This window comes from Chaetodon auriga, chromosome 1 (genome assembly GCF_051107435.1).
Source record: "Chaetodon auriga isolate fChaAug3 chromosome 1, fChaAug3.hap1, whole genome shotgun sequence".
Classification (NCBI taxonomy): domain Eukaryota; kingdom Metazoa; phylum Chordata; class Actinopteri; order Chaetodontiformes; family Chaetodontidae; genus Chaetodon; species Chaetodon auriga.
In genome coordinates, this window is record NC_135074.1 from 10293287 (window position 1) to 10437465 (window position 144179).

At 43.2% G+C, this 144179-nt stretch overlaps 3 protein-coding genes across 8 annotated transcripts; all 3 read right to left on the reverse strand.

The window, feature by feature from the left end:
• Positions 1-2518: 2518 nt before the first annotated feature.
• Positions 2519-11710, reverse strand: LOC143324550 (retinoblastoma-like protein 2). Its single transcript, XM_076737140.1, has 14 exons — positions 11566-11710; positions 7691-7822; positions 7143-7246; positions 6830-6933; positions 6529-6666; positions 6213-6377; positions 5916-5985; positions 5703-5812; positions 5125-5301; positions 4807-4878; positions 4530-4590; positions 4061-4215; positions 3777-3941; positions 2519-3613 (listed from the first exon to the last, which is right to left on the reverse strand). Exons 2-14 carry the CDS (start codon positions 7762-7764, stop codon positions 3377-3379), a joined length of 1632 nt encoding a protein of 543 aa, XP_076593255.1. The 5' UTR covers positions 7765-7822; positions 11566-11710; the 3' UTR covers positions 2519-3376.
• Positions 11711-14953: 3243 nt separating this feature from the next.
• chd9 (chromodomain helicase DNA binding protein 9) lies at positions 14954-85187 on the reverse strand. 4 transcript variants are annotated; one of them, XM_076749504.1, is made up of 39 exons: positions 85064-85187; positions 79122-80810; positions 60905-61314; positions 48891-48996; positions 44486-44629; positions 43728-43796; positions 43419-43474; positions 42768-42885; positions 42293-42379; positions 41871-42008; positions 40831-40952; positions 38966-39209; positions 36633-36809; positions 36292-36435; positions 34680-34935; positions 33542-33752; positions 31255-31450; positions 30742-30924; positions 29178-29363; positions 28956-29066; positions 28568-28767; positions 28046-28245; positions 27749-27908; positions 24636-24725; positions 23690-23793; positions 23158-23275; positions 22952-23009; positions 22810-22858; positions 22350-22596; positions 22006-22211; positions 20590-21459; positions 20150-20319; positions 19375-19605; positions 18227-18404; positions 17815-17963; positions 17437-17667; positions 16865-17014; positions 16443-16547; positions 14954-16341 (listed from the first exon to the last, which is right to left on the reverse strand). In XM_076749504.1, exons 2-39 carry the CDS (start codon positions 80700-80702, stop codon positions 15349-15351), a joined length of 9048 nt encoding a protein of 3015 aa, XP_076605619.1. In that variant the 5' UTR covers positions 80703-80810; positions 85064-85187; the 3' UTR covers positions 14954-15348. The 4 variants fall into 4 exon arrangements, with proteins under 4 accessions (XP_076605619.1, XP_076605700.1, XP_076605540.1 ...); XM_076749585.1 differs by having other exon boundaries at positions 19426-19605; positions 44486-44632; XM_076749425.1 differs by having other exon boundaries at positions 44486-44632.
• A 1426-nt stretch (positions 85188-86613) lies between these two features.
• On the reverse strand, positions 86614-93478 carry aktip (akt interacting protein). Of its 3 annotated transcripts, none has more exons than XM_076749103.1 (10): positions 93328-93478; positions 92464-92588; positions 90733-90941; positions 90133-90197; positions 89715-89815; positions 89374-89462; positions 88923-89021; positions 88430-88537; positions 88281-88341; positions 86614-88104 (listed from the first exon to the last, which is right to left on the reverse strand). In XM_076749103.1, the coding sequence occupies exons 2-10, from the start codon at positions 92509-92511 to the stop codon at positions 87997-87999; spliced, it is 888 nt and encodes a 295-aa protein (XP_076605218.1). In that variant the 5' UTR covers positions 92512-92588; positions 93328-93478; the 3' UTR covers positions 86614-87996. The 3 variants fall into 3 exon arrangements, with proteins under 3 accessions (XP_076605218.1, XP_076605291.1, XP_076605170.1); XM_076749176.1 differs by having other exon boundaries at positions 90733-90944; XM_076749055.1 differs by having other exon boundaries at positions 90733-90944; positions 92464-92585; positions 93328-93446.
• Between the last annotated feature and the right edge of the window lie 50701 nt (positions 93479-144179).

Below are 144179 nucleotides of genomic sequence, written 5' to 3' on the forward strand. Positions count from 1 at the left end.
GTGAAGACTGGGAGGTGCTTGGAGATCTTTGCAACTTAGTTCTTGGCAGCATTTCATTATTTGCTGTACAAAGCACTTGCGGTCTGACTGTTCAGATGAACAGCAGTAGCAGTTTTCTGATATGCAGAGCATGCTATCTCGCTGGAGAGCTGCAAGGTTTCCGCAGCTGAAACAGAAACTGACTATCTTAAAGGGTTGCTGTTTTAGCCTGAAGCAGAATTGGAAGCATTTGAAAGAGTGTGTTGTAGCTATCAGCCCTGATCAGAGGTGTGTGTGTGTGTGTGTGTGTGTGTGTGTGTGTGTGTGTGTGCTTCAGAAGAAAATGAACATATAACAGCTGTGAAAACAAACAACGGCGATGCAAAGCATGCCGCAGGGGGGCTGTGCAACCATCTAAGCTATAAGGTAAAAAAAAGAATAGAAAGGCAACACAGGTACAGAACAACACAGGATAGTGATTGAATTGGTATATTTATCACAAAATAGTTGCTGGAATATGAATGTAAGAGCTGTATTCCTTCAGAATCCTTCAGAAGTGTGTGTGTGTACATGTGTGTGTCTGGCCCAGATGACAGAGGTTGATGGACAGTAGTGCGGCGCCGCCTCCTCCTGCTGACAGGCCCTCCTTCACCCCGGACAGGCCAATCTGTACACACAGCGACACAGACACACACAGCCCATCTCAGTCACCACACAGCCCATTTGTCATGTCAAATAGCCTCAGAGAGACATGGCGGTCAAGTTATAGAGGTGATTGTATCAAAGTGACCCCAATGCGATGGTCATAAATTGCTTGCTTTATGGGGAGGTACTATATATCCTTGTTCTATTGATAGGATTGAAAACAATGAGAGGACACAGTCAGCTGATGAGTGAAACGGAAAGAACATTTTTCATGGTGATCGTGAATATTTGAGAGTTAATGAAAAGGATACAGGGACGCGAGGAGGATAGTTTTCAGGTAGTCTGTCGTATTTCATACCTTGAGAAGAGCTGAGGGTGAGGAGTAAAGATGGCACTCAGCTGGAACTCTCTGTTTTTTCACCCTCGTCTTTGTCTGTTGGTCCACTGGATTCCTCCGTGGACGCCTCCTTGGTGGAAGTGGCTGTCTTCGGCCTCTCCTGCGGCTTTTCAGAGGGGTCCATCACAGCGGTGCCCCGGCTTGTGTTGCAACCCATGATTTGCTGAAAACCTAAGTCTGCAGTCCACTGTTCAGCTGATGGGAGTCCAGAGGAGTGTAGAGTGTTAAATCACCGGTCATAACCTTAAAACCTGTAAACGTGTTGTGGGCTCAGGTGCCTTTGTTCTCTATGGTAACCTCGAGACTTCCTGTCGAGCTTGGGCAGCTGACTGTGTGTTGGTTTCATTTTACGAGCCTTTGTCTGCAGGCCGCACTGCTGCTTGGGAATTACCTCCTAAGCAACACTGGTTGAGAATTAACTCAGTGGCGTGCCAACACATGGTTACTGATAAACACTGAGGGGGATTATATGTCAATGACAGGGCAGCCAAGGTTGCCAAGTTGGTGGGAGTTTCTGCTTTCATTCACTAAATCTGTATTTACAGGTCTGCTGGGTCTGAGGGTACAGTAAAGGACAAGCTAAAACTGTACATCATTAGTTTGGTGGATGCACAGCTTTGCATGAAGCTGGAGTGTGAGGCTGACAAATGAAATGGATGATATTAAAAACATAAGATTACACTGTGCATTGTGTTAGTCAGTCCCTTGCTGTTTGGTTGCTTGGTACAGTAGAGCTGCTCTGCCAAGTAAAACAGGTTTCCTGGTTGCTTCTCATTAGCTTTCTAAAAATGGAGAACAACAGATTGAGGGCAGAACATTTGAGTGGAAATCAGTTTCCTCAGATCTGAAAATATGTAGTAATAGAGAGTGAAAATTCAACAGAATCCAAAAAGTTTTTGCTGGTAATGTTTTTGATAATTTCACCGTAGAATAAATAGAATGATTTAATGAATACGAATGTTATAGAGACACTAATATGAGACATGGGTCAAATAAATGTATGTTTATTCTTACATTTATCTTTCTATGTATTAGAGTTTATAGTGGCACTAAGAACAGCTTTTAAACTTGGACTACCGCCTCTCAGTTGTCTCCCTCCACCAACCAGTCAGGTTGTAGTTTATATCCATGTCTGTCCAGATTCATAAGCAGTGAAGACTTTTTGTGTGACATCCCTTCATCATTTTATCCTGTGAGTCATTTTTCTGAAATTTTGTCATGACTGACGATGAATCCTTGAGTTATGGCCTAAAATGTGTTTGGAGGGTCACAGTGACCTTTGATCTCAAAACCTGCAAAATCCACATCACATTTGCCCAAGTTGAATCTTGGACCATGATTGGCTTCCAAACTCGTTGTGATGTCACAGAATGCTGCTCGCACAGACACGTCGAAACTTTCTCCACTCAGCAGGTCAATGTGAAGACAGCCAACACTCATCATTCTGCAAGGTGAAGTCAAACATCCAAACGAAGCAACAACAAGAGAAACACTTTTCTGAGTGGAAGAGTCTTTAATAAATTTCCTCAGCCATGATATAAAGGTTACAATCAGCAGCAGCTGGAACTGGTGATGTGAAAGCATTATTATTCAGTTTTCACTCTCTCTAATCTGTCTACATACTTCAAGTACCATTGAATAAAGTTTCTTGCTGCGGTAACTTTTGCACTTTGCCTTCATTTCCGTTAAGATGAATCATGTTTCATCTTGAATATATTGAACAATTTTAAGAGATAAGCTGAAAAAGCATCATTACAGGATAAAAAAAAGAGGAAAAAAAACACATAAAAAATTGTTTTAGAGTGGCTTACACTGAACACTCTCACTGAATCAGAATGTAGTCAATTACAATCAAGTATTCATGAAGGCCATGGACACTGGTGAAGCTTGACATTTACTCATCCCTGTGGGTGCTGTGAGGAGCAGAAAAGCTTGTCCCACTATTTTAGCCGCCCTTCAGTTGGTACAGCAACATCCTCTCTCAGTCTAACATTTACTCATCCAAGCAAAGTCAAAGAACTTTGCAGCCGTGTCCCACTTCAGCTTCATACAACATCATATGCTTCCACCGGGGAGCTGCCCTGGACGATGGCAGTCTTCCGCCAGTGGACACTGACTGGAGGGCCAAGTGCTTTATACAAGGACAGTAGGTGTCAGAAACAGTGCAGAACAAAAGAACAAAAAGGCATCACTTGAGCTCGGACAGCAGACAGCGTGAGCTGACAAAGAGTATGGCCCAAAGGAATTCTTACGTGTTACCTGCAAAGGAAGACAAAGCTGCCCTGCGCCTCTCCCTCTAACAACATGACATGTCTGGGAACAGGAGCAGAGGGAGCCGGCGTGCTCCTCTGCGCTCTAGTGAAGGTTAGACTTTGGAACTGGAGATGCTTGGTCCTGGTCCCTTCTTGTAACGCGATCATTCACCACATTCCTTAGTCGCCTCTGCCAGGCTGACTGATCATCCAAGTGAAGCCTCTTCGCTGAAGGACGCCCCTCTCCCTCCCCTTCCTCTTCTCTATCCAGGGACACCGCATAGCATCGCCTGTAGGGTGACCGGCCCGTCCTGATCATGTTATTGATCTCACGCAGACGCTGATGGAAACAGGAGGGATATGAGGAGGAACATTTAACTGTGAAATCATTAAGTCAGCTCTGGTGAAATTGTTTACTACTAATCTACATGTTACATAAGTTAAACAATATAATTTGAAGATGACAGTTCACTAAAAGGGTTTCCAGCATTCTGTCCACAGACCTCTGGGGGGCTTGAGTTGAAGTAGTAGCAGAGTCCGGGGGTGCGGGGGGGAGTGCTTTCTGTGTTGTAGGGTGAAATGTAGATGGAGTGGCTGCTGGACAGCCTGTGTCTGCGCGGAGATGCTTTCCACTGCCGGGGGTACGGAGACAAGGGAGGCGTGTCCCCCTACACAAGAGTGACACAGCACACAGAAAACCCCACTTTGACAGACGAAGGGAAACAGTATATTATAGCATTTTACATGGCCATGGATTTGCATTTCAGACTTAAATTGGTTCACTTACTCCAGAGGTTGGCACAAACTGCTTGGCAAAGTGCTGCATCTTTGTGGTGTAGACCTGGTTGTAGAAGTAGATAAGATTGCCCCTCTCCTCCTGACTGGGGCCTGGGTAATGTGTCGATGGTGTGTTGGGGGTTGGAATACCATCGCTGTGGTTGCCTGTAATCAACAATTTAATAAATGGACGCTTCTCCTGGTGAAAGAAAACAGCCTCCACGTCCATTAATGATATAATGCAGGTAAAATGTTGTGACATATTGTGGTACCTCGATATAGGCATTGCTATAACGCACTGTGTTGTTCGGGCTAACAGGATGCATGTATGTAATTGTAACAGCATGGTCAAAACACGTCTCATCTGTTATTAAATGAGCATTGCTTTAATGAATTCGGGCAAAATCAAATGAATACGTTATCCTGCAGATGAGAGAGTGTATGTTTACATACTTTCTTTTAAACACAGTGTTTCTTACTGTTGTTTTCAGTGAGAGAATATTCTGTGTCTCTTCCAGAAATCAGCACGTTTTTACAGACCTGAGAACAGGAAAAAAAGTGTGTGTTCATAACGACTGAATTCATATTGTCACAACACACACATCCTCAAATACACTTTCAACATGTTAATCACTCTTAATCAATTTGATGACAGTGTTAAAGTTCACAAATGTTTGAGTTATCTAAACTTTTCAGTAAATCAGTTTAAATCATAGCAGGAAGCTAAAAAAACAAAACAAAACAAAAACGACTTACACTTCGGCTGGCGAGCGGCTGAGACCTGTAGCACTTCATTATGTGTTTGAAGGGTATCTCCCCGTTGGTGATCTGTGAAAGCAACACACATTCCACAAGTTAACAGAGTGATTACGTATCACATTTGAATCCGTCCTGGGATTGAGGGGAGGATTGAGGAAGTGACGTCGTGGCCTGGAGCAGTAAAAGTGTGAAATGGAAAACCAGGTTCATCTTTAAACACTTGCTCGGTTCTTTTTCCCACTTCTTCTTCCCCACACACGCCAACAAATGACCATTAAACGCTCTGAGACTTCTCTCAGACATATCAAAACCCACCTTAGCCATGATGTAGATGGCACACAGGAGCAGCTGGTCCAGGTGACGCTCCACCATGAGCTCAGCGCAGTGGACCAGAGAGTACTCAAAGCAGGTCCAGATCTTCAACCTCAGCTCATCAGATATGTGCAGTGTGGAGCACAGCTCCCTCAGACGCTTGCCCATCAAGCTGTAGACCTAAGGCGAAGACAAAACATGACCACACTAAACATACAGCTCCATATGTTCCTACAAATTCCCCCCCAAATGATGATGTGGAATATATACACCTGAAATTATGTGATATTCCATATGTGAGAGGAGGAAGGTGAAAAGTAGGGAGAGATTCCAGCTCAAGACTCAACGAGTACATAAACAACAGAGGTATAGTGCTGAATAAGTTTCTTATGTCAGCCAGGGCCACTTTATGTAAACAACATACAGTAAACAGTCAATATAATTGTGTTTGACTCTGTTGTGGAAGTTCCATCTAAGTAAAATGGTGATAGTGATGATAACTGTTATCTGGAGCCACAGAACAGAACATCATCTTATACAACAGCAGAGTGTTGTGGTGCAGTGCTGACTGATAGACTGACCTTACGAGCAAACAGATGGAGGGAGTTGCTTCTCCGAGGCCTGTTTACAGCTGACGGGGAACGCTGTTGGCCAGTGCTGCTGGACAGTTCGGCTCCCAAACTGAGGCCCGCTGGCAAACGCAGAACAGACCAGTCAGTCCACAGTAAGAACACTGCAGTCCGTTTGCCACAGGGAGCGCATCAGATTCAATGTAACCAGTACAGTGTTTGTACCTCCGGGTAGGTTTCCGTCAGGCCGAACATCTGCTCTCTTTGGATCTTCAAGCTGCGCAGGACGCATCACCTGCATATGGCACAAAGCCTCATTAAAGCTACGCATGTGTGAAGAAGCACTGTTGTGTTTTTGATGTTTCGATCATTTGGTCAATGGTAAGAAACATTTTAATCACATTTCTAATTTTGTTTTTTCTCATAAATTGTCACCAGCGTCACCTTGGAAGGAATCTGAGCATTAAATCTTGGCTAACTCCTGCTGCCAGGTGAAGAGTTTTTGTGTGTTTTATTGCCAACCTGCTGGCAGGTAGGCAGATGGCCCTCATTGGCTCGGATTTCTTCCCACAGCGGTGAGTTACTGCTCCAGGCCAAGCTCTCCAGAACTTTCTCTTCCACATGGGCGAGGTGTGTGACGACAGTGCGAGGCAGCCCCACATCCGCCCGCAACACCAGCTCAATCACCTGGCAGAGGGCAGGAAAAACAAGATGGAGGACTGCCATTATTTGATGTAGTTATCGAAGTCATGAGTGTAGCCGTGAAATGCAGCTTTCTCTTCTCTAACAGTTGGAGTCGAGACCACAGATTTGATTGTTAACGAGCTTGAAAACACACCTTCCAGAAGTGGTATGGTGCCAGTTTGAGGATCTGAAGGAGCAGAGGGAAGTCACACGGTAGAGGGTTTGAGAATATGGTAATCTCAAGACAACAGGCCACCAGACAGCACTGGAAAACATCACTCTCCAAGATGCCCTGCGACAAACACACACACACATCACAAGCACCAGCGCTTTACTTCACAACAGAAGCGCCAAAAAACATTCACGGAGATCACAAATTCTGTTCATAGACTGCTTATATATGTGTTCATCAGACCACAGTTCCAATCATGGCCACAGGAGGGCAGTACACTCACTGAGATGTCACTGATGCCCAGCCTGCTCCTCTCTTGGCTGGCATGGCTCTCCAGGATCCTGTAATACCAGATCTCAGCTTCACAGCAGCACTTTGCAGCCAACTCTGTGAATAATATCACGTGGATTACATGAGACACGTATCAACAGCAAGGGCCTCCACAATACGATACCTGTCATTAAAAAACAGCCAGCGCTCTAATCATGGAGGATTTACAGTAATGTACTGTAAGGGAGCAGAGAGATGTTGCACAAAGGTAACAAACAGCGTTTCGTCATGCCACCGTTTGAGGATCACTGAATATGTTGGTATACCGTTGCTCTCACTTCCTGCTTTGTCCCTGTAGTGCTGCAGAAACGAGTGCAGCATTCTCCTCAGCCTGGCTTTAATCGCCTCGGTTGGATCTCTGGAGCAGGCCCTGAATCAGATGAATCACAGCAGTTAGCATGGTGTAAATGAGTGGGAGCGGTTGGTTGAGAAGTAAATAAAAGGCCACGCAAGGTTTTTAAGAGCCCTCACTGCAACTAAAAAGAGCTCTCTTACAGAATTGAAAGCGTATATAGAACGCTCACACTGCAGTGACCCTACAGTGACCCTGCAGAGATCACTGTGGATCACACCGCAGTGACCCTGCAGAGATCACTGTGGATCACACCGCAGTGACCCTGCAGAGATCACTGTGGATCACACCACAGTGACCCTGCAGAGATCACTGTGGATCACACCGCAGTGACCCTGCAGAGACAGTGTCTGTATGCCTGCTGTGTGCTAACAGAACCACACAGACGCTGCTGTAACTCCGAGGTTCCACACAAACCAAATGGCCACTGTATGAGCAATGCTGCCAGACTGTGGGGCTAACCTGAACATCGCGATCAGGCGGTCACTGGGGCCAAACCTCGGCTTTCCCAGGTTTCCCTGCGGCTCGGTTGCCATGGTGACCTCCACACTCACACGAGACTAGAGTCGGAGGAGTCGGAGGAGGAATGGGCACCTGAACAAGGAAAAGAACACAAGGGACGATGACGGCACATGAAACCTCGCAGTGCAGTACAACCAGTGAGCAGATGAAGTCAATCAACCACTAAATATAGACAAAGTGTCGAAATGGTAAAAATGTGTCATATTTTTATAGTTTGTTTTTTAAGTAGAACAGGATTAGAGGTTTAATGGACCACAGCTTCTCTGCATGTGTGACTGAGGTTAGTAACAGACTGATGTTCTGAACTGAACTAACAGCAGCGTGTTAGCTAGTGTTATATAATGTAGTGTACAGTTGTCAATATGGTGACCAGGCGTTACGTAGATTAGACACAGCAGGGCGCCAGTCAAATGTGATTACAGGCCAGGTGCTGATTTTATCCCAGCAGTTTGCCTCATTCCTAATCATAATGCATTATTTTCACATAATCAAGTTAATTGTTCAAAGTTTTTCTCAAAGTTTTTGATTGTTTTATAGCCCAGGGTTAGTTCATAGCACAATTAATGATCAGAGGGGGTTTGTAAACCTTTCATTTGAATATGCTTCATTCCATTATGAGCTATTATTAGCCCCGTCAATCATTGTAAAGCAGCTCCCAGATCAAAATGAAAGGAAGTGAGAAGATGGATCGCATTTGAAGACTGAGAGCAAATAAACAAATGTGCAAAAATCAGTGCGTTCTTTCACTTGGTCGAGTCATCTCTTCATCAACGGTCATGTGTTGGGTGCCTCTCCTGTGGGCTTCAGTGGAACCGGCAGTCTGCCGATGAGCAGAGTGTTCGACACGGGGAATATTTTAGATGCTGCTGAAGACCCATGTCTGAAAGCAGTGATGAGAGGAACCGAAGAAGCCTCACAGTCTGCCATGACAGCACAGGCTCACACAAAAACATCACTTCAGGCTTAACTGACTGTTCTTTGTCTGCGTCTATTGAAGGACTTTTCGTGCCGGGTTATGTGACCACAGAGGGCGTGATTCACCTCCAACACTTCGCTTCAACTTGTTTTGTGTGGATGTTGTAGGTCTAGTGATACCTCCCATCTATATACCTCAACCTTTATCCGTGTGTTTGTTCTCCTCCTCTGTCCAGCATCAATGGAGACTTTGTTCCTCTAATCATTACCACATGTGCTGTTTATCACTCTGGGTCAGACAGTCCTCAGTCTACAGGGATGTGTGTGTGTGTGTGTGTGTGTGTGTGTGTGTGTGTGTGTGTGTGTGTGTGTGTGTGAGGCAGAGAGGGATCCTCGAGCTGAGAGCCCAAATGATACTGAAAAGGGCTGAACTGAGATTTTGTCTCTTGATCAGACGGGCGTCTTGTGAGTCCGTGCAGGGTGGCCACCACGTGTGCAGGATGTAAATCAGATTAAAACGTATTCAACAACTCTTGTGGTAGTAATTTCCTGAACATTTCCTCTTTGTGTAGCCATTTTGAGCCAATCACTTTACCAGATTTTGTTTAAAACTATGCTTCCAAATGGAACCACCTGCCTGTCTGTCTCTGTCTTCAGAGATACTTGGAACAGATACAGTTAGTTTAGCTTTCTACTGTAAATAACTCCTTAGATGTTTGGGGCGCTCTTTGTCTGCTTCCTGTTTCATGTTGTGGGTTCACTCTCCTCGTGCGCTGGGTTTCGTTTTACCTCTGCTCTCTGTGCGTTTTCCTGCCTGTTTTCTGCGTCACCTGTGTTTCATTAGTTAATTGGCCTCTTGTGTATGCAGTCCATGTGTTTTCCCTCTTTCAGCTGTCATCTGGAAAAGGTGAGGTGCGCCATGGATAATTCCTCCTTTTGTTTGAACAGTACCATGGATATTAAGCATAAGGTGAGGGCCATAACCTCCTTTGAAAAAACAATTAACAATCAGCCCTGGCTTTTGGAAGTTGGAGTGATTGTCTTAGATCGCCTCGCTTGGCATTCTGGATTCCTCCTGTGGCTCCCATGTCGGGCTTAGCATGGAGCCCGCTAGCCGCCCGCCTGTCACAATTTCTGAGTGTGTTACCCTCCAGTCTGCATCTACGCTGCCGTGGTCGTCAGTTCCTCTGCTGCAGTGGTCTCCTGTGGCTGTGCTTCAGCAGCCTTCTGTTTCTCTGGCTCCACCTGCTCACCTGCCAGCAGCGAGGGGGGCCTGTATCTATTAAGTGGCACATTGTCGTTTCATGTTCATTTTTTTTTACATCCTGTGTGTGCGTGAAAACCAGCATATGCACCCTTTTTGTTTGTGGGCTCCATTTATACATGTCCGTTAGTGACACTGTGACAGGTGACTTATGCTGAGATCAGGTTTCTTTCGGTCAGGTAACCGGTAGAAGTAGGAATACTGTAGTAGTAGATTAAAATCTCTGTGACACACTAAAACACACTGGGTTAAACACTGACCCAGTGAGGACTCTTATGGTTTCGGGGATTTAATGTCGAAAAGATGACTCTCCTCGTGTTTTGTTCTGTTTGTCTTTGGGTGTTTTCCCGCCTGTTTTCTGTCACCTGTGTTTCATTATTTAATTGCCCTCTTGTGTATTTGGTCCATGTGTTTTCCCGCTCTCAGCTGCCAGGTCACGTGCCTTTGTTGCTTGTGTTCCTTGTCAGTGATTCCTGCCTGTGTTCCTCGTGATATACTGGTTTGTTCTTAGTTTGGTTTTTGTATTTCTCCCTTCCTCTTGGATTTTGCCTCAGTCTGCTCCTTTAGTTTTTGTTGCCCATCTGTTTTGTTGGAGTGGAATTAGCTTTAAGTTCTCAAAGCTTGTTTTATGCTTCTTCAAACTGCCTGCCTGGTGTCTGCATTTGGATTTTCTTCTGAACCGCCAACTTTAGTCACTCACTCACTTCACCTTCTTCTCAGACACAGTGCTTCAAATACTGAATTCAGTACACTAAACAATATGTAACATATGTTATTTCATCTTCATCTTCAACTCCACTTCCACGGCCACAGATGTGAGACCAGATATTTCACTGTTTCCACTCTGAACACCTACAACTAATACAGATTAACTTGAAAGCATCAGCCTCCATTCATGAACTGACTGAAAGATCAAGAAATCTTTGCTTATCCTCCGTTGACAAAAGATGGGTTAATATGCCATTACAGTGCCGTGAGTCCCAGAAATCTGGAGTCAATTAACAGCAGAGAAAAGCGACAAACTTGATTGAAATCTGCACAAAGTTTAGTTTATAACCTGGAAGGAGCTCACATGTTGTTTTCATGCTTCATTATCTACATAAAACAAGCCGCCCCTGCAGTGCATGAAAAGAAACCGCTCTCCACATAATGACATCCAAAACTGCACATTTGTTTGGTGTCAATAATACTCAGTAATAAAGCAGGAACTGACTCACACGCTCAAGAAATGCAGAATCTGCTGCCAGTTCACATGGGTTACACCCATTTCCTGTTTCCTCCTGACTGGCCTTCACTGGCTGATACTCCATCATTAAAGGCTTTACTTTCACTTTAAGACACGTGCTTAACACTTAAATGCCACTTCAGCTAACAATGAAATAATGATTGTGATTTTATCAGCAGAAAGGTTATTGTTCAGTGCACTGTGGCCTGGCTGCAGTGGAGCTATGAGTGAGTGAGGGAGTGTGGAGGGCCAGTGTGAGCTGCAGCGTTTGGTTGTGATAAACCCTGCAGAGGTGGATGATGGTTAATCTGTCAACTGACTTCTCGTGCAATCTGTCAGTCACGTCATATAAGTTGATATTTTGACTTGACAACAAAAACTAAAGTCACAAACCAGCTCAAAGTCACTTACCAGTGTCGTTACCTCTTGAGAGAGTTTCTGGTGAGTTCAAGTGCCAGATTGAGCGTCTGCTCATCTAAAAATCCGCCTGAATGTCTCTCACGTCCGGCTGGTGGCGGCGGAGCGGTGCGGCATGGCTCAGAGGAGTCCGCATGCTGCTCTGCACACTGAGGAAGTTCAGATGATCGGCCCCTCTCAGCAGCAGACAAGTCCCAACTTGTCATCTGAGTCTGGTTGCCATGATAAGCACTGAGCAGCCGCGCTGTGCAAGTCACTGACACGGACCACTGAGCGCCACCAAGCGGAGGAGTGGGGGACTTCCAATCTGTTAAGGAGAGGCTTCGACACGTTCAGCAATGGCACGGTTAATGATGGCTAAACAGTATTTTTAAGAATGCTTTTGATGGACCTTTCTTTCAGCAGGAATATATTTGGAATTATATTTCTAGATACAGTTAAGATTTGGAAACATATGGTCCACTGTTTATCTTTTATGCAGCACTGAACGCTGCATATAACAGCTGTAAATAGCAGAGAGAACCCTCTCCTGCTCATTTCTGCTGCTTGCATGCTGAATATTGAGGTCATGTTAGTAACCACCACATTCTGATTTGTAACTACAAAAAATGACACGACTAGAGTTTATTTTATAAGAGGAGTGGAGCAGTAAGAAAGTGCACACATGTGAAATGAGCAGACTGATTTCTTGAAAAAGGCCTCAGCAGAAAACAACAGGCAAAGGCACACGTCATTGATAGTCAGAAGAATATGTTTAATAAAAATAATTAAACCTCAATTTCCTCTATAGAACTTCATTGAAAGTAATCCAATAAATTACAAATGACTTTAAGACGCGTTTTTCCTGCACTACATAAAGAATTATTTCGACTACACAGACCACAACTTGCAAATATTACAACTGTCCAATGAAAAAAAAAAAAAGAAAAAGAAAATAAAAGACAAAAACTGACCAGGGTGACATTTAGGATATTATCAAGCTTGAAATAAAAATACAGAACCAATGATGCTAGTTTTGTCATCTCAGTGATTTCACATATGAAAACTGAAAGAAAACCTCCCTGTACAGCAGTAGTGTGTTTTGTCATTCCTCTTGCATAAAGGTCATGGTTTACTTGTGTCTGTGTTTAACGCAGATTCAACGCTGCTTCCCTAAGACTAGCAGTGCTTTGGGAGTCCTTGTACAGTACAAACCTAGAGGAAAAAAAAAAAAAAATCTGAGAAGAAAAGCAAAATGAAAGCAGAAAGTCCAATCTTATGTCTACCATTTTTTCCATTTGCGTCCTAAAGAGACTCAGCACAGTCATCAATCCATCAACCCATCACCATGGGGCAACAAAAAGGAGCAAAAGTCGTTAGATCAATCACCTACAGCAGAAGTAGCAATGGCTGGGTGTTTGCATAAGGGCACTACAAATTTAAAGAGAGCAGAGGAGCAGATTACAAAATGACAGTGGCGTGTGTAAGTTCATTGCTCAGACATAGAAAAATACTGTACTGTTAGTCATAAGATTAAAAAAAATGCAATTGCATTGCAAGCAAAACCCATGACAAGGTCTACATATATATCTATATATAAATATATATAGATATATATATATGGCATACAAGAAAATCACTTTAAAGCAACATTAGAAATCAGACGTGTCTTCAGCGGCTGGGCTGTTCATGGTTTCACCCACTGGAGAACGATGCTACAGCAATACTTCAGAACTTAACAGACTGAGTTAATTCAGTGGGTTTTTCCTACACAGGAGGGGGACGCTCTGCCGTCCCCAGTCCAAACAGAAACCTCAACTCGGAAATCATGTTCGCATATCTAACAGTCCACTGTGTAACAGCAGTCCTAGAGCAAGCACTGTTGTGCGAGAGAAAATTACAAAAGGTACTTCGGCTTGAGTGAACTCCAGTGTTTGTGTGTGTCCTGGTTACAGCTGAACATGAACATGTGCAGGGATGATGGAAAAAAAACGCACGAGCACGGACTCTGAGCAGTCTGTCAGACAGAAGTTGAATGAGAGCGTGAGGTACAGGATAAGGGCACTTCTACATCTAGCTGAAGCTCCATTCATCAGCGACACAGAGGCGAGGACGAGGTGAAACACACACAGCCAACCTGCAAACTCTCAGCGACACAAGCTGTTATTATTTAGCCTTTCCTGAAGCTGGCCCGACTGGCACCGTTAAATTTCATACCACGTCAAAGACGCTGACAATTACTACAATCTTAGCCAGGATTTGAACTATTTTGTGCTTGTGCCAAGTGCGCCTGTAAGACTTTGGTAGACAGGTGGGTCATGCAACACAGACCAAAACTCCAATGAGACGTGTTTGAAGGTCAATAACACTTGTAATGTGTTTTCTATGAGTCATAGCTGGCAAGGCCCCCCCCCCCCCCACCTTAAGACACAACATTCATGCTGGAAAGTTCTGGAAAGAGTAGATACACCAGGTGAGACGAGCAGTGCAGCCAAACAAGCCACACAGTGGAAGATCTCAGTCAAAAAAAATCAAATAAAAAAAATGGCCTCTGACACACACACACATTCCAGCAGAGACGAGGACATGGAAGCGAAGAAACACATGAACATCTGCACAGTGAAGCCAATCCATTTAGCACAATTGAGGTAAGATGCAGTAAGAATACACCGGGGTTGTCGTAATAATATCCATGTCATCAAGGATCCTGAATTCTTCCTCTACATAGAGACCACAGAACTCTGTCAGGACCTCAAAGGGTCAAAGGGCAGTTTTTGGCACACAGTAAAAGGTTGTTTTCTGTCCCCACAGCTCAAAGAGTTTATTAGACACTGTAGTCAAAACCACCCGACATGCAAGTGAGCGAACGTGCGTGTGTGTGTGTGTGTGCCTGCTGTGAGAAGCTAAAGTGCGCCTTGGACATGTTGTGACATGTTCGTAAGGTGGTGAGAAAATGAGGACTTTCTAAAATTAGATATCCACATGGAAAACCAAACCTTTAAACAGAAGAAATCACAGCAGACAATTGGATTCTGATCGACCTTGAAGGATTTAAGCTTATGTTTTTGATTGAAAAAAATAATACTACTGATTTCCCCCTATTTGAGGCCACGTTCCAGAGGCGAACTTTTCAGCGTGACGTGAGGGGAGGTGACAGGTAAGTGAGGCTGCGTTAGTTGTGCACAGAGGTGGAACATGGCAGACAGAGAATCTACAGCTTCAGTGACATTCATTAGCTGCCCAAGTTATTGCTGACATATCCAACGTATGATCTGCAAAGCATAAGTGTCAACGAACCTGTAAAAGTACTGACTATTTACAAGAGAAACCAAAGTGTTTGTCAAGTGTCGTTCTCCCAACCCCCAACAATCAAAATATATTAGTACGGCTCAACGAGCGTGTTGATGTAGTTTCACTTTTTTAATAAAATTAAATCCTGACATAATTACAATAATGCCTTTTTTTTGTTGCAATTGTACATAATTGTGTGGTACAAGTTGACAGAGTTCAGAAATCTACTAAAGTCTGACATGCAAAATGTCTCAAAACAAGACTGTACCTTGTGAACAAAGACTGAAATTTTATTTCAGTTCTTTTGAAGTCAGTTTTTCCTGTTTTTTTTTTTTTTTTTCTTTTTTTTAGGTTTTTGTCGTCTTTATTACACAACATTTTAGTTAGTTCTTATATTTACATGTAAAGAAATCGCAACATAAGTGCTGGAAAATCCATATATATGTGAATATATGTATACATTTCTAGGTGATACATAAATAAATTTATATATATATATTCATAGAATCAGTCCTCATCACTGGAGTCTGAATCATCAGATGAAGAAGAAGAGCTCCCAGACTCTGATGAAGATGACTCGGCTTTTCCTGAACCTTCAGGACCACTGTTTTCTTTTTGTTCTGCCGACTCTTCCCCTTCTTCCTCCTCTTCCTCTTCGTCCAAAGCCTCCTCTAACTCCTCGTCATCCTCCTCTCCGTCCTTCTCTGCCACCGGCTGCTCCGTCTCCTGTGCCGATGACTTGGAGACGGCAGGCGGAGGAGGAAGGGTGGGGTCACTGTTTGAGCTCTGCGGCTGTGTGGCAGACACAGGAAGGTTAAGGCCTGGAGTGAGAAGCATCCCTGGGTAAAGCATACTGGAGAGTAACAAGGGGTTAAGAGACAGTGGGTGACTGGAGGCTGCAGACGCAGCTGAAGCACTTTGTGGGGCGGTGGCAGAAGAAGTGGAGCTGGGAGTGGTGGAAGGAGTCGTGTTTGAGCCCTCTGTCCTTTCTCCTTTGGTGTCTGAGGTGTGAGGTGGGGCTATAGATGCAGACGGTTCTCCTGCTACACCGCTGGCACTTCCCTTTGCCTTCTCCTCAGAGCTTCCTGTGCCCTCCTGAGCAGGCTTCCCGAGCAAGCTGCTCATGCCGAGCAGGTTTGGCAATCCAGCCATACCAGACAGCATCATGGGAAACATAGCAGCTAAGTTACTTGCAGCCAGGTTGCTAGTGTCGGATGGCAGCCCCATCAGGCCTGCGGTGAGCTGCAGGGACTGTAAGCTCTGGAGGTTTTGCTGGAAGGCCTGCAGGCTGGTCAGGTCCATTCCAGAGAGGAGGCCGTTGGCCAGCAGGGGGTTCAGACCCAGGGCAGAGGCTGCTGGGTTGGGTGCCGCTGCCGCCGCCGCCGCTGCCGCCGCCGCCTTGGCCAGGGGATTCTTAGGGCGACGTCCACGCCGGCTCACCTCCTCAGGAACGATGGGTCCCGTCAGGATCCTGTCAAACATGCTCTCTGGGAGGTAACCCTGGAAGACAGATGCAGGGTTTGATACGATTCAAAATAGCCTTTCTTGGAGAAACACAGCTCCAGTGAAAGTTTGATCTGTGGTTTAACTTTGTGACTCACCGACTGCTTGACAACATCAGCCCATTCAGGTGGGACTCCGTACTCAGGGTTCTCCTGAAGGAACCGGCACAGATCCTTCAGAGGAGGAGCGAAGGCTCCACCAACCTACAAGACAAATCACAGGCAACAGGAGCCCGAGTGCACAACAGACAAATTATTTTACACATTTAGGAAACACGGAGTCATCTCAGGCACGTGGATGGTACTCTGTCAACTGGCAAATAATAAAAATTTACAAAATAGTAGATGTGCCATATTTTCATTATAGTAAACAATGTAAAAGTCACAACAAGAGATCTGTCCAAAATGGTTAAGTCATAGTAAGGGCCATTAACAGCATCATTTCTGGAGATGATAATGACAACTTTTTTTTTCCTTTGTAAGTGTTTGATGAAACCTTTGTACACCACACACAAACACACCTTGCGTGCATTTCTCCTGTTGATGATCTGGACCCGTTCCTCTCCTGTCAGGCTGTTCACATCGATCTTGTTGGGGTTCCTGCAGCGATGCCTCTTCTGCTTGGGCCGCCCGTCCTGGAAGTGGAACTGCATTTGCATCTTATTTACACCCTGGACAGGAAACAGAAACATTTTCACGTGAAAGGAAATGTCAATTGTTGTAGTAGTTTACTTGTTTTTGCATGCATTGCATCATCAAAATGTGCCCTGTGGGTGTATTTCTTTTCCAGCTTTGTTCTGTACCTGCATTAAACATTAGCACGCATGTCTGTCTCTCTAAACGTGTAGCACATTAATTCCATAAATATTATTATCTACAGCTCTAAGCTAATTGATCCATGGGATTTACCTTTAACATAAGCATAAAAAAATCTTCAATTAACCATTAAATGTCTTGTAACAGAAGGGCGGGACATAAATATTGAAAAGGCTCTTGAGAGTAAAAAGGTTCCCTACTCCTGCTGTAACATTACAGAAATATTAAGCACAGAAGAAGATGATTGGCGGAGGATCGAACAAAAAAATGGGCTCACAGGGATAAAGGCTCCTGTGTCTGCCACAAAGCCTGGGTGCTCCTTTAGCCACTGATCTAGATCTTTCCTCTTGGGGGCGTCGTCCCCAGCAAGCCGGGTGCCATCCTTAAGGTTGATGACGGGGACCCTGCTCTCAGTGTCTGTGGGGACCTGACTGGAACTCTGGCTGTAGCCCAGCACGGGGGCCACAGTCATGCCCACCTGGCCAATTCCACCCCACCCTGGAGGCACCTGGTGTTACATGAGCACAAAAAGTTTCACGTTACTGACATCACTGCTCATCACATGCAGCACACTTGTCTATGGCATACATTGATGAATGTACATGTTGAAACATCAAATCAGAATTTCACATTTGAAGCTGTTCATTTGAGGTACCTGATCAGGCACAGCAGGGACTCTACTCCTGTTCATGAAGAGCAGGTCCATCCCCTCCACGTTCTTCCTCCTTCCCCTCCGCTTCTTCATCACTGGCTGGCCGTCCAGTACTCCATTCGGCCTCATCTGACCAGTAAGATCTGGAGGCACTGCAGAGGAACTCACTTGTTAGCTCTGAACTACTGTTCACTACTACTAATTCAAACATTTGCTTTCACACTTTTAGCTTTTTAGAACTTTCCCCTCAAACTAGAACTATTTTCTGAATAGCCAGCAGGGCTAAACAGTCTTGAAGTCATCAAAACTATACTCTGCTGCCATCTAGTGGTAGTAAAGTGAAACAGGATTGCCTCGTCTCAATGTTCTGCATGCACAGATCTTCAGGTATTTGCTGTATTTAAACTAAACACACCGGTCTGGAAGCTGCACTGAGGCTTGGTGATGTCAGCCAGGCCTGTGTCCGAGGCGCTCTGCAGCTCGTGAAGCCGGGCTAGGTACTGCTGCTGGGCCTGGGGACCCTCCTCCGGCTCCAGGGGCCTCTTCAGAGGTAGACCTTGTTTCTGGAAGGTCAACTTCAGACCTCCCTCTTGCTACACACACAGACAAAAAAAGGTGTTAGAATCGTTAAGGGACATGTACAATCACAGGGAAATCAAAGAGTTAAGGGAGAGGCTTTTACTTAAATTCTTATTCTTTCTCATACTGTTCATTCCACATGGGAGCGTTCTCTGTCTGTCTGTCTGTCTGTCTATCCACTGATTTGAGGATTCTAAAATAAATACGTCTGATGTTATTTTCATATCTCTTATCCTTTATCCTACTTATCCTAGGTATTTCAATTTATGTCATCTCACTTCTAATAATTTCTTACAACAGGAGAAAATATCTCTCAGGTATATTCTTGTTAGTAGTACTGGGACACATGGACACACAGTGGGTAGTGGCGAGTAGGGCAGCGGGTAAAGTCTAGTCATAGTTTGGAGTGTAGTGGGAAGCCATGCCAAAGAGGTAGCTGCTGTTAGCATTTAAAAACCTAATAGGTAACAAGCAGCAGGTGTTTGAGGGTCTGTGATGGCAAGAAAACGCTGCAATTTGGGAAAAGATGCTTATCAAAAAGCAACACAAAAGCAAGGAATAAATGGATGCAAGTATGAAGCCTGCTGAGTTAATAGCCACGCTGCCTCGAAGCATATTAGAGAACACCCACAGCCGAGGTCTCCATTTCAATCTGATTATAAGCAAGACCCCTTCAGTATAGAGAGGTTTCAAACTGAACCTTATTATATTCTCATGACTGAGTGATTTGTGCTCATGTAATCACAGCCTCTGAGCCCAATTCAAATTGAGTGTGTGGGAAAAGAGAGGAAGGCTGCTATTAAATTAATCTCTCCTCCTGCCAGGCAGTCAAAACCACTAATCATACCCACAGGAAAGAAGAAAGAAAACCAGAGAAACATGCTGAACACGGCAGCTAGCACCAGTAATGGCAGCAGAAGTGGTAGGGTCCTAGGATTAGGGCGAAGCAGAGGGAGGAGGGGAATAAGGGAGAAATGAACATACATCGTTGAGTTTTACTGAGAACTCCTTGTTTTCTGGAACATGCTTGGTCACCTTTGACCCCTGTGGTGAGGCAGAGGGGTCCTCGCACAGGCTGTTGGCGTTGTCCAGCAGCTTGGTGGTGTAGAAGGAGGCCACTGCACCTCCAGGCTCATAGACCCGACGTGTTCCAGGCCACTTGCCCTTTAGCACCGCCTGGCAGATGCTGTCCAGGCGGTTGATGATCACACGATCCTAAATAAAAAAGACAGCACAGGCGATCAGCACACAAACTCACAAACTCCTGCAACAGTTGGACTTCCTTGTTCTTAGTTTTTCACATCTCTCTTTAAAACTCATCAACAGACACAAACAGGTGTTACATTTTAATATCAAACACATTCCACCTACAGGAACAATGCAGTTAATCAGACGTATTTGGTTTGAAAAAGCTTCAGCCTGGTTTACACTACGAAGTGGAAGCATGCACAGACAGCTGTGGACACCACAGAAGCGTAGTACTGTTTATACTACTACACTTGAAGGATAAGTTCTGCACATGTGCAGCAGACTGGTGTTTACAGGATCGCCGAAATGGCCGTGAATATTGGAGGTACACAGATGACAGCACAGAGCCTACACGTATGCCCTCTGACGGCGAAATTTATGTCACAAGAACCCTCAGTGACTCGCAGACACAGAGAGTATAATACAGATTTATGGGTTGGGATTCCTCGTAAAGCCATGCAGTGTTGTTATGTATCAGTAACTGTACTTGCACACATGCACAATAGTTCACCTTTGGCCAGTAGGATGCAGCGAGCATGTACCCTCCTCCCTGAAAAGGATGTGAGGAATTGCTAGTGATCCCGTTCTCTGCGACATGGGTGTCTTGAGTTTCATCCTGTGTGGTGCTCAGAGATGCCACGCTGTCCTCATCAAAGCCCTTTACGCTTGTTACTGCAGGCACTAAGAATGTGACAGGACACAGAGACAGACATTAGAAACACACCTTAATCTTTCCAGTCTGCACACTGATACTGATATGTTTTCATGTCAATATCTATTTTTAACCACTGTCCCCCAGAGCCAATGGGCCAAAGAGCAGCAGAAAACCAGAAAATTTGGATATTAGTCTTAGCATAAACAATCCAGCTGGTTAGTAATTCAGTGAAAATTGTCTTTGGTCCAAAGAAAAAAAATAATATATATGACAATTTTTTTGTTGAAGTTACTCACCTTTCTTCTTCCCTTCCTCTCGCTCACTATCGCTGTCATCAGAAGAAGATGAGGAGGACGATGATGATGACGAAGAGCCAGAGGAGCAGGATGACGAAGAGGAGGAGGAGCTGGACCCGGAATGTGATGAAGAAGAAGAGGATGATGAAGAAGAGGAAGAAGAGCGCGAAGAAGAGCTTGAGGAGGAGCCATCCGAGTCTGACTCTGAGCCACGCTTAGCCTCCCTGCGGCCCCTCTTGGCCTTCTTGGGTTTCCTCTCAGAGGAGTTGGGTGTGAGAGGTTTGGTTCGTGCTGCCACCATCTGCTTCTCACTGTCCCTCGTCTCAGTAACAGGCTTCTCCTCCAGACCTGTGGGAGTAGCTGGTGCTCGAGGAGGGCTCCAACTCTCATGCTTCTCTCTGGCCTCCTCCCCCTCTGAGGCTGGTTCCACTTTGGGTACAACGCCACAGGGCTCTGTGTCTCTCTGGGCGGGTGGAGGTAGCGGCGAGCCTGTCAACACTGAGCTGGTGGCCTGGCACTGAGGGTTTAGAAGCGGGGTGGATGTTCGTGATTGCTGCTGTGCAGTTTTTGTTTGGCTGTAGTTTCGCTGGGCAGCCATGAAGCTGAGCTCGGGGTCCCTCAGAATGTGGTAATCTGTGCGGCTGACGCCGTGCTTGGCAGCTCCAATTAGCAGGTCACGGTCATGGGTACCAGCTTCCCACCAGACGGGTAAGTCAGAGCTCATTTGGCACAGCGACAGGCGTTCATAGAGTAACGAATGGCAAAGGACTTGTTCCCTCACCTGGCGAAGCAACTCTACTCTGTACAGGGTACGAGACGCTCGCTCCTCTGTAATGGGCTGGATGTTGAGAGACGGGTCTACCGAAGAATCTGGAACAAAGACGAAGAAGCAGGTGTGAAAGGAAGTACATGAGAGGAAATAAAGGCTGCTCTACAGGTACAATCCAAAGACCTGTTTGTGCCTGGAGTTTAAACATCAGTGTTTACCTTTCCACAAATGATTAACCTTATCAGCCCCTCTACCTCAGTATTGCTGAGCCAGCTTGTTTACCAAGGAGCTACCAACCAGAATAAAACCGTTCACAGTCAGGAATGAAGGCAGTGCAAAATACAGTACTTAAAGCTATGTTAATAACATCATTTAGAGTCTACATAAGTATCAACAGGTAATACATCCTAATATGACCCATTCCAGCAGACGCCAGCTATGGCTGGGCACAAGCATGACACAACACCCCAACTTATCTAACAAGTCTCACTTCTTGTTGTAATCACAGGGCGTAGCAGAGAAACAAACTCTCTGTGGGTGACTGCTCAAAGTCAAAAACAAACCCTCTTCACTTCAGGCGTGTATAAATAAAGACTGACAGTTTGTCTGCATGTGTGTGTGTGTTAATAAGCATGTGGACTTCTGACCTCCCTCTTTGGGTGGAAGGCGACACACCCTTCGGCACATAGCAGTGAAAGCACACAGGTATTTCTGCAGGCTCTCGTCAGTCTTCTTGTGCAGCCGAGCCATGGCCCTGAACTTGGTCCAGTCGAACCGGCCGAGGTTTGGGTCAAAAACGACGCCAAAAGTGGAGACCACGCGGTAGAAGTCAGCCTCTTCTCGTCTGGTCCATCTGAGGAAAGAGAAAAATGGACACTGTAGGAATAATCTTCATACACAATAGTCTCTGTTACAATAACATACTCTTGATCAACACCACAAAGGTCCATTTTGCTTTGCAACCACACACTGATCTGCACTGTGTTCTGACCTTTGCTGTCGTTCAATCTTAGCAGCCATCTTGGGGTTGAGGGTATCGTTGAGTGTGGGGGGCAGCGGGCAGAGTGGAGCTGACAGTATCATGGTCTGCTGGGACTGAGACTGAGTCTGGTGGATTTGGAGGATCTGCCGGCTCTTGGTGAAGCGCTGAGAGGCCGTGATGAGACGCCTCAGCCTGGCTGTCAGCACTGAGGGTGAGGGCCAGTAGATGTTTTCACCTTCTGTCAGTGGAACTGCATCTGGATCAGAGTAATATACAGAACAGAGTGTCATTATTTCCATTTTTGTTTGTTTGCTTTTCATAAAATAATAGGAACCATGTTGTGCATGAGTCTTTTTCATCCTCACTTCAAATTTCACAACTTCTCTAGATTACTCCTGCCTGTGGGAAGCCTGGATTTGTAATCAGTGTAATGCTAATCGGCTGTGGATTACAAGCATCTAATACCCACCTCCAGCGTTGTCAGTGACAACCAAGTCTCCGGGGGAAGAGGCGTCATCCTGCATGACAAAACAGCGTGTGTTAACGGCAGGACAAAACCTACGATGCTTTTTCAGAAGACCAACATAGGCCTATGATTCATGTGACCTTACCTCCATATCGTCCTTCAGCAGAGCTGGAGCAGGCTTGTACTCCGGATCATCTACATCCCTGCACACACAGATAAAGTTTGCGTCATTTTTGCAGTTCATAACCTAACCAACACAATTTTAACAAATATTTAAACTTTAGCTAAGCAAGTTAAAACAAAGTCCAAATAATGTTTTTCAGGCTCAGGGCTTGTGTGTGATGGACCCACCCATCCATGAAATCATTGCCTCTCTGCTCAGCAGCGATGGCCTTCTCATCTGGTCGTCCAACACGCTCTATGAAGCACAGGGTAGGGTCTGCGCGAATAGTGTTGTACTTCTCATAACCTGAGAGTGCAAGGAGGACAAGCAAATAGCAAAGTTAGCAAAGGATAATGCATGGAAACTTTCAGATAGGGACCCGCAAATATACACAAGCTGGATGGTTTCCCACAATCACCTGCTATCAAATGGAAAACACAAAACGCTAAAAATAGGGAAGCCAAAATCATCAGTTAAAAACAAGTTTTACTTGTTATAAGAAGAACTAGAAGAACTTAAAACATGGTACTGTTACACAGTACAAGCAGCTTGTTAATATTTCGTGTCAGGTTCTGACTTTTCCCCCTTCTGTTCAGTGACCACAGACACTTTGAAAATACAGCAGCGACTGGCTGCGTTAAACTTTAACTCTAGAGAACACGTTTCTAACTTGGATCATGTTATTAAAAAAGACAAGTCACAGAAAGAACTTCTTCTTACCATGTTTATAGACTCCCAACAGCAAACACTTGTCAGAGATGGCATCCCACCACAAGGCTGGCAACTCGGAGTGGTCAGGATCTGGCACCCAGATCTTTATCTCACTGAAGACGAGGAGGTTTAAACAGATATTATGTGGGGGAATCTTTGATTTACATCATTTACTGATATCCACAGTGGGTGTTGACACAGTTCCTTTATTGCAACATAATGTGAAAACCAAGTAAATCTACGAAAATGAAATGTGGCAAGAAGCCCTGAATCTCAGAACCCAGAGCTCAGCAGGTACTGATTTTTATTTGAGTCATCTGTACCGTCCTCTGTTTTTTTAAGTATACTGAATATTATAGCCTAATTTAATTCCTTGTTCCCATTTGCTGTTAATGAAACACTCCTAACTGCTCCCCATGCAGGGCTTTTATTGCGAAACAAAACGTTGAGAATTGTGAAACAATAAAAGCCTCCCCTAACTTCCAATAGTATTTTTCTTTTTATCCATTTTCAACAGCGCAATGTGGCAGGAAGCAGAAAACAGAAACTCAAACTGCCTAACTTTCACCAGCAGGGGGAGCTCTACAACCTTCTAATTAATTTGGCTGATCAGTTGCTTCTTGCTTCAACAGGTTGACACCATCATACGGTAACGTCCACATTTGAAACTCAAGGAGAAACATGTCTGAGGCAAATATTTCACCATGATAAAGAAACGCTACTGTAGCCACTAGCTGTAGTAAAGCTGCTACATCAATCTAAACATTTGTGTGCAACATGAATCCAGCTATTCTCTCTGAGCAGGTCAGCAATTGCACTGTAATGCACAGGGTGTTTGGCACCATCTATTCTGTTATGGGAAATGTATTTGATGGGTAAAGTGACTGTGTTTCAAGAGTCTCAGGCAGCAAAAAAGGAAATGTATGTAAGAAAAGGTAACGTCTGAGTAGCTCACCTCGAGTCTGCGCCGTCCAGCACCTTCTGGGCCTGGCTTCCTATCACCTCTTGTTTCAGGTAGTAGAGCATTCTGACCCTGAGCAGCACCCTGCGCAGAGAAAACCCACTGGTCACAACAAAGCCCCGACCACGCACAAACGCTGAGCGAGCAGAACCAACACACATACACCCAAACACACCCACACACACACGCAGCAAACTGTTGAACACAATGCAAATGAGTGCAATGTGTGACAATTCAGCTGTAACCCCAAAAGTTCACGGCTGTACACTGCAGCAACAGCATAAACTCCAATTAATTTAAGTATAATATGTACGCCTGTCTTCTACGAATTGTGTGTGTTCAGCTGTAAAGCATTAGCTGTACAGGCCTTCCACAGACCAGGACACACAGTACATGACTCAGACCAGCATAAGCCCGATGAATGAATGATTTTTGTCTATGTTACTGGAAGGGCCTCGCAGGGAGTCGTGAGCAGCTCCGTAGCTGCAGCTCCGAGGACTGAACGAACAGCCGACAGTCTCTCAGCGGTCGTCACGTGGTCGCGCTCTGGCAGTAGATGAAGGCTGGGAAGCCGAGGCTGACAAGGTAAAGAGAGGCTGACTCACAGGGGAGACATTAGCTCTGTGATGCATGATCACACATCACAGCCAGCAGGCTTTGAGCGACAGTGAAGTGGTGGGAACTGTGGTGCGCTGGTGTGCCAGGCTGTAACGTCTGGCACGCCTTGAGATTTTGCTTAATGTAGAAGGCTGTTCTGTGTAATCATTTTGTCTGAACACAGAATGATTCTTAAATTCAATCATGCAGCGTTGTTGCTGTTGGTAAAAATGCGGCACAGAGGGCTTTAAGGATTTCTGGCACAAATCTCTATGGAGGATTTCTACCGCCATGGAGTTTTTAGCTGCCTTACAATTATTATTTACAGAATGGGTACACCTCAGAGGATCCAGTATGCTCCTCTGACACTGTCAAATGAGCAGAGACACACATCCTGCTTTTCTGAATGAAGACATTTAACACTCCCAAACCAAATTAATAATAAATTAATAATACACTTGCCAAGTGCCTGTAACCATTTAATTCTATTCATTATTAGTAGTATTATCTAGCACCTGTTGCCAGAATACTAACGTCTCAACAGTGTATTTGCAGTCTCCTCTTCTTATGTATAAGAAGCAGACACTGTCACAGTTTACCTACAGAGATATCTTTTTTTTAAATCTTTTATTTTCAAAACAAACCAAGACTTCTACATTAATCTATCTTTTCCTGTGGCTTCCTCTCCTGCCAAAGCTCCTCCTCAGTGCTGCTCTTCTTTCAAGAGCAGTGACAGAATTGCAGACTGCCGCTCTGAAATGTAACATTCCAGGAATTCCATCTTTCTTACGCTGTTTTTCAACTAAATATTGTTATTAATGAGCCCAAAATCCTTCCCCGATTCACTGACAGGAGCAGGAGAAACTGCAGGGCTCCTAGGTCTGTCTGTCTGTCTGTCGGAGTGATGGATGTCTGTGGTGACCAGTCTGGACTTGTAGCTCTGGTAAATCAAAGTCTTGAACTTCCTCCCTCTCCCTCCTCCACCCTCCTTTGTGACTGGAACCGCCCAGGAGCAGCTGCTGCTTCCTCTGCCTGTCAGCACAACCCTTCATCACTCTCCATCCAAGCCTTTGCTAGTCAGTGTGTGCGTGTGCGTGTGTGTGATGTGGTTCACTCAGAGAGGTTGCGCGGAATCTCAGCACAGTCATACACAGTCTTTCAGAAGCAAATAAGCCAAGTATGCATGACATGAGTGGCATGCAGAGAATCCCTCATGGTCTGTTCACAGAAAACAATCCATCACAAAACAGGAAGATACCAACTCACTGATGTAATTCTGATTCAAAACACACAAACACCATGAATTTTTTATGTGCTTTCTCAAAACTGTATCCTACATGCCAAAACAGATTTAGTGATCACTGTTTCATGTCTTTACTACAGTGTGTAAGGAATATGTGATATTCATACAGTAAGAAGCACAGGTGAACTGGCCGAGGAACAAGAATTTTACAACACGATGATCCATGGTGATCAGATTTTCTGACCTGTTGGTCTTTCAGACTGAATCATTTCCCACTGCTTCCTATAGTTCCCATGCCTGTATCGGAGCTCTGTCCTACATTTACAGTCCTGTAAAGGAAGCCAGTGAACAGCCCCCCCGCTCCACCAGTCACATTCCAGGTCCTCGGACTGAAAACGCAGAAGTCAGCAAACCCTGCTGACTGTGTGTCCCCATTTGCCCGGCGTGTCTCACATCAGACAATCCCTAGATTCAGCATAACTGGACCAGGAAACAATGGAGAACTTTCTATGGAAGCTTCAGCGCTCTGCATCCAAAGCCCTATGGACACAAACCCCCCTTTTAAAAGAGGAGCAGCCATCTATTTGGCTTTATATCTCAGCGGCCCATGTTTTGATAGCAGCCATCTTTTTCCCTGTCTGTAAATAAGAGAGATCTATGACGGCCATTAGCTGGGCTGAAGTCTCGTTAAGAATCATATCAGTCTGCTGGTCTCGATGCGATGCACGTCCATTAATGAATCAGTCGACTGTCGGCTCCAATAGACGTTTCGGTGCCTCCTAATTACTGTGGTTTGGAGGTGCCACAGTGACAATTTGAGCCATGTGCAAATTGTATTTTGATATATTCAGGCCTCATTCTATTAAAAATAAACTGATACAATCTGTGCAAGAAGAGAATAATGACCACCTGCCAGTTGCTATAATAGCACAAAAGGTTTAAACACAGACAAAAGAACACACACACACACACACACACACACACACACACACACACACACTCACCCACAAGAGATAAAACAACCCAGCCATAGACTATTAGTCACCATGTGCACTGTAAGCAAGTTAAACGCTAAAACAAATATTAGAAACTACACAACTGTCTCTTTTATTTAATGATAGTAAAGAACATTCATCCTTTGTATTCTGCACTTACAAGCAGCTACGTATAACAGCAGAAATGGCTGGTTGCGTGTACTTTACTGTCATACTTAATGTTAACTGAAGTCGATTAAAGTGTCAGCTCAGTGGGATACGGAAACACCTACTTGTTGCAGTGGTGTTTGAGGTGTTTCTTGTAGCCATCATCCTGAAGCATGTGCTCTGGATTGTGTTTCCTCAGCCACTCAGCTTTGTGGATGTCAAAAGAGCTGGACTGGGTCTTCATCTTCTTACCCTTCCTGCCCCGAGGGACTGGGGCTGATAAACCTAGGGGAACAAGGAGATTGAGAGTTCTAGGTGAGACAGAGGAAATGTGAGTCTCTCCCTTAGTCTAACCTCTCTGTGTGCCACTATCTGTTGTAATAAGCTCCGGTCAAATGTACACTGGAGGTCCTGAGACTCACCCAGGTGATTCTGCAGCTCCTTGGTGCGTCCGTCCTCAGTAGGGGCGATCAGGTCCCACATGAAGCTTTTGATTTTGTCATCTCCACGATAATGGACCAAGCAGTAAGACAGCAGGGCCCTGCAGATGGACTCCACATCCCACTCTGTCAGCTGCTTCTTAAAACGGCCATGTTTGAGAATGTCCGTCCAACGACCCCACCTGGACAACAAGAGGGAAAAGCCAAATTTTATACAGTGGGCTCAGATACTATTTGGGAGAAACGCTTATTGTGAATCTCAACATTTACATGGTTCTTAGAATGATGACAGCCTGATTCACTCATATTTAAGTGGGATCAGTTACAGTATACACAGTAAGGGATATTGGACAAAACAACACAACTACCTGTAACAGATCTCCTGTATGTTATCACGTATTTTCAATTAGGTCTCTGTTTAAAAACATCAGCTCAGTGCTATCTATCGACAAGATCAACGCAGCTGCTCTGGTTTAACGGCTTTAACTATGTGAATCATCTCACCCATAAACAAGCAGGTTCTTCTCTACTCTGAAGCACTCTGTGCGTCCGTAGCTGTTGAGGCGGTCGTGGTTTCGCCTGAGCTTAGGTTTGGTCTCATCGCTGTCGCTTTCGCCCTCTGAAAGCTCTGCCAGCTCGTCCTTGGTGGCACTGAATGGCCTTGTCTGCTTTCTGACACGAGGAGTGTCAATCACCAAGCTGTTCTGTAGAGTGGAGGAAATATAGGGCAAGCTAAATATCAGCAAAGGGCTTTCGAAGGAATTCAGATAGAGGCTGCAACTCTACTCGATGTCCAGGCGTTACACTTTGTTAGATGCAAAAAATTATTTGTGAGCAATGTCTTTATCATGCTTTGCTCTGTACATTCCATTACTTGTGGTGCAGTACATACTCTGCCGTTGACCATATCCATGTCAATGTCAGCCTTTTTGGCCCACTTGTCCCAGAAGTTGGGGTCGTCCAGAGAGATGTCTGTGCGGTTTCCTGATGCAACAAAACTAGCCTGAAAGCAGACATCAGAATCATGTCAAGCCATAATCACGGTCAAAACTTAGAAACAGTCAGTGACCTGTATCACTTGTGTTGGAGCGGCTGCATTATCCATTTCAGTCACCTTAGCAAAGGTGGATCCTCGTCCCTCAGACTCAATGGTGATGGTCTTTGTTCTGCGCTGGAGGATCTGGTCGATGTCCTCCTCACAGAATTTGGCCCCTTCATCTTCCTCATCCATGATGGCCCCGTATGCACCACGTCGCAACAGATCTTCAATCTCCTTCTTGGACAGCTGCTGCTGCACTGCCTGAGGGGTGAAAGGAAGACAGACATTTCAGGGCAAGAAACTACATCCAACAAATAAAAAGAAATTGTACTGGCAGAACAAAATATACTACATAACGCACAAAAGAAAGTCCTCTCAAATACACAATATACTGTAAAATACACACGTCTGATTATTAAAATCATAACATCAGCAGCTTTGTATCTAACCCCAGCAGCTGTTTATTATGCAAATATGTTCAGTCAGACCAGATGTGGAAACCTGCTAATAGCTCAACCTCCTCATACTTCAGATAATTCTCAGAGGACACCAAGAGCAGATCAACATCCACCTACACACTTCACATGCTGTTGACACACTCCCTCACAAAGAGATTAGACTCTAATAGGATCGGTTATACTTCAAGTGGAAATTTTTAGGAGTGAGCTCCAAGTTTTTGGGCTCGTGAACACTTCTTTTTCTTTGCTTGGCATCTTCTTGTTGTGTGCCATCTGTTATAATTTTCCTCTGATGTCATTCAGGACTGATTATATCGGAAACTGTTGACTTTTGTTATTGCTGGAAAGATAACTGGAAGAAATCTTGTATTACATTTTTGGACCTTCACATGTGACGTGCTACAAAAAGACCCCGTCTATGCGATGAATGAAATTATTGCAGTAGCACCTCTGTGCAGCTCTGCAATGTGTGTGTGTGTGTGTGTGTGTGTGTGTGTGTGTAACAGGCGGAAACGGTGCTGAAATGCTGGACGCAGATCGTTTTTGTTATAAAAGGCACCTTTAAAGTAAAAGTGCAGATGTGGACAGACCCTCTTGTTTGTGCGAGGTGTGTTTGTTTCCTTGCTTGTGTGTGAGATGAATCAATGACGCATTGCTATTCCACTTGGTAATTGTAGTCTCTTGTGCCCCCGGAGTACATACATCCAACACCAATTCCCATAATTCATAGGGAACGGCCACCATATTGGTACAGGGAAGCTGTGCATGTAGCACCAGTGTCAATGTAGAGCACTAAATTTGCTTGGCTGATTTTCACTGTAATTGTATCGTGACTGTGTGATTACTTTCCTTAAACTAGAGTCCAGTTTAATATCTACTACAACTTGGACAGGAGGGTGGTCACAATAAAAAATGTGTACACACTAGTCTATAATTATCCCAGTGCCACACCAGGCCTTTGTTGCTTCCTGCTCATTTGTGTAATGATTTGATGATGAAATATTTGAACTGAAAGATTTCATGTCCAGCCAAGGTCAGCTTGTGAAATGGATGGTATTCATCACAAGCACTGTCTGCAAACAAACACCCCTCTTTGAAAAATAACTGAACATAATTTACATGACTAAATGATTTAATTCCCCATTTCTATTCCAGACCATTTGGACAATTCTCAAACTTACCCCTCCCCCGGCGCCTCCTCCCAGGCTGTTATCTCGGCCACTCATGCTTTGCAACACTGCTTTGTCCAGGCCCAGCTTGAGGCTGGCGCGATCAAACATTTCTCGCTCGTACGAGTTTCTGGTGATCAGACGGTACACCTTCACTGCCTTGTTCTGACCGATCCGATGGCAGCGAGCCTGGGCCTGCAAAGGGCAGAAAAAAACGAATTAAGAGCACTGTACGTACTGTAAGGAGCTTTAGTGGTGATATCTTTAGTTTGACCCAAACCTTACCTGACCTTAAATTATGCCAACTTTAAAAACTGAGCGACGTTTGCATGTGTTCTTCATTGGACACAGTGTAAAGCACTTTCCAAGGTGAGGAGACTTTTTGGCAAGTGTTCACATGAGCAGGTGTCACAAGAGGTGACATCAGAATGCCAAAACTATCTAACGCCTAAACATTAATGGTGCAAATGTACAGTAGTATGTTGCATCTGCTGCAAAGCGACTCTGTGTGTGGTTGTGTCGTACCTGCAGGTCATTCTGCGGGTTCCAGTCAGAGTCAAAGATTATACAAGTGTCTGCTGCTGTGAGGTTGATTCCCAGGCCACCGGCTCTCGTACACAGAAGGAAAACGAAGCGTTCTGAGTCAGGCTTACTGAAGCGGTCGATGGCTGCCTGCCGCAGGTTCCCACGAACACGTCCATCTATCCGTTCATACAAGTACCTGCACCACAAAAACATCATGTAACATATTTGCCTTGAACTTTAGGTGAAAGTTTTAAACATTTAACGCCTTGAATTTTGATCATGTTTGCCTTTTCCTGAGGAGAGTTAGTGAATTAAGCTTTTAACAACTTATCTTAACCTCTCATAACTCAGCCATAATGCTTATCGACGTACACCTGGGAAACAACATCTTCAAAGATGAAACTGTTTCTAGGAGTGGTTATGCTCTTTCATCCTTGTGTCCATCCTCATCCCCTCCCACAGTCTGACCCCCTGCCCTCCCCTGGGTAATCCACTTCCAGTCAGTCGGGAGAAGCCTTGCAGACAACCCTGCTTGTCTACTGCGGTGGAGCCCAGAGGGCTTCTATAACCTGCTGCTGAACCCTGTCTGAGGTCTGCGCTGCACAGAATAATGTTTACAATAGTTTAGGGTGTGAAGCCAGAGGAGAGAGAGAGAAAGAGAGAGAGAGAGAGAGAGAGAGAGAGAGAGAGAGAGAGGGGGGGAGAGAGAGAGAGAGAGAGAGAGAGGGGGAGAGAGAGGGGGGGGGAGAGAGAGAGAGAGAGAGAGAGGGGGGGAGGGAGAGAGAGAGAGAGAGAGAGAGAGAGACAGAGAGAGAGAGAGAGAGAGAGCGAGAGAGAGAGAGAGAGAGAGAGAGAGGGGCAGAAACAGAGAGATGAGAGCAACAAAAGAGAGACAAAGGAAAGTGAAATGGAAAAGGTTGAGGAGTTTGGAGATTTGAGTATAAAAATAAAGACTAAGACAAGAACCAGAATGAAATTATTAAATTCCTAAATGCTATTAAATTTGAGGCCTAACGGCCAGTGGTAAAGATTTCTCCACGATCATCTTGCTCTACGTTCTTGACCACTCACTCAATTTCAGCTTTTTAGGGGGCCGAGACACTGCTGACAGACAGAATCAGACACACACAGAAGGAAACCATGATTTAAGTCCAAATCATTGTCCATCATCTACATCAGCTGCTCCACTGCTCTGTGGACTTTTTCTTTTTCTTCATTCCCGTTACAGGTCTAAAAATCACACATTTTGCAGGAGACAAGGCAGATTCTGCCTCTTGTATATAAACAAATACCTAAAATCCTGTGAACTTAAAAACTGAAGACACATGGCGGAGCTGAGACATAACAGACTTGTTACAGAATGCTGAAGGACAGATTAAACAGGTATGTTTATCATCTGTAAAAAGAAACTGACAGGATTTCTTGTTCAAATTTTGGCAAAACAGTGTGCTTTTTGAGATCTGTTTGGCCACACAATGGCAGTGAAAGAAGAAAAAAAAAAAATACTACTTTCGATGTCCCCAGGCGATCAACAGCTTAGGAGAATTTCCGATTTCCTCTAAATGTTGTGTGTAAATGTGCAGTACGTACACTACCTTTTGTCCAGTGCATGCTGGGATATATTACAGTCCATTGTGACCCTGAACATGAGTGGATGTGAAAATGAATGGACGGATGGATGTGTTGTTTTGACTCATTTGTTGTGATGAAACACCGGACTCCATCCCGGTAAACACTAATGCTGCTGCCAACTGGCTGCCATGTACTGATGCTAAACACAGCACTATAGGAATAGAGGCATACTGTTCCGAGCCATATGCAGCCACACCAGTCAGATCATCTTTTTCAGTGTGAAGCAGCGACTGAGTGTTCCCAGTATACTGCACCACTAAATCCTGTCTGCCACGTGCTCAAGATTTAGTGCTTCCGTTGAATCGTTAGAAATGCAATAAAGCCAGAGGATAAGTGTGACTTTATATTTTTCAGCAGCAGCACTAAGTTGATGATGAAAAAAGAAAAAAAAACCTCTAAAACAAATCTCATGCGCAACTTGAATTTGTTCCTACGTGGACTTTGACAGAAGACACAGCAGAACGTCCTCGATTTAGTGTTTCTTTCCAATTGAAAATCTCATTGTTACTTATTCTGCCTTTAATCTGTATGGTGTGTAATATGATATAAGCTGATGCTGACTGAACACCTTCATACAGCTGATTTTTTTTTTTTTTGATTAACATTATCAAAATCACTTTTTCATATTTCAGATTACATCATCTGTCACCGTTACCTTCTCTGAATGAGGTAGTCTTCCAAGATGTCCAGGCAGCGCACCATTTGGGAGAAGATGAGCACCTTGTGCCCTCCGGCCTTCATCTTAGGCAGCAGCTTGTCAATAAGGACCAGCTTCCCGGCAGACTGCACCATAGCCTGCAGGTGAAAGTCGACGGCAGTGGGGCTATAGACCTCCCTGAAGTCCTCCAGGATCTTCTCTTCTGCTCCTGACATATCAAAGACATGGACACCGTCATCAACACTGTGTGTTATGCTTCTCATGTTTTCTTTCCAAGATTTATTTGCTGTAATGTTTGATGTCCCTATAACAAGATCAGGGCTTTAAACAGTTATCTCTTTATTGACAATACTATGATTCCAGACAATAATTTCCAGTGACAAACATGCTGTCTTCACTTAGAGACTATTTTTCCAGAGGAGAACAGAGGACTGATAGAGAGCTTCATCACATGAAGCAACAACAATCACCTGAAGCTCAATATCAGCAGAGCCAATGAGCTTGTGGTGAACTACAATGCTTAAAATATGCTGCAAAGAAGCCACAAATTGGAAAACGTGGACGCTTGACACATATCTTCACCCCAGCAGCACAGAAGATCTTTACAACCAGCACAGTTTAAAGGTGGAGATTAGAGTCACCAATTCAGTATCTGACCAAATGTGAAATCAAAGGCAAAGGTCACAGTGACCTTTGACCATCAACATTTAATCAGTTCATCCTTGAGTCCAGCTGAGCCAAATTTGAAGAAATTCCCTCAAGGTGTTCCTGAGGATGTGAGGTCCCAGTGACGTACGTACTGTTATGCTGTGGTTTAATTAAAAAGGGAACAAAAACAAAACACTAGACAGATTCAGTGCATGTGCAGTATCTACTAAATCTTCAGAGATTTTCATGGCTTTCTTAAGGCAACATAACCAGTGTGCAGAGTCTCATGTAACAATCACTTAGGGTATCAAATTATAGTGAGCACCTAAATCTTCTAAAATGATCCCACAACACCTCCTGAAGACTAAACAGGAAATTGTGGAATTGTAGACCTTCTGCTGCTACGCCTGCCAAGATCACAACTATACATTTAAACTATATTTAACCAAATGAACCTATATTTAAGCTTGAAAAGGTACCATCCTACCTTTAATGAGGTAGGGGTGGTTGCAGCACTTTCTCAGCTCCATCATAGTGTTGACCAGGTTGGGCATATTTGCCTGGCCAGCTCCTTTAGCCAGGAAAGAGAAGTTCTTCTCCAGGATGGCGCGGTAGTATTTCTTTTGAATGTTGGTGAGCTCAACCTCGATGATGGTTTCCTCTTTAGGAGCCAACTTCTTCTCCACGTCCTCCTTCAACCGGCGCAACATCATTGGCTTCAGGATACCCTGGAGCTTCTGTACCTGTGGTCCCAGACATGAGAAGAGAGTTAAACAACATCCCACAGCAGCGTGAGGTGACACAACACAGGTCTGGGGTTACACAGGCTGCGTTTGCAGTGGGTCTGATTAAAACTGAAACAGCAGTGTCGTGAAGCAGATGCAACACACTATTAAAAGTACCCAACATACATTATGTATATAATGTGCAAATGCTAGTTAGCGCCGAGCTGAACTTGACAGTTGTTGCCTGCTTATTATTTTCATTTACAGCCAACTGAGGGAAATTCCACAACAGGACACTAAAATCTTACATGTAATCAAACATTAGACTGGACCAAACTATGCTATTTTATATTAAAGTTTTATGATGCCGAATTCTGTATATGATTGATGTCTGCCTGTAGACTTATTATGTACATTTTTTATTTTCCATATTTTATACGTATATATGAATTTTTAAAACCAGCAGTCAGATTTTCTTTTTTTTTTAGCATTTGATGCAGAACCAGTCGTCTCAAAGTTTGTGCTAACAGCACAACATCACAGCTTAGTTACGACGAGACCCCCAGGAGTGTTCCCCAACCAGTGCTCTTTTTTTTATTACACATACAGACCCTCGTCTAACATCAGCTGTTATGTGTTGAAAAAGTACCTCTTAACAGCACCGGCAAAAGGATTTCACATCACCACTGGCACAAAGAGCCTGTAGATTTAGTGCCGTGTGTTGAGTACTAGCTGTTCCAAATATTTTAACTTTCAGCGTGAGTACTGCACTTCAAACATGTTTTAATGGTCTTTCCTCGAGCATCTCTTTAGTGCTTCTGCCTAAAAATGAAATGCCAAACAGCAATATATAGAAGGAAACTAAAAAGTCCTTTTTTGTGAGCAACTGTGTCAATACGTTGTTCGAGTGGCATAATACCCCATTATCTGTTATCATTATCCACCATATGTTGTGTGTGTTTGTGTGCATGTGCCAGTGTGTGTGTGTGTGTGTGTGTGTGTGTGTGTGTGCATACAATGTCACTGTGGCCTAGTTAGAAAAAGCCGCACTTCAAGGCTTCCATCTGTACCAAGAGGATCTTTATATCTGAGCAATGATGTGTTTTGTGAAGCTCGAGGAGACAATAATTTGGCTACCCTTTCATACAACAAAACCAAAATGGTGTTTCCTTCAAAAACTCTTAAGATTAAGGTGACAAAAACTGCACCAGCAGCTCGAATGTTGCCTGACCTGCTTCTGTGACATGTGGATATCTGACGTTACACCTTTTCTGTACTGAATGTTCCCTCCGACGTGTGTTGGGCATTGTCATTTTGGAGTATTCACAAATCATAAAATGTCAGAAGATCTTCTCTGTGTATCCGTGAGCTCACCTGCTCCTCCGTCTTGAGGTCTCCGAACTCCTGCATGAAGGTGTTTTCTGAGGGGAATCGTGCTGGCTCCAGGAAGTGGAGCAGGCTAAAGAGCTCCTCCACTGTGTTCTGAAGAGGAGTACCCGTCAGCAGGACCTTGTGCTCCTGAAAGAGGAGAAAAGAGAAGAAACAGTGTTTCAGGATTTACAATGAGTCTCGTTTGTCAAACGCACTCCTGCAGATTTGCATTTAATTCGAAACAGGTTGAATTAGTTTTGAATCCACACTGCAGCTTTAACAATGCCCACACTTTGAAGGAGTTGTCATGTTTGAATCTTTCACTAAGTTGGTTGTATATGTACCAGATTCATGAGCTTGAAGCCCTCCAGCAGCTTGCAGTTCTTGTTCTTGAGGCGGTGGGCCTCATCGATGATAACGCAGCGCCACTCTATGGCGTTGAGTTCGGGACAGCCTCCCAGGATCATCTCAAACGTGGTGATAACAGCCTGGAACCTGTAGGCGCCTCGCAACACACGGCCCTGCAGACCAAAAGGGGAGAGACGTGGGACACACTTTGTCAAATTGGTTTTTAAAGCATCTGTAAAACAAATACAATTTTAAGAGCTCATCATGTTTGTGTTTTTATGCAAGAGAAATTGTGCCTGTTCTACAAGTGCTGAGCAATTTTCAGAGAGAAAATAATGAGTATGAACTACAGAGCAAATAATGTCAACACATTCATATTTCAGGTACATATTTCTCCAGTGGAGTTGCTCTTTGTGCCTGTTAACATTAGAAAGGGATTAAATTTGCATCCTCATGCGGATGACAGCAAACACATGGTTTCATTTATTTTTAGATTTCACTGACAATAACACACCTCTTGCTTGGGAAAATGTCTACAGTACGAACAGGACATGAGTGCACACCCGCTGGTGAGTCTTTATGCCGTTTTGTTTATTTGTTTGTTTGTTTGCCTGGGGAGGCTTTGCTTCAGCCCGCCTCTCCATTTGTATCTACTGCCTTGACAACAGTCCTCAAGGGATACTCAGTTATCCAGTAACCCCCTCCCACAGCCAGCCTCGCCAACAGACTGCTGCAGAGAAGCCTCTCTCTCTGATATGCCTGAGCAGCGCTGACAGAGAGCTCCCCTTGGGGGCTGCTATGACATCACAGGCTGCCTGGGAGACAGCCTGGTGGCGGCGTCGCTCTGTTCTTCTCTCGCTCGCTTTAATTCCTCCTACGGTTCGTCTGAATACTAAGAGCGTCTAACTGCCTGTTGTGACACATCACATGGCCTGCCAGCCACAGAAAGCCTCTGCCCAAGGCTCACTAACTACCTAGCAGCCCACTTACTGTTGGACACGTGCCCTTCTTTAAATCTCGTTATATGCTACGTTAGTACGATGAACTGCTTATTCATAAAAATGCTCTCATGCCCAGCACGGTAAGCAATCATGGGCTTCATGAACAGTTCAAATTGATTTCAAAATATGACAATTTTCCTTCAGCTTTACAAGACCTAAAATCTGTAGCGCTATTTAAGTGCATAGATGTTTTTGTAGAACATTTTGACATGACTGAGTGACAACAAAGTCACAGAATAATACATTTTCTGCCATTTTCTTCCACACATAGCATCAACTAAGACCTTTTCTTTAAAAAGAAAGCTTTTGCTTGAGACAGTCACTATCCCTCATCTGCTGCACTCTTTCTTCTTGTTGCAGGTGCCTCTGAAACACTGTAGTAAGTGCGACTGCTGCATTTCTTCCAGAGTCCCAGTGTACCATGGCTTTGTGTTACACGTGCTAATCACGTCCTGCCTGGCTTTTCAATATCCGACTCCAATAGTTATATCCTGTTCTCAAACATATCATTAGATTACTCACACGACTTCATATTGCTGCTGTTTTCTTAAAACACTGTGATTATTTTAATCAAACTGAATCACTGTCTTCCAGTCTGAAGGTCAGCACAGTGAAGGAGCTTTCCACCCGCCTGTCTTTAAAAGGGGAAGATTACGTATGTCAGGATGAAGGAAAAGGCCTCTCAATCCTCATGATTCCATTTGTGTTAGATATGTGAGACGAGCTGGATGTCCGGCTGTGTGTCCATGAGTGAGTCTCGGCTAGGAAGGAAAGCAGTGTTCTTAAGTAGAACATATAATCCGCTATAGCTGCACTGCTATAACTGCATCTGTAAGTCTATAATGTACAAAAGATGTTTGCATCTGCCAAGAAATACATGATGCATATTGATTGTCAATGCATTCACTAGGGGCCACTAGCAGAGCTGTAGACTTTCAATTGTGGTACTTTTGTACACTTACTTGAAATTGATGTAATAAGCTCTTAATTGCACAGAACACGTGATGGATTGTCTACAGAGAGACACCTGTCTTAAACACTGCCAATAAAACCAAGATTTCAACGGTTTGCACTGGTTTTTCTAGGAGAGGACCATACTGACAATGACATGTGATGTACTGTATGTGCTGCACCTCCCCTGTGTGATGTGTTGGATGTCCTGTGCTGGTGTTGTTGTGGGACTGCAACATATGGATGAATGCTACCAATTTTTCAACTATTCATACTCAATTCAGTAACAGTGTGTGTGCTCGGTGAACAACACCCTGATGACAAATATCCAGTAAAAATTAAAAGCAACAAGATCTCTGTGCCTCTCGCCCATTTACCTGCGCGTCCCTGAAATACATCTCATACTGTTGGAGCATCTGCCGGCTGACCATGCTTCCGTGGTAGACGATGACATTGAGATGGGTCCAAGTACGGAACTCGCGCTCCCAGTTGGCAATGGTGGAGAGCGGGGCGATGATGAGGAATGGTCCTTTAATGCCCACACGAAGTATCTCTTCTAGGAATGTGATGGACTGGATGGTCTTTCCCAGGCCCATCTCGTCTGCCAGGATGCAGTTTCGTCTGACGGGTGCAGATAAGACGAGTGAGAAGAGAAAAGGTGATGACATAATTAGGGCAGAGTAAAAAACAGCAGAAGAAAGAGAAGAAAAAAGGTGTTGAACTATTCTAAATCAAAAGCACCTGTGTGAAAATGTAAAGATCAAGTATATCCCTGGTGTGCACAGCATTCAGTATGCGTGGGGATGTTAATTTTTCAAGTCTGACAGTGCTGCTGCCCGAACTATTATGTCTACATATCACTATGACAAAGGTGTGTCGTGAGCATTTTTGTTACATTTAACAAAAAAATGTGTTGGGATAAAAAAGAAAGTGGTGAAGATGAAGACACAGAACGAGAGGAAAGGGAAGAAACAAGGAAAAGGCAAAAGTCCCCTGATACAAAAATAATAAACTGTGAACAATGGAGGCGAAAACGACATCATAAGCAGTAATAACAGACCAGAGAGATGAGATACAGCATAATGGGAAATGCAACTGCCTCTGCTGCGTGGTGTACTCCAGCAAACCATTTATTCAGCTGTCCAGTGGGTGGGGGTATTATGTCTTGATGCTAATTGCAACGTGCAGATATTCCCACTGGCCTCTTAAGCAGCTCTCTACTTTTGATGAATCTCTCTGCGTAGGCATACACAAAATCCTGCATGCTCACACATAAAGCCAATTCCCAGGGTTAATGCAAGCACACTGACACCATGTACTCCGGATGTACTGTGTAGCACTTCTTTTGTGATCGTGGGCGAAGAAAAGCAATTGTTGTTGCAGCAGTGTGCACCTTGACAAGAAATTTGACTCTCCTCGCAGGCCCAACCAAATAATACGAATACAGCCAAATCATAGCATGGTCCACGCACGCACGCACGCACGCACGCACGCACGCACGCACGCACGCACGCACGCACGCACGCGGGAAAAGCGATTTTTTTATTCATTATCTGCAGTCTCGATGCACCCAGAGGATTCCTCTTGAAATACAAAATGCCTACGTAAAATTTCTAAATCAATAAATATACTGTAGTATTCTGTCAGCGTGGGATTACTGAGGCTTCACAAGCAAATACAGTATGTAAAGAGATACAAGTTTGCTTGAGGTGTAAGATTCATGTTAAATCTGCTACTGTATCCCTCTTTCCGTTTGAGAGGTGCACTGAAGCTATTGAGGCCATCTTACCTACGCAGAGTGGCAGCATGCACCCCTGTCTCAAGGCAGTTGTTTGAAAAGCATAATAATCTATGACATTGTGATTGAAATATGTATTTCACTATTTCCGCGTATTGCATTATGCTTTTATATTGATTGGATAGCAATTCATTATGCAGGTTAAATATAAATTCAGTCCTGTTTAGTTCAGTTACAGAAGGTTGCATTTACAGAACAGTGATATCAAATCCTCTATATACTGTGTGATGTGTGTGGTTCTGTCTCACAGCTGAAAAAGTTACTTGCAAAAGCAGTCCGCGTGCAGTTTTCACTCTAGCTTTACCTTCGTCACACCCACAAAAACTCCAGTCATGAGCAGGGTTATAGATGTGGGTCAGGTAACCCATAAGGACCAATTCACACAGTGGGTGAACAGGCTGCTGGCCTTTGCATTTATGCAAATATACAGTATTTAAAACTGACCTGTTGTACCAGTTGAAGAGGAGCCAGTTAACCCCTTCTAGCTGATAGTCCCTGAGGCTGTTGCCGTTCCTGTATTCCCTCGATTGCTCCCTCTTCTTCCACAGATTTGCCGGGGGCCGCTCCTAGGAGACAAATTTCATTTTGAACTCTAACTTTACATTTTATGTGAAAACATTTTTATGGGATAAAACATTTTTAGACATAAGGATGGAAATGATAGACAAGCAGCAGTCTTAGAAAAAGATCATGGTTTGGGGTATGCTAAAAATGTGTCTCAAAAGAATAGACCACACAAAACTTTATATAATAGGTGTGCAGCAGTAAGCATTTATGCATTTGTATCAATACTGGGAAACAGGTGGAGCTACAATTTAAAGAACAGATATGTGTGAACTTTCCTGGTGGACAGGGAGGTAAATATGGGAAGAAGAAAGATGACATGAAAAAATCTTGATGAGACAGTTCAAATCATAATTATCCAGACTATACAAATTACATGGCTGATCTGTGTGTAGCCAGCTTATTATACTATACTATAAAGACAACTATGTGTTTTGCTTTTTGCTTTATGGAGCAGAAATTATAGATTACAACTGAAAACATGACTCTCTTTGAAACCATTTGCATTTTTCATCCCCCTTCTGTTTTAGCTCTAATAGGCTGTTGCCAATTAGGTCTTGGCTAGGAAATCTCCTCTGGTAAAAGCAAAGTAATATTTTTACTTCAGAAACTTCATTCACTGCTCTTGAAGTGACTGCCAGAAGGTATTTTTTCTGAGTCTCCTAAGTTTGTTTGACTACTGATGCCCATTAATTTCACCATACAGCATATTTGGTGGGTGCAGTGCACACCAACACTTCCACTAAAATGAATCTGCAACACAAAAGTCTGATTTTTAGATAAGGGGGGAAACTCCCTTAATAGCACTTCAAAATACCAACAACAAAAGAAAAAGATGGACGGATGGGTGGATGGATAGACACACACAGCATGAGAGCAAGTACAGTGACAAGTGAGGAAAGTTGGTAGGCACAGCTCACCACCCTGCGTGAGTCTGGCTTGACTGCCTGCAGCTGCTCAAACTCTTCAATCTTGCTCTGATCTACGTCGTCCTTTAGTTCCCAGGTACTGTCCTCATAAGGCAGAGAGCACCACTTCACCAGGTAGTACACCACCTCCTGCAGCAGGCAGAGGAGAATCAGCACTGCAAAAGACTGATCGAGGCCAAGCTCTGCTTTCATAATATTAACAAAGGCTGCGAGGAAGCCCATTAGGATGGCCTTGGGCACTTCTGCGATACAAAGACATCACTCGAGTGGAGAATATACTAAAAGGTACCACAAAAACCATAAAAAAAAGAAGCTGAAAAAGAGAAAAACATGTTCAGGCACGTAGACACAAATAAACACACACAGACGCTGCTCATGGATATGATTAACAAATGAAAGTGGATTCACTTTACCTCTCCTGTGTCTTTGTCCTCACAATATGACACCTCCAGCACTCTGTCTACCTCTACATAGTCAGGGTTAAAGGGCTCCTCTTCCATCTGAGAGAGACAGGAAAAATGACAAGAAGGAAAGAAAGAGAGAATAAACCTAAGTGCCCACTCACCATCTGGAATCTGAGATAAGCATCACTGCTGTAACGACTCAGCGGGTAAAGAGATTCAAATATATGCACACAGATGTGCCTGCCCACACAAACAAAGCACAAAAAGTAAATTAAACATCCACACACACAAACACACACACACACACAATACCTACTGTATGTGCATGTACACTAAACACACACAGGTCCTAAGAGACACCAAACTGTGAAAACGTACACCTGCTCATACCAAATGCCCAAATATATGTGTACAACGTAAAGACAGTATACAGTGTTTCCACAGACAAAGACAGACACACACACACACACACACACAGCCTTACATCTGCAAAGAAGAGCGCCCTCTGTGCTTGTTTCATCTTGAAACGTTTGATCTTCTGCTGAATCCTCTTGTCCTTCTCCAGATGCTGCTCTGTGGCCCACTCACAGTGTAGGTAGGAGCTGACATCCGCGCACACACACACACAGAAACACACACACACACATCAGACCAAGGTGAGAGGCCCTGAAAAACATCTTCCAAGCAGCATCTGGCTTAACCGCTGAGGCCACCAGACGAGTCCTTTATTGACAAGCTAATCAGAGAGTTGATGATCTCTTCAGCCATTTGGTTTATAAAAATTTTAAGTGCCACATTATTTTTTCTTTTTCATCAATGGGCTGAAAACATAACAAATAATGCCCCTGAGTTCACAGAGTAAAAATGAAATCGCTGTTTCACATTTTGATGACACACATGACAATACTGAAAGCTGTCCAGTGGATGCCAGAGATGCTTGTACGCTTGTGCAATCACATACTTCTTATTCAGCATCTTTTCACAGAGTCGTCATCATCAGTCTTCTACTTTCACGTAACAGATCACACACACTGAGATGATATGTCATGATAGGCATAATAGACAAATTGTTTCTAATGTCTCAGTTATGGTTTCATTCATAAAAACAGTTTCTACAACACAACAATGAACTTACTAGTTTTTGTATTTTACAAAAAACTCCTCCACTTCGATCACCACTCCTGGAGAAACCTGCAGAGGGGTTTAAAATAACAGAGCAATATACAATTACAAACTACACATAGAGTTATACAATCGCTCTCTCATAAAGTACTGTTATTTACAACCATGTTAAAGACTTTGATAAAAGCTACAATTATCAAGTCAAATAATGTGCTGACAACAATGTTTGCGGTGGTAAATAATTCAGATCTCACTACTGTGATACTACTGGAGCTTTTACAACCACTAAAAAGCAGGAATAAACCTGTCAGCAAATCATTACCTCCTTCTTGACGACACGAGAGGACATGATTTTGTCAACAACAGCAGCATCCTCTTCACTGGGATTCTCCTACAAATACAGTGGACAAGCAACATTTAATGTCAAGTGTTACTTCATAGTCTCCCACATCAGAAATTTCCATAAGCATCCAGACACTTCCTCATGCAAAAACCACACACCGCAGCGCATTAGTACAGAGTAATCAGAAAAGCTGCTCGGTCCACATGCTATTGTGCTCTTCCTGACTTGAAACGGACTCGTCCTGCTTCCACCTGTGCAGACTGACTGATTTAGACAACTGACACCAGGGCGGAACCTTTGCGCAATATATTTGTAGAAACATGTTTCTGAGCATAGCTGTCATAATACTAATCCCTCCTAATTTCTTTGCTGTTGCATCAAAGTCATTAATTGGCACTGAATATCTATCTTCCCTCCATGCACAGGCGTACTGCAGGGGTTCTGGCTTGTACGTCACTGTGTGGTGTTGAAAAGAACAGGCTGTGCTGCACTTCACTGAGCATGTGATGCTACAAAATGTACTTAGGCTTTTCAGTGTATAAATAATTTCTTCTCAACAATATTTATGCGCATCATTGTCACAAAAACAATCCTTGTCTGACTGTTGTTTGTGAGACAACACATAGTTGGAATAATTGTAATATAATGTAATGAAATTTTATTCTGCTCTCCAGTTTTCTAAATAATGAATGAATTTAAAGTCAACTTTGGGTGGAGTTGTAGGCAGAACGACTTACTACAAAGAGTTGAAGAGCGGGCTCCTTGGATGCTGCAGCGTTGGTTTTCTTGGCTTTGACAATAACCTTGACTTCGTCATCTGACAACCTGGCCTCCAGCTCTTCAGCGTATTTCTTTCTCTTCACCTGGCGATTAGATCGCCTCTTCTGGAAGAAGCACATTCACAAAAAATATTCAGCTGCTCTGGATTACTTCAAAGAGCAATTTCACAACTGAAAAATAAAAACTTCGGATCAGGATAAAGGTTGGTTACCTTTCATAAGTGGTTGTGACAAAAATTAGCTCAGCAGCTGTTTTACAAGAATTACAGACAATGTCTCAAATCGGTCTCCTGAGCAAATTAACAATGTCACTACGTTACACTTGTAGATTACTGAAGCTATCAGAGCTCAGCAGGAAACCACACTGAACAAGTCTAGGTCAAAACTTAGTGTAGGGCTGGATCCATGCATTGTGCTCAATTGTGGCCAAATCGTCACATGGACAGTTAGTGGTGGTGTCTATAATGTGAATTTGAGGACAGTCCACACCTCACTATAAAAGCCTCCTGAGGACCACACTGAGGACTGCCCATGACTATTGCTTTTCAAAGAGCAACAGCTAAGTGGGTCACTCCAGCACTTGACCAACCTATGGTGTAACTTCATCACTCACTCAGTAAGTAAGGGACAGACTTTGGTGCTTATAGGGCTGGCCCTGCTCTGCTGTGTTCCAGCCAAAAACAACACAGTACACACCGTATACATGCTCTGAACCGAGGCTCTGAGCGTCCTGCACCCATCTGCTTAGCGAAGGTAAATTATCTTGCTGTTTCACATTTCCAGTCCATGTAAACCACAGTAACAAATGGACCCGTTGTGGCTATTACTAATGATCAATGTAAGTTTTTAAATCTCTGACTGTCCTCCTGACATGTTGACATACTTCTGACATGCCCCCTATACTTTTGAATGTTTTAGAAAATGACATTAGAGGCAGATCCTGTCTACATTTAATAGATTTTCCAATGTCACTGTATCAACAGGCCTTTTGTATTCATATGCAGTGTATACCATATCTCTTGGAGAAGGCTGAAAAGCATGAATCATATTGAAAAGTATAATATGAGTTCTCCTTCGTGAAAACCTTGAAAAAACATAACCCATAATGACCTAGATTTCTATAAACCAAGAAAAAAATTCAGAAAAACATTATGCTGTCAAGTCAGACCCCTCCCCCCCAACACACACACAAATGAGTGCTTTAAAATCCAACTTTTTTTTTATTCCTTCCTGTCAAGCGTTTATAATTATCATATGCGTGGGCTGCTGTATCCTGCATCAATACACGAGCCCCTCCTAATGATAATATGTAGTTAATTAGGAATAAATGCCACTAAGCTGAAGTTAATTAGGTGTGGAGTACAATATCCCCATGGAGCTATACCCTCACATCCCCGAGCCGAAGCTGACCAGAAGCTGCAGAGTCAAACCTTCCACATGACACAACAATAGGACTGAAGCCCTGAGGTGGCCATGCATCAATTCTAGCTGTCGGCTACGCTACCGTGACTTCTTCCGCAGGATCATCCTAAATGAGTCATCAACAGACTGTTTTAATTAAGGCCAGGGCCGCCATTTATTGAGCATAATTATATGATAGGCAATAGTCCGGAAAGGATGCAAAAAGCAGAGGAAGAGAGGTGGTAGGGTGAATAAGAGACAGCCACTTGTCATCCCTGCCCATGCATACATGTCGCTCTTTACATAGCAGATATTTGTCATGGCTGTAGAGAGCTGTAGTGCTCCAATCACAGGATTGTGTTAAAGTAATAGTATTTAAGATTTTTAATTAAATAAATGTCTGTTAAGTCACCATCTATCGCCAAATGAAGTAACACAATGGTGACTGAGCCTACGGCCCACTGATGAAAGCTCTGGCATTTGCAGCATTATGAAGGGGGTGTCTGTAGCGACATCCCATCAGCCAGCAGTGGTGGATCCGCCAGTGAGGGTAGGAGGAGCTAACGCAACAGACTCACTCTTCAAATCACTTGTGTGTGAAACGGGGTAATGTATGCAAACAGTTACTGTTTAAAAAATAGATGAGTGACTATAGACAATGAAACCTGAAAAACAAGTCCAGACCCAACGACGTCACACAGGCCACACTGTTTAGGAAAAAAAGACTCAGTGGTTCAACCGTTTGAAGATCTATTGTTGCGCATTACGTCCATAAGAGGGAAAAGCAATACCAGACACATACTACTAAGATCTACATTCCTACTCATAACGAAATAAACAAAGAAAACAACGTTCTATGCCATGTTGTTGAAGCGTTCGCTCATATCAGCTTAACCTACATTTCATTTTCAATCAATGACAGTGACATGTTCAGAGTTTCCACACATCCTGGAAGAGTTCAATGTCCCGGACGAACAGAGGTTCTGGCCACATATTATCCGGTTATGGACCCTATTTTCCCAAACTGAAATTTAACCCCTCCAGGTATTTGCTCACCCTCAATAAACGTTAACAGGAAGTGTTTGTTTTTGCTGCTGACAGGCTTTATTCTATGTGTCTGATAACATTATGGAAATGATCTCTACAGACCTTTTCATTAAGGACTAAGATCCTTTTTGTTTAACCGGCTGCTACACCCCTCTCGCTAAAGCCACCAGACTCCATTCTCAAAAACAGGAATTTTATCATCATAAAACACACTTCATTCAAATGTGACAAAAACTAAATAAAACTCAACAAAACCTTCTTGAATCATCTCTTCACTGTTCCAACAATCACCACCGACTCTGGTTTGGTCAAAATAAACTTCTAATCCACCAAATCAGGAGAGGAGCGAGGGACAGGGCAGACATCAGAGAGGCAGCGGGGGAAAATAGTGTGTTGAGCAGAATATTTTCACATCCAACTCTGGAATTATTCTCACCAGACTGGATTAGAGATTTTTATGGTGGACTTCAACAGAAAAAAAACAGTAATAATGCAATGCATTCAGTGTATCTGTGGTGGTGCTGCTTTTCTTTTTCCACAATCAAATATAAATTTTCAACCACTGAATATTTGGATTATTTTAATTCTAATATATATTCACATTTATATTTATATCTATATTAAAATATATTCAGATTTAGAATATTTGTTGACAGCCTGACTGCAATTACTGCCAATGGGTGCTGCCAAAGATAATTAAATGGAGATCTTCATGATTGTTACTTTAAAATAAAGAATAAACTCGTGTCCCGCAGGTGGGGTTTGGCAGTGTTGTCGATCAATATCAGACAGTAACTATTCATGTTCCACTATATACGAACAAGAGGTTTGTAATCCCACATTCAATGATCAATTAAATCGGTAGATTACTGATAATTTATCTTTAAACAGCATTGAGGCTGAGAGATTTTGCACTACATTTTTTATAACAAAAATTATATTTACTCTCCTCAACACTTAAATTAAAATAAATTTCTATTCACTTACTGAATACTAAAATCTTAAAAACACGCAAAGTATTGCCTGGCATGTCCGTTCTTCGAGCTGCTGTTATTTGCTTCAAAGTGAGGTAGGAACCAAAATTCAGCTCATATCTTTTAGACAAGTTCTTATCCATCAGGATGTGCTGGTTGCCCTCCCTGTGGCATTTTTTGCACCTTGAAAAATCTCAACTGTAGGTGAGCAATCATCAATTTTCCTTGTGTTTAGTGGAAAACAGAAAGTGTCTATCATTACTCTGGATTTGAAAAAAAAAAGAAGAAGAAGTGATAATTTAATTTTGCTGTGTTATCACACAAAGGTGGAAACCTGAGGGATATAAATTCACTCGCTGCTGTGGCAACAACATTTCCTTTTAAATGAAAAACTGTTCAGTTGTTCAGTTTAGGTGTGGGGACTGTGCAGGTGCGAGGTGCTATTGTCGTGTTATGTGTGCAGCGTTGCAGATGTCTCCGTCATCAACGCAGATAAGAATGTGTACTTGAGATAGCCACCCACTGCAAGACCTCCAGGTGAACCACAGAGTCAGTGCTGTCAGGCTCAGACTAAAGCTGTGAAGCCTTCCTCTCGGCTCAGCAGCAGCGTGAACAGTCAGACCAAGAACGCCACTTCGCTCAACGGCAACACAAAAATTCCATTCGTTCTCTTTCAGCAGAGGTGTGACACCACAAGCAATAACACCACCACATCTGAACAAAGTGGGGAATTTAAAAACTATCAGATAAATTCCCACCTAAAATCATAGGACTGTCTCACAGTCTGGGTGAATATTTCAATTTGATAAAGTGAGATGAAATACTCCGCAAAAGCTCCCAAGCACGACAACCCCACTTAGGTTTATACAGCATGTGTGTTCATGTTTATTTGTGTGTGTGTGTGTGTGTGTGTGTGTGTGTGTGTGTGTGCTGGATCTTACAGAGTCCACATTTTTAGAAGTATGTCGGGAGGGAGGGTCATCATCAGACTCCTCTGAAGACTCTGGCTTTCGTTTTTTCTTCTTCCCAATCTTGATGACAATTTTCCTGTGGGAGGGAAAAACACACCATGAATACGATGAGATGAAGGCCAGAACCATGAAAACCTGCTCCACGTACACGCAGTAGTGTTTACTGCTTTGTTGTTGATGAGAGTATGTTGTGTTGACAAATGCCATTCAAGTACAGCCAGGAGAGACAAACAGTCTGGTATTAAAATGGACTTAATTTCCATGTATAATCAAAATCTCCGTACACTCAACCCCACTGTTTGTGAATCTCACAATGGCGTCAGTGTTCTTATCAAAAGTTCTAAAATATCAGACGATGATAAAAATAACTTCAGTGCGGTGACCTTGCGCATGTGTATGAAGGCCAACAAAACACTAATACAGAACTGTTACTGTGTCAGTATCAATGTACGATACAGGCAAATTCATATTTTGACGGTAATTTTGGAAAATCTTTGGATTGTCTAACTCTAGCTGAGCTTCAGACTGTGGACCTTGTGCCCCATCACATACAGCGGAAGATTTCTTTGTGGCCGGTAAGGACAACCGGAATAAATACAGCTTCCCGTACACCTTTTGATGTACATACGGGCATTTGAGTACAAAGAAAGGCTGATAATGTGAACCTATCGTTTAAGAACACGAGAGACAACGAGAGAGAGAGAGAGAGAACAAATTTCTTGAATGGTATCATCCTCCTTCAATGCAAACCCAACTCTTTCACTACGCTTCACAGAAAAAACCTCCGGGCAAAGAGAACTGGCATTTATTTCAGAATAAACACAGAGAGTATTCAGTTAATTCTGCAGTAAATCTACACTAAGACAGTTTAACAGATTTTCTGGATGGATAAGGAACTGTCTGGGTGAGGGACGGTATTAGATGGATTATAAGAAAAGGATGAGGCTGTGTTGTCATACAGACGTTAAAAAGAGGCTTACACTCCATGGCAGACAAACATGTCGCAAAGGTTGGATGTGTCTTGCAGAAAAAAAGGCCCCTGCAGGGCTGCACCAGTATGCAAGATGGAGTGAAATAAGCGATCATAAATTTGGGCCCTGCCGTAAGTAAACAATACATCTGCAGCAGGAGCCTGTACTCTGTAAGAAACACTCCCTGCACAGCTGTCAGAATGCAATATTTGACCCCGACATACATACAGTGGCAGCTTGGGGACCCGCTGAAGAACGGTGAGAAATGCTTACATGTATTAACATGCTCATAATGGGAGCTGCCAGAGTTTATGGAGAAAGGAATTCAGCGCTTTGCTAAAGCTCCACCTAGTCTGCCGATTCAGGCCGACGTCATTTGATTATAATTTGGCGAATATTTTTCCGTTTAAGCTACTATTGCTAATTTGTGAGTGTCGAAATTCTCACCGTGGCCTAATGTCCAACTGCAGCACCAAGACAGACTGCGGGGATGAGATCATATCAGGAGCCCAGATAGCAGCAGATTGTACGATGAATAGACCCAAGCTTATACTTTTCGCCAGCGCTTCATTCTGTCTCTCTCTCCTCTCTCTTTCACACACAGTCACATATTATTTCTGTGACCTTTCCCCATATATTCTCTCACCACATATGCAGACACTTCCCATCTTGCGCCTCTCCACGTGTATTATCTCTCAGAAGCCACAGGCGCCAAATCTCTGGCTTGGTGTGATGTTAATGGGAAAAATAAAAAAAAAAAGCACCGCTATCATACTGACACAATACGGCATCTTCCCTTTCTCACTCTGCTTGCATACGCATAACAAATCCATACAGCCGTCCGACAAATAAAAACATGCTCTGTGCTACACACCCATGCACACACGCACACACCCAGACAGACTGTTGCACGAGCGGGTATGTCTCTAGTGAGAAGGTTGTCCCTATGGGGCGTATTCATATGAGATTATATTAGAGACTCATACTGAGAGTGCACAAAGATTCCCATGCTAGCCAATATTCTCCCCTGTTAGCTAACAAGTCACTCTGTTAGCAAGTCAGTTCCTCAGACACCAAACGGGCCCACTAGACAGGCGGTCAGCCTGCAGGATATGCAAGTAATGTAGAGAACAGCAAGCCAACCTGTTACGACAGCGTAATAGCTTGTTCAACAAGTCGACCGACCACCAAGACAAACACGGCCTATATTCATAAATCAATTCCATGTATTAGATGAAGGGGGCGGCATATCTATAAACTTAAATTAGTTAAAATCAGCGTTCTTAGCTGTAGCATCCTGGTTTACTTCCATCATGGACTGACATAGACATTTGACTGAGATATAATATTCTTGAAGCCAGGATTTATCCAACTTCTTTCCAACTCAGCTGATTGTGGTGTTGAGCAGCTTCCCATTCAATTCAGTGATGGAGACTGACAGTTTCTTGAAGGGTTGAAGCAGCAATCATGTGCACTGTGTGAGATGAGTATGCAGAACAGAAGTGAAAAACCTGGAGAGGCCTGTGCATTTGCATTGCTTCTCTATAAGTTTCTGTAATGCCCTAGTTTGATGGATTCCCTTGAAAGAGAGATACTTAAGACACGTTAAACTCGCCAAACTAACAAGACCAGTTACCATCAGCAGTAACACCTCATCACAGGGGTTTCAACATATCACAACATCCATCAAAATAAAGGCCTGCCCAGGACAAAAAATATAGCAAGCTCATAAACTAATTAGATAATAAGAGGCAATCTGTATAAAAGTCATTTCTGAACACATTAGCACTCAAACACGCACCCATAGTAAAGTCTGACAGTAGAAAACAGTAGATTCTTTCAGCAGCACTGTGCTAAAAAGACGTCCCTTCTTCCTGGTGTCCCTGCCCCTTCTGGATGATATTATATTTCACAAATCCTCTTGACAATGACACTTTATGGTTGCCATGCAACGTGCCCTTGGGAGTGTACTTGGCAATGTGGGCGGCAATGTTCACGGTGACATCACTTCCTGTGAAAGTACATGTCCACTGACACTATGAATGGCAGAGAAAAGCGTGCCAAGTCAGAGGGACACAATGAAAGAAAAATGAACCAGCTGTGACACCCGGAAGAATAGAAAAACAAACATTACAAAGCAGCTGAATGGGACAAAACACAATGTTCTTCCTTCACCAAATAAAAGCTGGCTAGGGTACGGGCCTTGCAGAATAACAGTGTCATATTACCAGGCAGCAGCTCAGCGGCTAACAGCACATAACAGGGCTAAAGCATCTCTCTGATCCCCATATGGGAAAACCTGAACTGTGAAACGAGATACTTGAGGGCTGTGAAATCATCAGTTGAGCCAGTACAGACAGAATACTGATGGTGAGGTGGCTCCTATGAACTGCCATATACTGCATGCAAGGATGGCATTTACAACAGCACCGTGGAATAAAGTTAATATGATGAAAAGTATATACTGTGCAGGCAGACACACACAAGCAGAAAGAGGGAGAGAGAGAGAGAAACACACCAAGCGTAAGCCACAATAAACCACATCTTAGTGATGGTTATAGCCTGTTCCACCCTGCCGTGGCTGATACACAGGACCACCCAGGGGTTTACTAACATCAGTGCTAATGCCAGTGCTCCCTTCAACTGAATAGTCTGACCATAGGCTGAAATATATTAACTCAAATGACAGGGAGGAAACACAGGCTTTCAAATCAACCTCTTGATGAGAAAAGAGGTCTGAAATCGTCCAGATCTACTCTTTCAGGTCGCAGTCACGTCTCCCTGATGTGAAGAACTGGACAAATGTGCCATAGACAGCATATCTGCTGACCTTTAACAATAAGAGAAGGATTAGGACTGCCATACAAGCACCTGAATTTATTTAACATCCCAATAAGATAAAGAAAGAAAATACAGAAATTGACAAAATAACCACACCAGGTTTGTATCACATAATTTTTCAAGATGACAAACTAAAAATAAAATCAAACAAGCTTGACTCTGATTTCAAAAAGTCTTTGATTTATTCAGACTCAGCTCCCTCACGGAGGGTGTCAGCTCTTATAATCCTACCCACTGTCAAAGGAGCAGAAAACCTGTCCTAAACCATGCAGTTAAGACGGACCTGCTGGTCAACTAAAAACTATGTTGACTTCCTTCAGAGCAGCACACACACGGCTGATCCTGGACTAACAGCAACACACTCAGGGCCTCAGATGTTTTGTAATATACTCTGACTACAAATACACATGTACACATGTGCTAAGTCTGTTACTCAACGTTTCACTTCACACAGTACCAAGCGCGCTCAGCCGGCCAGATATTTTAGCAAGCCTGCTTTAAAAACTACTTTTGGGTACATCAAGACACGCTAGTAAACGCCAAAGCTTTTGGCAGGGAGCTTTACGGCAACTGCCAATGAAACTTTTGTTAAAAGAAGAAAGATACAAAAAGAACAGAAATGTAATCAGTCAATCTTTTGTCATCAGAGACAGCAAAGCAGAGAGACTGGAAACAAACGTGGCATATGGAGCTTGGATTCAACGATGTAAAAGGTATGAAATACACTGTTTAGATTGGGCAACCGGCTGATTATCCTAATACTGAGCAACTGTAATCTAGCTGTGTGCTGGGGATCTAATTAGTGAACTATTAGTAATATTCCACTTGTAACAGAGGAAGAGGAGCAGCTCTGCTTTTAACACACAACAACGCCACTTCTGTATTAGGTGTTATTCACGTGTTTCTTTAGGCTGAGTGGGACTACCTGTTGCCTCTTACTCGCATGACAAACCCTGTATCTAAAATGCAACACACCTTGTGAAATGACTCACCAGATATTAAATCACTATCTTTATATTTGACACCTTTATATTGGAGGACGTCCATAGTTGTCATAGCAGTGAAATGCTTACTTTCACTGAATTTAGGTAGGAGTGGTTTCAATAAAAAAAAATAAACAAACATTGCATTTCAAAACTCTGTTTGTGTCTTCAAAATGTATTTCATTTTATTGTCAGTTAAATACTTTACGTGGTGTACTGAGTAGAACTCCACCTTGTTTCATACTTCTACATTTAGATGCATGTCCACCTGGGTGGTGCTGGCTGCTCATGATGTTTATTACTGATGGAGAGGAAAGTGATTTATTTGCCTCCCCAGCAGGATTTAAAGAGGCCATCCTCCAGACATAATCTTGCATCTCTAATTAGACGAGAGCTGCCCCCTGATCTGACATTACAGAGTGATCCCCGATGGTAGGCTACGACTCGTTTTTTCCGGAGAGTGATAGCCTAGTTGCTGTTCGAGGCTTGCTTGGCTCCCATCCTCTTATTGTGCCAAATAACCTCCATCCCTTGTCCCCCAGTGTTGTCCTGCCCTACTTGGCATGCTGCCACTGTGTGTGTGTGTGTGTGTGTGTGTGTGTGTGTGTGTGTGTGTGTGTGAGGGTTTGATTTTAATAGAATCAAGATATGATAGTGGTTTGCAGGCGAAGACTGCAATGTGGTGCTTCAGCATCTCAGGGAGACCTTCATCGCCTTTAAGTGCATCTACCTCAAAAATTCTGATTGTGTGTGACTGAGTCATCTTCAAAACTGCTCTAAGTGCATGTGTGTGTGCATGAAGCTGTGTGTGTTTCTCATCCTGAGGGGCTTATTGAGACAGTAGTGCTGGTTCTTGTCAGGAAATCCCCCTTTTTATGAATGGAGGGCTATAATCTCAGTGCCACAACTGGAAACAGTAGTAACAGCACCATCAAGCCCCCTCTTAAAGACAAATACTGTATCAGCACAGTGCACATGGCCACACGGGGGATTTCTGCTTTATTCAGCGGGTACACACGTACACACACGTACACACACACACACGTACACACACACACACACACTCACAAGAACGTGTACATTTCCATGACTTTCAACACAACATGCAACACTGACCCACAAACATGTTTATGTATCTGACACACACATGCAAACATGCACACATACACACGCAGCAAGGGATTAACTGGGGAAACACTCAATTAAAAAACAGCTTTAGCTCTTCCTAATGAAAAAGTGAGGGAAAAGAGATTAGACAGCTAGCAGGCAAGCACTGAAATATGAACAGCTATACGCTGCTGCATATACGCTAGACTTAAACCTCCATTTTCTATCATGTAATTGATCTCACGAGCACCATTTTGTTTGATATTTTCCTGCTACCCTGCTGCTTTGTAGTAGTACCGGTATATTTAGAGCATGCCTGCTAACAGGAAACATTGGGATGCACGGCTTTGAGCATGCTGAAAGAACCAAATTTGTATTAGGGAAAAAAAAATGTAAAGGAGGAGGGGGAGGGTGAAACACAAAAGGGAATGAGCAGCACAGTGCTTTCATCTGATGATTATATGAGGTTATTTTTCAGCAGGTAGGTTGCCTGGAAAAGCAAATTCCAGCCTGCAGAGAGCTGTGATCAGTCAAGCCTGACCTGTTAAATAACCCTTGCTTAACCCCGGGGTAGTTTTGTCAGTGAATACATTGGTACACATCAGGCATCTACACACCAGGTTTTGGATGAGACCTAAACTCTATCAGTGCTCTTGTTTCATTTGTTAAAATTAAATGGGAAAAGATTAAAACTAAAATACTGCAATTTTTAGCAACATGTGAAAACTAATTTCACCTCTGCCTGCTGTGTGCTTTCGACTTGGCCTTATAAAAAGCTGGCCCTGTGGTCACCGTCCCCAGTAGCTGAGGTGACGTTTGTATTAGTGCTTCACGGCATGCTCTGTATGATGAATTTAAAATGGGAGAGGCAAATGTAACATTGAAAACAGGCTAAACTCTTATTCTTAAGCTGGAACAGATCCGAGTCACCATTAATTTATTAGTTACACCTGTGCTTTTCCTGCTACGTCGGGTCAAAATGCTGCTGTGAAAAACACCTGTGGGTTTGAGTGGATCTCAAGCAGCTTTTTAATCTATTATATCATGAATTTCACATGTAATTATATTTTTTATGCACAAGGAGCCATAGGAAGTTATATAAGCCATTTTTTAAACAAAAAAGTGCAAATGAGTGAATTCAACTTTGCAGGAGAGGCACCTGCAGTATTTTTTTACTTACAAATGTTGAGCTATTCCCCATGGTCATTTCCCCTTCCGGCAGAAATGCACACGAGTGTCCTTGTTGATATGTTGGACTTGTCTGGAGGCTATTGGATCTTCCACTCCTATGTATAAGCTTTGACGAAGGTTCAGCACAGAATAAAGTGTAATCTGATTATAAAGAATGTTATCAACCAAACTTCTCATTTACAGCAGGCTCTACCATTCCACAGTAGGCGACTTTAATGTACCACATTCACTTTAACCCAAACATCAGTTGGGACTTTAATGATGGGAATATCTAATGTGGCTGTATTTTCCTCAAAGGCCCCCAGATCAGGAGCCCTACTTGATATTAAACCACTTTAATAGCCAAGAAAGAGATCACTGACAAATACATAACATCTTTTCTTGGATATGTGTCATGTTGCTAGTCCACCTGTCACAGCGGCTGGTGCATCCATATTTTAATCGTCTGCATTCATTCATGTTTCTCATCACTCAGACAGATTTTCCATATGATGATATGAACCCTAACTTGCTTGCCAAGCGGCTGGCAGAGGGAACTAGCAAAGTAATCCAGAAGGAACGTACTGGCAATTAAAAATGGAACTGATGGTTCTCCTAGAAACCCAGGTAGTAATGACAGCACAGTGGTCTCAGAGAAAAAGACCCTTAAGTACGCAGACAATTAGGGTAATAGCCTTATCTCAGGCCTCATTCCCTGCTTAAAGAAGGGTCAGATGCAATGGAAGAGTGAGCATACACTGGACATCAAATACACACACATCCTCAAGCTTTGTGAACACACCCTGAACAGAGCGGAGGCTGGAGTAATGACTTTAGCGGAAGGTTAGTACCTCTGCAGCCGAGATGCATTAATATTTTATGGGGAGAGCCTGGGTGGTGCATGCATATGAACAGGACTCTCCTCTGGTGTGAATCTCTCCCCCGAGCTTCTTGTCATCATGTACACGGGATGTCTCCATCACTCCACATTAGCAACAAAACAACTATCCCTCACTACGCTGTAGCTGTACGGGCACACATTCCACCCACATCTACATACGCACGCGAGCAAACACGCCGGTTCTCACTGTCTTTGGTGGCTCGGGTCAAGTACAAGTCAGACACAAGCCAACCCAAAATGAGTATGTGCGCTGCCTGCACTCCATCACTGTCTTTGTCTGCACTCCTTGACATAAAACATTCGCTCACATCCACAGCCTTGATGCATGTACATTGGCTCAAATCTTTTTGGACATTACACTTGACAAACGGTCTTATAATCGTCCTTTTCAACAGCAGATGTTCCCCTCTGACTGGAGTGAGCTCCTGCAACACTCTTACTTGCTATACCTGCTACAACTAAGCCCGTGTTATATTACAGCTTGTTCTGCTAGGCTGCCAAGCTTTCTCCTCTTGTCTGTCTAGTGTGCACATGCAGTCACTACCAGACTAAGATGTCACAATAATGTACGGTGTATGTGCCCCACAAATGTCAAGTAAGCGCAGTTTCACCTACAGTTATCTGCTTTTTGATGCATTTGCCATGTGAGTGCCATGGCTCTGTGACTGATCGTGCTCTGCAGAAAACTCTGCTTCACATTGTCTCCTTTTTATTGTGCCATTTGTAATTAGCAGAAAAGTAGAAGCTCTATTAGCCTGAGCATTCGCGAGCTATGAATCTTCACACCTAAGATGAAATATTCACACACTCCCACAAGCCTCTTCACATATACTGAGAGAGCTATACATCATTGTCACATTTGCACCGAGGGCCCGTACATCTGAACTTCATTTCTCAATTAAAAGAAAGGGAGAGGGACTCAGAGTAGGCGCTACAACCGTAAACTGGTGATCACTACGGGCACATCTTGCAGGACTGTGAAAAGATTCTGCATCGCACATATGTAACCACTGAAGATGAAGTCACAGCATCACACCATTCTCATTTCACTGGGCGGGACACACTACAGGGTCACACTCAGATTTGTCCCGACTCCTTTTGTCAAATTCAGGCATATTTCACTGTCACAACTCTGCCAAGTCTGAGGCTCCATCAAGGTACAGTGCTGACTGCAAATGACGACCTGCCCAGTTTCCTGTAAACTCGTGCAGACTCATAATGATCTTGAAACATTAGTCACCATGACAAAATTAGGGGCAGTAATTGAGTAGTTAAAGCCCTGCAAAGTGCAGTTTGCCAATTTAACTACACGCAAGGCCCATTTTAAATTTACACCACTTTAGGGAGAAGTATGCACAACTTTGAATGCGTGTGTAAATCAATACACTTACAGTACAGCATAAATCACACAATGTGTTACAAGTTCAAAGGCATCCTTTAGATTGTATTGTGCTTGAAAGAGGTAAATAACACAGCAGAGTGGCATTACTTCTGACTCCACAGACTGAAAGCAACTGGCTGTGTTGAGAAACTTAACTAGGGTTGGTTTAGAGAATAAACACAGAAACAAAGCTATCAAACAAGCATAAAAGGTCATAGTCTATGTGAATTTTTGTGGAAGACTGTGCCACTCTGTCATGTGACCACACAGAATGAGTCTGATGTTTCAAAATGGCTGGAATGTATGATGTAAAGAACGCTCTAAAAGGTTGACTGAGACGATATTAGGCTCGATACGCGGCCGTGTTGCACGCAGCCTTATCTGATGCTTTTTCTGCATGTAGGCCAAGTATGGTTACACTGAATAAAAATGGGTTAGACAGCTCATTAACTTGTATCAAGATGGATAAGTGTAATCAGTTACACATGTGAATGACCATGGCAACGCAGAACAATTGTCAGCTGTCCATAAACACTAACAAGTCTTTGCATTTGATTAAATGTTAATGGGAAAATCACCCACGTCTCCGCAACTGCAAGGTGGTAATGGAAGGAAAATGATGAAATGAAGGAAAACTAACCGAGGCAGAGATAAGCTTCTTGCGCGTTTTGCCTCAAAGTTAAATTACATGATCAAGCTGAGCTTTTATTTAATGATCAAAACTGAGCATGTTCAGTGATGTCACAGGATCAATACTTTAGTTAACAGAAGAGCTAAGAGGCCAGAGTTCCTGTTAGCATCACCAGGCGAGTACAACCAAATAAAGCTGGGAAGCTAGTGGGACTGTATCATAATGACTGATTCCTCCATCATCTCACTGTTCTCCCAAACATCAGCACTGCCACAACTTTCTCATTATCACACACACACACGCACTGCAAGCAAAATCCATTATCTCCTACAGCCTTTTCCCTCTGCCTAGCTCATCTAGTTATTAATCAACACAGCTGCCAGCCAGATATTATTGTTGACCATTGTCAGTCACTCTCACGCTAAGTCTAAAAAACACAGCCCTTCTCAATCACGCTTAAAACTAATAACGCCGAGGTTTTATTTATTTATTTTTCTCTTCTTCTTTCAGCAATCTGACATAACTGTGTCTAAACATCCCCCCTTTTCCTTCAGCTCCCTGCCTTGGCCCTCACATCTGCACCAGCTGATGATTTCACTAGCTTGTGTTGGGTGTGGCTTATAGCTACACACCGCTTATAGCAGTTAAACAGGGGGATGGGAGGTGGACCGCGGTATCTATAGATCAGCACTACTTGCTTAAATACACTCAGCAGCACTGTCGCACATGTAAATGCAGCCTTTGTTTGCTCCACCCATGTCTATGCTGATGACTGAGCATGGTTTATTGTTATGGCATGCAGTAAATTCTGTTGAACTTTGAGCTTCCATCCTGGCAAGTACAGGCAGAAATGTACGCTAGTAAAACAATGTACTATAAAAATCAACCAGGACACCAGCAGGGTGAATCTGTAAAACAGGCAACAATACGGGCCTCGGATTTTAGCGATCCATCTAAACACACTGAAGTGTACACACTGTTTCATATGAGCATCCTCCTAAACAATATTGTTTCGATTACCAAGTGATAGAGCTTTGATTCTCAGCTCAAGCCCATTGGACTTCCATTTGGACTGTTTGCGTAAGAGATGTTTTTTTAATACTGTTATCAACGGTTCACAACACGTGGAGAGAGCTGACGTGTGAGGTACGATACGGTAGCCTGTCAGACATAAATGAACAGCAGCAAACGTCGCCTCGTAAAATAAACATTAAAACACCACCGACATCCCATCTTGTGTCAAAACAGTCTCTTTCCATTTCAATCCCTCAGGCTTAATGGGATCAGGATTTTATTTGTTAACTTTTTCCCCTAAATCAGTGTGTGTGTGTCAGTGAAACACACCACGGTGGTAACACTGCGCATCAGCATATCTGGTTCTGCCGGTACTTTGTAACATTTATCAGTTAGCCCTCGGTTATACATATTAACTTAGAAAAATGGATGCGATGAAATAAAGAGGCTCTAAGGGAATTTGCATTGCTCTTATAAAAAGGGAAAAACCTGCAGTGACAAAATATTAGTGAAATTATGTTCATTAAAGTGTTTAGAAAATAAATCAACTGCTTTTCCTCCATTTACATTTATATGAATGTCACTGTGAGTACTTGAATTTTGCGTCCATCTGCTCCATCTACAATGTACATTTGTCATTATTATTACTACAATATTGAATTTTAAAAAATTAAATTAAAATCATCACTAGATTTATTGGTTATGAAAACAACTGTTTATTGCATCCCTCTTTCTGGGTCCAATATGCATAAATCTCCTTCAGGGTGGCAGTACAATGTCAAGGGTTTACCTCTTGCAATGGCATATGTCACTTGTTCATTTGGCTCATTAAATGCTGCAGTGGTTTAGGCTCGGGGTGTGTTAAGAGAAGCACTACATGGCTTTGGGCAGGGCAGGACCTGATCAAAGCTCCACTAACCGGAATATTTTAACAAAGTGCGTTTCAGTGGTTTACAGAACAGCATTAATGGCTGTGACTACATACCCGATCTTGGCCTTCTGCTTGGGCTTGGAGGAGGGTACAATGCAGGCCTTCCGACAGGCCTTCTCTTTGAGCCGTGCCTTGCCGTTTCCTTTGTGCTCGCGGTCACGGTGGGTCTTGTACTGTGAGGAGGAGCTGGGGAAGCTCTCAGGGCTCATAACTCTGGGGATGTTCTTCTCTCCTCGTTGCCGGGCCTTAGCAATAGCCTCTGATATTATCCTGTTTGCCTTCTCCTGCTTCTCCTGCATATTTGACTCCATCTGATGATGCGTCCTCCGCGGTGCCCTCTTCTCCGAGGAGGAGCTAGATGAGGATGAAGATGATGAGGAAGAGGAGGAGGATGATGAGCTGCTCTTCATAGGGGGACTGAGGACCCGCACCTGGCTACTGGGACCATTGGCGTTCTTTCGAGGCTAAGGAAAGAGGGAGAAAAATAAAGAGATGATGAATAATATCTAGAATTGTGATCCTCTTTGAGACAAATATCTCAGAAATATTATAGACATGATGTCATCTAAACTCAGATGCTGTGCTGTATGTGTTACAGAAGGACCTAGTGAGACACAGACCTACAGTTGTCACTTGACCTTTAAAGCGAGCAAGTGACTGAAGAGTCTCAAGCAAAACAAAAAAAGAATGAATTCAGTTCATTTAAGCATGTTATAGATTGTGCAGGTGCTACATACACATCTTCAACCACCTCATTAAAGCACATTTCTCCACATACAGAGGCACTAAATAAGCCATTTTCTAGCCGGGTTTGTGTCCAACCTCTCTGGTTGGTCTTTCTCTGTATGTAATTATTAACGTGTGAACATGTGTTGCTCAAAACATGCCGTCATGTTTTGTAACATACATACATACAAGTAATGGCACCAGAGTAAAAAGCCATAAAAAACAAGGCTGTTATTATGGACACACTGAATGTGTGAGGCCCTTACAGACTCATACAGTTCAGATAATAGGTGAGTGCCACAAGCAACCCATGCTTTCCTTTTCAGAAAATTGTGCCAGCACACTGAGATGCCATTTCACTGTACAGTAAGCTGACGGTGGATGTGATTATCAAATATGAAACAGAGGCTTAAAAGAAAAAAAAAAAAAACACTGGAAACCACTGCAACCCCTTAATGAAATTACAATACACTCTGGTGCTGTGATGCGGCCACTGCACGTATCAGTCATTCAGAAAAGCACAAGCCCCTGAGGGCCGTGGAAACCTCTCAGACAGCAGAGCTTGTTGCTGTCCCCATCTCAGATGCTGGGGCTGGGGGGTGCACCTGTGTCTGCATGATGAGTATGACGCCCACTCCAGCTCTCAGCCTCCTATGTAATTCTAACAGCAGACTTTCAGCATGAGAAAGGCTGGTGTTTCCCCCGGGAATTCATTTAGGTCAAGTGGAGAGGACTTCAGGTGGAGAGAAAATCTGAAACCATGTGACATGAAAACTCTGAGCCTGGTAGAAAGGAAATTCTTTTAGGTGGACTAAACTATGCAGAGACAAGGGTAAACACTGGCTCAGTGTAGCAGGTTACAGAAAGCCTTGGAGACATAAATAATCCATCCTAGCTGATACTTGATAATATGTGAATAATAGATGGTGTGACGGTGGTTTTGCCTACACAAGCGCCTTGCGGTGGGCCTTGAGCCCAGCGGAGAGGGAACCCATAAATGGATGACCTAATCTAAAAATGTGTTGCGTATGCCTATATGGCGCAGCCGGTTGCTTTTTTTTTTCCACACTGCTAGCTAAATAAAGAGAATTAGCTTGAACCTTGCCAACAAAGTGGGGGGAGGGAGTTGAATAACTCGCGATTCATTTGGAAGGAAGGGGGAAAAACACACACTCGCACACACAGTCTCACACACACACACACACACAAGAGCTGCATTATGATTTTCACGTGTGCAACGCTGCTGAGGCTATTAGGAAGAAATTTACTGGATCATGCTGGAATGTTCTCATTCAAATTAATGGTAAAAAAAAAAGAGGGGGAGGGGTTGAAAGTAATGCTTACGAGCGGAAGAACATGAAAGAAGCAGCAAGAGGAAGAGAGAGAGAGAAAAAAAAAACAGGTTTCTATCAGAAAGAGGGGGAGAGAGAGGTAGAGGGAGAGAAAAGATAAAATGCACCAAAACTGAGAGCACTGCAGCTGTGTAATACATCTATAAATAACTGAAATTACAGCCTGCCAGCACTGCAGTGATTTCAATCTCTCTAACAGCACGTAGTCCCACAAAAACAGTGAGGACCATTACAGCCATGAAAAGGTAGAGTAAGCTCCAATTGGGCCGGCCAGCTTTCCCTTGCTCTCACCCCCTCATTTCCACATGTAGTGAGCTCTCTGGTGAGTGACAGGTTCAACACATGGAGGACGCACACACACGCGCACACACGCATACACACACACACACACACACACAGTCACACACCATGGACTGTACATAAGCCACAGAGCAGGGCAGTCTGGAGAGAAGAATTCAAAGGAGGATGGGAGAGGGGTTTATGGAATGAACAGACAGTGGGGGTGGGGAGAGAAACACTGTAAAACCAGTGTGCCTTGATAAGGTCTAGCACAGCAAAGCAAATGAGTATGGAGGGGAGGAAAATAAAGCAGCAATGAGTTCAAGATGGCGGCAGTGCAGCATGAGCCAGTAGCAGAGGAGGTTGTTCAGTTCCTGTCGGCCCCTCCTCCTCCCCCTCGTCCCTCCTCCCTCCCAGCTCTCAGAGCAGCTCACTTACCCTTCCTCTTGGCCTCTTCACTGTAGACATGGTGGGGTTTTTTTCTTCCTCTTTCCTCCCCCTCTCCAGCCGGCTAACAAAAGCCTTGCCCTTTCGCCGGGTTTTTTCTCTCTCAGTTGCTCGCTCACGCTTTCCCTTACAAACACACTCACTCTCTCCCTTTCAACAGTCGTTTTCTCTCACTCTTCCTAGAGCCTTGTGTCTCCCCCCCTCCCCTCCCTCTCTCCTCGTTTGCCTCCCCTCCTCCTTCCCGGTCAGATCTTCTCCTCAGGCAGTGCGAGAGCGCTGAAGCCGTTCGTCTCCTCCTCCCCCAGCGGGCAGGGCTCAAGAGGAGCGCATGGGAGCTCTCTCACTCTCTCTCTCTCTCTCTCTCTCTCTTTCTCTCTCACTCTCGTTTGTCTCTTCACAGGGTGATGAGGGAGCAGCGCTGTGGGCGGTAGAGGAGGTGCGTGGCAGTCCAGGAAGCTCTCATTCTGCTGCTGCGTGCCTCTTTGCCGACGTCCGGCTTCACCCAAGTCCCCTCACTCTCTCTCTGTGCGTGTGTCAGAGTTGCCTTCCCCTGCCTCCTCTCTCCTCCCCTCTCATTGATTCCTCTTTCCGCCTGCCTTTCGTGTGCGCTCTCTGTACCTCTCCGAGCCTTTTCCCTCTTATTTCTCGTTCTTTCTCGCTCTTTCGACTCTGCCGTTTCCTCTTTTGCACCTCTCCTCGTCTTCTTCACCGGCCAGGATAAGGTACGTTACTCCTTTTATGACACACAAAAAGGCTTTTGTGTTTGCTTGCTTGCTTGTTTTGGCCGGCTGTTTTTTCCTCCTTTTTCCCCACTTGTCTTTTTCCTCGTTTTCCCCTCGCTGCCCTCCCCTCTGCCTGGCTGGGGCGTGTGTGGCGAGATCGAGACTCTGGCAGGCAGAGCGGCGGAAAATGAAAGCACAAAGCAGCAAAATGCATCAGCATGAATATTAGAGATGTCGTTAAAACCCAGACTCGTTTTTCTCTCTCTCTCTCTCTCTCTCTCTCTCTCTCTCTCTCTCCCTCGCTCACTCACTCACTCTCACACTCTCTCTCTCTTTGTAAGGAAGTAGGCCAGCAGATGGTGCTAGCAGTTATTACATTAACTTTCACAACTTAACCCCCAAAGTACTGGATTTCGCCCACACCACACACCGTCAACATCGTAGCTTTTTTTGTCCGCATGTAGGTTAGAGCCAGTGACGTGCTGATTTATTTATGGAACAGCATCATGCAGAAAGACCAGATGAACAGATACACAAATTCTCAAAGGCTAAACATTAATTCACAGAACCTTGCAGACACTAAGAAATGAAGACAGCCGTGTACAGCAGACTTCCTACCCCCATGTCATACCAGACACAGCTTCCAGAGCTTCCAGTGGTGAATTCATGGACTTGTGAGGTCAAGGCCTGGTCACCCTTCTATGACTCTTGGAAAAAAAATGCTGAGAGGGGAAACTGGGTTGTGTCCAACATATGCAGCTCTTCCTGTACACCAGAAGAGGTCTTGGAGGAGTGAGCCACCCGTTCAGGGGACTGACAGCATGATTCAGGGGCCATGTGCATGGGCTGACACATGGTTGGGAATTATGCTGAGACACATGGCTGGCCTGAAGCCAGGTACAGTGCACAGCACTACTGGGTCAGGCCTGAGTTACTGACAGATACCCAATCAGCTTTTAAATCTTTCACATACTGTGCAAAATCTGCAGAACAGGCTTCTTTGCCCGGCCAACATCCTGTTCAGTTTTCATGGAGCTGCACGCAGTGGCATATGTGAATTAATTTGGGATGAGTGGGACCACATATGACTCAAAACATTAAACAAACACAACATGTCAATAGATATCTCCTGACAGGTGAAACTGACTACAGGCTGTTGACTGAACGAGATGGGTAAATACAATACAACACACAGCAAGACGTCACAGAGGATCTCCCACAGTATCTTAAAAAGCAAAGAAAACTCTTTAAAAAGGAAATATCTCCAAGGAAATCTGTTATTATCAGACACATAAAATGATATTTTGTATTATGTTTGTACAACTTATCATACTGCTCCATTCTGATCCCTCTCAGACCACAGCAAACTACACTACTTGTGAGTTTATTCAAGTATGGTGTGAAATATGTGGGTGAGTGCGTGGAGGCTACAACACAATATGCCTTTCCATTGCATGTTGAACACATTACCTAAATAAAGTTATATGCAACTGACCAACTGGAATGGTGTGGACAGCCTTATTCAAAATGTGTGTGTATGAGTGCATGTGTGCGTAAGCAGAGAAGGGAAAGGTCATAAGGTCAGTGGGATGACCACTGCCAACACACAGGTATGACAGCAGCCGTCTCTCACTATGTCTCTGGGGTTTGTGGCAGTTTCACATTTTACAATATTATATCTAATGCAGAGACAGAGATGACTGCATATCACTGCCGTCGTTTCCATACGTGTGCCTGAGCAGACATCAGATCCACCTGCCAGGCCAGGCCTTGGAGTTTGGACTTTCAAGCAGACCACATGCTTGCTGAGAGCTGAGCAACAGTGTCCTCCCCAAGCTAAACAAATCAACTGTCTGATAATGCACACTACAGTAAAGCGCTTGGGGGTCAGCTTTGACTACACACACACACACACACACACACATTCACACACATCAGCAGTGCATTAGGTGTTACAACTCATATTGGCCTTTTTCAAACAAAACATAGTCCTTCATTGCATCAGCCATAAGAGGACATAATTATGCAACCTCTTACACTTGCAACAACACAGAACGGCCATCCCCCAGTATGTTAAAAGAAACATCGTGTAACAACTGCCATCTGTAATCCAAATAAATCATGGCAGCAGTGAACAGACTATTTGAAGGGTAAAAAAAATAGTCAAGAGCAGACAGACACTGAGAGAGGCTGAATAACACCTTATTTCAAACACAGACTTAGTTACCATACGAGGCTGCTAATGACAATAAAACACTTTCCCTTCACTGGAAAGGATTGTTTACTTGTTGTGTGTCAGAACACGAAAAAAAAAAGCAAAAAAGAAAACAAAACAAAAAAAAGAGGAAAAGAATCAACAACGTAGACATGCTTCAACGGTCCCTTGGCGCTAAGCCACAGCTCCTTGGCAACTAAACGGTTAATATGCAAACAAGCCTGGCAGATCTGTGTGAGGGGGAGTGGCTTCCTTTAAGGACAGATGAGGGAGGGAAGAGGAAGGGGAGGGGAGTAGCAGACCTGGTGAAAGGAAGCAAACGTGTGTGCGCGTGTGTGTGTGTGTGTGTGTGTGTGTGTGTGTGTGTGTGTGTGTGTGTGTGTGTGTGTGTGGAGAGAGGCTGGGTGGCTGTAGAGGCACAGGTGTCTGTCTCTGAACACTCCATTACTTCCTTATCAAAGGGACTGTATTATTGCGCCACTGCTCTCATTTCTTGCCTGTACTACTGTGAGAGTCTCCACTAAGTCGCCATTAGGGAAATGAGAGCTGAGAGCTAACATAGCACTGACTAAAAAGATGGCTACCCATCCATCAGTGCTTCTAGTCTACAACTAGCTGCTACTCTGGTACACAGAGAATACAGCCATTAATCATCCAAGGTGCACTGGATGACAGAAAAGGCATTTTGATCTCTCATGCACTTGTATTGGTGTAGACAATGCACGTTTGATCGGTTTATTGGTCATTTAAGTTTTAAACTTCCACAATTAAGGGGTAAAACACTGCTTGGCTGATACATTGTTAATGTTAAGATCTCCTTGACTAAGATCTCATACAATTACTGTTTCATCAGAGGGATCAAAGCGGATCTGGCCAATGCATTTAATACAGCACTACTGAATTATCTCATTGAGAATCAGTGAACATCCATGAGACAGCAACCAGTGTTTCCCACAGGTTCAGAAATGATTTGGGGTGGTTTGACATCCAAGGCTTAAGAGTTGGTTGGGACACAGCAAATAATCGCTCATAAACTGCTCATTTGTGAAGTTATTTTTCTTATCTGTAAGACTGTGTATGAAAGCTGCATTCTGGGAGCCCCTTTGATCAATATTCATGTCAAAATGCAGTTCCCTGCAAACTCCTGAAAGGTTGAAATACCTAATATGAAAATCTGTATGTGGGAAACACTATAGCAAAACATTTGTGAACAACAGATCAAGTTTGGGTTACTCAACATGAGAAGCTGCACTCTCCTAAAATTCTGCCACAAAATAACGGCATAAAGACATACCACGAGCGGCTGAGAGCCTCTGCCAACCAGTCAAGTTGCATTTACGTGTCTGTCCAGACTCATATAATGTATGACTTTGAAAAAAGTAATGAAAAGTATTAAGTGTATTTTTTGTGAAATGAAGTTATTACTATATTGACAAGTATGATTCCAGTGAATAATGTCCGGTGAGAAACATGCTGTCTTCACTTACAGACTATTTTCCCAGAGGAGCACAGAGGACTGATAGAGAGCTTCATCACATGGAGCAACAACAACCACCTGAAGCTCAATATCAGCAGAACCAATGTGACCAACCTGTGGTGAACTACAATGCTTCAAATATGGACGCTGCTACAAAGAAGCTACAAACTGTAAAACGTGGAAGTTTCACACGCATCTTCAACCCGACAGCACAGAAGATCTTTACAATCAGCACAGTTTAAAGGTGGACACAAAAAGAAAGTATCACCAATTCACTATCTGACCAAATGTGAAACATGGTCACAGTCTCCCCTTCTATTCCTGAGTTATGGTGCTGAATAATGGCCAGAAAAGTGTTTTTGCAGATCATTATGATGCCACAGGGAAGCTGACCTTTGACCTTCTGGATATAAAATGTCATCACTTCATAATTTTATCCGATGAGACATTTGTGTGAAATTTTGTTATAATTTGTGTTTGGCCAAAAATGTGTTTTGTGAGGTCACAGTGACCTTTGACTTTTGACCACCAAAATGAGTCCAAGCAGAGCTTTGTGCCAAATCTGAAGAAATTCCCTCAAGTCATTCCTGAAATATCGACTTCGTGAGAATGGACCATATGTTCGGACAACCCAAAAATGAAATAATGCCTTTGGCAACAGCTGTCGGCGACACAGAGGCATAAAAAAAGAAAAAACCTAACCAAGTGTCATCAGCTCCACCTCCAACTTTAGCTAAACCTTCCCATTACTTTTCACACTTCCTCGAAACCTTTCTGAGTGCTGCTTACAAAGAATCGGCCTGGCCTTTAGTGTTTCTCACAGAATAAAAATATCATAGATGCCTCATCGCCATCACCAGATCTCATACTATAGCTTTGTTAATGAAACATACATTGCAGAGTTCAGTCTAGGTGTGTTAAAAAAAAAAAAGAAAAGAAAAGAAGATTAGACCTTCTAATTAGGCCTACAGCTAAAGGCCAGTTTGCAGCCACACTGGAGTGTGAGGCAGCTACAGTGTTGATAAATGTAAGGAGACATGATGCACAGCAATGCTTCCTCAACCAATTTAATACAGCACCATGCATTAATGATCCTTTATTTGGGGCCAAGAGTAACAGTAGCTGAGCCGTGCACGATGCCCTCCAGAGAAGCTGCTGAAAGTCTAACAGCACAGTAATACTACAGTTGGGTCTGCTCCATCGTGACCAAACAGCTGAGCCTGTTAGAAGAAATGCACGGGGGGAACAGTATAGTGTAAGCTCACAGTTTAAAAAAAGAGCAGTTCAACTGCAACAGCACTGCAAGAAAACAGGCAATGCCGGGCTTCATGCATGCAGTGACACACTTCTACATATGAATGCTCGCCACCATCCTGTGGTGGCCAATGAGAGGCAACTAGGATTAACTGCCCTGCTGCCATGCTCAAAGGCGTCTGGTCAGCAGATTTTGAGGAGTGTGAGCAGGTGTATCATTAACCTTTCCACTTACTTTTCAACTGAGCAAAGAACACATATCCCACCAGTTCGCTGTTAAGTACTTTCTCACAATAAGCAATTTTAAGCTTTAATTAATCATTAATTCCAAACTAGACATGCACAACATAAACTTCTAGTTTTAGTTTTGTGCAGACTAATTGGAAAAAAGGACAATTTAAGCTGTCTAACAGCTACTAAAAATCCCTTTTCTTCATTTTCGTGTGGCTCCTTGTAGTGTCTACGGGCCACATTAGAAGTTTCAACTGACTATAAGCTCAAAAAATACATTGTGATACAGACAGTGACATTGCTGCACCCTCAAGGTTAGCCATGCACTAAGCCCAAGATTTATTAAGAAGTAAGCAAAATTCAAGTTTGTCAACTGTACTGTCCACCAAAGATACAACAGTGCTAGGCGTGTGTGAGTGTTCACGTTTGTCTGGGATATTTACAGGAAACACACATGTAAAGCTCAAAGGACCACGATCACAAAGATAAACGAAAGACAATGTGTACACGTGCAAACACCCTTCCCTCCTTCACACTCTGTCTCAGGACAACAGGCCTGCTGAACTCCCAAGCAACTCAAGGCCAGCAGGTACTAACAAAGACAGCCCATTAGCAGCCATTCCTATTAACGAAAAGCTTTATGACTGTAGACAGATCCATTTCAAGTGTTACAGGGACAGCATGTACACACTGTGATCTGGCTAAGACAGGACTGAACACTAGGGGGTGACTGTGAGGAGAGAGCAGGAACACATGGTAAATTGAAAAGAGGCCTGCCATCACCTCTATGTGACGTAGCTGTCTGAATCAGTCTAGCGAAAATACCACAGTGTTCTTCTGCATTTGACTGACGCAGGAAAAAAATAAAAGTGAGTAAGAAAACTAAGAAACAGCCCACAATACTGTGTGACAAGTTGTGGTATTGATATTACTCTATCCTCATCCTTGTTTCGTGTCGTCGTTTAGTTTGGCTTCCTCATTGTACAAAATCCAGAGTACAGTACAGCCTGAGCCTGGCTCTGTGTCAGTCAGGCCCACTGACTATGAAGAGCCGGCAGTGATTCTAACTAGGGCATCTGCCCTTCTTGCATCTTTAAGAGTCAGCTCAAAGGGCAGTCGCTCAGCAAGATTTAAGATGATATTTTTCCATCCATCCACAGAGGGACACCCTTCATAATTAGTAGCTAACTCCCGCATTGTACATACCAGCAGTGCCAGTGTACTTTGCTGTTCAAGCACGGTTCACCGCTCTAAATGCAGATCTGTTTCCCGTTTAATAAAATATTAGTACACATGAATCTGTGCAGAGTTAAGGTTACGGTAACCTGTGTGTTGATCACATACTGTCAGCTGCGTCTTTTCACTTGTTGAATTTCTACAAAACATACATAGTTGCATGTCTTTTTCTCACGGAGAGCAGTGCTGAAACACTGCTCAGACGTTTTGGAGAAGGTCTTGCATACCTAAAGGATAATACTAGTTTATTATGACTTGAACATTATGTCCAGAAATTTAGCCATCACTGCTATCAGTGATGCAAACACCATAGTCATCGTAGTCAGAAATACAAGTACAGTATAGAAGTACAGCAAAAGCAAAGTCTGACAGGGCAAGAAACACGGTGGGAAGATGATCAGGTTGAAAGCTACAAGTTTAGTCCGATTATCCAAACCACCTAAATTGGAGGTAAAACCCTACACAGCGTCTGAACCAGCAGTATCAGTAACAGTCCCTCAAAGCAAAGGAAAACTGAGCACAAAACCACAGCACATACAGTGGATCAAAGTTGAACTCACACCGATAAACTCTGATGGGGGTTGTTTGATTTTAACCGAAGCCTGGCTTCCGTATCACAGCAGTTACTTTGTTGAGTACAATCTTATCATAGAAACAACAGCCAATGCAAAAAAGATCAATCTTGTAATAAGCCAGAACTATGCTTTGAACTGGGTCTCCTCATCCAGGAATCTGAACTAATGAAAAATGTTACTTAACAGTATTTGACTGCTCCTTTGAAATGAGATTGCTATCCAGGTAACATAGAAGCAGCACAGGTAGCCTGCAAAGACGTGACAATTTTGCAGGTGCTGTCGAGCACAGAGGAATTAAATATGTTTTGCATATTAAACAGCTCAAGGCTTTTGTGTGCTTTACATACAGTGAACTTTTTCCTTAAGGCCGCTTGTATATTTGTTTATTTATATTTTAACTGTGGTTGGTCTGAGTAATGACACAGTGCTCTGTGAATCGGAGATGGCACAGCAGGTCAGACACCAGGCAGTAAAGTGAAGCTGAACTGTGCAAAACAAGCAAGCCGGATGATGCTGGTCATTAATGGGAACATCGGTGCAAACTGAAGAGCAGAGCTGAGAGGGGGTCCCTTAGGATGCTAGAGAGAGAGAGCCAGACAGAGAGGGAGAGTGAGCGAGGGGATGAGAGAGGGAGGGATGAGGTGGAGGGGAATTCAGCTCACTGCCAGACCTTTACAACTCCTTCATTATTGAAGCAGTGCAAAGTGAGAGCAGGGCCAAAGCCTGCGTAAAAAGGAACACACACAGAGTCAACTACGCACATCTGCACACAAGCAAGACGGAGCAGGTGCGTAGTCGACCTGCCGCCTTCAGGATATGATGAAGTAAGGATTTTTTTTCCCTGCTGCTTTCATTTCCACCGCCTGCTCAGCACGAGGCAGGTGCTTGTGGAGCGAATCTTCCCAGGAATGGTAGAGGCCAGGCTTTCTCCCACCAAAAAAAGAGAGCATAGTGAGCAGGATCACCGATAGACAGGAGAAAAATATGCTAAAACACCGGTGTTAAGAGTGCTGTTTTTTCAATTTAGTAAAGATAATGGAAATTTCATTGGAAATGGAGGTAATCCTGGTCTTTGACCTCAAATTATTATAAATTGGAAATTTGTTTGTGTCCATCAAATAATCAGATACAGACACTGTAGTCTACAACTGCTTGATCTGAGAAAGCAAGCTGTCAGGGATGGACTGTACTGTTTCAGTATCATCTATTTGCTGCACTACTTTTTCCACATAATTTGAATGACCGATCGCAGCACAAACATGAGATAACTATCAGCTCTATTTGTTTTAAGTGTTTTCTTAGGATAATTTGGGATGCTGCATGAAACGCCTTGATAATTTGCTTGTCCTGTCCGATATATACTCGCATGAAAACAGTACCAAGACAAAATATTTAATGTTTGACCTCATCAGCTTGTTTGATTTTGGTAAATATCTGCTTAGTCTGAATTTGATGCCAGCAGCACGTTTCAAACAAGTTGGGACAGGAGCAACAACAGACTGGGAAAGTAGTGGAATGCTCCAAAAACACCTGTTAGGAACATTCCACAGGTAAACAGGTTCACTGGTAACAGGTGATAGTATCATGACTGGGTATGAAAGGGGCATTGAGAAAGGCTCAGTTGTTCACAAGCAAGGATGGAATGAGGTTCACCACTTTGTGAACACATGATTGTATAGAGGCTCGGAAACACTTAGTAAAACACCTGCCAGTTCATCGAATTTAATTTCAGACGCTTAATGGAGAATATCCTCAAACTTATGTGTGCTACACCAACAACAGTACACAAGGGGCTGTGATGCACAGGGACACATTGTGTGGACAATTTGGTTTGGATCGTTGTTGTGTATCTTACCATCCTGTGTCAGTTTCTTGACATGTATCAATTGATATGTGCACCCTTGTAAGCTCTGCTTATTAATTTGGTAAAAGGTTTGGTTAAACATGGATCAAACGCATTATAAGTATGTACATTCAGTTTGCAAGTCTACTATGAGTACTTCCTCATGCTAACTAACAGCTAAAATTGCTAAATGATAGAAAAATTACTATTACAGTCATCCAAACCTTTCATTTTTATCAATCATATCCCACTCAGCAGAATGAAGGCACTTTGAACCGCAGACATGCCAGCATGATAACAAGCTGTATCAAGCTAACAGGCACTACATTGGTTTGGGTAGAGGTGGTTTTGTGTGGTAACACTTATCATAGGTAGAGGAGTCCAGCCAAATTTTACTCCACCAAGCCAAGGAAACCTGACAATTAACAGGAATACCAGGATTTGCTCTACACTCGAATGTCTGCAGCGCAACGCTCAACCATGACTTCTCAGGATTGCTATGAACTTGAGCAACCAACAGAATTTTTTTCCCATCTTTGTTTCTTTAAATTGAACTTTGTGTGAGCCTTTGTGCCGGTACAGTAGCTTGACTCACTGCACGAGTGAATGATGACAGGCTGATCACACACCAGTTTAGAGAGTGAACTTTCTTCTTCAAAAATTAACAGAGAATTGAGTGAGTCAATTGCCCTGTCAACAGGAATGGAGTGTTGTAAAATACAAGCACAACACTCAATAAACAAGTCTCGACTTACAACACAGGCGTCCCTGGCAACTAGCTAATGACTTCCTACTGACACAAACTTGTTTGCTGAACTTACAAATCAGTAACCAGTGAGCCAACCGCTGTCTCTGAGCACAATGTGGCTGACATTACAGTGTCAAAGTCAAACTGAGGTGGAAAAAAAGGAAAAAAAAACACATAGCAAGTGGAAGAGAGGGACAGATTTATTGCAGCACCACCAACATTCACTGGCTTTACTCTAGTGAGCTGTGTTCAAGTTTTACTTGATACGAAGATGTTTTATTCCAAGAATCCCTGCCTCCTACCACAAGATGACAATCACTGTGTCAGCTGTAAACACAAGGGCAAAGGGGTCATTACCCCTTCATGTGTTTTCTAAATTCTTCTGCTGCACCCGACACTGACTGAGGCTAATTTACCAGTGGTTTTCATGCTGTCTTCCTCAAGAGAGTCTGGAGTCTTTCTATACCCACAGACAGTCAAACCAGCCAGCGTTCTTTCCCCTCTCCACCAATCAAAGGTGAACATGAGTTCAAGGAGGTTACCTCACGTTACAACCAAAAACTGCATTCCAGCCACACACGCAAAAAAAAAAAAGATTCCTCCACATTTGACCAGTGAGTAAACACTCACCCACTCATCACCCCCCAAAAATATTCAAAGCAATTTAATCCTTGGAGGAAGAGACAAGGGAGGGAAAGAAGGAAAGAAAAGCAGAATAAAAGAGCATACTTTAAATTCAGACCTACTGTGCACTTTAGGCTGGCAGCTTTCCCACATGCTCCTGACACAGTCATCCAAGTACAGCTCCCTCCTCCCTCTCCTCTCCCCGGCTCCTCCCCCACCTCCTCTACTGAGCCCTCCCCTTCCGCCCACAGCAAAGACCGCCTGACTTCCTGTTTACCTCTGACCCTTAGCTATCCCCCGCCCCCACCTTTATCTGGCAGGCCTCCAAACAGACAGGCCAATGAAGCCGGATGCGTGTAAGCCGGAGAGAGAGAGAGAGTGAGAGAGAGAGAGAGAGAGAGAGAGAGAGACAGAGAGACAGAGAGAGAAAGAGAGAGGGTTGTGTATGGATGTTGGGGGAGGTGATCAGAGGAAGTGTGCAAATGAGACAGCCTATCACCATGTGGCCACTGAAGCAGCAGGTTTCCCAGGAGTGTGTGCGTGAATGTGCAAATTGTGCGTGTGTGTCGCATGTGGGTGGTGGGGTGAGAATGAGGGTGATGCATGGTGTCAAGTTTCAGGGCCGATTATGGCATTGCCTGCCCAGTCTGGTCGGCTGGTTGGCTAGGAGTTATATAAACCTCAGAGATCAGGAAGCAACAAAGCTAGCATATCACACATACACTCGCCATCCCTGCTTGCAAACGCACACACATACCCTAAGTTGCTTACGCGCGACACAGCTCAGAGGCCAAGGAAAGGGGAGAGTGAGCTGCGATACCCAGTCAGATAATAAATCTAAACCAGCAACGCAGGCACAGAGGGAGGAGGCACCTGCTCAGTGTCACTGCCAGGGGGCCTGTAGTGGCTACAGCAGCCCAGGCCATCAGTATCCATTAGGCTCCACTCCCGTCTCTGTTTCTATTCTATTCAGCAAGGGAGCCGTTTCAACCCTTATATTTGAAGCCTTTGGTCTGATGAAAATGACAAACAGCAGAGTGTAGCAGCAGGGCACAAAATTGCAAAACCAATCATTAAAAATACATGTATCGTGTTAAGAAAATAGGCATGCAAATTTAGCAGAACAGATTAAGGCTGATGTAACATGACAATTGAAACACCTGACTCATCAAGAGAAAGCGAGGCTAAGTGGCAACATGCAGACACTCAGGACACTTCAGAACGAGTCAGTGGTACCTGACAGCAGAAATATGGAATCGTTTAATCTCAATGCCTGACTATTGTTGAGGTTTGCTTTTTAAAAATATACTTCATTAATATAAGAAAAATCTGTCATGGTGGTAGGTGACGTGAAAATGTTACCTGACACAGCCAATATTTACACTGTATTTGGCAGGTGGCAGGTGCTAATTTCATTCTCTACTGACAACTGTTCATTTTTCCAGGTCTAGTCTCTGTTTTTATATTTATTTATCTGCAGCATGAAATTACCAATACACTGTCAGTCTGCCTATCTCTTTTCAAAATTACTGTAGGAGCTAGTAAAGAAATGTAAGTGCAGACCAGCTGCATATAACCTAGATTTTACAGTAACCAGGTTATTGCAATTTATTTAAACATGTTCTCTGATTTATGGCACCAGTCTGGTTTCTTGTGTGCACATAAACATGGTGGCCCATGTCAGTTTTGAATTGAGATGATGGTTCCTTAGATACCAAAGGGCATGACTGGTACCAGTTTGAATACGCCACAAAAAGGTCTTTTAAATGTGCTGCTGTTGACCCACAAATCGCCAAAACCAGTTTCCCTTTTGCCTTTGGTGCTTGCTTTAATTTGTAACCATATATAGTTCTATCAAATCCAAATTATGACATGGGATTGTGATCAAGAGTACAAAATAGGAAGGCACAAATCCCCCATTGAAAATTAACTGTAACTGGATGTCAAAAGTTGAAATCTCTGGAAAAAAAAAATGTCCAAAATGAACAACGAATCAAGACAATGACCAAGATCTCCAGCATTTTTTCACACTACTGTGTTGTGTGATGTTTACATTGGGGTGGGAAATCCTTGTCATGTAATACTGTAGTATGATATAATACATTTCTGCAACTCCAATGAGTAACCATCGACTGTACAGAGGAAAAGATCAGATAAAGGTAAAATCTGTTTTTTTGTTTCAGTCCATATTGAATAAACTAACTTCGTAACTGTCCAGCGACCAGAGAAATCAAGATACTGGATCACATGAATGTAAATACCCGCTAACCTCAATACTGCCACAAGCCAGTCCTGCTCAATGATCTGTAACGTTGCTACACATATTCCTTCGCACAGTTATGTTGTCTGCCACATGCATAGGCATTTCAAAAGATGTCAGTTTCAAGTTCCTGACTACACACAGCATAAAGATTGACTGCTGACTCACATGAGTACACATAAGCATCACAAACTGGCATCCAGCTCAGAAGGGTCTCAGCATAGTGCTTGATGTCTGTAAGCTTGAACTACCTCCTCAGAGAAAGCCCCAAGCAGTCCATAAATGTTGCTGAAAATGATTCATGGAACAGGCTAAAGTTTGACGCATATCTGTTCATTTGAAATCTGATCCATTGCAAAAAGGGCTGAAGACATGGTTGTTTATGCAATTTAATGTCTGAATAAAGCAACCTGGGACATCTATTCAATCTTGAACCCCAGGTGCTCATCATAGCGGCAGCTGACCATTACAACCTCTGGAAATCCTAATTAGCCACATTCACTGTGGGGGGGTGAAGAGTGGACAGCTATCCCCTGATGCCTTGCCTGTTCAGCAAACACACTATCAGCAGGCTCTTCACACATCAGTGCACATGAATAGCACAGTCAGCCTGTAAGCATCAACACAGGGCTGGGTGTTGACACAGACAGGGAGAGGCTCGTTCATATGGCTTTGGTTCATGGCCCCATTTCAATCAAGGACCTTTGCAGATGGCCAAATGGCCTGTGTGGATTCGCTCTGGTTAGGCAGCCCACCAGTTCTGCTTTGGCCTGCTGCCTGTTGGGGCATCGTCAAGCCAGTACTCAACACAGGTTGTATTTTGGCTCGCAGGCACAGGTTTGGTTTCAGGCGTGGAGAGATTTAAATGAGTCACTCAAACGGTTTTACCGTAAAATTGTAATCATTCATGTGTTTACTGCACTAGGCTAAGTGCAGATACTGAAACTGTAGGGTTGGTAAGATAATGTCAACCAACACCTCTGTGCTGTCAGTGGCCATGAGAAACACTGTCAGCCTTGTCAACATGTGGGCCATGAAAAACACAAGTGCTCTTATGAAAAATCTGTAATCTGTTCTTTGCTGCCCTCAACAAAATATGTTGAATTGTTGCTACAAATGTTGTTTTTGTAAAAACATTGCTGAAATCTAACAAATATTATCAAAAAGGACCACATGGATATGTTGAAATTCACACGTCCTTTTTAACGTGTGTAGACCATGATCAAGCGTCTGTTGCTTTTGCTGCTAGTCATGTGTCACTTGTGGGCCAGGAGGCTGTGTGGATGCTGCTAAGTTACTGGCCAACTGAGGTCCAGGAACCGCCTGAAGCCTGTTACAGCCAGCTAATGCATTCTCCCAATCTCCCCCTACGCCTCCCTTCTCTCATGCTCTTCCTCTCTGTCTCTTTCCCTCCCTTTCTTTCCTGAGCTCTCCCTCTTTTTCCATGAGCTACTGCTCTCCCCATCTTCCAGCCTGCCCCCCCCCCCTCCTCTCAAGTGCTAACCACTCTCCTCCACCATGCTCTTTTCTTCCTGCCCGCTCTCTCACAAGTGCACTCACACACAGACACACAGAAACGGTGGCAGCTACCACAACAGCATGCAACCTCCCCCACGCTCCAGCGAGGCAGTGTGCAAGTGCCTCTGGCTTGCCCTGACCCACATCTTGATATAGCCCTAAGTATGCTTACAGCTAAGTCCTGAAGACACTCCTGCCACTCTTAGCCTAATCAGGCCTGACCTGCTGTCGGCGCACTGGGTAGATAGGCAAGACTGGACTGACCATTATCATTTTCAGAAGGCTTTCAGATGGCCCTAGGTACCACGTCTCCACCTTCCCCCACTCCATAACTGATTGCAGGTTTCCAACTAGACAAGCACATGTTCTATCTGGGATAGTTAGTTAAACATTATATGAGTGGCAGTGGGCCATGCTACACTGGGAAAAAAACATCAATTCACTTAATGTCCGCAAAGAAATGTTCTCCCGTAGTAAAGCATCTAATTTCTTCAATTAATTTCACTTTATCAACCTTCACCCCCCTCCAATTCCCCTCATTAAATATAACTGAGAAGAAATGGGGGTAAAGGAGACAGAGCATAGGCTGTACAGATATCAATTAATCAATTAAATTAGGACAAAGAGAATATTACATTCAAAGGATGTTCAGCAACAGGCTAGAATATCCTGCCATGCATGTGCCTCAATACAAACTTATCCTTTACATTTTATTTTTTCAAAACCAAAAATGAAAAATAATGAAGTTTGCACCATAGTGTTACCTTCTCTTCCTTGTATTCAACAGGTGGTGGTTTTCTGTGCTCTTGGCCCCTCTCCTGACTGGAATCGGCCCAGGAACAGCTGGATTCATCCTGTTGGCTGAGAGCAGCCTCCAGCTGGGGTAGTAGGTCAGGCAGAAGGTCCGGAGGCTCCAGGCCCTCTAAGTCTCCCTCCTGAGTCTCTGATGGCAGGAGATTGTCTCCCAATGCTTGGTATCCATTAGTGTTGATAGCCCCGCAGCTCTGAGGCTGCTCAGAGGGCAGTTGGCTGGCCATGCTGGGATAGCAGCTCATTGATTCACCAAACATTTCAGATGACTTGCAGTTCCCTGGGGTTTCTCCAGAACATCGTAAGGCCCGGAAAGGGCATTGCTCTGCCTGGCTAACTGGGGCCACAGTGTGCTGCTGACTCATAACTGGTGTGGATGGAAACTGACATACTGTCCCTGACAGCTCAGGCATTGCAGCAGTGAGAGGTGCATTGGTGGTGGTGGGCCTAGACACTGATGCTGAGGACAAAGACTGCTGACTGAGACTGGGTATTTCTGGCTCTCCAGGGTAGGCAGGGTACGGAGCTGGTTGGTAAGCAGTGGCAGAGCTGACTGAGCATGTGGACAGGGTGTGAACCATAGATGATGAATGCATGGGGAAGGGCAGGTTGGGGTCCTCTGGTCCTGATCCAGAAAAGGCTTGACCTCCCCTGGTCAGCTGATAGCTACTCTGCTGTTGCTGTGTTTGTAAGCAAGTCCCACTCAGAGAAGCATTTTGACTATCCAAATAAGACTTACTTGGCAGAGCCCTTGAATGGAACCTTGAGCCCCCTGCAGTTAGCTGGTGCTGAACCTGCTGCTGCGTATGGTGAACTTGCTGCTGGCTCTGAGATTGACCTCCCTGGTGAAAGGAGAAATTGTGATGCTGCGGTTGCTGCAGTGACATAGTCTGTGTGCTAATTTGTTGGTGCTGGCGCTGGTTTAACAGCTGCTGCTGATGACTTTGCTGTTGTTGCAGCTGCTGCTGCCGCATTCTGTGCTGCTGCTCCTGTTGTTGATGATGGTACGGGTGGTGCTGTTGCTGCTGTGTTGGTTGTTGTCTGACATGAAGCTGCTGGTTGTGCAGTTGCTGGTGCTGCTGATGACAGAGCTGTTGTTGCTGATGCTGCCGCTGTTGAGATATGGGGTGGTACATATTCCCATTCTGGTCTTGGTTGCCCCACATTGGACTGTTACTATTACAGAACAGTCCATTGGATTGAGGTACTTGGCTCACAGCAGCATTGTGATACTGGCCATGTTGGTCTGCAATCATGCCACTGTCTCCACCAGAAAATGCCTGCCCAATAGGATTCTGTGCCTTAATGCCAATGTAGTGACCCATCTGCTCACTGTAAGTAGACATGGCTTGTTGGGTAGAAACTGGTGGCATCATGTCTTGGTGTTTCCCTGGGCCTAGAGGCTCCACTTGGAGGGGCTCAAAGTCAGCACTGAGGTTTAGCTCATCCACAAGTGACGGTGCTGAAGGGAAGCCATCCTCATCGAGCCCTTCCAAACCCCCAACAAAGAGGCTGGGGTCATTGAAGAAGTCCATGGCCAAGCCTGGAGGGTAACTGGAACCTTTGGAACTCCACTGGATCCAAGCTGGTCCCAATGAGCCTCACTTTCTAGAAGGCTACAGCATGTCCATTATATTGGGTCACTGTCCAAAATACAAAGGGAAATAAATATTAAAATAACTGTGTTTTACTAAGCTATGTATGATCTAGATTAACATCAGATGACAGTTTGCAAACAAACTACAAGCTCCTCATTAAAATAATTAAGCAGAAACACACACACATACATGCAAATTAATAATTTTCAGTCTGGTAGTGTATGACATGACAACTTATCAAGTATATTATTTCCCCACAACATCTATTTTTATCATCAGTTTCCTCATCAGTGATACATGGTTGTAGGCTACCAGAATTGCATGTATGGCCATGTCGTGCCAAAAAAAAGCTTTCAAATGGCAGGTAATGGCAAGGTCAGACGGATCTGGGAAAAATTTGTTTCTGTCAATTAGCTATCAGCACTGCCTTTCATGTGTGTAGCAAAGCAGCTGGTGCAAACCAACCGCCAGCCATCAGCAGGTGCCTCTTCCTGTGCCGCCTCCCCTTTCACACACACACACACACACACAAACCACCTCAACCCCCGACCCCACAACCAATGACGCTGCCTGCCCTGCTACTGCAGAATGTGTGGGAGGTGCAGACAGCTGATAGAATTTCAACAGCTAGGGACACAGGCAGATGAGGTCCTTTGATTGTGTGAGTGTGCGCGTGCGCGTGCGTGTGTGCGTGTGCGTGTTCTGCAACCACAGAGCAGCAGAAGATGACAGAAGCTTACCCAGGTCAGTCATTATATGCTGACTTGCTATATACACAGTCACACAAAAGCACAAATAAGCACAGACGTTTATGCAGTATCTCAGTGTGACTTGTAGAGATGTTTATCATTTTAATTGTTTAATATATATATTTAAAAGACAGTCAAGCTGATAAGTGGTTAAACATAGTTCATTGGAAAGTGGTATTTTCTGCATATTCTCTTAAATACACTGGGTGTTGGTCGCAGTCTTTCTGTACATAACTATTGGCAGCCTCAATTACAGCACCTGTGATTTGCAATAACAGGCCAAATAAATCACTAAAAATGTACCTACTTTGAAAGCAAATACATACTATGTAAACAAAACTGCATCTGACTGAGTGCCCATTGCATACTCACATTATGAGGTCAAAAATGCTGTGGCTAAATATCCTTAAATGGCAATTCATACCACCAGGCACAACATTAATGTATTTGTGCTGTCTGCAAGTAAACTTGAAAAAGTAAATATTTCCAGTGTTTTCACATTTGACAAACGCAGGCATAATGCCTGAGCTTTTACATTAAAATATGGTTGCAATTGCCAACTTTTCACCATTTGGGACATCATGTTAAAAGGTCAATTTATCTTGGTGGCCTGATTGGCCCATATTAACCTAAATCATCCACAGGAACTATCTGTATCACTATTGGTTCTTTGGGCTGGAGCCTCTCCCAGCTGACACGGAGTGAGAGGCAGAGTAAACCCCGGACAGGTCGCCAACAACCACTTATGCTTGTGTTCACACCTACGTGCAATTTCTGAGTCACCATTTAACCTAATCTGCATGCGGTTGGACCGTGAGAGGAAAATGAAGCACCTGAAGAAACCCACGCAGGCTCAGGGAGGATATTAAAGTGCACACAGAGAGGCCACAGCTGACCTGCAAGTCAGGACCCATAACCCTCTGCTAATCACTGCATCATCATGCCATCCTGTTTGTTTCACCCTGTCAGTCTGTGCCTGATTTGTCGCTTGCAAGTAGGTTTAAGAACTAATGTGACACAATTCACCATTTTTAGACACTAATCATAATTTGTCACACCTGAGGTCTTTCAAGTGTCATGTCACTCACCTGATAAGCAATTGTGTTTTGCACACAGCTTGATCTGCTACTAGACTATATACAGTGTGCTGTCTTCATTTTAACCCAGCCATTTACATGATAACTCAATTTTAGTGTTGTACAAGCAGAGTATTAAGTCAGAATAGATTATATCTTGCTCTGACCAGAAATTCTGTGGAAAAACAAGACCAGGCTTTAGACTGCTACTGGACATATCGACATGCTGGGCTTCACACTTAACTCACAACTGACACTAATTTATCTAATATGCAGCAAGTTTAATTTTCAGCCGTTCATTCTGCAATTCAAAATATCAAAAACATGAAGCCTAAACCAAACTTAAGTCGGAAATAGTAGAAGAAAAGATCACTCCCTCCGCCAACCCAGGTCAACGGGTCCCAATAAAAATCTGTTCATGCTCATGAAGCCGTTCCTGTTTTCAGTTTGGCGTGTGCCTCCAACTCCAGGTTCACTCCAGTGCTTTATTGACTATCCTGTTTGTTGGGTAATCATGGGACTGTGCTGAAATGTGACATTCCCACTTGTAACTGTTTTTAAGCTTCGTTGGATGCCATATTTATAGGCAACATAGTGACGATTTGTCTCACACGCTGTAAACAAGCAAACGAGAGGCATGTGAAATCACTGCCTAAGAACAGGAGAGACAATAGAGCTAGAAGAATTATGAGAGGAAAATGTGCCACATCTCAGCAATTTAAAATTACAACTATTTCCGATCATACTCAAGTGATAATTATACCATCTCTAATCCAAGTAAAGGGATTTTTTAAAATTATCTAAAGAGGTATTTCTATGCACTGCGATTTGTAGTGTCACTCTTTTAGGTTATATTGGCTTTGTGCCAAGCACAAGACAACGTATGAAGCGAGTCCGAGTCCTTTCATTTACTGAACACAAAAAATGTATGTCCCTTGTGTCATCTGGAGTGAGCTGCAGTAGTTACTCTCTTGTTGGTGACATTCAAAGTAACTCTGAGACACAGCCACACCCAAGCTGAAAGCTGAGATGAAGTAAGGAGTCCATTCAAGTTGAATTTACAGCAGTAGACTCGAGGTAAGGCAGTATGCACCATATGACAACTGAAGGATAAAATAAAACTCCTTGATATCATATTTCCCATGTATCATGAATCAATGCAGCTTGTTCCTGAGCCTGCAAGCCAAGACACTGCTAACCCTTAAACTATCTGGCCCCACCGGTCCCCTATGCCCCTGTCCTCTTCCAGCTGTTTCCTCCATAATCATGACGTTGCCAGCACCATCCAGGCACGTGCAACTCATGGCTAATGTCAACAAGAACTGTGTACGTAACCGTCCCGAGGTTGCCATTGAACCCAGGGACTGATGTCAACAAATGGTCTGATGGCTCACTTGTGCGCACCTCGTCAAACAACACCAAACCACGAGCTGAAGCTTAAGAGAACATCAAGGTTGTGGCAATATGACGTGACGGCTGAAATGGGTAAAGTTAGGGTAAAAAGTGAGTGTTGATGCGACTGGAGGCGAATTTCATTTCATTTAGTAGGCCTATTCAGAGCTCTTTAGACGTTTTAATCGGTTATAAAGGTACTATGGACACCTCACAGCGCGTTTGTCGTGTTTTCAATGCTTTGGTAAGGAGTCGTGCTCTCGCTAAGCAGACACTGGGCTCACCTCTGAAGTCAGCTGCATCCTCTTCATCTTCAACTCAAGCAATGGCTTCACCCCCACGAGCGCGGTGTTTGATAAGCCCGCGAGGCGCCAACGTGTTGTGTGTTGCGCGACTTTAAGCCCAACTGCTCGCCCACTGGAAACCAAAGAAATGCACGCGGGACATCTGATTTGAGGGTTCAAATGTAAGGCCGAGGCTATTGAGACGGGTCGCACGTGCTCCTTGACCAAGCTTCCACTTTAGAAGCCACCGGATTCAAGAGGTGTCGTGACGCTTCCTCACTGAGGAAGAAGAGGAGGGGGAGGAGGCCGGAGATGGATGAAGAGGTTGACGTTGATGGTGCCCGTGATAATACAACTAGTTTGTAATCTTCGACCGAGTTTTGTTTTCATCTCAAATAATGCTGCCTACGTACTGGCACTGCTACCAGCAACAGCGTCCACATACAAGTGCGGTGCTGACTGAGCACGGCTGGTCGCTGTCAGTTCAGGACCACCATGACCAAGAACCACGGAGGACGACTTTTCATTAACCCGGCTGAGAGAACAATGCGAAAGTGCGATGACATTAGCCGTTTTATAAGCGAACTTACTGGAAACTAGCACGGACAAGTTTGGCAAGTCAACAGTCTTGTTTTCTGCCGGGAAGACACGCACTCAGCAGAGCGGTGTGTCATCAGACAGCTGAGGCGAGCCCCGCTGACTGACTGTCAGAAATTTGACAGCTCCTCGCCTCAATAAAGCTCCTCGAGCCCGAAACATCTCTCAAAAAAATCTGACATAAAAGTGTTATTTCTTACCTGAAACGAACCCAAAAGTGTAACCTTAGACGTCAATACAGGGAGCGTCTTATCGGCGAAGTTGTGACTGTGTTGTTAGTTGTACTCCTGCTGGCGACCACGGCGCAGCAGCTCTGCCGCTGCTGCTGACGTGACCGTGATAACACCATATTTGCATATTAGTGACCTCCTCTCTGATTGGACCACCGACAATTTGCTACAATTTCACCTTTCCGTGTGAAATTAAATTCCGGTTCCCACAATGCGAGTACTTTATGAGCGGTGGCACCTCCAAACAGCAGCGGAGAGCGGCTGATTAAATGATGGATTCATGTCTAAAGTCCTTATGTTGACAGAGTGCATAAGATGGCCGCGTACAAGCCAGAGCCAATCCGGAGAGGTTTTACTTTGGCACATGCACCGGAGTCGCTCCTCAGCGCAAACATGACAGGCGCGGGAGAGCTGCTCTCCACCGTGGGTACATATCGACCTCTGGTGGCCGATTGGGGGACATAATGCTCCAAGTTAATGTACGACCTGCAAGCGGGAGACCCCGGTCAATCAATGCGTGTAGAAAGGATGTAGAAACCAGGTTTTCGGGGGGGAAAATGTACACATACACAATATACACAAACTATGGACTTCTAGCGTCGTTCTGCGAGAAAACTTTGTTTCTGCATCTAAAAAAAAAAAGAAGTCCTAATTAAAAAAGGACAAACCGGAAGTGACATGACGTAGTAGACACCAGCCAAGTTTATCCCAGAGGAGTAACTATGCAAGTTTGACAGTAAAGAGGTTGTAAATGTAGATTCACCCGCGTATGACGGACTATCAAATTAGAATTGTGAGCCTGCAGGTGTCCAAGAGACCAGGAAAAGACGAGGATTAGAAAATCTGACGAAATAATAACAGATTGTGGTGCAAAACTGAGTTTCCGATGAGTGACCGGCGTGTATGTATCTATGAGCGTATTATCTTCTTCCGATTTGGCAGCTTCACATCAGTTGTTAAGTGTGTTTACATTGACTTCATACGATTATTAATCTCCTTGGCACACGAGTTTAATAAAACTATATTTCAATGTGCTGAGTTTGCACGGACTTAATCAGTATATAGACTAATTCAGAACCCCTATAATAAAAATACATGTAAAAAAAAGAGGACGAACATGTTTGTCTGTGTAATATCCTTCTACAGTTTATTACCCAATATGTAAACTTGTCTAAACGTGGATTGTATGTGGCAGTAGTGAATACAGCTATTAGAATGCACATAAGTTAAATGTTCCTCCCATGTATAAATATACTGAAGCACCTTGAAAATAAGTTCCTGTTTTTTCCCCCTTGCCCCCTCCCTTACAGTGGTCAGAGAAGGCCCAAGTCAACTGTAGATAAGCAGCATCTGACCTGTGAGCAAAGTAATCCTGGGGAAAAAATTAAATCTAAAAACGCAGATCAATTTCACTTCAGAAAGGTTTCCATATAACCTGTGCTCTCTGTGCATCAGGTGTCTCAGATCAGTGAAACCACTCATGGCAATCCCCTTGTGAAAACAAAAATCTGAATTATGGCTTAGTTTTTGATCATTTTATTGATTTCAGAGAAAAGCATTAAAACCTCATGTCATCTACGCAGTACCGTCCTCCACAAACCGGCGCAGGAGTGGGTCCATACAGAACAGCCCAAACTGCAGCGTGTGAAGTACACTGAGATTTCATTACACCGTGTCCTTTCACAGCAGCTATAAATAGATGTAACATGTTTCAGCTCCGTGTCTGCTGTTCTAATATAATCATTTCATTCTGGGGTTTCCACACATTCAATAAACTCAATCCTTTTCCCACATCCTTCATTTGTCATATTTGCATATTGAAAACTGCTTGGCAATATTACTATCAATTCAGCCACAGCCCTCTACAGATGAAGACAGCACAGACAAAGTGACATTTTTCTGGCACGACAGAAAAGGTGAATTCCTTTAACTCGATGACACTCTGAAACTAGCCCATAACTAAACCTTATCAAAATAAATTTGACTTCCTTTCAGACATATGTAGGGATCCTGCACCGTCTTGGACTTTAGAACATCTCTAAAGGAGCTTAAGTAACATTTGCAAAGAAATGTAAGAAAACCTAAACAGCCACTTAGAAAATGCAAGCATCAATGCAGACACCTCGCTCTTAAAGTGAAAGCTTAGCACAGCATCCATTATTTACACATCAAACCTTTAATAACCAATGGTACATAAAACATTCAAAACGATTTAAAATCAGACAAAATAAAATACATGAGCTTACATATTTAGCATCTCACTTAAAACCGTATTTGCCTGCTCTGTTTTATTCATATACTTATAAATAAAAGAACTATGTAAAACAAAGTTTACATTGGAATTAAAAGAAATCACTGTCCAAGAAGAAACAAATATAAAACATGTCAATCAATCTGGGTAGTCATAGAGGTGAAGATTAGGATGTTTCATTCACGAAGCTGTGACTGACAACATTCCAAGTCTGACAAATGAACAGTCCTGAGCCAATTTCAACAAGTGGTATAGATCATGTAGTCCACTATACTTACCGTATGACTGCAAATTGCTTTGCTCATACTTTTCAGCTCCTTTTGGTACAGTATGTTATATCACCTAGCCCAACAAGTGCATGGATCCGAAAATCTAAATGAGAAAGCTCTTTGATTGCAACACAGCCTAAATGAGGTTGCCGAGACATCCATTTGTCATCGTCAATTTACACATGGTACAAACTTTCCTTATTCTAAAGCTGTTTGAGGAGATGCCTACAAAGCTTTTAAAGCCGAGCGATAACATGGAGATATAACAAAGTTCTCCCAACTGTTTGAAGGATCCAGTTCGCAGAAGCAGCTGAGGCAAGTCGGTGGCTTTGCATCAGATGCGTGTGCCTCCCTCTAGTGGCTGCTGCCGCGTCACTGCAGGCTCAGCTCTGGGGAGAACTGTCATCTTTGCTGAAGGGCTGCGTCGATCCAGGCTTCACCCAAGACAACCCTGACACCTGTGTTCCCTTGTGGTGATCCTCAGGCCGTCTCTAAAGCAAACAGAGGAAAATCAGAAGCAGAAACAGTTCGACCAATCAAAGTGCTCATAGCTCAAACTCAATCTTAAACACTTTGGCCTTTAATTCTGGGAGGAGAACTGCAGCAGATTACACTCTCCTGATTATATACACTTGAAGATGGTACAATTTTTTTTTTTTACACTTACTTTGTACGTGAACATCCGCTCTTTTGCTTCCTCGTGAACAGCTGGGTTCCATGGAGAAAAACTACCAAATAAATGAGAGAAGGAATGTAAGCACGAAAGAGGTAAGAGCGAGGGTGGAGGAATGTTAACAGTGGAGTGAGTTCACCGACCTTATTGCGTAGGGATCATCTATCTTGGGCTGGTCAAAAAGATGACTGTTGCATAGTTTTACACTATCCACCACTTTGCTTTTGAACAAGTGCACGTCCTTTTCATATCTGAAAGTGGAAAAAACACATCCAAACTCATTTAGGACATAATGGCTTGTGCATGCTGGCTTACTAGGGCACTTGATCCAATTGAATAATCATTAGCGTCATTGGGTGAGGCTATGATGTTCAGTTTTGCTTTGTACTGTTTTGGAGAGGTGCTTCAGCTGTATGGTCATTTTAGAGGCTGCAGTTTGTGGTGCTGTTTAGTTGCATTGCATTATAGCATCCCATTTATAATCAATGAGGGTAAGCTAAATAAACACCTCTCTGAATCAACATTTGAAAAGGCATTTAAAAAAATGACACTAACATTAGAGTGTAAGTGTCACTGTTTTCTGGTTCATCTCTTACTTTAGGATAAAGCCAAATAAGAGGAGGCTCAGACACTCACAGCACAGCAGCCTCCGGGTTGAGGGGTTCCGTGGTATTGATCTTGTAGAAAATTGTACGTGCGTACATCAGGACTTGCCAGATGTGGTTGTGATTCCGTCTGTAAGAGCACAACATAAGGAGGGGACAACAGCTTTAAAAAAAAAAAAATGTCAGGAATATGAGTGCATGATATCACAAGATGATGGAGAAAACTAAAAACAATCAAAGGGTAGGATACTAAAGTGACATTCATAACCTTGTTCTGACTGAGGACACAAGTTAGAATAAGAAATGAGGAGGATATTCTCAGATGTTCTCCCTCTGCTTTGAACACCATGCTGGCAATTTTAGTTCTTTGAAAAAAAATATTTTCCTTTCAGTCTCATTGTGTTTCTTTTTACTGGTCCAAAAGATGACTCTGCAGACACCATCCAGCTGAGTGAACTGTCCAACAGGTGATGTGTGTGTACCTCCATTTTGTGAAAGCTCTTCTGACATCAAGCTCTCCAGACACAGGATCAACAAGAGGATGGAAGACTGGGATGTCGAATACTAATTTCTGAAACAAAGCATATTGAAGAGATGGTCGAGGGTTTGTCCCAAATTTTTTCTAAACAAAGTTTCGTGGTTGTTGTGTAACACAAAGCATAGCTGCCAAGATCATTGGTCAACTGTCACTTGGTATGGCTCTCAAGCGTCCTGCTTTTATTTCATCCAAAATACTTATCTTGGACAAAATGTGCAGTTCAACTGTTTAAATGCGATTATGAACACATTTTTAGATGATCATTTACACGTACACTATACTTACAGGACACTCTCCATCTGGATAGTTATCTGGAATATACACGGTGAATTTGAAGACTCCATCCTGGTACAAGCCATGTCTGATGAATATGACCCCAAACCACACTAAACAGTGGGAAACATCGCATTTCAGAATCTTTACTTCTATCAACACAGGTATGAACTATGCTGAACACGGCAGGTAAATGCACTGAAAGTTTATCTAAGATGGTGCAGAGACCGCGTAGACAAATGATATTTTCTGCAGAATATAGTGACACATGTTGCATAGAATAGAAAAAGGTACAAAACATTATAATACATAAATATTTTTGACTTAATTCTGCATTTTTTTTGCAAAGTAAATGATGAACATTCAAGAATGAATGCACGAGTAGCCACATATATTCAACATGCATGAACTTCAAAAAGAGGGTTCTCACTTAGTGCCGATTTGTAGGATGGCTGCACATAAATTCCAGGGAGTTTCTGCTTAATCACAAGTGTGCTGCAAGTCACATGGTAAGAAGTTAGATCAACACAAAAGACAGAAAACCATGCAAGGAACTTCTTTTCTTCAAAGGTTCCAAATTAAAGAGAGACTTTGAACCTTATTTAATACAGACTATGCCTGTATGTTTTAGAAGCAGGTACTATCAACATATTTCAAAGAGAACATTAAGTGTAAACATGGAAGAACACAATGCAACAAGTGCCAAGGGAATAAAAAAACAAAAACAACTGAACTTTTAATAGGTTGTTTGCACATGACGTCACATCACTCTTTTGTTGTGGCGCCAACTGCAGATGGAGGGCCAGAGGTGATTTTCTGCACAGGAAACACTGTAACACACACTCAAAAAGCTGATGTTTTGCATCGTTTACGGTTGCAGAGATCTACCAAACCAAGAAAGCACGAGGAGCAAAAGCACAGTAAGAACTTTCCTCTATCGCGTGTATTGCAGTTTTCACTTTTGGCCCTCCAGCTGAATTTTGTGTCATATGACTGCAACAACCTCTTCTGATATGGGACCAATACTTACAACTCAGCCAGCAGAGAGTACTCCAAGTAAAAGGGGCCATAGGAGGCATGTGTGCCATTGGCCGACTGGGCTGGGGTGCCCGTTGATGCAGGCTTAGTAATGGGGGCTGCGTTTTTCGGAATGGGTGGAAGCTGCTTTTTGCCAAAAGGTAGCCGGGCTGGGCTGGCTCTCTGCTCCCCATGCCCACTCTGTTCCTCGTTGTCAGATCTCTGCTGTGTAGTATGAGAAATATAACATGAATCTCAATGAGTCAGCTGTAAAAAATTAGCTATGTGAAAAAGCAGGCTGACGGAAAGCCTTTAAAGCCAGATAAGAGAAGGCCACTGTTTGAGCCATTATGCACACCCAAGAGTAGACCAGCTACCCAGGGTAGTGACCATGTGCTGTGACCAACCTCTCAGGTTACACTTCCCATCTGGTTTACAGCTCATCAGGAAGTTGTGTCTAGATGAGAGCAAGTACAGCTACCATTGTATATTACTGATGCTGTTCAGAATGATAAGAAAGTGACAGTACAGTGTGACTGTGCACATGGAGCACACAGCAGCAGGATGCCTGGAATGCATCAGGAAACCACAACGTTGCTGATGGCAAGTACAATTATGCTAGGAATGCTTGCAGTGAATAGTGCGCTGATGCAACAGATCAAGTCTGCACAATCATTGAAGTCAGACTTGACTGCAGAACATTTCTGAAATGGCTAGGCAGAAAAAAAACAAGCTTACACCCGTGCTCAAGGTACACCCTTTGCTTCCTCCATACCTCACCAAGATTGCACCAACCTGCTAAAATTTACCTGCCCTGCCTTTTGTTGGTGGAAATTCCGTGAAGCACGAGCCAACAGTAAACCACTGACACCAGTAACACTTACTAGTTTTCTACACTAAGAGTGGATTCTAGTCATCATAATATACTCTGTTCAGTTATATATTTCTATCTGAATTTTAGGAAGTTGTACAGTTGTCTTTTTTCTTTCTGAAAAATGAGTAGAGGACTACACCCTGGAGCACTGAGGTATTAACAATTCCAGTTTAACGAGATTCCTAGCAAAATGAATACAAGTGGCAACAGGTGTAGGATTTAACATCAATACAAATAAAGGTTGTTAGTACAAACACAGAACACAGTAACTAAAAAAAACTAGCCAGCTTTCTCAAATATTCAATGATTGTTTTCTAAAACTTGAAACAAAGCTGTGACTGCTGAGCACCAACGCACCACCTTCATGTTTAAGAGTTGTTGGTGACACCGATGTGATATTCTGATTCACTGACAGACAAAGTCACGATTCCATGGCATGAGTCGGTCAGTTTATCGCCCCCTGGTTATTCAGCAAACATACAAACTTTACCAATGATTCTGTTATGATTAACCTGTTAAAGTCCACCAATAAAGTGATGATGCATACAACTATCATGGTTTTAAAAACAAGATACGTTGAATGTACAGGCTGTCATCTGCATGTCAAGCATTAATGGGTTTTAAAGACTTTATATAGGGTCCAATTTTCAGCTCTGTAATTCATGAGTGACTACCACGTCCAGCAGATCTCACAGAAAGGTTTCCACAGACCCACACATACTTTCACACCATCATCAAATGCAAGCTTTCAGTCACTGTCATTGTCTCTTTACTATCAAGTTTGATTATTTCCTTTCCCACACAAAGTGCTTATTGGGTGGCTTTCAGTTTTGTTGAGCACGTTACAGCTCAGTGTGTTTAATCTATTACCTTACGACTTGTGTTGGCAGACATGCTCCAGAAAGGGTTTAGGTTCATTACTCATTCAGAGGTTCAGATTGGCGTCCCTCTCTTTATGTTGGTCCCACGACAAGTGCGGTCGGGGCCATCCGCTGCTGCGATGGAAAGAAAACACATGGAACAAATGACTGCTGGTGCAGTTTAGCTCAAATGCACAATAACTTGAAGATATACACTCAATAAAATACTTAATGCTGATCTAGGGCAACCCAATGACCGTATATCATTGACAGCATTAAATTTTCCGGAAGTGGTGACAAAATACAAAGTGACAAACGTTAGCTGCTACTGAAGTTTCTCCGGACTCATGAAAAACGAGGGATTGTTTGGGAAAGCTTAGCTTCGTGCTAACTTGGCTGTTTCGTGAAGTAAGCTAGTTAACTGTTGTCTTGCTGTCGACGTTCAAAGAGTCTGTTGTGTAATGTTAACTGGTGAAGGCTGTCGTAGGCTGGTTACAGCACTTGAGAAAACCGTGATTTCATTTCAATACAGTCCACTATTAATATCGTGGCATATCGAGTTATAATGTTGGTGTCACTCGCCACAACCTGAGGTTACAGAGCTAACGTTGCGTTAGCTTACATTATGGACCTACGTGAGGTAGTTAAAACGAATGCAATTTAGCTGACAGCTGGAAATCTGACTAAAGAGTCTTACGATGCCCAAGACTAGCTAACGTTAAAATCCACTCTCGTCTCGCTTGCTGTCCCTGGCTCACTGCTCTTTAAGTACAACATTAGCTTACAAGGCTACATTTGACGTTGCTCAGAACTTGACTGAGTTATTTCTTCAATGTTAGCCCTTAGTGAAAGAAAGCTTAGCGATGTAACTCACCGTATTTGCTAAAGAGCTGTCAAGATCCCTTTAACAGAGGTGTTAAAGTGTGTCGAGGTTTAATTTTCGTTGATAGTGGTCAAGTGCTAGCCATTCCTTTGGGTGTCATCCCGGCTAACTAGCTAACATTGGATAGCTAGCTAAACAATTTGACAGACACAGAAACCGGAATTCAATCTAACATAATGAGGGGCGTTTCGGGGTGTGAGTACGGGCTCTCATTGGTTTATGCGATAAACGTCCTCGCAGTTGATTTGCTGGCACTTCCATCACGTGAAAGGCAAAGCGTATTTGACTGGCATAAAGTAGCTGGAGTGTGCATGGGTTGATGTCAATCAAACTGTAAGAACAGTTTGTTTTGGAAAAAAAGGGGTCCTAGCCTACAGGCTCATTTTACAAGAAACAGACATTTTCACTGCAGACATTTTCATCTGTCATTGCAGGAAAAGTACAGGTGGAGCTTATAACATTAAGAATAACTCAGTGAGCCAGCATGCAAAATAGTATGCTATCAATTAAGTTACACCTGTGCTTTTCTTACCATGACATCTCAACATATTGTCTAACTTGTAATTCAGAGTCTGCAGCTGCATCTGTTTTTAATATCTTATTCACTGTCCAAAGCATTTTATTCACCCTTTTCTTCAAAAAGTCTTCCCACCCAGCTGTTTCTTCAGGAGGATGTTTGAAATATTTGAAATATTATCAATCAATCAATCAATATTCCTTTATTTGTCCCGCAAGGGGAAATTTCAGAATACAGCAGCATCAGTAAAGATTAGTAAAGATTAAGATTAATATAAGAAGTGCAATGCAGATTAGAAACAAAACAGTATATACAAAAGAGTGAGGATTTAAATAAAAATAAAAAAGAAATTGTAAAAAAAATTGTAAGAAATTGCAGATCGTATTTACAGATTGTTATGTACATGTATTATTGCACAGCTTATTGTCCAGACTATTGCACTGATTACTTGGGGTTGTTTTTATTGTACAATCTGACAGCTGCAGATTATTGTGGGGCATCATGTAAAACCTGTCACACAAAGTATAATATGTTAACTTTCTTGTATGAAAAAGCTTATGTTGTTGTTGAACACTTAAAAAAAAAAAAAAAATCAAGAAATCAGTGTAGCATTTTTAGTATTTTTTTAATGTTAATATCATTTTAAAATAATGATAATAATTTAGCATTCTTCATGTTCTCTCCAAAGGTTAAAAGGAGCTTTCTCACACCTGGACCACACTGCCTACCTGAGCAGTGTGTGTGCATAGCGGAACCTCTTGCTTTTCCGTTTGGCCCATGTTGACAGGTCAGAGCACCCACACAGCCCTGTGAGCAGCGTGGCTCAGGCGTGGCTGCACCATCTAGAAATTCAGTGTGCTGCCTGTTTCTTCCATGTGACACATGCATTTCTCGGCAAAAATAGACAGTGAACATGATTTGTTTGTCATAGTGTCGTCATACTAGCAACATTACACCTCTCACTACAGTTTCAATGTCTGTATCTGTAGAAAAAACAAAAAATTAAACTCAACACTTCCTGCATCTGTGTCAAAATCTTCTAGCATGTTGACAGAATCCTTTCATTTGTTATTTATTGTGAAGGGTTGCCACAATTAATTAAATCATCCAAAATTGCTTATATAAATAGTAAGGCAACAAATTTCATCATCTATTAGTTGTGTCTTGTGTTGCGTTATGATGCACGGCACACGCTGTGATAACATCTCCTATGGCAGGGCCAGTACACCCGCCAATGCCAAGCCTTACGTAGCCCAACTGATGAATTACAGGAAATGTTACCGTCTGCTTTATCTCTGGGTCAAGTATTTGAAAAATGGAGGAGGCAGATACTCACAATACAACAGTGAAAGACACAGTAACAGGCTCTAATTCTTAAACAAATGTAACCCAAAACCCAAAAGCCTCCTCCTGTTTTCTCTCTGTTTTGAGCCCCTGATAAAGTTATTTTGATGCAAATGCTTCATAAAGTTAACTGCGCTGATAAAGCTATTTCAGGGCTAATGATTCACAAAGCTAACACCCTGATAAAGGTTGATCCATCACAAAACAGAGATAAAACAGGCAGAAGGTATTTCTGTCTGTTAGGTTTGTTTTTAAATTACCTGTATTTGTGTGTTTGTCTGTCAAAACAGACACAAATCTGCCAGAAACAGCATGCTGGGGATATATATATATATATATATATATATATATATATACACCCAACATCCATTTTCTTTATTATTGTGGCCTTATCTGCACTTGCCTTGGCAATTTGTTTCAAAGAGCACTGTACACTAGAACAAGGAATAATGTTTTATGAAATGCTGGAAATAATGTAGCTTTTTTTTTCTTTGTATTCGATTAATAATTGAATAATAGACGTAATGGCTGATTCATCAATTATCAAAATTGTCATTAGTTACAACCCTAGAAATATTTAGGATGTTCAGTTTTAGTGTTAAAGGACCCAAAATGTCACAACTCAGACAGATGAGACAGGAGACAAGTCAAAGTCAATGGTTAGGCACCTGAGTACAAAAAAAGTCAGGGAGGTAGGTAGCAGAAAAACAGAGATCAAAAAGTATTTAAGGCTCTCCTGGTCTTCGTTGTTACCACGTGGAGAAACTGACAATTTGACAAATACTGGGTGTTGGCAGGTGAGTCTTGATTGCCTGATTGAGAGCAGGTGTTCTCAGCAGAGGAGGAGGCCGGACCTGACCTGTCAGTCACGCCCTGCAGTGAAACATACTCAAACATGACAGACAGGAGACCGAGGAAGAGGGAAACACAAAGACACAACTGGAAAAAGGAGTAGAAAACTGCCGCAAAGCTTGCATGCATGTGAGCTGCAGCAGTTTAGGGAGGTAGCCGTCACACACGGGTAGAGGTAGACGGTATGGCCCAGGTGTTCTGAGGACTACAAAGTCCATCTACTATACCTGTTTCTGTTTCTTGCGTCCTTTCACCCTGTGCATTATATGTTCAGTTTTCACAGAAGTTAAAGGACCTGTGTGAAGGTGTGAGGTTACAGACTGCATCCAAATGAACAGTCCTTGTCTCACCTCTCTCTTTCTAAGCATGTAAGAGAGCTGAAAGGCACGAAAGGTGCTCTCTAGAGCCACTGTTTGATTTGTTTGTTCTGGGCTACTGTAGAAACATGGCCCTGCAATCTCACAAGACTTACATACTGTTCCCTTAATAAAGAGTCCCCCAAAAGTGTTCAGGGCACTTTCATACACATGAAAAATGATACACACTTTTCGATTGCCTTAATTTTAATGTTTCGGTGTACTGCGCAGCAAAAGTCCCTTGAGGGTAAGACGCATCCAGGCCATCTGTGTCACACGTTTCTTTATTTTTGACCACGCTTCATTGACAGTTCATTCTGCTGATTGATTGATTTCCTAACAATTACCCCTAATTATTTTTCTGGGTGAGGAAAAAAAAACTAATTTAATGCATGGGTGATTGCATTAATTGGGAGAAATGACATTGTCCAAGTTTCAGAGTAAATACAAATTATTGACTCCATTATTGTTATCTGATTGTATATTGTCCCAAGTACACTTCACTGACAAAGGTAATTAGTGTCCTGCTTCTTTATTGGGGCAGCCAACAATGCAAGGTCACCATCACTCTTTTGACACGTACAAATCAAAGAGCACCTCAAAACAAATAACTTTATGCCTGCTTCGCCTTCACTGACATTGAGATAAACTGTCTGACACAAACAAGGGTGCAAATATTCACACCATTGCTTTTGTAATGAGTTTTTTGTCTTTGCCATTGATTCTTTATCTAATCAACTATTGTGACCTTGTTTGGTCAAACAAATGTACTAATGAATGCAATTAAAGTGTGGAGATTGGATTAACTAATTGAATATGTGACCCATTGGAGCAGGATTTCTTTTATATTGGAAAATGTATTGCAATTGCATTTAGATTTTGTTTGTTTTTGTTCCACTTTTTTTGTTTCTTGATCTTAAGTTTTATGTAAAATAAATACAATTAGTGAAGATTAGAAAAATGTGCTGATAAGTGCTAAAGCACGTTTCACAGTGATCTGCACTACAGCAAGTCTGACAGCATTTGAATAGCAAGCATCGCATCAGATTCTATTTCATATTTCCCATGTATATCAGTGATGTAATGGGATGTTTTATTGCCTGATTCTTCCTGTCTGAAAGATTTATATATCGTGGTTTCATAAGCATTTTCCAAATACACACCTCCAGCTGGCATCAGAATTCAAATCTGAGATGAAATATGTTCCCTTCTGCCAGCCCATTTCTGCAGAGGATTTTAGGCCCACTGATTCAGATCTACAATTTGGTTTAAATGACAGTAAAGAATTACAATTGGCGGTCCCCGGTGAAGCCTGTCTTGACAGCACAGACATAAAAAGTGAAAAAAGATGACTCCGTGTCCAGATAATATGTAATAACAATGTTAGTTTAAATAAAGAAAGATTCAAATGTAATATTCATTTTAGAAATATGAACAACTGGGGACTAAAGGTTAAAAAAAAACACAAAAAAACACCAGCCTATCCTTCATATAGCAATAGTATTTCCTTATCCCTGAGGCTATGGCCTGGCTAAAACCTCAATGCAGCAATTATTTGCTGTAATGACTGCAGTTCAAATAAGCCTGGAGATTTTATTAAACCAAATGAGAGAATCATCTGTGTATTATCACCTTGTGATTGACAGTGACAAGTGTTGGGCAGACTTGGATGTGAGCATGATGAAGAAGCTCTCGGCAAAGCTCTCGATAATGTTACCCCTGATAAAGTTGCCTGGAAAACCTCAGCCAACAAATGGAGAGGGAAAGCTCCACGCATATTAATTCCAATTGTCAGATCCCTGCGGTGGTGATGGTGGGGGGGTAAATCTGGCAGGCAGCCCCGGCTGCCCCTCCATTCACTGAGTGGCATTTTACACAACTAATGAAAAAGAAATCCATTGTGCTGATCATATGCATAGATTTCACTCTATAATAACGATGAAATAGAAATATTCATAATAAAAGTAAAGGTCACTCGCTCCTGCAGCTAAGCTTCCTAAGCTGCAGTCTTTGCAAGAGCAGTTGTCAGGTTACAGCGATAAAATAGGAAGAGGGAGAGGCGTCAAGTTTTAACCTTGCAGAGGACAAGAGGTGAGACACTGCAATCAAGGGACTGCCACGAACTGTAGCTTCTTGGCCATTTGTTTATCTTCCTCACACACCAGAAAGTAGAGACGTCAGTTCAAAGATGGGACCACTAGGCCAGTCTCCTCCAGCGTCCAGTGGAGAGGTGAAAGGTCAGTCACACAGTTGCGATTTACATACTGCAGTCCTCTCTCTGATGTACAGTATCAAAGCTATAGTGTGTCTACGTTCTTTGGGGATTTGTCTAGTCCAGTTAATAAAACACATGGAAATATGAACAGCCGCCTCTCCTCTCCGCTCTTCAGCACTCCCATCCTGCCTATCTCTGTATGTAGGTCACCTGGGCTTCTTCAGGCATATGAGCAGTGGAGTACAGGGGTGCAGAGAGGCATGTCTCACCTCTGAAGGACGTTCACATTATTATTATTGCCCGCTGCGACTTCCACGCTGAGCCCCGTCTTCATATGCATCACACATTGGCATTTATTAGTGCCATGCACTAAGTACAGGCCATGTTATTGAATTTGAATATCAGCTCATAGCCACATTCACAGGCCTTGGAAATATATTATAATAAGATGAAGCAATCTCATTTAATAACACCCAAACTAATAAAAGGAGCAGATTGGAAATTAAATTTATGAATATTGCTTGGCAGCAGGAGTGATCCAAAAAAGCCCAGCCTGGTCTGTCATATGCAGATATTTCTTGAGCTGTAAGCCCAGGTGTTCTGACTGTCTCCCCATGAGTATCATGTTGTGAAAGCAGCAGGTATGTTTCTGTCCTTTTGTATTTGTCATCATTCAGATGTAGAAAGCCATACTGTAGGTTACTTCAACTAAACTGGATGGACACATTCTGAACAACTGAAACAGCAATGGTGTGATTTTCATTCTCCATATGACGTCATATGATAAACATTATAGGCCAAAAGCAGGACGGGGCTGTGACAATTAGCAGTGCAGTGTTATTGTACTGTATGAGCTCAGCCCTTGTTTGGCATTAACAATACTGCTGTTCAGTTTGGCAATCATCTTTTTTTCCCCTTGTTAAACTGAAGGTGCACATCCTGTGGATGCAGTGAGAAAGCCCCAGTACCACAAAAGTTTCAAGTGAAAATATAAAAAATGTACCTGGCTGGCTATTTGAAAAGCCTTCTTTCCATTTTTCCCCCCCAAACCCTGAAACACTGGCTTTCTGAAGTGGCATTCATCCAACAGCAGTCATATCAGTGTGTGCCAGAGCTTAGCAGCTCAAATTATGGAATGCCACTTCTTCACTTTACTGACTCGACTTCACACGAGCCCGTAATTTTCCCTCTTGTGTCATTGATGGACAACATTCTGTTGGTCAGTGTTTAACTCTGTGTGTGTGTGTGTGTGTGTGTGTGTGTGTGTGTGCGTGTGTGTGCGCACAGCAGCCTTTTGCCAAGACATGAGACGGGCCCGGTCCATCTGTGTGTAAATGTTGACTCCCGGTGGAGCTGTGACTGTCACTCATTGCCCAGCCAGTGTAGTGCCAACCATTGATCGCTACATATATCTTGCTCTGTACTTCGCAAAGCTTCATCAACAGATGCAGCAGCAGAATTGATTAGCAGCAAGTCAATGACCAAATCTCTTTGGAAACATTTTTATTTATGTGTGTGTTTATGTGGATAGCTTAGAGGGCCATTAGCGGGATTACCTTTGAGGCTTGGCTGAACAACAGATGTTCAAGGACGACTCAATCAATTTGACTTACAAGAGGCTGCAGTTGCCGGAAACAAGTGATAAGTCTGCGAGGGGGGGGGGGGGGTAAAGAGGGGTTAAATATAACAGTTCACTGTGGTAATACACAGGTACAGCAGAAGAACAGCAGACTTAGTCTTACAGCATGTCAATTATTTAGAGTGAGATCGCTGACGGGCTGTCGAAAACAAGAACACACAGTTAATGAATTGAAATCCTCATCACATTTGCAAAATGGTCAAAAGATTTGGTGCTGCTGTTTTAACTGTTGGCAGCTTTAAGCCCATTTCAGTAAACTCACCCTGCGTTAAACACAGGTAATCGTTTTTAGTAAAGTAACAAATTCTGATCTGTGTATCGTATACATGTGCTGGAGTCTGAGCCGAAAATCCTCAGTCATTTAGCTGAGTCATGCACAAAGTTAGTTTGGTCATTTCATTTAATAACTAGCACAAAACACGTTTATTAAATTGACTTCAGCTCATGCGAAATTGCGCGGGTATACTGTAAGTAAAGCATTTTCAATATAAGCAGCCCCAGCCTCCAGAAAGGCCCATTTTAATTTGAGCAAAGCAGTGCATTCAATTATACAAGCATCTATATTGAATTCAAATGAATGTTTGATATGGATATTTTTATTATATTTAAATAATCTCAATTCAGCACAAAATGTATTATTTCTCAGAGAAGATCATGTTCTTTCATTCTTTTCAATTTTGCCCTTTCCTCTCATTAATCAAATAGTGAATAAATGTGTTGCAGAGACTCACGATCTGCCTTTCAAGTCCATGCTTATGCTTCCTTATCTGCAAACTTATTAAAATTAAGTCAGAACACAAAATGGTATTTAAAAAGTTTAAGTGAAACAATTTGCATTGGGAGTGTGTGAAAATGCTAATGCATTCTTTCACTAAGCCTCACAATCACTGTCATCCATTTCGAGCTCTGATTGTTTTCCACATGGATGCCTTCATTCATTATTGCAAAATTATAAACATAAAGAAGATCTCTGTATTAATATTTCTGCTTTTTGTAAAAGCTCAATCAACCATAATGTTCTAATTTTTTCTCTGTGAACCTCATTTTATATTATCTCACTACTCAAGGAATGGATGTCCCAAAAGGGATTTATTTCATTTATCAGGATTATTGAATTAAATTAAAGTAGACACTTACCGCAAGCTGAACAGAGGTACCTTATCCACTTAAAAGGTAGGCCTGCTCTTCACTGCTATTTAGGCAAACACATTAGGCAGCAAATGCCTTTTGTTGGCTGAGCCTAGGTTGCTGCATAATTCATTTGTTCATTAAGGAAACACGTTTAAAGTGCTTGAGGTAAGTGGAAAAGGTCATGTATTGAATGGATCTTTAATTAAGCTACTTTACAACCACTGTTACACGACTGATGACATATGCATCATGTTTGTTTACATGCAGAATTAATGTGTGGAAAGACAATAAGTAGGGGAGAAATGATGCAAAAGAGGCAGGGAAATTTGATTTGACCCAATCATATATAAAAACTTCCTAAAAAAAAATGAAATTATAAAATATATTTCTGCATGTGAGTATATAATGTGCGTTTGAGTTTCAGATGTGTGTACATGCTCTCATTTATGAATTTTATAAATGACTCTTTCACATGATGAAATTGCATTTGTGTGTCATAAAATCTTTGTTTCAGAAGAGCGAACCTGTGAAAAACACAAGTCTGGAGAGGTATTCTGTTATTCTTGTGTCCAGCAGCAGATGGCAGGCTGTTTCCACTGATGAACCGTCTCCCAGCTCAAGCACATGCTGAACTTCTGTACCCCGCCGCTGTGATGTTGGCTTCCCAGACCTCGCTGCTCTTGCCTGTGAAATGCATTCCCATTAAAAAGGCATTTTTAAAGCCAACACCAGTGCTATAACAATCATCTCCCCGAAGCCAAGCCTCCACACCCGGGAGCTCGGCACTGCCACACAGGCAGACATGTGGCGGCTGCCACAAACAAAGGCCCGTACTCTCCTCCCCATTCCTCTTCCCTAAGTCTCCACATGGTTACAGGCCGGCCTGCCAGGGGCAATTACACCCACAGCCCAGTGTGTGAGGTCTCACAGAGACCCCAATCACCACTAACAAGATCAAGGCTAACTCCCTATCACATGCACAGTATACAAACACACATACACCTGCATATGTGCATGCAAACAGTGTGTCCCCTCTCTCTTCACCCAGCCTCTCTCTCTCTCTCTCTCTCTCTCTCTCTCTCTCTCTCTCTCTCTCTCTCTCTCTCCCTCTCTCTCTCTCTCTATTTGGCACACTCTGAAATCATAACACATTTTGAGTGGCTGTGGAAAGTATATAGCTTTTTTAAGAGCAACAAAAATAACAGGGTGACAATCATGCTGTCAGACGTGGCTGTCTCATTTCACTGTATGTCACCAAGTTCAGAACTTGGTCTTGGTGACACTGCTGCAGAAAACATCAACATGTTTCACTGTATTACATAAAACATATGCTGTATATTACATATACAACTGTCACATGACTAGCTGAAACCTAAAAATAAACAGGGTCACCCATGCAAAGAAGGGCTAAGTTTGCTTTTGGAGAAGTGTATAAAAATGGACATTATGCCCCTTCCTTTATACAAGGTAGGTCTTATCTGCAAAAATGTTGTCCATCAAGCTCTCGTGCTGCTCCCTGTCCTGTAACAAGTGCTAACATTTGTTTAAACTTTGTGAAATCAGACTTGGTGTCACTTTTTCCACCCACGCTAGGTTTCTGATTTTGGAAGGACACTAAATTTGTTGCATGTGAATCATTCACTGTGGCAAAAATGGCACTCATATTTACCCGCCTTATCAGGCCCGACCATTGCATAAAGGGCAACCGGTGAGAGGAACCATATCCCTGTACCCCGATACAGCCATCAATACCCACAAGGCCATGTGTCATGCGGCAAACATCTTGAGCGGAGGTTCACGTGCGTCCTATGATACCTCAGTGAGAGCCCATGCTTCATGTCCTCACACCAAGCGTTGATGTGGCAGCTTGCTAAATAATTTGTGCTTCTTTACCGGGGTCATTGGATAGAGAATCTGGTCGCTGAATTATTAATCGAGACACAATCTAAGCAGCCGACTTCTGTTTCCTCCTCGTTTCAGCCAGATTGTCTGCCGCTGTCCCCCGCATTCATACCACCGTGCCGTCTAATTCATCTGGATTGGAACCTCCATCACAATATTGCTGTAGGCAGACTGGTGTTAGGAAGAGCGTGTCCTGAGCATGACCCACAGGATCTAGAAAAAGAAAACCACACACAGCCGCAGAATCTATTTTCATTTTGTGGATAAAAATAAAACAAAAGCCTATTACCGCCATGGCTTTGTTTAGCAACATAATTGCTTTTCATTATTCAGTGCACAGATGATACCCACAGTGTTGGTTGAAAGAGGCGCAGTTGTTCGAGTGCGGCTGGAAATGAGATCTTTTATTGATACTGCTGTGTCTCAGATCTGATTCTTACAAATGCTGAGTGATAAAACTGGAGCCTGATTGTCTGTCTGTCTCTGTGAATACTAATGCCACTCTACAGACTGATGCACGGGCTCATGGTAGCCCAGAGGTTGGAGAAGCAGACTTTTTACAGGAAGATTTCCCATTCAACGCGCCAGACAGGCTGCAAAATCTGGGGCAGGCAAAATGAACAAGTTATGCAAATCATAACTCTCCCTTTAAGGAATTGTTAAATATTTTTGGAAATAAGCTTTTTTGCTTTCTGGCGGAGAATTAGAGGACAAGGTCAATACAGCTCTCATGTCTGTAAATGTAAGACGACCGCAAGCCGGCGGTTAGCTTAGCTTAGCACTGGAGACTGGAATAAGGGGGAAACAGCTAGTCTGATTCTCTCGTAATGTAATTAAATCCAACTATCAGCAACACTAAAGCTCACTAACTAACACATTCTTGTGTGGTTAATCTGCACAAAACCTGAAGTGAGGCGCTGTGTGCCGGACTGTTTCTTGGCTGAGGGCAGTTCATGGACAACCAGGAGAGACTCTAGGAAGTTACTGCTCCCAGAGAATTGTCAATTTTACATTTTGGTGTCAGTACAGATTTAACAAACAATTAGTGATCTTTAGAGATGCTGGTAGATGAACTTTGTTACCTACGGACAGAGCCAGGCTTGTGCTAACGAATTGGTGTTTTCCCCCAAATCCTTAACTATTGCTTAACTGCCACTGAAGTAGGTCAGTAATGCTTGAAGTAAAGTTTAAACTTCTATCAATTTTCCAGGCACTGTTATGCTCTGTGAAAAAGTTTGAATCCAGATTGCAATCCCTCCCAGATAACCATACTGATGTCTAAAAAAATAGATTAAAAAAAAAAAAAAGGCACCTTTATTCAAAATACCAAACAGCATTTCGAGTGTTCAAGTCAGACACTAATAGCCGGGCCAGTGTCAGGGCGGCTTGGCTCCATTCTTTTGGCCCCCTGAACCCAGACTCCGATTCTCATGTGTGCATTCTTCAAACATTTTCCCATCACTGCAAATCCTGCTCACACTTAGCTGTCCCTGTGCTCATCACTGCTGGTGAGCTCTCCACATGTATGTAAATCCTCACACTCATTTACTCTCATATTCTCTCCATCTATGGTTGTTTCTTGGAGAAATGGTGTATGACCAGGGCTGCTACTTCAGGATAATACCCCAACATGGCTGTCAGGGTCTGTGTCCCTTCAGAGCAGGCATGAGGGATAGGGCTATAAGTCTGAGGCGCATGGTAAAAAGGACAGTAAGAGATAGAGCTCTTTAAAAAAATACACCAAGATGGGAAGAATGACACTTAGCCCTTAATCATCTCTGTGTCTGCAGGGATCCCCTGTACTTTTGTGTCTATTGCAGATAATGGTCTTTCCTTACTTGACAGCATGTCTTTGCCGAGCCAGAGCTCTGTAACCAATGCTTAAGTGTATCAGGGTGACAAAGCGTTGCTAGATTCGGTGGTGTCACGGCTCATCATGTAGTGACACTGCTGACAGCTGTGGTGTTAAGACAGGGAGGCTGTTGAATGGAGTCAGAATAGATTCTAGTGCAGTACACCCAACTTCCATAACAATGCCTTCCTTAATGATCATGCTGCAATATGCAATCCAACAACACCAGCTGTAACCACTGGAAGACAGGGAGGGGAAGTAATGGAAATCTTGGAGTGCAAACCAAAATGCTGCTTCACTTATTGGAACGCATGGACACTTGTGTTTCAGGAGAAAAACCAGAGGCAAAAGGAGTACAAGAATGACAGTGTTTTTTTGTGGGATAGATCTCTCACGCGTTATACTGGCTGGCAGGCCGTCCAAGTGTACTGGCTCCCTCTTCAGAAAAAGTGGGAGGGAAAAGTCCCAGGCATCAGATATAACCGCACCATCTTGAATGTGTCCAATCCCATCAGTCCTCCTCTATGAGCCTGTCGGAGGAGACACGTCGTTGCCAGGTCTTCCACTGGTTTTAAGGGACTTCCTGTTTGTTGAAAACAGTACCGACAAATTGTATAATGACAAATGGTGGCCCAAACATCGTGGGAGCATGCTGTCTCGAGACCTCAAACTCAGTTGCAACTAATTTTGCCTCAACCCCAAAACAAGCAGAACAACATGACAATGACCAGGCTTTGTCTGTTTCCACGCAAAAATGGTCTCTGAGGTTTGGCTAGATTTGAAGAGAACTATACTTGCAGTTATCCACTTTCTGCTGGGCTGTGAACAGTTCATAGAATAACTGCATTCAACCGAGAAATGCACATTTTATTCTACCCATTTGCATTTAGGTCATTTGTACAAACTGAAGCTGAGAACTGAGCACTCAGTTTGGCGCCATGGTGTGTTTGAGAGACCTCGCTGCTAACTGGATTCCAGTGTTTATGCTGCTGATCGGGACCCTGGATTAGATTACTGTCATCCTCTATTAGAGGTTAAGATGGGAAAAACTACTAACGTTAAAGAATGATGTTCTCAGTCATCTTTCCACTCAGCTGTATCAAATGATACAGACTTGCCTGTGTACTGCTGTTGATATCTTGAAATTTATCGTGATTTAGAGGCTGTGGCTTTTCCATTGCCTTTCACCTACTTACAGTATACTGTCAGAGATCTGCGGCAGCATGAAGGATGTCAGGCCAAAATGCTTTACATGTAGCACAATATAAAAGTTTGTTAAAGTGGTTAAATGTTCAGATATCATCCATAAATTGTGCTATTTTCTTATAAAATGGCTTCTCATGCCATCCCTAATTTTTTCCTCCGATGTAATAAACTTCTGTAATATTGCTTGAGTGGCCTGAAAGCCTTTGTGTTGTGTCTTCTTCTCTGGCTTGCTAACATTAGCCACTCGTAAGAATCAGCTGGTTAGGAGTTGTGGTATGTTTGAACCTGATGGTTTCATAAGGCCAGGTGCTCTGCGCAGTTACCAGAGCTGAGATAGTTATTGATGGTCAGTTGATAGCTCCAAACTGTGGGCTCGGCCCTTGTCACACAACATTATCTGGTTTTGTGTTTCTTCTCAAATTAACTACAGAAGATACAGAAGAGACATTTGGGTTTGGTGGCTTCGGACTTGTTTAAAAGCAGCTGCGCTGAGTAATAATAGTAATGTAAAGAATAATGAAACAAATAATTTTTTGCTGTTGAATAAAATGAGGTAATATAATTGCAGTTTACATTTTGCAAGTGTACTTAACTCTCAACAAGAAAGCGAATAAGCCTATTTCTCAAAATGTCAAACTATTTCTGAAACTGAACATCAAGGCTCTCACTTCAAAATGTTGAATGTGATACATAATTAATCAGCATAGTTTTTGTCAGTCTCTCTGGATGACAGTTAAAGCTAAATGCCTGAAATTCAAAAGCTCTTTAATGAATTTTTAAATCTTCCTGATTTGAATGAAGCAGCAAATTCACCCCTGCTTTCTGGTTGTCCTTTAGCAATATAGCAGCATAAACTTTCTTAATCTTTAGCCCACCACTTACAGACGTCCATAACACAAATCGTGCGTCCTCAGAAGCCTCATGTATGTTTAAACAGGCCTTTCTAATGACGGTGCTGACCGTCTGTTTATGTGTGGCTGCTCAACTTTGTCGCTGAACTGTAATGAATGTTTTGGTAATCTATTTCATCCCCCGACCATTAGCAGGCTGTGAACACTCTCTAATACCAGTCCGGGCCTCATTTTCCAGGCCTCTGATCGCACTGAGCAGTGGGCACCTAATTCGCTCAATGAAATGGGGCTTGTGATTACTGAGGCAGAGATTTGATATATCACGGAAAATTAGGTCGATTTTAATAAATTACCCATCCCACTGAATAGCCCACATATGCTTACGGTGGAGGAGGCGCTGTTTTGCTGGCGGCAGGACTACGTGTTGTAATATGTATATTAGAGGACGGGTATGAGTGGTAGGGGAGGATGTAGAGGATGAGTCGGCTTGGGAGTGCCACCACCCAAATAACGGATGGCAGAACTGCCCAGTTGCTTTGTGACTTCGGAGTCCTTGTAAACAGCACCAATTAAGGCTTTGGCTTTATCGTCAGTCATCCTAATGGACCGCATGGCCATCCACATCTAAATAATCTATATTCATAGCTTCCTGGACCTCCCAAATAGCCAGTGGCCCGTCCATTGGCACATAGCAACTTGTCACACAATGCCTAAGTAAATAAATTATGAGTTAGTACATTTTCACCATGTAACACAGGGTGTATTTTACTTTTACGGCAGCATATTTTGCACATGATGGAGGACAAGCGCGAGAGAAGTCGAAATGCCTCCATAAATCATTCCTTGCGTTCTACCTCAAAAATAGTCCTCATATGATAAATGCGAGTTTACTGGAAGCATTTTAGCTCTGAACAATGAGTCTGTGTGTGTGTGTATCTGTGTGTCTGTGTGTGTGTGTGTATCTGTGTGTTTGTGTCTGTGTGTGTGTGACAAATCTGGAAGCATTTTATGGTCAGCCGCAGAGGCCTCTGTGATTGGACAAGCTATGTCACTCCTGGTCTTAAAAGGCTTTGCACAACAGCGAGGGCATCCGCGAGTCATCCCGCCATTTGTGGGATGAGAAATTCCACAGGATTCACCACACAGTTCGTTTCTATCCAAACTGCTTATTCTATCTCCAGGCTCTTGCAGACAGATGATTCAGCTCGGTAATTTGTGATTGTTGTCCATAATCGATACTTACGGCTTCCTGGAGCTTCACACTGACTAATCTGGAAGTGGTTTTGTCAGTGTTACAGGACGATAGCTCTGAATCACGTCACTAACACCCTGATGTGTGTGTATTATTGAGAGTCAGGCACTCGGAACTATAGCTTGTGAACTGTGAACTTCCTCGGTTTGCTGCCTGAATGACTTGGAGAGGGTTCAGTATACTCCCATGATATCAGTTGCACATTTGCTAGCTATTCCTCAGTGATGCTGCCCAAGTCAGTGGTTTGCCCTTGGGGGCAGTGCAACAGGCTGTAAACACAAAATTGACATATCATAGCCTTATAAAGTCGGTACGTGTTTGCAACGTGTCAGCAAACAGTTGCTTATTCACTCAGAGGACAGAGGACAAGGACCACATTAGCATTCATTTCGAGCTGTGTTTCTTACCACTTAACAAATGTAAGGCCAATAGTCACTCTCGTTTTAGCTCTATTTTGGCGTCCACCATCTCCTGAAGGAAATATCTGTCTTTTAAGCAGCTAAATGCTCATGTTCACTAGCAAGCTGCTAACAGTAAAGTTGCAGGCTGTAAAAAACAAAACAACAAGCTGAAAGCTTCTATAATGCTCTGTATAAATGCAAAGAAACACAGGGTCGGGTGATATTATATAAAATCTTGACTAGAGCAGCTTTAAGTAGTAATAATTACTACAGGAATATCACTGGGGCACAGTGGCTGAAGTCATAACAGTCTCTGGTGTCTACTTGTAATGTTTGTTTAGAAATTACAGTGAAACGTATTTACCGTATTTTGGAAGTACACTGAGTGAGAGTACAAGCAAAATGCCAAACATGCTGCAAGTGGAAACTGTTGATGACTACACACTTGAATTGTGGACAATTATTATTGGTATTTAGGTGATGGCTTACAAAATAAATTAAAGTGCTGTGGTCAGTATAATAGTCGTGTTTTTTTCCTCACTCAGCTGTCAGCAATATTTTAAATAAATACATGGTAAATATATAATTATTTAAGACTGGGTAAGAGCTTTTTAAATTTGAAGTGATTTTTTTTATAGATACAGTTTTGAAATGAAAAATCACATCAGCAATATGTGTACACGTTCCCTGTCGCTAGTGGATGTTTGAGGGTTTGCTATAAGCTCGCAGGGCTGCCGGAGTTCTTCATATCACCACATTGCTCCTGCTGTATTTCACAAACCTATTCCAAACAACCCCCCCCCCCCCCCCACTTCCCCATTCAAGATAAATATGAAACCAAAAGGAGAAATTCATGCTTTAAGCAAGGGAACTAATCTCCCTCCTGCCTGTTTCACTCCTCTGTGTTTAATTGATAGAAATTGCACGCATCAAAGAAAACGCACACAGAGATTTAATGGGCATAAAATGGACATTAGCATTTTAAAGAGGTGGATTAACACATTAATCCGGGCAATTTTCATCCAGCACTTCCAATGAGATCGTCACAGTGCGCAGGCTCCTAATGGGGCTTAACTGGCTTTCTGCTTTAGTGCTGCTCTCAGGGATAACACCAAAACTTTTAGTTTTTGGAGAGGGGAAACGAAGGGGCTTAATTTGCGCGTTGGCTCTTTCAGAAGGGAGCTTTTACTTCCAAGCAAACAGACGTCCACATGACACATTGCACAAGTTGCAACAGTGCCAGGGGTGTACTGGAGAAGAGACACAGCAGAGATGTGGGTTTCAGATGGTGAAATTGCCCGTGCTTGAAAACCACTAATCAAAGGGGCTGTTGTTGGATGAACATTATGGAGTTGACTTTTCATCCACAATTGAACATATGTGGTTTTGCAAGGAGAGGCACATTGGGTTGTTGAGCGCAATCACCGTATATACAATAGAAGTGAGTACATGATTTTACCATGATGTGGGATGCTGGGTTTTATGTTCCGATCAAAGCACCTCCAGTGTGTTCACCATCCAGCCGGATGAAACTCATTTGGGCTGTTTTTTTTTTTGCCTACCACACCCACAGATGCACGATGGTTTGAGACTCCCACACCCAGCCCCAAAGGTAGAAGGTGCACTGTGTTGCTGTGGACTGTTTTTACATAGAACTTGTCAAAGAACGAGGAGGGAAGCGGCTGCATTTGGTCCCAGAGGAGCGCTAGCTGTGTTTCATGTGTGAGGGACAAACTGATGATGAGCACACACGTACTGTATGTATATATTCACACACATGCACATAAAGCATGTTCGCACCGCTGCAAGCCATCATCAGTGACACAAACCCGCAGTGGCGGTGTTTAGACTACACTGAGCTCTCTTGATGCAATGTGTCCCCTACAACGGTACGCACTTTCATTACCATCCCTGTACGGCTGCTCCTCCCTTTTGTTCAAGTCATTTACACCGCAGTTTATGCACACACAACATGTAAGCCCGCTGTACCTCCATGCAAAGAGAATGTAATGTAGGTCATCAAACAGAGCCGACTGGGAGAGTGCTGTTGTTTGTGAGCGGCGAGGCAGCCTCAAGAGTAAAGGACTGATGTGAAAGGAGGGGTGTAAAAAAACAACAGAGGCAGAAAAACACAATGGAACAAACAAAAGCTTCTTCGACAAACTGTTAAAACGTAGAGTGCGTCTGTTTTGGGTGTTGTCACTGGTGGGTAGAGGTACGGAAATACAGAAACACTGCTTTCTCTCACTCCCTCTCCTCCTACCACATGCACTCTGGTGAATAGTTTATGCTACGTACCTTCTATTCACCTCCGCTGTACTTTCCGTCCCATTATCGCTCCAACATGAGATTGCACTCAAGACAATGTTGGAATTTTTGATAACATGGATTGTGAAACTGAAACACTGTTTTGAATTAATAAACAACATAGTCTGGAGCTTTTAGAGCGGAATCCACGCTTTTCCTGGTGCTCACTGTATTATTAGTAATATTACTTTTCATCCTCGGCCTCCTGTCCGGTAGCATCTGAGCAATATCAGAGAAAGCTCTCAGCTTCCTGGATGGGGATTGCAGATGGGTGTCTCCCGAAACATGCTCTGGCAGGGTGCTGTGATTTGAGTAACTCCTAAATCTGAACACACAAATGACATTTGAAAAGACAGGCTACACTCAGAGCATGGGTTCCCCATTCTCTCAGCTACCTTTGTCTAAAAGCCTGCGACATATCTATATACAGGTGCCATGCTGTAAGTGTCTGGAGTTGCGCTCTGGCCTAGATTCAGAGCAGAGTGGAAACACGGCATTCTCATCCAGAGAAAAATCTTTCACTGCACTGAACACGGACAGAATGGACTCTTTTGCCAGCCATATATTTTTGGCAGTTTTATAAAGCTCTTGTCGCTCTGCCACAAGCCCACACATTTCCAACAAATACAATAATTCAATCAGCCTTTCCTTCCAACACATGTTTACCAGATAAAGAGAAAGAAACCCCCTCGACCTCCCCAGTGAAAGATAACGTTCACATTCTTTTGGTAACCGCTCTGTCATGGTCAGAGGTGTCTCGAATAAAACACAAGATGTTGATGACAACAAAAACCACAACCATCTTCTCCCAAAGTACAACTCTAACTCTGCTGATCATGATCCACTTTTGTTATCACCTTTTCCATGAAGTTCTCATTAAAGACGTCCTTCATGCAAACACAACTTAATTAGTGCTTAAACCTCAAAACGAATGTTTTAACTATAAGAGGATGTCTGGTATGGATTTGAACTGAGAGAGAGGGAAAACATACATACAAGACGATGTTCGCCTTGGGACTAACTATGGCCAGTATTTGAAAACACTATCAAAGATCTGGTTTTCTGTCCATCCTGTGAGAATAATTACACTTACTGTATCTGCTGCTCAGTCTGATTCCTGTTAGAAGCTTGAACGACAGCCAAGGCACTTGGACGAAAAGGACAGAAATTTATAGCGCAACGCTTGTCTTCTCATTTGCCTTGGCCAGGCTTTCGACAGCCTCAAAAAGCTGGTAAGCTCAGATACTTTGAACTGCATGATTAGGATCAGCTCAAGGCAGACAGACACTATGCTAAGAAGAATCCAATTTTACATAAGGGCTTTCAAAGAAGTGCGACATCCATAATTGAATATGGAGCACCCCGATAAAGTGATCAAAGCAGGGAGCGTGCAAAGTTAATGAAAATAAATAAAGCTAAAAAGTGCATTTCTCTTTAGTGACAGAAGGGTTTAAAAGGACGGTGTTTTATCCCTAGTGCTTTTAATAAGGATCATAATGAGGGGTTTCCTTTTAATAAAAAAATAAACTAAAATCACAAGCCTGCAAACAGGGCAGAATTTGATTAGGACAGCCAGCCCCGTTCGACGTGTGCATGTGTACGGATGTGAGTGTGTGGAATAGATCCATCCATTCCTGATGTGGCTCCCAGCCGTCGACAGCTCTGCCAACCGTTGTCATTTTCTGGCAGCCAGATTACTCTTGGGGTGGCATTTTCACAGTTGTCAAGTGAGGATTTAATGGCCAATTATCCTCAGATAAATATATCTCTGCTGAGGAGAGGGAGCCATCGTAGGAGTGGGAGACTATCGCTTCTAATTGTGGGCTAAAGAAAGAGGAAAACATGACTGGTCAAGCCTCCAGAGACTGTCCGACTTCTTATATCCATGCGCTGCTACTTCATCATCACCCAAGAAGGCAGTGGGATCCCTTAAAATAAAATCACGTGTTACACATACAGCAGAAAGTACACGCCGTCGTTAAACAGGGTGTCGCCATCCTCACTTTAACCAGAGCCATACTGTCGATAGCTTTTTTTTTTCCCTAACTGGTGTTCATGACAGGGAGGGAAATCACTCACTGAGGAGACAGTTTAGGCCAGCAGGATGACTGAAACACAGACATGATGGGATTATGGAACAAAAACGCTGAGAACCAAATTTAGCATCTTGCTGCTGTGCTACAGAGGTGATGTCAGAAAACAGTATAAGATGTAGAGAGACAAGTAGTGACAAGATTTTTCTCAGCGTTACAGTGGGGTTCATTGGTTTACTGACAAAATATTAAAAACTAGCAACAATTTAACAATAAAATAAAGCTCTCTTCATCAGCAATTCATTTTAACTTCCTTGTCTTTAGTTGCAGTGGAGAGGCAGAGCCGAGGTAAAACACCAAAAAGGAGCTGTGACTCTCCTGACTATGTCCATTTGAATTAAGTGTCCTGTATGGAAAATGCTATTGCAAACTCTGTGTCCTTCTTGCAACTTCCTCTTCCAACTGAGACCACCCGCAGGAACTCTTCAGGCTCTGACTTACACTGGAACTGAGCAAAGTTTTGCTCGAGAAGCAGCAGTGACGGAAACAGGCTGGTTTCACGCTCCAGCATTATACAGACATACGTCTCTGCTGCTGGCAGGTTAGTAGTGTGTAGATGTCACTGGGGATAGCGGCTAACAGGCTGAGCGGCCTGCACCGAAGTCACCTCAGGTTAATGACGGTGACAGTCTCAATCGCTGGGGTGGTGGAGAGGATTTAATGCTTCCCCTTTGGCACCAGGAAGTGCTGATAATGATGCTGGGTGGCATGGAGCGTGTCCCTTCTGACATTAGCAATGATTTAAGCTCCTGCAATGGTGAGCAAGTTCATACAGTGTACACACACACACACACACACACACACACACACACACACACACACACACACACACACGTACAAAGAGGCAGACAAGCACGCACTCAGTTATTCTGTCCGAACGACGCTTCACATAACCTATTGTCTTCTTTACACATTAATGAGCAGATAAGCCTGGTCTAACAAATAAGCTTTTTCTCAGCTGTAAACTTGTGTCATTGCAAATCATTAAAATATCAAAAAGCCATTTAAAGGCTCCAAGAGGAAACCATACACGGACACAGTAATGTCACCATAATCTAATGCATGCTACAGTTGATACAAAGTGTGAAGCCCAAACCAAACCTGTCAAAAAGAATGAAAAGATATCATACAACTTGGACAAACCTGCACAGAAAAGATACTAATACACACTTTAGCTGTTTCCACACTAAAGAGACGCTTTGTTGCACTTGGAGGTGCGTTCAATAAATGATTTCCTTCCTTGTAATTATCCAAAAAGGAACTACAGGAGTCGATATACACTTATTGTCGCTTAACTTATAATACAAACTATAAAGTTTTTAAGCCAAACTATGTGCAAAAAGGATTTTACCAGCTGAATTTGTCATACATACCTCTGTACTGTAACTATACTGTACTCTCAATGCTTTGCCCACGCTAGCAAGCTAGCTCTGACACACTGTCGTGTACCAACAGCAAGAATATTGAATGTACGAATGCAACGGATCTTTTGGATATATTTCAATAGGAGTAATTGGCTTTGTGACAGGAGCCCTCAGTTTTTGTGCAGCATTTTTGAGCTAACAAGCTACTTTGCTAACCAGCTATCAGATACAACCATGTGCAATGACCTGTGCTACACATGTCACAGTCTAAGCATGTCAAACCAGGAGCCAGACATATTTTATGCACATAGCTCATTATTTCAGATTGTAATATACAATTCAGTGGTGTTTTTTCCTTTTTTTAAAAAAAAAAGTCCAATTACAATCCAACATTACTCTGTCGCAGCGCACATCAATAAGCTGTGAACGTATGACTTATTAAGCTACTTTTTCTGTCAATTATTGAACATTGCATCTGCCAAACGGTACCACTCCGAATATTAGTTTAAAGTAACTATTGTGAAGGTAATACATTTGTGTCTTAAGGATGATGTTTTGAACTCTGGATCTCAAGGCTGTAGTGGCATCACCAAGCATGAGTTAATTGCAAACAGAATGAGAAGGAGCACCCATGAGAAAGTGAACTGTACCTCTCTCATCTCACTGACTTTAGTGATCATCAGATGCTGACATGTTTGTTAAAAGTTGCCCCTCAAAGGTACCCTGAACCTAATGTGATCTTCAGCAGGGCACAGGGGTGATGTGAGTGCTCCTCCTACCACCTGACGTTAAGAAACCTCAGTGTAACTAATTGAAATTAAACCGAACAGTTTTCCTCCCCATTGCTACATTGTTCGAACTCACAACCACTTTCTCTCTAAGTTGAGGCTTTGCCCATCGCTCGCTGCAACCCTCCTCTTCCTCTTCTTTCCTGCCTCCACTCTTTATATTTACATTATCATCATTGACATTGTAATGATTGGTGTGATTATGCATGCGGACGGGGCTGTGAACGGGTGTGTTGACACGGTGTTGACAGGCTGGCGCGGTCACATCTCTCCCACTGTCTCAGGTGGGAGCTCTGGTTATGCACAGCCTTCATTTAGATTCGATTACAGTGATGCACGCCTTATGGGTGTCACTTCTCTTCCGCTTCACAATTTAGGGAGAGAGGATGGGCAGTAATTGTGCTACCTGGGTTCCGAAGCCCTGGTGGCAAATCAAGCAGCGGGTGCACGGTGGCATGTCGTCTGGCTGCCGTTCCCCAGCTCATTTATTTCCCTCCAGTTGTCAACGCGGGAATATCACTGTGTGCAAATTAGCTAGCTGAGCCTTCAAGGAGCCATGCTGCCTCTTCCCGCCCACCCCACCCGAGTGATGGCTGTTATGTCCAATTACACACCCAGTAGCTGTGATTAGCATGTGTAACTAGCAGCTCCAGCACGAGCACCCATGCACACACAGAGTACACACGTGAATACAGGCACAAACAAACAGATACACACAGCTTTGTCCGCACCTGCTTCATTACCTGTGATCCCCCACTGCAGATGCTTCATGGGGGCCTTTATTGTTCTCCACAATAGGTTGAGAGAACCTGTCAGCTAATAAGTGACAAGCTATATATATAAATATATACATAAATAAATATATATATATAGCAATGTAGGTGAACACGGATATCACACTTACAAACAATACTATTATGTGACACATGCCACTATGACACATATTCCCAAAGTAAAAGAAACTGCAGGGAACAGAAAGATCACAGTTTCTTCTCTAGTCAACAGAGCAAATTCTCATCTTACCAGCTCCAAAGCCTTTGGGTATTGCATGTTGCAAATAGCCTACAGCAGTGCAGTTATGTGGAACAGAATAGAAAAGCATGCCGGTTTTGGTTGGTTAAAAATGAAATGTTAGATCTGTAGCGTTTACTGTTGTACAGTTGTTGTTATTTCAGTCTGTGGATATTTGTGGCACGTCTCTCGACATGGCCCGACCAAAGAAAGCGGCATTACTCAGGCTCTGGCCACATGTGAGCCGCACATTATGACGAGCTGCGCCGGCCTCTGACCACCCCTGCTCTTAAACTACAGTGAAAACAAAAGAAGACAAGAGTTCAAAGTGGTGTCTGTTTTGTGTGTAGTCATGGTGGCCTGCTTTTGGATGCTTTCATCATATCTCTCACTGATGCCACAGTGCCCCGAGGGGGTGATGTCACAGCAAGGTCAAAGTCAAATATGAAAGAGGGAGAAGTGGCTGCCAAGGACTTGTGGGGAGAGACAAATTTAACCAGAAGTGTCCTGAGATGGGAGGCAAGAAGGCACCATGTGGCAAATTTGCCTACGCGCCTGCACATCAGGCCTGTATCCTGTCAGCCGACCGAGGCCTTGAGGTCTGGGGACGCAGATAGCAAACCACATGCTTCCGTTTACGTCTCTGTCACTCTTTGTCTCTTCCCTCAGTCTTTCTGGAACGCAGTCAAATGGACAAAGTGCTACGTGAACAAAGGGAGCATTGGTATCCTCAGTGCGGCGCTTACTGCTCGGAGCAGCTGTGGAAATGTCAAACAGGGCTGAGATGAGAGAAGTGTCGCGAGTGGAATGAAACTGCTGACACCTCATTTCCTTTCATTCCCAGTTCTGAAGCTACTTTTGTCACAGAATGTTTTATATATGTGTAGGTCCTATCTCTCGTCACTTGTGCTTTTCACCCGACATCAACCATAGAAACACAACACATGCTATCACGCAAACTGCTTCTTGTGAGCCATTTGTTCTGCCGTGGTAGCGTGCTCTTTGTTTGAACCTATGCCGCCTGTTTCTCCCCAAATATACTTTTTAGAGGGAGTACAGAGGGAGACACTATTATTCATACTGGCTGAAGGTTGTTCTGGGTGAGTGTGTTGTGATTGCTGTCTCTTCTATCACTATTCTTTTTTCCCGAAACGTAAATCTCATGTTTTAAAGATTCCTTTAATGGGAATCAAAGTCTAAATATTTCAATACAGCTATTTTATTATTCAGTAGACTCACAAGCATTTCCAGCCATCTGACTGCAAGAAATCCATGTGCCTCACGTCTTAGCGGTGCAGGTACATGGCTTCAGCTGGCAATATTACAAGGATTAGCATGGCATATGAAATATTTAGTGGATTTCTTCTCCCCTCCCTCTAAAACCTAATAAATCAAATGACTGCCAAATGTCATTAAAGTGATGGTCTTTGACTGGGTAAGAGAGAGTCCCTTTTCATATTCAAATTTGGGGTGGAAGAAATGAAAGAGCGGAAAGGTTACTTGGTTTAGCCGACAACCCCCTGTGCCCCGACGCTGGTGGGTGAGGACTGGAGGAAGGGCAGATGGAAGGAGGAAGAAGGAGAAGTGGGGCTCTGTGACAGAAAAGGTATTGTCTGACATGCCAGCCGGGCGTCCTCGTGGCATTGGTCTCCTGTTGGCGCAGGCAGGGCGTCTGGCCCACTGGTTTGATTAGCCAAAGATGTTTTTTTCTACTTTCCTTTTCTTTTTTTTGGGCCGAGGTGTCACCTCACAGTGGATCACAGGCAGGGGCTAGTGGGACAACCAGCTGTCTCTGTAACCAACTGTCACCAGCATTGTCTCTCCTCCCTCACTGGCTGAACAGATGACGGACACTTGAATGGCAGGCACCATTCTGCCCTCCCCCCCCACCTCTCCCCTGAACCCAGCATACAGAGGAATCATCGATATTCATCCCCTCGCCCACCTCCAGCCTCCCTTTCTGTGTTTTGAGTCATTCATATGTAAAAGCAGAGATAAAACATATGGTGCTAATTTGCAACAAATCAACAGTGACCCAGGCTGACGTTCTACTCCGGATATTCATAGTGAGAGTTACTAGACGCCCAGCACCTGTCTGTGTTTGAAGCCTTGCCTTATTCATTACCAAAGTGTGTTGGCAAAGAGTGTCAACAAAGGCACAGCAGGCCTATAATTTGCATTCTTCCTACAAGGTGACATAATGATGTAAATTATCAAAGAAAACTGATTTTGTGTAAGATGCTGAGGTTGTTGTAATGCCATTGGCGTTGGTCTCATGAGACAATTTGAAAAGGAAATTATAATAGATACACAAGACACTGTTTGTTACCTTAACTCCAAAGGGAAATCAGTCTCAAAATCATCTGCATGTGAACTCATTGAATGGCAGCTGTCCTCACGCTGACACCTCATCAGAAATGACAACATTGATCTAACGGGGATACAATAAGGCAAACAAACTTTGATTTCACTTCACTTACATCATTAGAACCATTCCTAAGGTCACAGCATAAGGAACCAGATTGAGGAACATCATGAAAAACATAGCTGGATTAAAAGGAAACAACGTTGACAAAGTTAATATCCATTATACATCAAATTGATAATGTTAATTTTGAATAAGTCAGAGGTGTGAAATATTCATGTGGAGCTGTCCAAAGTTTTTTTTCATTCCCTTTCTCTCCTCCTTCTTCTCCTCTTCCCATTGACTTGACTTTCTTCTCCATTAATTATCATGCCCAGGAGGTTTTTCAGGGAGAGGAGCAGCCATCAGGCTGAATCATCTTGACAAGGCGGCATGGCCCAATTACACCAGAACTCCGCCAGGCTTTGATGTGGCGGAAAAGCAGAGAGATAGGGGCAAATTGCACAGCCATATTATGGTAATGATCTGATTTAATCCTGCCACTAAACTTTATGTAGCTTGTTTAAAGAAGATGCTAACGCTAATTACAGAGGTGCACAGAGGTGCTGGGTGGGATCGGGTGGAGAGGGCTGAGCCGAGGGGCTTGTGGCGGCAGCGCTGGCGGCTGGTGGGAGTTTCGAGTCTACAAAGTGCAGCTCATAAATGTTGTAAATGAAAATGAGACAAAGTGGACTCATTTCCGTTTAATTATACATCCAGCACAGGTGAAAAGGTCAGGGGTATAGGAGGGCATGTGCGCAAGCTCAAAACCTGTTGGGCTACTGTTGTTAATTAACACATCTGAGGATGGAAAGTGGAGCAGGTTCGAGAGAACAGGAAGGAGACTGAGACATGCAGGAGGAAGGGGAGAAGCAGGGAGGGGGTTAGAGAGGGGTATTACAAGGAACGTACGATAATATCAGCCTGTAATTAACTTGTCACTTCAATTACAGCCCCTCAGATTGGAATTGTCTTGGGTTATGGCGCTGGGCCCTGTCTGTATGGTTAATTAGTCTGACGAGTAGCCACCGTGCTCCCCTCCGCTCACCACGTCGTCACGCCTGCAGCAAGTTGGTTTATTGTTCCTGATGATTGACTAGAATGCATCGGAAAGCGGATCAAACTCAAGAGAAGGAGCGCGACTGATCAGCTGTCAGAAGTAAACCGACTCCATTCTGTCCTCTATTATATTTTAATGGCTGTTATGACTTTAACCTCTTTGCTTGTTTTTCTTCAGCAATTATTAATGTCTCTGTAAAATGTATTATGACTCAGACTGTGCTTCAAATAAGCTCAAGATGATTTTATCTTCAAACAGGAGGAGACAGAGCGGCAGCACCACTGAGGGCCGGTTGAACCTGAAAGCTCTGCAGTTAAAGAATGAAAGGATCAGTCATTCACAGCTCTTAGTTCAATAAGAGAAGACAGCCTCGCTAACCTTGACGTGAACCCACCTGTGGACCATTTCCAACTATTAGACTGTTATTACTATATGAGAAAAAAGAGAGATAGAGAAAGAAACAGGGACAGTGAAAACCAATAGATGAATTCATATAGGAGTTTCCTCTGTGTGTTTTTCCTGTTTATCGCACCACAAGCTATTAGTGCCAGTAGAGATATGAAAGCGAATATAAATATCACACTGACAAATAGCAGACTAGAGAGCAGTCACAAAGCTACCTTGTAGGAACAGACTTATCTTTGATACTGTCTGTTATACTCATAAGGAAAACAGTGTACATATCAATAGGCAGAAAAAAGTAAACATAATTATCTGTTTGCATTATACTCAGAAGGAGATCAAAGATATTTAGCATTCTCAGATAGGTTTTTAAACTTTTTAAATACAAGTGAAGTGCTATAAATATACATTAGACAGATAGTTGCAGTATCTGGTATGGTTTGTCCTCTGTGTTACCTCTCTCCGTGAAGATGAGGACATCTCCTGGGACACTGGGGGCCTCTTTGTAAGGATTCATCACTTACACAGGCAGTTGTGTGTACTATCACAGCTCATGGTGTAACTCTTTGAAATCTCACTGTTATGCAGAGCTTGGACTTGTGAAGTGCTTGTGAAGATGTGTCGAGCATTTTGACACAGGTATAATCCGCACTGGGCCGGAGTGGATCGGTGTGTTTTCTCAGAGTCTCAGAGGAAACTTTGACAGTTCTCGTTCCATCAGGTACTTAGTCTTTGCATTTATTTCTAGAAGCAAACGTATAAAAGGATTCAAAATTGTCCATTGCTTTCGAATGTTAGTGTTGAGCTTCACTTGATACAGCAGCAACAGTTTTATCGGAGTAAATGTCACTTTTTGAAATGGAGGACAGTTTCTTTTTCATCAGGCTCATTCCAGTGAATGTTTAACTTGTCTCTTTCAGTTCATGTGCATATTTCCTTCATAATGTTAGTATATTTAAGACACAGACAGACTCACAGTGCGCCCCACTTGATAGTCCATCCCAGGGAAATATTGTCCTTTTGACACTAATACATTGTAATGAATGTGGTATCAAACATCTTTGAAGTGAGGAAGTTGCTGTTGGCTCACTCCTTACTCTATCTCTTCTTTTCTTTTCCATTACTGCAGAGTTTCCAGTAAACTACTGGGATAACCTTTCGGGCACTGCTAGTGACAGACCAGCAGATGGCGGTCAGGCGATGAGGAGACTGAAAAAAGGAGCTTGTTTGCAAACCAAAGAACATGTATTCCTTGTTAGACATTAAAATACGTGCAGAAGCATTGGCAAGGAAACCGTAAACAAGTCGCAGATTCAAATACGTCACCCATTAGGTGTGTTTTCCCGTAATGTTACAGCTTTCTTTCGCAACACAGCCGTACTGACATTTTCTGTGAACTGTTACTACGTCCTGAGGTGGGGAATTGGCGGTAAAGATTTCTCTGCATGTTAGTTTGCTAACATTTGCTAATTAGCACCCAAAAAACTTAGCTTTGCGGGTATTTGGTCATAACAAAAGAAACAAATTGAAATTTTACAATGTATCCTACGTGGGACAAGTACGACTGCACTGAATTTCCTTTGAATAGTTTTTGGAAAAATCCTCATCAAAAATATCAGCCTCATGGTGACGCTAGAGGAAAAGTGAGACAACATCAAAGCCCAAATAGGATTCATCCTTTGGGGACCACGAATGTCCGTACAAAATGTCACAGCAAGCAATTAAATAGCTGCTGAAATATTTCAACAGTCTGACTGACAGACATTTCCATACTTGAAGCCACGGCACTAGTTTGGCTTCTACAAGGGAATTAGAAAAACTGAAATCAGGGAGGAACTGCCGTTGGTAGCAAGACCCAAACGACCATTTAAGGGAGAACATTAATTTGTAAATCCTATTCAAACAGCAGACACATGGTTATGCATTTCACCATACTTCATCAGTTGGAACTCACAGCAAAGATTCAGAGATTGATAGATTGCAGTCACTGTGGAATTACTGGTGACAAAAAAAAAAAAAAAGCAGTTACACCCTTGAACAAAAACATTGTTTTTCTGTGAGCGTCTGCCATTAGAATATGTCATCCGCCTGAGGTTATGCTATCCCGGTCACTGAAGAAGTCTTGGCTATGAGGGGCAGGGGTGGTGGTTGCACAAAGTCATGATGAGGCTTCCTCTCTGCCTTGTTCTCCTACATGTATCTGTCAGCCTGTGGCCTTCAGAACTCAAGCCCAGAAAGCCCTCTGGGGCTCATTCTGTCTGACATTGTCATTACTGGACAACATACAAATGTTGTGGTTTACAAGATTGACAACAAAAAGAAACTGTGTTTCTTTTTCTTATTTCAGAGAGGCTACGTGGTTGTACACATATTTACTGGAAGTGAAATGATCCTTGAAAAAATGGCTGACCTATCAATCAAATCTGGCAACAGCAAGTAAATGAAATAAGGCTTGTTGATTAGACTCAAACCAAAGTAAGGATTTATGATTCGTCTGCCTGCCATTGCGCACTCTGTTTCTGGTTTTTGTATTTTTTATGATTTCTTTTTTCCAGATTTTGTTCTTTTTTACTATTTGGTGCTTTTCAGTTGAAGGAAAGCATAAGCCATCGCTTTTAGAAAGTGATAATTGTCAGACTGGTCTGGTTCTGATATAGTGGCAGTCATCCATGTGAAATCTGCCTCACCAGCAATGACAGCAGCAATGGGGAATGCACACCTCATGAATACGCTGGCATGCAAAACCTCTGTAGCAAGAAGGCTACATTCAAATGAGCTCTGTTATCAAGCTCCTCCGTGGTGGCTTGCCAATGGCTGGACTGCTAGCATGGCTGTTATCCAATAGCAAAAACCCTTTGATCAGGAATAACCAATGCTGTATCACCGTCACAGGGCTAACTGCAGCTCGTACTATTGTTTTCCATTTTGCAACCTGTTTACAAGTTATCAAGGAGCCTCCCCCCCTTTGTAGCCGTCAGTCTGTGTAATTACCATTGACAACGCAGTTTGGCCCACGACACTTGGGACATGCCTACAAAATGTGATGAAGACAAGGCTTTGGAAAATTCTGAATGTGCAAAGGAACTGGGTTAAAAGACAAAATTAGTCTGACAATTACTTCGTGACTGTGCTGTTAAGTCCACGCAAAAAACAAAAGGTATTGAACTGATTAAAGTGTTACCCTTTTTTTCTACTCCTTGGGAGGATCAAACATAGAAGTTCAGCCAGCTTCTTTTACTGCTGCCATAAAAGTGTCCCTTCCCTCGCAGACATGATGTGAGAGCTGGAGAAGTTCAATCCCTCCTATTGTTTGAAGATTACAGTATCTTTATGTGCATGTTCCAAATGTGCATGTGCGGTAACAGAGCTGTAGCCTTCATATTAAAATAGCCAATGGCTTTTGAACCTGCCTCCTGTAAATCTTGGTCCAGCACATTCCATGTTGGTACTGTTTAGATTAGGACTTTTATGCATCGTTTTCCAAGCAGAACATTGTAATACATGAGGATAGTTTATACAGACAGCACAAGGATAGTTAAAGAACAAAAGGGTAGTCTAGTCTTGCCTAGAGTCCTTTTCTATTCTTAGCTATTTCTCATGTGACCGGGTAGTATGTTCATGTTGAAAAGTTATCCTTAAGAGAGTAAAATACAATCATAAAGTTGTCACAGTTTGCAAACTGTGCAGAGCTGCTTTATGAGATGACGCCACAAATACCAAATCTGTCTGTTATTGCAAGTGACATTGTCATTATGCACTGACACAGCATCCCTGCTCTAGTGGGGCATAAAAATGTCCTACTAAACCGGCAACATAAACACGCTGATAAATGACATTTATATGCCATCAAGCTGCGACATTTGCTGACACCAAAAATGTTTCTCCAGATCTGCCGAGGCGATGGTTCTCATTATCCAGCTGAGGAGTGAGCGCTGCTGGGTTGTTAATGAAAAATACACAGACAGTGACCTTTGTAAAGTCTCCCTGCAAATGACAAACTCCAGTCAGGGTGCAGTGAAAGCTGGAATCAGAGGGAGAGAGCCTTGCTGCTGAAAACACCTCGAAAGAACTCAAGGTTTTATCAGTCTGAATCCTCAGGTTGTCCTGTTGGACGGATGCTGACGGGGTCAGAAAGGTCACAGTGGTCGCTAATTCCTGTCTCTGCTCCAGAAATCACAGCTGCAGAGGGAGAAAACCTCAGGCCTGAGCTCTGCCCAGGCAGCGGGGGAGTTGGAACAAGTCGAAAGACTACGGTTTAACTCCACAAAGAGTGTGGAGGAATTTCTATAATGGCTAATGTCTTAATTAGCCCATAAGAAATAATAGAGCCCAGGACCGAAACACAGCCCGCCAAATCATGACAAAATGGCAGTGTCGGTTCACTTGGATTCCTGAAAAACATGCAACTCATTAAGCATCGGGGTAACAGGCTAATTTCCTATTTTGCAGACAAGGTTTATAGAGCAAAATCAAATGCAACATTTTATTAAACATAGGTGTGTCCAGCAGACAGCACATAAAAATGATATTTTGTTTCCTTTTATGTATCCAGATATGCAAGCTAGTATTCTTGTGGTATTATTGTACAACTGTAAAGGCGCATTGAGAAACAATTAGAGGATTTACTGCCAAGTATCAAATTAAACCGCCTGTGACCTCTGGGTTCACTCAGTCATTTTCATAAATCTTTGCTTGGACTGATTTATTGAGAGACCTTAAGACGGGTTACCAGACGAACTGTGAATTTGCTGAGTTGATGATGGCACCATGTTTTTTTTTTATACCACAGCCTATTTGGCTCCTTTGGAGCTTAGCTGATCACTACTGATGAAAGGGTCAACACAATGACAGTTGCTCTATGAGATGCAATCAGCCCTGGGACCATTAATGCTGGGGTAATCATCCTTTATAGTGGTACTGGTTTATAAAACATGTACACAGCCATACTCGCAGGCTGTGCAAAAGGAGTACTGTGAATGCAATCAACTCAGACAAGCCATGGGTGGAGCTCACCACATGGGGATACTGTAGATAGTGTCAGACATGGTGTCAATCCAAAGCAATATCCTAAATTTCCTTTAAAATTGTCGTTGTGCTGTCCAGTCTTATCAACTCAACCCATCTGGAGTGCAAAGGAGTTTGAAGCAAACTCTAAAAGTTCTATCCTAATCCTAGCTGACCAGGTCTGTGCTCCTCAGAAGTTTTTGGGAAATGTTTCAGCACTTTGTTGAGTTGATCTTTACTCTATGGCAGGTGCCCTTTCTCACGCTCTCACCGAGACCATATGGGCCCGTCCAGCGTCAGCCTCAGCCTGCACCGGGCCCATTGTCTGCCAAAGCCCTGTCACACCTGAGTACAGAAGATCAAAGGGCCCTGCAGTGCCTACAACCACACAGCTGCTGCACGTGCCAAACTTCCTTCTCTGCTCCACTTCCTTCACTTTCAGCACATGTGTTTCCAAGGTTGACCACTAATCCTCCATTTACGTGCATTATCGGGTCTCAAGAACTCACTGGAGTGACAGCTCTGGAAACTCTTAGCCATGTCGTTGTGTCTTTTGCGTTGTTATCCGCTCTGGTTTGTTCAGCTTTTGGTCTCTTTGTCTGTTTGTTTGTTTTTGTTTGTTTGTGTCGCCTTAACTGTGAAAAGCCACATTTGGAGAAAAGGAGCATGAGGAGAAGGCTTCTGCGATCGCACTCGGCCAAACCGAAACCAGTAAGGCATAATTGTCGTTGGGGTTTCCACTTGTAAAACAATGGCTTTGGCCAGTTATGGAGGCAGCTTTTCATACCAGCCAGCTGAAGAAAAGAGTGTTCTCTGCTCAGTGCTGAATTAAAGCTCCAAATTGGGACTGTCATTAGAGAATTCCACAGGGACTGCTAACGATGCAAAACGCTGACTCAAACCAAAGCAAGAGAAACCTCTGGGGCAAATAAATATTCTACATACAGCCGTGTATCTGAGCAACAAACAAACAAACAGATTAAAAATATCGCCGTCTGATTAAACAGGAGAGAGAAAGCTATTGATTATCACTTGGCTTGCAGAGTTTTTTAAATTGTGTCTACCACTTAACGAAACAGACATTGGCGCGAGGAGGGACAACTTGAGATTAAGTTCATGTCTTCTGCAGCCCGGTCCTCATCTAGCAAGCGCTGTTTAAGTGATCTTATTGACTTCTGCAGATGCACTCAATCTAAGTTAACTTTTTTGTAGCCAGGATTGATTTGGAAAAAATCACCAGGGGTCCCTTTAATGCTCTAAGCCACATTAATTTCCACTGGGAAATCCATCTTTGTCCTTTTACATCAAGTGGAATGGAGATTTATTTTTGCTTTGCTATTCCCTAAATGAAAATAGCCCTAAAGAATATTGCCAAGTTTGTGTGGTGCATGTAGTTATACTGAATTAAGAATATTGAACATAGGTTTCTGTATTAGTGGTGTGAACGTACCTTATGCAAAAGAATACTTCCTGTTGCAGCTTTTCTGTTGCTGATGAAAATCAGGGCTATTTTCTCAAACCTTAGAAAGCGCCCTCCAGGACCGGAGCTCCTGCTCAGGACGAGTAAACTCAACTCTAGTTGGATGGCCAAGTGTGAGAGGTGAACATATAAGTATGTATGACTGGGTGGTGTGTGAAAGGTGTCTTTAAAACCTGCTCCAAACATAAATATCAAGAATATTATCCACAGTCTATGCACTGACTGAGGACAGATGCTGGCCTGCTTTATGATCAACAACCTATTTTGTTTTGTTGGAAGAAATGTTGCCCAGATGTTTGGAAGAAATGAAGTATATCATAAAAGCCAAACATATTAATTGCTATTATAGACAATGGCAGCAGTGTTTATGGAACTGCGTAACAGAGAAATACTGTAATTATACTGATAATTTACTAATCATCCCATGTAAAACGTGGAAACCATGACAGAGCTCAGTCAGTCTGTGCCCAACATTTTGTATCAGATGCAGCTGGATGCTTTGAATAAACCATAATTCAGTGAAAAAAATTGCTTGCTCGCATAACTGATATTCACTGTACCATTACGGAGACACAAGCAAGGCCACGCTTTTTATTTTATGATGCAGATGTTTATCAGAAATGAGTCACTACTCTTTGGCACTAAAAAGCAGCACTGTGATGTACCGGCGTTATTGTCTGACTGCCAGATGCAGCGGCCTCAATTTAATGTTTTCATGACAACTGTTAAATCTCGGCGAAGCCACAGCGTTAGCATATCCCCAAGGTCAGCTATGGACCACCGCTCCAGAGTTTTCCATAAAGAGTCGCGTTCAAGATGTTGCAGTTTCGTGCTGAAATGAGATACCTGATGTTTGGACGAAATGATGCCGACGCTTGATCTGCTGGCCACCGTCTCTGACAATAAGATGGATGGATGTCTTACTGATTACGAGAAAACATCAAGGCAACAACACCAGGCTTTGGATTCTCATGCTGGTATATCTTTCTTTCCAAGATACGGCATGATAGACATTGTGTGAAATAGGTCTCATACTTAAAGTAGTGTTGACTTCAAAAAAATATGTATTATTCCCTTTCCGTGACCTTGCCTTCAAATGTAATAGAACCCAGGTTCAGAGTGTAAATATTTCTTACTGATTTACAACTTATCACTTCAAGACTTCAAAGGGTATTTCTTTAACAGTTCTGACAAACAACTGAAAAGCAGCTTGGTCACCTTTCCAGGCCTGTATTGGCAAACTACACCAGCTGCACTGATTCAAATGATGTGCTATAAATCTGCTGCGTGAGGGGATTCCAGGGAGCATATCAATACCACAATAGCACAGACCTGGCTGACAGAGAGGATTTATAAAACTGGTTCGAGATAAGTTTTGATACATCAATTTTAGCAAGCTTGACGCCGCCTGAGAAGGGTGGAGGCCTGTCGTGTCTTCATCAGACATCCTCATCACAAACGTGATTAAACATCTCATTCAGTAAATTTAAACTTACGCAATGCAGTATTTTGATATTTTAAATGCTGTAAAATGGAACGGACCTAGAAGCAGGAGCCAGCTTTTATGCAGGATTATGGCATTTTATATAAACAATGTTCACATACACTGCAAAATTCAAACCACAAGCACTTCTTGAAAGGATGCACGTCGCCATGGGAAAATCTGAAAATTGTTTTCCAACAACACTTATGTAAATGTTTAGAGCGAACAATAACTTTTGCAAGCTAAGAGGAATTGCAAAGAAATAACCAAGGGCCATGCTGCAGGGAATCTTAAGCAGGCAGGAATTTTATCTGCCTCGTCACAAAACATGTTTCTTGAGTTTCTCGAATGTGTGGCTTCTCATCTGAGCTGTGACGGGGCTGGAATGTGATGCACCAACAGGAATCGGAGGCTTTAGGGGTCATTTGGTGAGCAGTGACAACATGCCACTCACCAAATCATCTCTAGTCTCTCTAATGTAAAAATTAACCATCCCCTTTATGCCGACCACAGCGGATTTCAGAGTGGCCGAGCTACACGGTTGTGCAATGCTTTCTTCATAATTCAATAAGGATCGGTTTCACTACAGAGAGCGCTGGAGTCAGGGAAGGGAAATCTTTGGAGCAACACATAAAGTGCAAAAGCTTGCTGAAAGTTTTCGATTTTGGTTGTCATGCGCTCCATGTTAGACTTGGTTTGAGAGCATTTGGTCCGTCGCCTAATGTTTTCATGTTGGCACTCGCCTTCTCACCCGAATGGGTGCCAGATGTCTTTTTTTTTTTTCCAAGCTGAGGACCTGAAGCTCGGTGACTCGGAGGGCCCTGGTGCTGCTCCAAAAACCACCAGCAATGTACACGCAAACTGGCACCATTTAATGAGTCACACAATTGCTTCAAAGTGAAATTACACCCATTTAAACCTGTCTTACACATCACCCAAAGAGACGCAGAAAAAGTGTCTACCTTCAATTTATAGCCGAATGAAAACCGCAAAGACAAAAGTGGGACATGTGCAAGTTATTATGGATATACTCCGTTCTCAGTGATGAGAGCAGCATGTATAAGATGGGGAGGGAGAGGGAGGGGTGGCATAATCTCTGCCCGGCATATTTGTATGATACCAGACTTTGAAATGGAAAAATCAAAGGAAAGCTTTCAGAACAAAATGTGAACTTTCTTGCCGTCTCTTCATGACCGGGCATGGTATATAATCATCATTTCAGCTGTTGTTTCAGGCCATCAAAGGCTCTGCGCTCGATTACTATATCACAGGTGATCACAAGAAAGTCAGGAGACATGCACGGTGAATAAAAGCAGCCGAGGAAAAATACAGTCTGAGCTGCTGACAGAGTACAAAGAGGGCAGATTGTTTTGGCATGTAAAGCCTATGCTCACATATATGTGAATATGGGGCTATAAAGCATTAATACAACACTTGGGAGCGATGGAAAAAGCTGGTGCCTGGCCTATAGTTAGAGGTAGAGGGCCACCGTGTCCTAAGACAGCTGTGTGGGTGGCTGAAACAGTGGCGACAGTACCCGCACTGACATTGGATAATCCAACGTGCTTGTGAGAGCCAGAACACAGAAATATACAGCCGTGGTACCGTCAGTAGCCAGCTTGCTTTGGTGTGTGTACAGTGGCGGGCGTTGTGACCAGTGTCAAAGACGTTTCCCAGAGGCAGACAACACGCGACGTGAATTTCTATTATTATCAACAGCCTGTGAGACATGAGGAGAGCAGCAAGTAGACGGGACCCAATAAAATGATTTATTAAAGATTATAATGTACCAAAAATAAAACGACCTAGAGGTGACTCAGCTGGAAGAGCGCCACCTTTAGCCACAATATAATTTAGCTGCCCTCCTCGAAAAAGTACAGCAAACCTTAAACACCACTTTTATGCTCCCAACAAGTCTATTTCAGTGCAAACTATGTGGCTCCTTTTTGTCAAAGGAAACAGTCTAATAAATGTGCTGCTATGCTTTTGATATGACTTCTGACTTCCTGATTCTTGCCGCACGCTCATGTCGAGCAGCTGGGCAAAAGAGTTGACTTTAAGGCTGGAGCTGGCCCTTAATTCCTTCCATCCCGTTCAGTCCTGGGGACTGTGCCGTCCTGGAGAAGAGGAGAAAGAGCTAGAGGAAGTAACACCTGGTTCCCCAGAGCCCTGTTGAGGCCCCTGGATAGGGATAGCACATGCAGTGCCACTCTGAGGGCAGCGCTCAGCTGCAACATGAAAGACGCTGAAGTACGTTGCCAGAACAGCTGAGCATATGATCTGAGGCAAGAGGCACTTAACAATGACATTTAAACATCTAGGTGAGAGGTTGGACAACATGGAGAAGTGGGTGCAAATCTGTGTGTGTGTGTGTGTGTGTGTGTGTGTGTGTGTGTGTGTGAGTGGAAGAATGTGTTTTAATCGTCTGTCAGGACAAGCAGGGTGAAATCAGGTAACCTGTCACTAATAAATCTTTGTGTCCCTTGCATATGTTTCACAGACAGCCCATCTTTCTCTGGCTGTTGCTGTCAAACTTTCAGCCGCAAGCAGAAAAGTCCAGCCAGCTCGTTCTCTGAAACACACACACACACACACACACGACACGCAAGTTGAAATACTGATGCTGGTACCATCACACGTATATACACACTCATGCGAGCACACGCTGGACTTGGCGCATCAACTTCACAGGCCGTGTTCCTCTCCCACTGTGTTTAAAGTGGAACCACACAGGGTTGCGGCCCCCGTCTGCACATCTGGAGGCGCTGCTGCAGAAGGCCACAGTCCCCTCCTCCTCCTCCTCCTCCTCCTCCTCCTTCACAGTCCTCATCATCCTCAGCCCCATTATAAATCCCATCTCTCTGTGTCCGTAATTATTCCACACATGCTTATGCAACAAAGCAGTAGCCAAGCCAAATGACAAACAGACCAGAGCTATAAATTAAGACTTATTTCTTACTTTAATGGCTTGCACTCTCATAATGTTTGCCACTAATTCTGTGCTGCAAAAAGTGGCAACAGTGCACTTTTCTTCCCCGTACATCACTCTTATTAACACTGCGTAACTAAGCAACAAAGCAAATATGCCGTGTGTTGAGACTGCAAAAAAACATTAGTTTCCCTTATGTTAATCATTTTCTGCACAGAGATTTAATGATCCAATGGCTTTAAAGACACAGTTACCCATGCAATATTGTTATGATTACTGTCATGAATCTTCATACACAAATAACCAAAACCCACCATCTCACTTGAGACCAGCATTTAGAAAACCAGCCAAAAGAAAAACATTTCTTTCGGTAAGTGGCACTATAAATCCATATCAAGTGTCAAGCACTTTCTCAATTATGTTCAATTACAGAGCGCCACATAAATCCCCCAAATCTCTCTATTATACCAGTTCTGTTCATGTCATGACGTATGCACGCTAAAGCCTCGTAGCTTCACCTCCGCAGAAAAAAATCCGACCACTTGACAGTCTCCACCAGTTTACCGCTTTATTACAAGGACCTGACATCTGAGGGAGCCGAATGAATAGGACAAGGCGAGCAGAGCAGAGTTGAGTTCTTCCTCAGCCCGAGGCATGTCACTCAGCCGTACCCAGCACTCACTTAATCAAGCAGGCATGTGGCGTGGTGTGGCAACTGCCTGGGTCTATAAGTACATGTCTTGTGGTTTATGCTGGTTTAAGACAGGACGGATGTGGCACTAGTGGCAGCCTGTCTCAACTTGTTCCTGGTATGTTTGTTTTGACAGTCAGCTAAGACCCCATGGCCAGGCCCTCCTCGCCAAGTCTGATCCAAAAACATAATACGTTTGGTTTTCGGAGACAGAAATAGGAGCCACATTATCCCTCTAATATGGAAAGCTGTTTGCCCAGAGAAATGTATAAAAAAAAAGTCATTTAATTTGTTTTTTTGTTTCTGTTTTTTTTTTTTTTTTTTTTTTTTTAATTTATTCTTTTTTTTTTTTTATCCCTGTGCCTTCTGGCTTTTTAGAATTAGAGAGGAGATACTCACAGCAGTTCGGCCTAGCACCACCATATGTATGAGCATTAATCAAATGTCCACGGGCCTTTGCCTTTAGTACCCACTTCACAATATAACAAATGTTCCTCCAAGCAGCACATCTGTAGAGGATGTCAAAAAAAGGACTTTGAAATGTACACCAACGCCAACACTCTGTAGACAAGAAAAGGGGGCTTTGAAACAGCTCCCATCGGAGGTGCTCGCTGAAAGGAAGACCAGCGGGGTACTGAAAAGATGTCCGTTTCCCCAACTTTTTCTATATGTAAATCCACATTCCCTACGGGTTCCGTTTCTCAGCGAGGTATCTATATATGGAGCCACTTTATTACGGACAAATCCTCTTTAATGTTCTTGTCGGTGGAAGAACAGCTGGAGCGGAGATAAAAATGAGGAAGCAATCTGCACCAGCTGTTGAAGTATTAATACAAAAATTAACTACTGTGTGTTGGTTAATTGCTTTCTGCTTAATGTGCTTTCAAAAGCCTTGATTCCTCTTTTCTGTTACACAATCGCAACTGCGGCGGGATATCAAGAGGCCTGTGAAATTAAAGATTCCATTTAAAGGAGCAGCCCTCCTTCCCCCCATTCTTCTCACGGCTCAGCGGTCATAATGGACTCATGTGTTGAATAACCAAAATGGTCACATTAGACACCTGCTACTGTGGTCTTGGTAGACACAGATAGGGACCTCTTTTAGTCTGCAGCAAACACAAGTGCCGCTCATCCGTCAAGAGCCCATGCAAACATTTCCATAAGTGAGACTGTAAGTTTATCACACTCCGCTCCGTCCCATTCCAGCAATCACACGCCTACACAAGCGGCTGAGTGACGACGAGCCATTTCAAACAGCACAGCTGGTATATTCGCTTTAACTGCCATGCGTTTTATTTGCGTTATTATCTGTTGCCACCTCACTCCTCAGATCCACGCTGACTGAGGCCACATGGAAGCAGTTAAGAACGACGTGTCCCTTTACAGAAAACAAAGAGATTTTTTTTTCCCTCTTAAGGAGTCACAGCTCTCCTCCTCTGGGGCCCATACATGCACGGGTCGTGTCTCCAGCACATTTAATTCCATGCTGTAAAAACATTAATCAGAGCCAGATGAAGTGGGAAGAATTCTAAGACATTATGTTTTTATGGATAATTTGAGGTTATTTATGCAGGATAAATAAGAAAATAACGAGCCCCAGACAGCAGTGCAGAGGACACTGGTTTCTGTTTGGACATTCATTCTCAGCAATTACTTCACTCCAGAGCACTAATCTTTATAAACTCTATAAACCCTTTAGAACCCTAGATAGATAGATAGATAGATAGATAGATAGATAGATAGATAGATAGATAGATAGATCGACTAAAATAAGCTTGACACCAAAATTGTTTCCATTGTTGTCCATTAGATGGCTTACTTGTACTACAAACTCACAGCAGATTGGTGAGGTTGGGGGCTCATAGTTCATGATCAGGCCACGGTCGACATCTTCCAGGAAAACAATGCTGGATAAGAGCGCTGTGTGACACATGAGAGGTCAGAGAGAGGGCTGCCACCGCAGAGCAAGAGCCAAAAGACAAGGAAGGGGGCAAGCCAATTTGACACACATTATTGCTCTGTCTCTCTTACACACACACTCTCACACACACACACACACACGCTCTAACACTCGTATGTTCAGCACTGCGCAGCATGTACACACAACCACTACAATGAGAAAATACTATTGCTCTGATCTGTCATGGTGCGCAAAGTACTGCAATAATCAATGGAAAATGATTCTAAAGTACAGTATTTACCGTTTTTATTTGACAAAAAAATGAGAAAATGGATGATTTAAGCTCATTTTAAAAAAAAAAAACTAAAGAGCATGAGGACAATATTTTTAAAAAGTGATGAATTTGTGTTTTAGCCAGACAATGCCAGGGCACTCCTGCGGGACAAACAGGAGGAGAGCAGAAAAAAAAAAAAAAAAAAAAAAAAAATCAATTTCATATGTTCATCCCAGAATGATGATTAAAAAGAGGATAAGATAGAGAGGAATCATCACCTTATCATACAGCACAAGTTTTATATGGAAAACTCCCCTCCTCCCCTCTGCTTTGATATTGCATGTGTTGTGAACATGGAGTCTGTATCTCTGTTCCAGCGGCAGCACCTCAAACTGTCATTAAAGCGCATGTCCTCAGGTGGAAAATGACTTCTGTGGGGGAGCTTCTCCAATGATAACATGGATTTGCTCTAAAATACGTTGCTTTTCTCAGAGCATCATGAATAAGTAAACGTTGACGAAAACCCTTTGCATTTTCACTATCGTTCCTAATGCTTTTGCTTTTAAGATGCATATTGAGGCATGCATAAAACATCCTGTCTCCCCCCTCACTGCAGCCACAATGAATGATGGAGGAAACTCGTGCACACAAAACTCTCTTCACGGCAAAAGGAAAACAGATGAACAAACAAAACAAGTAAGTCTAAATGTGTCCTAGGCGCAACGCCGAGGCCTAAAATTACATGTCTCTCCCATTCCATTTAGCCGAGTGTTTCTGTATGAATTGCGCTGGCGTCACTAGAGTTTACTTTGCTTGAATGAACTTCATGTGATCTTTTAATTCATCCAATTGTCGCTGTTGCCCTGGAAAACAGGGCTGTAATTTTGGCCCCGGCATTGATAAGTTTTTCACTTAGCATTGAGAGGATTAAATCAATTATGTTGATTCTGTATTTACTGCTTGCATGCCCACAGTCGTTTGTAATTAGCTTATTGCTTTTGATCTGATGTAATGTGATGAAATGGCTGGAAGCAGCTCTGGGAGCCTGCTTGGCTGGAGCGACTGGGGTGGGCGCCACTTCCAGGCCCCCACTGAAGCCCATCCGATTGTCCAAGCTCGGGGAGAGGAGGGGACCGGGGGGATCGGGGCGACTCGCGTGAGCAGCCGCAGACAGAGAGGCAGGGGGATCGGTGTCAGAGTGGAGGGAGGGACCACCCGCTGAGATGGCAGCTTCCTCCAAACCTCATTACCCTCAGAGGCCTTTCCCTCACATGCATGTGTAATTACACCCCACCCTGCCCCACCCCACCTCCCACGAAAGCTCCCACAACACCTGATACCTGCAGGTAGAGCGCCACAGGGGGACCTTTGCAATGATAGGGCTCCAAGGCCCGCTTAGAGTAACTAGCATTCAACTCTGGCCACCCACATCAATCAAAGACCCCATAACACAGAGACTGATCATCTGTTTTGGAGAGAAAGAGCTGTTTATTCATGGAGAGCTAATTGTTTTACCTAGCCACTGTTCTGCATCCAAGACTGTACTACAAAGCACAAAGGATGCAGGATTGGATTTGAAATAGTCCAATATATTTGGACTTGCCTGAAGGACTGGATGTTGCCTGACAGTTTAAGGACAGGGAATCCTTCTCAAGTTAATTCTGTCAACCTTCTGGTAAACAGACGGATGAAGTCTTTGGCTTAACTGATACAAGAAAGAACTGGACCTCAGTTAAACGCAGAGTTTCAAGTGTTGCCCATCATTCCTCAAAGGGGACCGGCTCCAACATGACTTCCATTCAAGCTACCCCGACAGAACCCCTCCCAAAGCGCCCCTCTCCCACCCCCTTCTCTTCCTCTCCCAAACTGGTGAAACAGACCCATGGCGCACTGCAGACTGTTCTGTTTATGAAAGAGGTCAGGGTGCCACATATGGCCAGCGCGTTAAAATACACACGGCTCCTGCCGTGGCTGCTAAAAATGTATTGCGGCTGTCTGTACATGCAGGAATAAAATAAACTCTGAATGTTTCAGCAAGCGGTGCTGAGAATTTAATGATTGAGTATTTGAAACTATGGTCAGATTTTGTACATGCAAAAGCAGAAAAAAGCACATGTCTTTAAAAGTCCAAAGATATTGGGTTAGACGTCAGCAATATACAGAGACTTGTTTGACTTGGCAGGAGGGGACGCGCAGATTTGCCTGGGATAAGTGTGTGTCACACGCCATCTGAGAGGATCGCAGGGCCACAGTAAGTCATAGGAAACTAGTGGTGAAACTAAACACATGCAATGACAGCCACAGGCAGTTGATGTGAGCCAAGGAGCCTTAGCTCCCAAAAGACTGGCCCGAGGGGAGAGAGAGCAGGGCTACTGATAAGTGGAATAAAGAGCAGAAAATATGAATACCCTCCCCTTCAAAGCAAACCATTATGCGCCACTAAATTCTGATTATTTTCAGTGAGATTCTGGTGCTTATTTCTCTTGGCTGCATGGAGCTCCTCTCTGGCTCTGTAACAGATTTGTGGCTCTATGTTTCACCTCTCAAGCAAATAGACTCTTTACTTAATAAGACAGAGGTTGGAGATTACACGGCAGATTGTGTGGGCATTAAGAGCAATGCTTCTCCATCAATAAAGCCTCCTCCGAAACCAAACACAAAGTTTCCAACACTGTGCGCTTCTGCAGGCGCCAATGTGAAGAAAAGGTCAAGAGGGGATGGTGGCATGTCGCTGGGTGTTGTTCGTGTTTTTACGACTATCACGCCTTGGGATTTGGCGCAGTGTTCGAATGCTGTCAGGTTGCGACTTTGATTCTATCAACAGTCAATTCATCTGTCACTGCGGACATTCAGCGAACACCTACCTGCTCCAGCTGGCTCCTGTTTTCAAGCCACTGTGGTGAAAACACCAAATTCATATTCCTAATTGCATTCTGTGATTAAAGTGCTCTACATTTCATAGAAATATTAAATCACTGAAACTCCCCAGACAGCAAAAAATAAAGTCTCTGATAGTATATGAGGCGCCAGTAAGTGTGAGTGCAAGTTCAAGAGGGCATCTCTGGGTGCAGCGCTGGGTGTTGCTCTCCGACGCCCTGTCTTTATGAGATCAGGCCTGGTTCTGGGTAATCTGTGTGACCTGTGGCAGGAAGACTGTGTCCACCTCTCAGCTCTGTGATCCTTTCTTACACCTAGCAGTTGTGGGTAATAACCAACCATAATTCCATCTCCTGCTGGGCAACGAAAAACCCCGCTGCTCTTTGGTTTTTTCCAGTTGCAGGGTCATGCACTAGCAAAGCATTGTGGGAAGAGACGGGTGACTGAGGTGGAGGAGGAGGAGGAGGAGGAGGGGGAGGAATAGTTTAGGGGTGTGGGTTGGGGAGTTGCTCAAGAAAAAAAAAAAGGGAATAAAAACACGTGTAATGAGAAAACATGTGGTGTGTAACTATTGGAAGTCATCAACAACAGAAAATAATAATTAAAGTGCAGGATGAAGAAAAAAAACTGAAGCTGTCTTTTCGTGGCTGGGAGACCACTGTCATCATGTCTCAGGAATTAGGCAAACATATGCTGGTCTGCTGCTGTTGAAACCGAGGCGCCTCGCTCAGGCTGCGGTTTGGGAACATGAAAGGCTTTGTGGGATGAGCAGGAGGACTGGCCCTAATTCAGGGCCTCATTGCCAGGGAAGCTGGCAGCAAACTCCGATTGTGGGACAGGGAAAGGAATTTGGTTACATATTCCAGAGAGGACCGCAGCTCCAAACAAACCGAAGCAACAGGCTGCTGAGCAAACCATTCTGTCCGCATTCAAACCCCCTCTATTGCTGCTGCTGCTGCTGCTGCTGCTGCAGGGGTGAGGGACTCACTCCCACCTGACTGAACCCCAGAGAAGGCTGAAGAGGGCCAACACCGGGAACAGGAATGTAGGAGGTCAGGCTCAAAGTTGAACTCGCAGCCCTCTTCCCTGCTGAGTCCCAGTCCCATGCCGGGCTCAGGATGCTGGCACCAGACTCCCTTATTTGGATGGAGCGTTTGGAAAACAAAGCAGCCTTTGTGTTGTTTTATTGCAGCCAATTAAACTCTTAAACTCCATATCTATCTTCGAGAGGATGCACAGAGGTCAGCCCGAGACGCGCGAGGGAAACAGAGAAGGAGCAGCAGTTAACAAGTCTCAATAATCCCCAGGGCTGCAAAGTTAAACACAGCATGCCTTCACTGTAACCTGATCAACTTAGCAAATTGGATAAAACTCTTTCGCTTCTATCTTTTCACAGCCGTTGCAATGTATATCCACAGGGCAAGCCCATGTTGATGGCTTTCCAGAAGAGAGATATTTTCTGGCATTTTTATACAGGCAGGGATTAGATTAATCATGTCTCCATTCAGGGTACATATGATTATGGTTGACTGTTTACAAGTTTCCTCAGATGTGCTCTCCATGCCAGGACATGGTGGTAGAGCTCAGAGCCTGAAACTCATTCACGCATGTGGTGGTCTTGTTTTAAACCGAGCTGCAGTGAAAAATCATTCACTTTTTGACAGTGGAAAATACAGATGTGAGGCAACATTGGATTTGCACCTCCTTGTTAGCATTTATTTAACTTCTTGGTGTTCCAACTGGTTGAGGCTCAGTACGTGAAAGTGATTTATTGCAGTTCAGTGACTTCTCAACTGTGTTGGTGCAGTTAAGTCCAGCCAGGTCAACTCAAAAGCCAAATGAATTTCTTGCATTATGACTTTAAGTTTATTAGCCTGTCAAGAGAGGATGTCGGCTGAAGAGGCACAAGTGTCACTGTCAGTATCATGCCCAACCAGTGGGAGGCAGCACAGACTGGAGGATAATAGGATTGCAGAGCACACACACTTGCATGCATGTATACACAAAGGGTGAATCACTTGAGGTGACCATATCACACATCTGGGGTGCAGACCCAAATGGCCGGTGGCAGAGGAGAGGACTGGGATCAGTGACCAGAGGAGTGGTGACATGTGGCACGCAGAAGGGAGAGCAGACCGCATCCAGTTTCTGTCTGTAATCCTGCGCCTGAGAGAAATGTTTGGTTATGGTTAAAGGCACTGTTGTCCCACATTTTCATCCACTTCTAATTACAACATAGCTGAGGCTCAGCGGCAGCCAGCGTAACTGTTGTTGTTGTTGTTGCTGTTTGTTGACATTACACAGGCCTCCCCCACAACACACTTGTCACACGCACACGTTCAGACAATCAGGACCAAGTCATTCACACCCATGTGCAACACCGCTGTACGTGCACAGGAGCACACACGCCACATTTAGGGACCCTTGAACGCACACATGCTACAGGCAGGCTTTACACTCGCACACACAAACACACATCCTTCCGCAAAGTGATCAACATAGTTGAGCGGTAACCGTTTCACAGCCCAATATAGAGACACAAATCTGTTTGGTGCCACTGGGAGATTAGTACAACCACAGTGAAAACCAAAAAACACTATGTAGACATTTTGGTGGACCGGATATCACAACTTGTACATATGTGAAAGAAATCCAGTGTGGTGAAAGGGCCAGTGAGTCAGTCATATGCCACATAGTAACTGTACAATACAAACGAGTTACCGCTAACTAATAGGTGCCAGATACAAACTAACCTAAATGGTTAAGTGTGATAATTTAACCATATCAGCTGCCAAATGGAGGTCTTTATTATTCCTGAGAGAAAAAACAGCTTGAACAACCTGAAGAAAGTCAAGGATCGTTTACATTTCACAACATGTCACGTTTATCTGAATGATATGTGCAAAAGACGGACCTGTTAGCTGAAATGAACGCTGTTTCGTTTGTTCCGGACGGACCTAAAAATTGTCTTTGTTTACCCGTTCACATTTAGATAACTCACACCGTGAACAACAAGTCGATGCCTTGATGACTCTGACACTTATCAGGACCAAAGCTACAGCTGCAAGTCTGTCTAAATACATACTGTACAGAACACGCCACAGTTTCTCAGTCTGTAATTTAATGTTTGCAATTAAAAACTCCTGTGCTGCCTCTCCGAGCGCGTAATTTACTGAATCAACGCCTTTAAATCAAGCATTTCCTTCTGTGACAGACTTGTGTCTCCCGGAGGAATTTGCCATTCCAAACCACAGTCTGCGATCCCCACGTTGTTTTCACTCCCAATCACACGCTTTATCTCCAATTGCTGACTAATTACCAAGAGCGAAGGGTTATGGGAAAGGCCCCAAAATGGCAGTCTGATGTTTTTGTGGTTCAGCATTTGGATTGCTGCTTTACTTGTGTTTTTTTTTTTTTTTGTTAATTTTCTGTCGATTTATGGTGTGTGAAACTGGGGTCAGATGTGAGATGGGTCAAAATTGGGTCGACTTTTTTAAAGAAAAAAACACGGGCAATGAACATTTACAGCATGTATGTGTGCAAAGTTTATTCCCATTTAGCAGCATGTCATCAGTAAAGACAGCCATATACGTAAATGATTTATATGAATGAAAAAATGTTTGTTTAACTACGAAAAAGTCTTAAGACATTTGGTTTACGTGTGGGGGGCCGAGCACCTTAGCGTGGCTCTTAGACATTATAAGAGAGGAAGTGAAAATGCATTAATGAGACAATGTAGCATCAGTTTTTCCAAGAGTTTTTCTGGTGGCAGGGTGGGAAATCTTCTGTTTCAGCACTGAAACAAAGAAACACTTAAGCTCTTAACAATGAAGTTGTTGGTTGAAGATCCTCCAGGCACAGTAACCTGCCCACCTTTTTCAGCGGTGAGGGAAACTCCACAACGAAGTGAAGCGTGATTGCTTGGAATTATCAATCATAATTTCTTCCCCTGTGATCTCAGATGCTGTGGATGAAGTAATCTGACGACACGCCATTCCTCCGCTGATGTGCGTGCGAAACACCTGAGGTGACTGACTCACATCGCGGTACTGTGCGGTGTGACATGTACCATTCTCCGGAGAGAAAAAGAGGGGGGTGCTTAATGCCTCTGTTCATGATGAAGCAGCGAATTATGGAGACAGGGTGTGTCATCTCATTCTCTGCTCCTTTCATCATAATCTCCCCCACTACGTTCAGAGAAAAACTCACTAGAGGCCATCAGCCCCCGAACCACAGCCAAGAACATCACACAGAGATCTACCTATGGCCTATTTCAACAGTTCACCATACAGACAGTTTATGGATTAACAGCCACTGTCTCAAAGTTGGAGGAGTGTAAAAGAAGTCAGATGTACAGTAGAAGAAGCGCGGGGGTGTATGTACGTGTGTGTGTGTGTGTGTGTGTGTGTGTGTGTGTGTGTGTGTGTGTGTGTGTTGCTGAGAGCTTCACCTGCTGTGCAGCTGCTATTTTATGCACCAACTGACACCTGACAGGTTGCATTCAGGAACACACACACATGCACGCACACACTCACACACACTCAAATGCTAAAAACACACACAAAAATAGTTGTTGCATGTATTTAATGTTTTTGTTGGTTATGTCTTCTAGTTAAACTGATTAGCTGATAATCAGAGAAGAACATCCAACGGCCATGATGACTTTAAAATCTCTTACTGTAAATACAAAAATGTAAATATTAATTTAATGTGACGTCAAACAAAAGCAAACAGGTTCATACTAAGGAGCTGCAAGACAGATTTATTTCAGCTCCTTCGATTGCTCAGTTTCAGCATTACATTTGAAAACACTGCCGTATAGATTGTCTGGCCTGACAACATACAACAGCAGTGAAGAAGTGCTGAAGTAAAAGTATCACGCCTGCAGGGTAGAAATATTCCATTACAAGTTCAGGTCCTGCTTCTCTCAGTATTATACTACTAAATATCACATCAATGGATTATTATTGATGCTTTGATGTGTGAACAGCTTTTAGTCATTGTTAGCTGTAACCATGGGTGTCAGATGAATGCAGTGAAGTAAAAAATATCGTATTTTCCTCTTAAATGTACTGGAGAACAACTATAAATGAGCGTAATGGAGATACTGAAATAATGTAGCAGTACCTCAGAATTGTATAGTATATGAGTAAATCTACTTGGTCACGTTCCGCCATTGCCATACAGCAAACACACTGCTGTCACTCTTTGTGTGTGTGGCAGCACCCTTATCAGTGAGTTCAGCCTGAAACTTGGCCACCGTCCATTACGACAAAATTGTTGCCTGCTTTTAACATAATTACATTTCTGCTGCTTTGATTCCAGTCCGAAGTAATAAAACACTTCTAACCCAAACCCCAAAATCTATCCACAACTACAATTAAAGTTAAAAGTGCAGTTGTTTTATGATAAGAGCTGCAGGGTCTGTAGCCACCAAGCCCTACCACCTGCTTCTGATTGGCTAGTGGCATGTTATTTTCCCCTCACACATACCCCAGCATGCACTGGGGTTTATTTATTAGGAACAAAAAAAAGGAGTCACTAATCTGTGTTCGGTTCAGACAGCGGGCTCCCCCTACACACACACACACATCTGTGTACCAGCTGAGCAGGGAGCAGTCCCACTGTTAGGCTTTCACATATCAAAGAGCCTGGGGTGCTTTGGCACTGCCGGGGTAGTTGTCCTTTTTTACAAAAGACAAACAAGCAAAGAGCTCGGGATGCGGTCCAGAGCCGCCTTTCGACACAGTGTTGAAATGGGGACTTGGCTCTGTGACATATATGATCTACATGTGTAAAAAAGCTGTGGTGGTTTTTTGCTTCTTTTTTTTTTTTTTTTTTTTTAGACATTGTCAGTTGCTTGTCCTCAGCCTTCAGCAAGGCAGTCCACATTCTTTATTAATCTGCCTTAACCATACACCACAAAACAACATAATTTGCAGAATTGTCCAATGGCTTCAAACTTTGGCTTGAGGCAGCTTTTTTGTCAGAAGTGCATGGAAAGAATTACCTCTAGGTGTGTGGTACTTCTGTGATGTATGGTATACAGATTTTCAGAGGTCAGGATGTTAGTCTGACACTATGACATCACCAAAACATCAGTAATTACACAGAGTGCCGTGAATCCGTCTCACAGTAATGATCAATTGACAGGCATTATAAATCACCGTACAATCCTCAGAAACCCCCAGAGAGTCTAACGTTCCCAAACCAGCTAATCATTATTTGTCATATTTCAACAGTGGAATCAGTTATTGATGACGGTTGTAATGAGAAGGAGAACGTGGAGAAGGATGATGATGATGAAGGCAATCCTGTGCGCCTTAAAATGGTTTTGCAAGACATCATATTTAACACGTAGAAACAAATCACAGAGGTCCAATCCATGTACCGCAGCACAAATACGGAACACTCTTTTTCAGCAAATGGAAACGAGGCCCATTTGGGATCAAAGCGTCTAATGGGTTCTGGATAACCAGAAGCTGCTGTCAGTTTCTGGCCAAGCCAAACAGACATGCAAACACATGTGGCACAGCGTCCAAAAGATTTTCAAAACTGCTCTGAAAATTATTGCTACATTACATCAAATCTGAGTCGTCCCCCCTTGACAAACATATAGCGCCGGCAAGGAACATCTCAGTAGGGAGATGAGCAGACGGAAAAATGGCAAACAAAATGGCTGTTTTTCATGATGTGCCTTTTGGACGTATGTCCTCCTGACTGCTGAAGTGCAGCTCTGTCCCTGAAGGAACAGCAACACTGCATGCTAATGAGGCGCAAACCAAAAAAGACAGAATTTATGTTGCACACTTTCTACCAAATTCTCAACTTGACCTTTGAGGGTGGGCCGGGGAGAGGACTGTCATGTGCCGATGTTCCACTGTAAACCAACCTGCCACTCAGTTGAGTGAACGGTAATTAGACGTGAAGGTGGCCTCCAAGAGAAAGCTACGAAGCTCTGTGTATGAGAAGCTGGGTGTGATTTAAACTTTTCAGCCAGTGTTAAATGTACCTGTCACCATCAGCACGCTCCATAATGTCAGCTAATTTGGGAATGTGCATGGATAAATAAACATATTTCAGTGTTCATGTCAGCGGTCGGACTGGAGAGTTCGGGTACAGTTTGGGCTGTCAGAGGAATTCTTGATCGCTTGCCAAACTTGGATCAGTTTCACGTTCATCAGTGGACACTTTTAACATTTATTAGTAACAAATGGGCAGATTAATTAAATAAATGTGTCTACGCACCAGTGAGAAA

Bases quoted from the DNA above. Each gene is read 5' to 3' on its own strand.
- chd9 (XM_076749425.1), bottom strand. From the start codon at position 80,702: ATGGACTTCTTCAATGACCCCAGCCTCTTTGTTGGGGGTTTGGAAGGG. The intron at 30,925-31,254 runs GTACGACACAAC...TGCCCTTTGCAG, and splicing joins ACCCGCAGAATGACCTGCAG to GCCCAGGCTCGCTGCCATCG. The intron at 22,859-22,951 runs GTAAGGTCACAT...TTTGTCATGCAG, and splicing joins TGCTGAAGGACGATATGGAG to GATGACGCCTCTTCCCCCGG.
- aktip (XM_076749176.1), bottom strand. From the start codon at position 92,511: ATGAACCTAAACCCTTTCTGGAGCATGTCTGCCAACACAAGTCGTAAG. The intron at 89,816-90,132 runs GTGAGAACCCTC...CCCACTGTTTAG, and splicing joins ATCCTACAAATCGGCACTAA to TGTGGTTTGGGGTCATATTC. The intron at 88,538-88,922 runs GTGAGTGTCTGA...TTCCACTTTCAG, and splicing joins AACCCGGAGGCTGCTGTGCT to ATATGAAAAGGACGTGCACT.
- LOC143324550 (XM_076737140.1), bottom strand. From the start codon at position 7,764: ATGGCAACCGAGCCGCAGGGAAACCTGGGAAAGCCGAGGTTTGGCCCC. The intron at 6,378-6,528 runs GTGTGTTTTCAA...GCCCTCTGCCAG, and splicing joins CACCATACCACTTCTGGAAG to GTGATTGAGCTGGTGTTGCG. The intron at 5,813-5,915 runs GTACAAACACTG...TGCGTTTGCCAG, and splicing joins TGACGGAAACCTACCCGGAG to CGGGCCTCAGTTTGGGAGCC.